This window comes from Amblyomma americanum, chromosome 1, assembly GCF_052857255.1.
Source record: "Amblyomma americanum isolate KBUSLIRL-KWMA chromosome 1, ASM5285725v1, whole genome shotgun sequence".
NCBI classification, from domain to species: Eukaryota; Metazoa; Arthropoda; class Arachnida; order Ixodida; family Ixodidae; genus Amblyomma; species Amblyomma americanum.
In genome coordinates this window covers 356,540,591-356,662,512 of record NC_135497.1, presented here as the reverse complement: position 1 = coordinate 356,662,512, position 121,922 = coordinate 356,540,591, and the positions used below count along the sequence as shown (strand labels likewise).

The 121,922-nt window shown below is 47.5% G+C and overlaps 2 protein-coding genes across 2 annotated transcripts; both read right to left on the bottom strand.

Annotated features, from left to right (window-relative positions):
• Positions 1-12,879: 12,879 nt before the first annotated feature.
• On the bottom strand, positions 12,880-76,271 carry LOC144115589 (uncharacterized). Its single transcript, XM_077650010.1, has 8 exons — positions 76,023-76,271; positions 74,841-75,010; positions 70,380-70,474; positions 65,519-65,581; positions 61,877-61,978; positions 16,391-16,748; positions 14,348-14,489; positions 12,880-13,360 (listed from the first exon to the last, which is right to left on the bottom strand). The coding sequence occupies exons 1-8, from the start codon at positions 76,055-76,057 to the stop codon at positions 13,018-13,020; spliced, it is 1,308 nt and encodes a 435-aa protein (XP_077506136.1). The 5' UTR covers positions 76,058-76,271; the 3' UTR covers positions 12,880-13,017.
• Positions 76,272-88,881: 12,610 nt separating this feature from the next.
• Positions 88,882-111,631, bottom strand: LOC144121774 (degenerin mec-4-like). Its single transcript, XM_077655169.1, has 12 exons — positions 111,473-111,631; positions 108,997-109,139; positions 107,844-107,956; positions 107,393-107,553; positions 105,807-105,905; positions 103,765-103,879; positions 96,392-96,464; positions 95,785-95,830; positions 93,574-93,593; positions 91,686-91,758; positions 90,534-90,655; positions 88,882-89,052 (listed from the first exon to the last, which is right to left on the bottom strand). The coding sequence occupies exons 1-12, from the start codon at positions 111,629-111,631 to the stop codon at positions 88,998-89,000; spliced, it is 1,179 nt and encodes a 392-aa protein (XP_077511295.1). The 3' UTR covers positions 88,882-88,997.
• Positions 111,632-121,922: the final 10,291 nt, after the last annotated feature.

Here is a 121,922-nt window from a genome sequence, read left to right as displayed (position 1 = left end):
AAGAACGGCTGTCTCGAATGGTAGCGCGCCGTTTTTATTTTTGTTGGTGGTGGCGGTGGTAGTGGTGGTGGTGGTTGTGCTTCGCCACCTTGCATTTAAGAATAGCAGGGAAGCCATTACTGCGGGTGACTGCCGCTGCATTTCAGCTTTTCATGTCGCATGCCCTCATGTTCGGCCGACTTGTATCTTTTTAACATGGGCATTTGGTCGATAAACGTATTATACGACCACAATTTGTCAAAATTTTAAACGCAGTAGCCGGAAAACTGTGTTATCCGGGAATGTATTAACCAGGAGAAATAGTCACTATATGGGACATTTTAAAGGTTTGTGATTTTGAGCGTGCGAACCGCGAAAACATGTGAACTGGGAAAGTATCAAGGAGGTTTTACTGTATTTCCTTTTCTTGATGAGTTTTTCAAGCCACTCTTCTAGTTATTTTTCTAGCCATTTTTTACAGTTCTAACCTTAACAAAAGTTATAAGCAGTATGCACGATTCATGTCAAAGTATTTTTCCAATTACTAGTTACAGTATTTGCTTCTTTTGTTGGATGAGGTTCAATAAAAAGTTGTGATAGCAACTCAAACTGATGAACTTCAATTATTTTGCGGGTGGACACCATTTTAAGTCATGCTTCAGCGCTGCCATGTTGTGCATGAAATTGTTTACAGTCGGCATTTTAGGATTAAAATTTTAAAAGCAGCGGGGCCTCTATCTTAACTTGCACTCATTTGCAAAACAATCCTTTCAGCTGATCAGGTGTAACCAAAAGGGACATTTTCAAATGGGATGCAAGTTGCTGTACAAGCTCTAACTTGTGTGCTTTATAAAGAGCTTCCAAGATGAAAACATACAGCAGAAACCATGAGTGTTGCCAATATGGGTAGTTGTCAGCTACTGGCCATTGTTATGGCCTTCAGGGTCAAATGAAAATGCGGGTCCTTGCCTAGAGTCAGCTACAGGATATATAGCCAGTGAGCATCTTTTGGCTTAGACTCGATGTCTAATAAAGGTTCACGAACATAGTCCATGGTATACAAGCCAGATTGCAGTTCTGGATGAGCTTTTGATAATCTATACTGCACATTGATACAGTGTCAGCCAGACATATCTGGCAATCCACTATAGTTATTAGTGCGTCTGGTGGTACAGAGCGCGAATGGATTCAACCGTTTTGTATTAAGTTTTGCTACCTGATTATGACGCCTAGTCCGCGGACCAATGGTGCGTCATGTAAAAGTGGCGTCACATCATGAGCATCTTTGTTTTGTTTTTGCTGCCTTTAAGCAAGTTATTAGTTTTTTTGGTGGTACAAAATGCCGATGGGGTCAACAGTCGTGTTGTGTCAAGTTTTGCTGCCTAATATAATGTTTTAAGTTTTATCCCCTGCAACAACTACGGTGGAACACGGGCATTTCCTTCAATACTTGACTGTAGTACGGTCTGTCCATACGTTTCTTTCAAAACAGATATGGTTCAGTTTCTAAAACGTACAAAGTGTATGTTTTAGGTACGGAAATTTTTTACAGTGTACGCTGGCCGATAGATGTGACTACGGGGAGATAAAAAAAGCGGATTATTCTTGATCGACCGTTTCGTAGTTGGACTACGAGACGCAAAGTTGCCCGAAGCTTATCGAATGGATGCGATGCTGGGACAGGCTGGTTGCTCACTGGTGCAGTCAGTTTATTTTTCCGAACTCGACGCGAACTCTGGTTTCAACCAAGTGAGGTTAGCAAGGAACTGTGAACTGCTCACAACATTCAATACTCTTTTTGGCCGTTATTGCTGTGAGAGGCTGCCATTTGGCGTAACTTTGGCTCCGGAGTATTTTCAAAGACAAATGTGTGATATTCTTGATGGAATTCCGGGGGTCATGAACTTAAAGGGCAAGTGAACAGGTTTAAGAATTCGATGAGTTTTAACCAGCCGAATGTTTGGAACTTGTAGGTAAAGCATGCGAAATCTTTTTCCGCCAGCATTTGAAACGGAGCGTAACCGCCGACTAAAGTGGCGTCAGTGTTCAGACTTCTCTGCCGTGCACAGCGACAGGCAGAGGCCGCAGTGGTCACGTCACGTATAGCGGCAATATGTTCCCAGCGAAGAAACGGTTGTTTCAAGGAAGAAAACGAATGCCGTCGAAGTTGAAGCTCACGAAGCGTTGTGCATGGGAAGACGCAGGGCATCATGCAGACAAATGCAGCGCACATCTGGTTTCTCCAGCAATGACGTCACCATGAGTTTCCCCGCGCGCCTTCATCGCACAAAGGAGAAGCCTGAGCACCATCTAGGTTAGAATGAACTAGATGATAGTTCACCGTAGTTGAGGCTTTAATTGGTCAGTACGTCACAATTTTAAATGCTAGCGCAAAACTACTTCGTATGCTTTACCACGGCCGGTCTCGAGGGGAGCGCGCGCTTCTCCTTACGGCCTTCGCAATGGGGTCTGTTTCCGCCTCCCGCCGCACCTCGGTGGGGTCGCCACTGCCCCACCGCTCCGCCACTGAGACTGCCGTTCACAAGGAAGGAGAATAACGCGCGCTCGCTCCCAGTTCGGCCTGCGTCAGTGGTAACCGTCAAGCCTTTATATTTTTACCTCTTTACGCAAAGGCCGCGTAGTCAGCCCCTTTGCCACGGGAGAAATTTGAAACAACGGATTAACGATTGCGCGCTCTCTCCTTTAGCCCGACTGTGTATGGTCGAACGCATTGCTTCGAGCACGGACGTCAACACGTTCTACCCTTATATTTGGCTAAAAAGCAAGGCTATCGGCTTACATAGTTCGTCTTCCTGCAGGTTCTTTATGAGCGTGTAGTATGATTTGCGGCATGTAATACTTGGATGGCAAGTTTCAAAGAGTAAAAGGTTCTGCAGCGTACTGATAGCTCCTGAAATTTCAAGTGCAGCTGCTTTAATTTTGCACAACAGCGGCGTTAGCAAGAATTCATGGTGCTCCCCAGGAAAGCGCATCATGCCATTTGCGAAAGGAACGGGTATAGACGGAACCCAACCCTGGGCCGCAGGAGCAGAGCACGTTGCACACACGCGATGTCCAAGACCTCCTCTTGGAACAGCATTTTGAAGTTTGGCGCAAAAATTAAGTCAGTAGTTGACAGTAACTGCAAGAATGAACTAACTGCCAGCAAAGCAAAATTAGTTCGGAACTGCTTTCTGTCAATAAAATCGGCCTTTACGAGTGAACAGACTTATCTGAGAGGCGATGATTATAAAAGATTTGCATATTCTCCGGCATTTTTGTAGCCTCGTCATCGCTTTCGATAAAACTCCCGAGTGCACGAACTTTCCTCACGTCATTCAGGAAACAAAGTAGCACCCCAAAAAGAAGTTTTCAGCAACCTAACGAAGCTCCACTAAAACTCACAGCAATGCGCTTTATACCAGGTTACTTAGCTTACAATGTAAGGAAATAAAAATTAACATTTGCGATGCTTACATCTTAATAAAAGTCCCCGAAAATAAAAGAATAAAGTGCACTGGGCATTCAACTGCATGATCTGAGATCTTTCGCAAAGATATTTAAACCAATTTTTTTTGGCAGCTTAAGGACACGCCGCAGTTTGAATATACGTGGGCAACAAAAAATGGCGCTCTTTATGGTAAATGAAGTCAATCACTGGACATACATACTCTCTGAAATTGATATACTCAGTACGTGTCAATATCTGTGGCAGCATACGCAGCTTGTACTGGTTGCTTCTGCTACGTTCTGGTAGCGTTAGTCAGGCCAGAATGACGACAAGGAATCTTGCGTTCAAGTCGAAAATTGGTTATTGGGCGAACTCGTGTCCTCAAACAGGCGGCGCGGCGATAAAACAAAATTTAAAGGTGACAAGGAACTTGAAACATTAGACGCCTAATGCGCTTACAATTTTGAACATAAAGAGAGACTTGTGCGCAGCTACAGTCATTCCAAAGAAATCTTGTGGCCTCTCGTTTTACAACAAAAGCCAAAACGCCGCGTGCCATTGGCTTCGAGCACGGAACAGTGCAATACAGTTCTTCTTGAGACTTGCTCGCACATTAGTAATTAGCATTCTTTTGAGCTATCGATACAGGCCTCTCGTTCAAGGAAGTTGTGACGTATATGAGGGTGAAAATAAGTACATTCAGGACGTGCGAAAAGCGATATCGGCCAAATCGAGTACTATATACATCTCCCAGCAATCAGTTTATCTGACAGCTCAACGTTGGTGTACATGAGCCTGACTTTCAACTTCACAAGTATCGTCTCAAGCCACCAGCTACGGCGCTCTCGGATTTACGACTCACGCGTCGTAGAGAATATTTTCCTCGATATAGTACATTTTTATGGGACGAGCGCAACACTTCCCTTCTCCAAGATTTCATTCTTCTCCCCTTAGCATTAACTTGTAATTTAATCAGGGACCATGAGATATACACGAGGAAGTGATCAGAGTATTTCCTTCTGTATTTAAAACCACAAATGCCTGACATAGTTGTGGGAAATGTGAGAGTGATTCCTTATTTTAAATGTTTTCATCGAGCAAAGTTTGTGACGAAGAATCTGTGCACAAGTGGACTGTATTGAAGATACGCAGCTTAAGCACCTGCATTTTGCTTTCTTTTATTTCGGTGCTGCGCCCACCGTGAACCAACGGGCTGCAGCGCGAAACCAGGCAAAAACCATTCGCCGCCGCAGATGCAGGCGTGGAGCCAGCGGTAGGGCCGTCGCGCCTCTAGCGGCGGCGGGCGGCGTAACTCTCGGAGAAAAATTCGCATTGCTTCCGCGGCGAATGCGAAGGCCGTATGAAAGAGCGCGCGCGCCCCCCCTCGAGACCGGCCGTGGCTTTACCTAGAAGCTTCATAATTCGAATTCTTGAATAGCCGGCAATTCTCAGAAAACCATTTTATCTTCCCTTTCACAAACGATGTCCTTACCCAAGTGAAAATTTTCTGCTGGTTTGCTGCTAAAATCCTACTGGTTCCAGTAGTACTGGTTTATTAGCACATTCCCAGCAGCTACTGGAACAAGCAGCTGATGGAACCAGTAGGCTATGGAATCAGTAGGTGTTGGAGACATTACCGTCCATATAGCATCGAAACATTACATTTAATTCAGTTTAGATAAATCATTCGTAGGATATATCTTTTAATTTTTGAACATCTCTGAACCATAATAAACAAATTTTAACTTCCTAAACACTAAGCACGCAAAAAAAAACACTTGAAACCTGCAGTAAATTGGTAAACTCATCCTGCAGGACCATGCAAACCTGCCCGTAGTAGGAACTCAAGTACAGCTTCAAACCCCGTCTTGAAAAGCAGCAACTAGCAACACTAAAACCCTAAAATATACATACAACTTCCATGTGTGACTTGTGCTCACATTCTAATACCACATGGGTTCTTGCTTATATATACCGCCAAGATGGGTGTCCCACAGGTGTTAGTGGTGAATAGTTAATAGGCAAAGTTATCTCATTAAATTTCTGACTTTTTATTCAATTTCTCACGCTCCTAGTCGAATAGGTTTATATTCTGATATTACTTAAGTCTGCAGTGAAGTGCCGCCCAAATTCACCACCGCCGCACAGATTTCCTCCACGACAAAAAAGTAGACCGTTGTTAAAACTTTTCTTGTTCCCTAAGCAACAAACTAATTGCAAGAAAAAAATTATTGGAGTTACAATTTTAATGCCTTGCTTGTTTAATATAGTCAAACATTAAAATGTTTATTTCGTTTACTATAGCGATGGGCCAGCGGAGTAATACAGTACGCTGCGGATCATGGCCCAGTGTTCGCACCTGCTGTTTTTTTTAAGTTGTATTCTACTATAGCTGTAAAGTTCTGTTATGTGAAGGATATATTATTAACAAAAAAAAAACAAAAAAGTTCTCCGAACAGAACAACATAAAATCCTTATGCTGGAATCAGAACGACCAGCAGAAAACAAGTATAAGCACCGGGCTGAAACCGGAACAACAAACAGGAAACCAGGAGGTTTCCTGCTGGTTCCAGCAGAACCAGTACAAACAAGTCGGCTCCCATACACAAATTTTCAAATGGTAATCTTTGGCAGTACTCATAAGGAACACGACGAACGGTTGTTTCGCGTCTTGGAACGCTTGGCCTTAAGCGGCATGACCCTAAACGAAAAAAAAATATCAAGTTTAGTGTAAAAGAGCTTTGTGCTGGTGTGCCGCGTGAGCCAATATTGCATACGCCCGGATACAACGAAGTTTCGCGCAACTAAACATTTAAAGCCGCCATCGAACGTTTGCAGAAATGAGCAGATTTTTAGATCTTGTTAATCATTACTCACCATTCATTTCAGAGTTGGCTGAACAAACGACACCTTTGGGTCAACTGCAGCAAGAGGGCACTGAGTGGGTCTGCGCAGCGCTTCAGCCGAGTAAAAAAAAATCGGCCGGATGTTTTTATGTCAAGGTCAATGAGAGCAACTGAGATGCGCTATGCGCAAACTGAAAAGGTGACGTTAGCTATAACATGATCCGCAAAACGCCTCGAAAGCTATGTGCGTGGACTGCACATTACTCTAGAAGCGCATCACGAACCATTGGTTTCTTTGCTAGGAAAGACTCCACTTTATCTGGATCCACCTCTCATTCCAAGGTTCAGAATGCGGCTAATGGAGATTAGTTTCGAGGTGCAATATGTCCCGGGCAAAAATCTGTAAATAGCTGATGCACTCTCCAGACCAGACCTAAGCTCTCAACTTGCGGTATTCAATGCCAACTGCCACGCGTGTTCCCAATTTCGCCTCCAGCCTTGCGAGCCGATGATTCCGACCGAGACGCCTTTTCGGCAATGCTAAAGGGTTGCAGCGGATATCTAATAATAATAATAATTGGTTTTTGTGGAAAGGAAAATGGCGCAGTATCTGTCCCATATATCGTTGGACAACTGAACTGCGCCGTAAGGGAAGGGGTAAGGGAGGGAGTTAAGAAATGAAGAAGGAGGTGCCGTAGTGGAGGGCTCCGGAATAATTTCGACCACCTGGGGATCTTTAACGTGCACTGACATCGCACAGCACACGAACGCCTTAGTGTTTTTTCTCCATAAAAACGCAGCCGCTGCGGTCGGGTTCGAACCCGGGAACTCCGGATCAGTAGTCGAGCGCCCTAACCACTGAGCCACCGCGGCGGGTAGCGGATATCTGCCATGTGAAATTCTGTGACTACTTGCTCATGGTGGATTACTTTTCTTCATTTCCGGTATTGTGTCCGCTGACCTCCTAGCAGCACTGAAGGTATTTATCATATAAAAGCAGTGTTTTCTACGCACGGCATACCGGAAACGCTGGTATCAGATAACGTAGGTCTATTTGGGGGCCAGGAGTTCAAACAGTTCGCGCAGGTTGATGGATTCATAATAGTGACGTGTGGCCCTAGGTACCAGCAGGCAAACGGGTAGGTACAAAGAATGGTGAAAACCGTCAAAGAGCTGTTGCAAAATTCTGGTGACCTACATCTCGCTTTGCTAGAGTACAGGGACACGCCAGGACCCCTACGCAAAACGACAGCAGAGCTACTCAAGAGGCGGCGGCTCCGCACTACCTTGCCTCTACAACCAAAGGAGTAGACAGCCAAGACGCCCAATCTGAAAGAAGCGCAGGACAAAGACGCAGCTTTCAGGGAGTATAGCGGCAAAACTATGATCACAGGCATGCTGCCCGTCAGCTTTTTATGCCAGGTGATTCTGTTCGGGTCAAGTACTCAGAGTCTCTCTCTCTCTCTCTCTCTCTCTCTCTCTCTCTCTCTCTCTATATATATATATATATATATATATATATATATATATATATATATATATATATATATATATACACTTTTTTGGCGCTTGGCGATGGCCTGGGTGGGGGGGGGGGGGTGCGAGGCACGAGTCTTCATCGAGATGTCGTCCTACGCAGCATCACAATACTAGGCCGCAGAAGCCATACCTTTACCAACCAAAAAGCCTATTTTTGAAAATTTTTTAAACCCTCCCTGAAACATTTGGTGTATGAGGAGGGAGTCCCCTAAACAGCTTTGAAGCGTACTCCTTGGACTGTATATTTTTCACGGGGGCTGTACCGGGGGAGGGGGGGGGGGGGGGGGCGGATCTTCGATTAGCGCGTGCGTCCGATACATTATCTGTATCACATAACGGGAGGAAGGTGAGATAGAAATAGTAGAGGCGCAAGCCGTCTGCAACCGCCTGATTTAAATTTGACTATAACCAAGCGGCGAATTTGAATGAACTGATTGACAGGTCCCTGAAAGAATTATAAGAACGTGTATGTGAGATGCTGTAAATAGAACGTCGGCCAGCAGTCACACGTGAAAGTTGCATTTACGGCATCTGAAAGATTGCTGAGCTTGCATGTACAGTTTAGCATCAATAATGAAAGAATAATCGTATTTCTCTTTAGCCTCGTCTTCGGAGAGCGGTCCCGTCTGCTACAAGTAGACTGACCGATAGGCGCATCCACCAGTCCGGTTTACGCGCAAAGTGATTGCAGAAAAAATGTGCAAACTTGTTGAAAACACGTTTTTAATGATCGTTATTGCTCAGTTTGAAAAAAAATATAGTACAGCTGTTTATAAGCTTTAGTTATATTATTATGCCGCGAGGCGGCGTGAGCAGTAGACAAGTTCCAATACATGGGCATGCAGACGGATTCTTAGACGTCACACTAGACGTCTTGTTAGGTGTCCAGAGTATTGGAACGCAGCCACTGTGACGACAAAGCTTCGCCCTCACTCTCCCCTGAGCACGCCACACGGCTGATAAATGTTAAGTGCGGCGTTCGGCTGTTTCGCGGCTGACTGTCAGTATGAAGGGGCGCGTCTCCGCTTTGCGCCGTTTGCCAGACGCGTAATGAAGGGGATTGCGCGCGGTTCGCCGTTGCCACCTCGATACTGCTTCGCTCTCGTATGTCCCGCGCGCCCATGCGTGGTGAGCCTTGGAGCACGGGCATTACGGTGCTCAAGAAATAGGGCAGAACAAGCTATTTTTGCGTCAGGACCCAGGTCTGTGAACTCGGTGAAGCCCTGTTTTGTTTCTGGTAGTTTGTTACTCGTAATTTCGTTGCAGCAGGAACGTGCTTTGATTTTTTTTAGCTTTAAATTAATGATTTTAAAGCAGCGAGCTCCAGCTAGTAATTAGGGTTAACTCGACCAAGCGCCGGGCACTGGAGCGCGGCGTATACGGACGCGAGGCGCGCGTAACTATGGAATGCGAACCGAACTCGGACGCTTCGCAGGCAGACGCACTTAGTCGAACTGCCGAACGCACGCCTGCCGTAGCCGATCTGTGCATAATGAAGACGAGATATTCGAGTAGGCGCTGAAAGTCACACGCAGCACGCATCGCAGACCCCTCTTTCGTACTGACCGTCAGCCGCGAAACGGCTGAACGCTGCACTTGACATTCATGAGCCGTGTGGCGTGCTGAGGGGAGAGTGAGGGCGAAGCTTTGTCGTCACTCTGTGGACCCTCGCTGCGAGCGCCCGACGCAGGTAGCAGCGCCGCGGTGCGGCCCCGCAGCCGCTCCTTGCGCCGTAGCCGTGGGCCACGTATTTTTGACCGCAGCTGTACTTTGTCGTTTACGTGAGTTTAACGTTCCAAAATGACTCAGGCTTTGAGGGACGCCGTAGTGAAGGGCTCCGGAAATTTCGACCACCTGGGGTCCTTTAACGTGCACTGACAATGCACAGTACACGGGCCTCGAAAAGTTTGCCTCCATCTAAAAACGACCGCCGCGGCCGGGATCGAACCCGCGTCTTTCGGGGCAGCAACCGAACACGATGACCACTAAGCCACCGCAACAGCTAGGGGACAGTGGGCTTAGGGGACGTACTGGGAAGCGGTACTTTGAACGTGTCGTTGCAACGTCTGTCCGTCCCTGCGCGCTCTTCCGTGGTTGATGGTTTCATTCTCGCTGCTCAGTAATGCTCCCGTAAACGAACAACCATAACGTCCGTAGCGGGATGTGGACGCGCCAGTTTTGACATATAAATTGCTAGTTAAATTTATTGCGAAGGAATTACACAGTTAAAGCCAGATTTAATGATGTGTAGAGCAGCCACGAGTTATTTCGATAAAAATGGAAATTCGTAATATTGTTGTAAGACATTTTTCCACCCTTCGAAATCTGACATTGCATCGTGGTGTCAGCGCACGTTAAAGATCCCCAGCTGGTCGAAATTATTCCGATGTCCTCCACTACGGCAGCACTCTCTTCCTTCCCTTCTCTCAGTTCCTCCTTTATCCGTTCCCTTACGGCGCTGTTAAGGTGTCCGCCGATATGTGAGACACACTGCGCCATTCCCAGACTCTGTCGGGACTCCTGTACCGAATCCGCTTACCACATATGCAGGCATTACAACACATCTGCGCCTCAGTAGGCAAGCGTTCCCAGAGCCAGCCAGGGCATGGATAGAGCTGAGGAACGACACCGCAGATGGCTGCAAACGGGGTCGTTTCTAAGCCGTGCGATTCTAAAACACATAGCCCAACTTTTTCGGTGTACTGTAAATTTTGTGAGATGTGGGGAGACGCATATCATATGGTATGGGCCTGCCTGAAAAATCCGCAGATAAAGAGAGTAAATCAGCCAACGAGGCAGGTCTGGAAGGCGACCTTGTCCGGCTTCTTGGACCTGGAGTCTCAGAGGGCTCTGGTCGAAAGAGAGCGGGCAGCCGCTACCACCAATGTTGTCCCGGAATGAGGACTACCACTCAGGCAAGGGAGTGGTGAAACCCTCCACTCTCCTCTAAAACCCACCCCAGGGCATCCAATAAGATTTTACTACCACCATCACCACAAAAATCGAATTTTAAATTTTTCTGTACCCGCCGCGGTTGCTCAGTGGTTAGGGCGCTCGACTACTGATCCGGAGTACCCGGGTTCGAACCCGACCGCGGCGGCTGCGTTTTTATGGAGGAAAAACGCTAAGGCACCCGTATACTGTGCGATGTCAGTGCACGTTAAAGATCCCCAGGCGGTCGAAATTATTCCGGAGCCCTCCACTACGGCATCTCTTCCTTTCTTCTTTCACTCCCTTCTTTATCCCTTCTCTTACGGCGCGGTTCAGGTGTCCAACGATATATGAGACAGATACTGCGCCATTTCCTTTCCCCCAAAACCAATTATTATTATTTTCTGCGGCTGCATTTTTATGGAGGAAAAACGCTACGGCGCCCGTGTGCTTTGCGATGTCCCTGCACGTTAAAGATCCCAGGTGGTCGAATTTATTCCGGAGCCCTCCACTACGGCACCTCTTTCTTCTTTCACTCCCTCCTTTATGCCTTCCAGTATACGGCGTGGTTCAGGTATCCAACGGTATATGACAGATACTGCGCCATTTCCTTTCCCCCCCAAAAAATTATTAGATTTTCGGCTTCAGGTGCCAATACAGGCGCATGCTGGCTGGTACCTATTCTAATATGTGCCCCGCTCCGTGATCTGCCTTTTCCTTCTTCTTCTAGCTGACTTTTTAAACATCCTTCTTTTGTTTCCCCCTTTTTCTGTACTTGCACGTGCTTACACATACACTTAGTTGTGTAGCAGCGCCAGCGTTGTCTGCCAGCATCTTTTTATCCCGTTGTTTTCGTACGCACCAAAGAGCCAGTTTCCGCTGCTTTGTCGCACTCTCCCGTTGCTTCCTTTGATGCATGGCTATACCCGCCTGCGTGCAATACTACGCGGGTTGGCTTGTGGAAATATCTGGGGGAACAGCCTTCCACCCCGCCCCGCACTCCCACTCCGCGGATGCAGCGTTCCCGCTCGCTAACCTCGGAGGGGTTCCTGCTCGAGGGAAACAAAAGGAGGGGACGACAACGCGTTAACACTCATATGCTATTTATTACAGTTGCAATTAATACTCAGAGCGGGCCAGCTAGCTACAAACCATCAACGAGGCATCCTCGGAAGTAGAAGGCAACGTAAGAAGGACTTCCGACTTACCGGCTGGGGCAGGGGCGCGACTTCGGAAGTATCGGCGGCGAACATTTGTATGCGCCGACAATGGCGGCCGGGTTTTCCCGTGCGCGCCGCATGCTTGAGGCAAAACAATTCCCTAGCATTTGCTGGGGAATGCGACCAGAGCGCGCGTTTGATGCACTCGCTTCGCTGCCTGGAACCAGAAGTCCAGCGGCAAGGCACAATGGATCCCCGTGTGCTTGCCGCGGAAGGTGACGAGAGCGTGCGGCTCCAACCGCTCGTAACGCTGGCCGGATCCCGAAGAGACTGTGTCCGGTCCCGCAGAATTCCGCGTAACCTACGAGGTGGCGCTCCCGTCGCCGTTCCCTTTCCCCCATGAGGGAAACTTCCCTCCTGGCCCAGCCGGTGCTGCCCGTCCCGACGGCCGACGATGAAGATGGGCCGCATCGAAATGGAGGGGGGAAACAGGTTTCCACAGGCTTGACCTTCATCAGCTAACCGTGCTGAGCGCATTAATGCAGTGACCTTTAGTAGCGCATGATCTTTGTCTGAACAGACGTGATGCGCCATAAAACTTACGAGATGAGCTACCTTGGCACGGTGACGAAAGCTAGAGTTCGACATGACGTAGAATATAGCGCAAATAAACACGAAAGACAGCTTGACGCAGACTAGCGCTTGTCTGCGTCGTCATTTCTGTCTGTCGTGTTTTCTTTGCGCTTCATTTTAATCATGAAAGTTCACCAACTCGGCTAACTTTCGGCTTAACTTAGACTTTACAATCGCTTACTTTCGAAGTATCGAGCTTGTTTATTCCTCGCTGAGGGCAACTGACTGTGCACTCTCGGTTGCACTCAGCTGTCAGTCCTCGAATCTCACCAAGTACTCACTTCAGTCCATTCTGAATTGTAATGTGTTGAAAGCAAATGCTGTAGTGATGAGGCATGCGCGTGCCACCCAACAGACAATGTATTTTCATTCCTAGTAAAAAACAAACAAAAAGAAAGCTACAAGTTTCTGCCGGCTGATGAGGGGGTTGTTCGCTGAAGTCGCCTTCTGTCTCGTCCACCGTAATGTCGTGCACCATCTACGGGTCTCCTAGCGCGAACTCTCCGATGTTCTCGCCAGATTCCAAGTCGTGCAGTGTCTGCAGCATCTTCATCATGGCGATGCTTCGGTCGCGGGGCGGTAGTCCCCTAAGGTGCGCCGCCAGGCAGAGGCAGAAGATCTCCTCGGGGTCCGAGGAGAGCTCCTGCGCCGCCGCGCCCCCCGCCGCCAGGCGATGCGGCATCACGGCAGCCGGCCGCATGGCCAGAGGTGGTGCTGCCGCCGCAGCCACCGCTGCCTCGCGCATTTCGGCGTCTTCGCCGGGCTGCTCCTGTTTGACTTCCACATCGGCCGGGGCCGCCGCGTTCAGCGTCGAGCGTCTCCTGCGAGGGAAAAGGGAAAGAGGCGTGACAGCTAGGGTGTATGAGACACTCAAACTCGAGCTGACAGAGTGCGGTGTTATAGTGGCTTTTACCCCGTAACCGCTAACTTCCGAGTTCGCCCGTTGGCCAATCTAATTTCCTTCTGCCAGCCGCCCACAGCTCATGCTCATTTACGGCGGTTCTGTGCACTGTGCTGAGACGCCTCGTGAAAAGCCTGAGACGCCTCGTGAATTATTATTATTAATTTTCCCAGACACAGACCCCCTGGGTCCGCGAAATGGACATGCCGTACGCAGTGGGTTGCGTGCCACCCAGCATCGCGGCGATCTAATGCGAGTCGCGCAGCTTTGTGCGGACGGTAAAGCATGGCAAAACCGGGCGCTCGCTTAAGTAGCCGCTGGGCCACGTCGCAGTCACGCGAGGTAGTGCTTGTGACGCGAAGGCGGGCAGGTGTCTTCCTGTATTAATAATAATGATAATAATTGGTTTTGGCAGAAAAGAAATGAATCAGTATCTGTCTCATATATCGCTGCACGCCTGAACCGCGCCGTAAGGGACGGGATAAAGGAGGGAGTGAAAGTCCGGCCCCAGTAGAGTATCTGTTACGGGTCCAATTGAACTTCTTTTTGGAAATGTGGCGGAGAGTTTGAAGGATGCTTCACTCCCGCCATCGGTTGGCCCGGTATTGCACTGCCTCCGGGATCGGCATTGTCTTTAGCGCGTCTTTACTATCCTGTCTTCCTATCCCATCTTTCAACTCCCCTACTATCTGCACGAGGTAGCGATTGTGGCTCGGCTAGAGTCAGTGAGCACGCCTGTGCACTTTCCTTTTCTTTCTAACTGGCAACAACAGACAGACAGGGAGTGAAAGAAGAAAGGAAGAAAGAGGTGTCGTAGTGAAGGGCTCTGGAATAATTTCGACCGGAGCCCTCCACTACGGCACCTATTTCCTCCTTTCTTCTTTCACGCTCTGTACACAACACTCACGTTCGCGGCCTCAGGAAGTCATCGAGGAAGCCGAGATCACGCTCCAGCACGTTCCACTGCCCGTTGGCGCCGGCGCGCCGGCGTTTCTTGCGCTTGAGGTACGTGTCCCGGAGGGTGCGCCACCGGGTCTGGCACTCCTCCACTGCGCCAGGGAACACACGGTTTGCGGTCAAAACAACCATGCCTTTGTCGCGGTTAGGGGCACCCCACAATTAGTATACAGCTTTCGTGAAAACAAAAACCGCTCTTCCAGCGCCCTGTTGCTCTTGGTATAACTGACAGTGCCTCGTCGTGAGGGGTATGTACAGTCTCATCAAACTTCTCCGCAGTGAAGCTCCGCCCACATTTACGACCGGTGAAAAGAATTCCTCCACGACAAAACCGTAGTCCGTTAACACTTCTCACATAAACAAGAAGCTAATCGCAAAAAAAAGTTATAAGCTCTAGAATTTTCATACCTGGCTTGTTTAATAAAGTCAAACATAAAAAACTGATTCGTTTGTGGCTGGCAAGTGGTACTCCGAGATATGTGATACAGGCGTATTTTCCTTTCCTTGAAACCATTTTTTTTCATTTCATTTTCTTTCGCTTACGGGCGCCGTTCGGGTGTCCACCGAGATATGTGACAAAATTATTAATAGTACTACTACTGCTAGTGATAATAATAATATTTAGATTTTGGGGAAAGTATATGGCGCAATATCTGGAAGAAAGAGGTGCCGTATTGGAGGGCTTCGGAATAATTTCGACCACCTGGGGATCTTTAATGTGCACTGACAACGCACAGCACACGGGCGTCTTAGCCTTCTGCCTTCGGGGACTCCGGATCAGGAGATGAGCGTTCTAACCACTGAGCCACTGCGGCGGGTGAGAAAATTGGGTAATTATTTTTTGGGAAAAGCAAATGATACAGTATCTCTCTCACATATTGGCGGACCCCTAAACCGCGCCGTAAGGGAAAGGATAAAGGAGGGACTAAGAGAATGAAGGAAAAAAGGTTCCGTAGTGGAGGGCTCGGGAATTTCTGCCATATTCAACGAAACGCGGCCGCCGCACCGAGGTTCGATCCTGCGTTCTGGTGTTAAGCACACTAACGCCGTAACCGGGTATTTGGTTATGGCATATTGGGAGGCCGACGGCGAAATCGGTGCCTTTTAAGAGGGTGCTGCCTCACATATCTATACTGTAAGAAAATCGAACGCAAATGAAAGAAAATAACGAACGTTACGTTATCCTGAGAGTAAGTAGCCTAGGCCCGGCACGTAGCCAGTAATTTTTTCGGGAGGGCCCAAGGGACTTCTTACAGGGCCCTGCCTCAAGAACGGAAAGGAGGGGGTGGAGGTGCTTGACATTGAGGAGTTGCTCGGGCCCCCCAACCCCCACGGACACGTGCCTGGCCTAGGCCTTTTAGTACCCCAGCCACCGTCGGCTGATTAATTGCGACGACGGGCAGTCGTGAGAGGAAAGGCTTCCGGCACAGTACTGGACGCGGCAGCAAAATACTAATATCGCTTCGAGAGAGCCAGCAGTCTTCGAGGTACAGACCTGACGTGGCAGCAGAAGGTTTAGACCAGATACAGCAGATCGTGGATCTAAGGCACCGTCAACTAGGACGCCTGTCGACAACGGACCAGAGACCATGCAATTCCACGCGGCAGCTTGTCGCGAAGACACTCCGGCTATGAGCCCGCAATCATCGGTACGACACTCGTTCCCGGCACAGCATTCTCATTGACGAGAACAGGTGAAACGCGCGCTCATCCAAAAGACACGTCCTTCTATAGGCACCATCAGCTGTGCCATCAGCACGCCAAAGGAGCCTAGGGAAGCTGAAAAAGGCTCACGGCAATACGTAAAAGGAGGCCGATTCCGCATCGTACGGTGCCAGCGACTCCGTATAAGACGCGGTCCACACCAAGTGTCTGCGACGAAGCCAGCTGCGAGGTTGCAGTGCACCTCCGCGGACACGTACGCGTTCGAGACCGGAGCGCGAGGCCGGCGGTGTGTGCGGGCAACGCAACGTGCAAAGAGGCCGCGTCTCACCGGTCACATCCAGTGCGGCGGCGATTTCCATCCAGGCGGCCTCCCGGTAGCCGGCCTCCTTGTGCAGCTTGGACTGCTGGTCCCAGAGCTGCGTGTGCTTCTTCACCTCCTGGACGAGCTTCTCGTTGAAGGAGGCCATTGCGCGGACCCGATGGAACGGAGCACTGATCGTCGTCGTCGGGATCGGGCTTCGGAGCCGCGTGCCACCGTCTTCCTCGTCTTTCCGGCGGTGACTGACAGAGCGCTCTGCCCACCACAGCGCCACCACGAGCTGCCGCGGGAACCGCACGTGCACAGGCACCGCCAGCATGCGCTCGCAGCGCCGCCATGCTGACTTCTTTCTCTGCGATGTTCGTTGCTGCGGGTCGTGCGGAAGGCCCAATCCAAGTTTGTTTTTTTTTCTCTGTACTGCGGACATGTAAATTATCGTTTATAGGAGTTTAACTAGAGTTCCCGGGTTCGAGCCCGACCGCGGCGGCTGCGTTTTTATGGAGGCAAAAAGCTAAGGCGCCCATGTGCTGTGCGATGTCAGTGCACGTTAAAGATCCGCAGGTGGTCGAAATTATTCCGGAGCCCTCCACTGCTGCACCTCATTTTTCCTTACTTCGTTCACTCCCTCCTTTATCCCGTCACTTACGGCGTGGTTCAGGTGTCCAACGATTGATGACACTGCGCCCTTTCCTTTCCAAAAAACAATTTATTATTATTGCTCCTTGCTGAGGGAAACTGACTGTGCACGCTCGGTTGCACTCCACTATCAGTCCTGTAAGTCACCAAGTAGTAGTAGTAGTAGAAAACATTTATTCCAAAAAGGTAGGATAGACAGGCGAAAATACAGATTTTGGGTGGAGTCCTTATTTCAGGACCCCAATGTCCACCGCAGTTGCTCTTGCTTGGGATATCAGCTTTCGCTGCGTCGCCAAGTCAGAGCTGAGCAGGGCAGACTCCCACTGTTCCTCGGAGTGATGTTTGTCTAGTTCGGGGGCTTGGGATCGGAGCAGCCCCATGTTACATATGTTGTTGGAATTTCGCCACACCAGGGGCAGATGCTGTCATATCTGTCTGGAAAGATGATGTGGTACTTGTGTAGGTTAGGAAAGGTGTAGCACACTTCAGTCGTTACTGGCTTAGAGTGTGTTGAAAGCAAATGCTATATTGATGAGACATGCGCGTGCCACCCAACAGACAATGTATTTTCATTCCTAGTAAAAAAAACAAAAAGAAAGCTACAAGTTTCTGCCGGCTGATGATGGGGGTGCTCGCTGAAGCCACCTTCTTTCTTGTCCTCCGCAAAACCGTGCACCGTCTACGGTTCGCTGAGCGCGGCCTCTCCGATGTTCTCGCCAAACTCCAAGTCGTGAAGTGTCTGCAGCATCTTCATCCTGGCCATGTGTCGTTCGCGGGGCAGGAGTCGCTTGAGGTCCGCCGCTAGGCTGAGGCAAAAGAGTTCCTCGGGGTCCGAAGAGCACTCCTGCGCCGCCGCGCCCCCCGCCGCCAGGTGGTGCGGCAGAACGGCAGCCGGCCGCATGGCCACAGGGCAGGGTTGAGCTGGTGCTGCTGGCGCCACCGCCACAGCCGCTGCCTCAGCCGCCGCAGCCTCACGCATTTCGTCGTCTTCGTCAGGCTGCTCGCGTTCGACTGCGACCTCGGCCGGAGAAACCGCCCGGGCCGCCCCGTTCAGCGCCCAGCGCCTCCTGCGAGGAAGAGACGTGGCAGCGAGGATGTAGCAGGCACTCAAACTCGGGCTGGCAGAGTGCGGTGTTAAAGCGGCTTTTACCCCTTAACTGCTACCTTCCGAGTTCGCCCGCTGGCCGATCTAACTTCTTCCGCTACTAGCTCGCCGCCCATGCGCATTTACGGCGGTTCTGCGCACTGTGCTAAGACGGCTCGTGAAAAGCAGTCCACGTTCAGAACCCGACCGCGGCGGCTGCGTTTTTATGGAGGAAAAACGCTAAGGCGCCCATGTGCTGTGCGATGTCAGTGCACGTTAAAGATCCCCAGGTGGTCGAAATTATTGCGGAGCCCTCCACTACGGCACCTCTTCTTCCTTTCATCTTTCACTCCCTCCTTTATCCCTTCTCTTACGGCGCGGTTCAGGTGTCCAACGATATATGAGACAGATACTGCGCCATTTCCTTTCCCCCCGAAAAAACCAATTATTATTATTATTATTCAGAATGGTTTGGAAAAAAGTGAACTCCCGAGATCACTTATGGCCTTCTGCATGCTCGTTGGCCGCATGGCGAGCGAATGTTTTTTTTCTTTAGTTATGGTTTTCGTTTTTCGATTTTACGCGCCGATGGTAATGACTCCTCCACTTCGTCGTCACCACCACCTTAATCGGCGCAGACCTGTCCACTGCAAGGTAAAGACGTCTTCCATTCATCTGCAATCAACCGTGCAGCCCCGCTATGTCCCCTACAGTTCCTGACCTCCTCTGCCCACCCGACTACTCCTCGCCGCCCCTTGTTTACTTCCTCCCGTAATCAACTCTGTTGTCTGTGCTCCCCGTTACATCGTGAACACGTCCAGTTCCCTTGCAAGAATGACGGAGGACTGCATTTATTCACACAGCGGTGGTGCGTGAGCGGGAGCTGACAGTTCGCGGCCTGATGTTAGCGGAATCTAAGAGGAAACCCTCTCACAGTGTCGTTTCCATAAAAAAGGCTCCCATTCGAATCCTATAGTACATCCAAGCTACCCCGAACATCAACCGCACAACAGGAAACATCCCCCCAGTATGATGCACAGGGACTTCGCTCTGCAACTCAAAGAAGAAAAGTCTCCAATGGCCGCCTGCCCACAGTGCAATAACATGACTCACAGCCTTAACCTCCTTCCTCCTCCACGCCTTTCACATCACAGCTTTCGTTCTTTTGATCTCCTCCCCTCCATTCATCCTTAAAGACGCCAGCTAGTGCCCCCAGCCACCCCCAATGAAGGAGCCGAGCCGGCTTCGAAATGTTGGGTTTCAAATTAGTTTTTGGTTGAAGATGTGCAGACTTTATTATAAGCCGTTTCCATTTAGCATGTGGCCCACTTAGCGTCAAAAGAAAGGATAAAAAATATTCCACCTCAAAATGTGCTGCCGTATACGATGGTCGCGAGAGACGCAAGACATTGCTGGTTGGAAATGAAAGGGAGCTAATGACGACGTGTACTATCGTGTACACAAGTGTCCACCGCACGCCAGCGCTGGCTCAAGTGGGCATTGGTACTGCGTCACCTCGAGACACTGGTGTCGACACCGCACATGATGCGTCCATTTGTGGTGCAAAGAATGGTTGCCCTTGATCCCGAAGCACGAAACGTTACTTATGTGATGGTATACGCTCTTTGTGAAGCCTTAGCAGAATAGACGGACGGTGTGGTGCAGGCTGGCTTGTCGACTACTCTTCGTCAGCATCGCTTTTCGGACCAGGCGAAAGGAAAACAGCGCGACTGCTCCCAGACGCAGACGCCCTCGGTCCGCAAAATGGACATGGCGTACGCAGTCGGTTGTGTGCCACCCAGCAACGCGGCGATCTAGTGCGAGTCTGAGCGAGTCGCGCTTCGTGCAGCTTTGTGCGGACAGTAAAGCCTGGTAAAACCGGGCGCTCGCTTAAATGGCCGCTGAGACACGTCGCAGTCGCGCGAGGTTGTGCTTGTGACGCGAAGGCGGGCAGGTGTCGTCCTGTCTTATTATTATTATTTAATAATAATATTGTCACGGTGTTGGTGACAAGAGAGGACCTGTTAGAAGGCAGGGCTCGGCAGCACGTCCTTCAGTTGGCGAGACGGCGAACTTCAACGTCTTTCAAAACGAGAGCACCACGAGCGTCGTCTTCTTTCCGAGCGCCACGAACGCCACCTGGCATTCCTCCCCTCTTAAAAAAAAAAACACGCGCAGAAGAGCGCACGAACACAAGCACACACACAAGCACACACAAGAGAGGCACGAAGATTCTGGGTGGGTCACCGTGCCAAATACGGCTTCAGGCGCAAAACATGGACGATCTCTGGACGGGGCTTTCGACGGGTTCTCTGCTGGGAAAGTTCAGCGTCCGGTTCTACCTCGTAATTAACGTCGCTGACGCGCCGCAAGACTTTGTAGGGACCGAAATAGCGGCAAATGAGTTTTTCGGACAAGCCGCGTCGTCGAACAGGTATCCATACCCAAACCTGGTCGCCGGGATGGTAGGAGACTTGTCTGTGCCGGAGGTTGTATCGCCGCGAGTCTTTGTCTTGTTGCTGGGTGATGTGAATACGGGCTAGCTGACGAGCCTGCTCGGCTTCGTGGGTAAACTCCTCAGCGTCAGCAGAAAGATGGTCATCGGTTGCGCAAGGGAGCATTGCGTCGAGCATCGTCTGAACCTCCCTGCCGTAGAGGAGGCGGAACGGTGTGAAACGGGTCGTCTCTTGAACTGCTGTGTTGTAGGCGAATGTCACGTACGGTATGATCGTATCCCAATTCCTGTGTTGTACATCGACGTACATCGCCAGCATGTCCGCCATAGTCTTATTAAGCCGCTCTGTCAGCCCATTTGCCTGCGGGTGGTAAGCAGTAGTTTTCCGGTGGGTCGTCCCGCTTAGCTGAAAAATTTCGGCCATCATCTGGGAAGTAAATGAGGTTCCTCGGTTGGTAATGACGTAGGTCGGGGCGCCGTGCCGAAGTACGATCTGATGCACGAAGAAATCCGCAACCTCGGACGCTGTGCCACGGGGTAAGGCTTTGGCCTCGGCGTATCGAGTGAGGTAGTCTGTGGCAATGATGATGTACCGGTTGCCACCCGAGGACAAAGGGAACGGACCGAGAAGGTCAATGCCGACCTGATCGAATGGGGCGCGTGGTGGTGCAATAGGTTGGAGGAGTCCCGGAGGCTTGGCGGTCGGGGCCTTACGGCGCTGACATTGCCGACAGCTCTGCACATAGCGTTTGACAACAGTGGCGAGTTTGGGCCAGTAGAACAGCTGGCGGATTCTGGAAAGCGTGCGAGAGTATCCTAAATGGCCAGAGGTTGGTTCGTCATGGCACGCAGAAAGTATTTCCTCCTGAAGTGTTGTCGGCACGACGAGGAGATACGCGCGCGAACTGGAACCAGGGTTCTTCTTATAGAGCACGCCTCGTTGCAGGGAAAACGACGACAGGTGTCGAGAAAAACATTTAGGAACGGTGGCTGGCTGGCCTTCCAAATAATCGATGAGGGGTCGTAGCACTGGATCGGCGCGTTGTTGGGTTGAGAAATCAGAAGAATTGATAGCCCCAAGGAAACTGATGTCGTCGTCCGTGTCGGGGGTTGCGAGTTCGACAGGCGCACGAGAGAGGGTGTCGGCGTCTTCATGCTTATGTCCGGACTTATAAACAATGGTGAGGTCAAACTCCTGCAGGCGTAGGCTCCATCGCGCCAGGCGTCCAGACGGGTCACGCAGGTTGGTCAACCAACACAAGGAGTGGTGGTCAGTGACCACTTTGAAAGGGCGTCCATAAAGATAGGGGCGAAATTTCGCAGCAGCCCAAATAATGGCGAGGCATTCTTTTTCTGTCGTCGAATAGTTCATCTCTGCGCGTGACAGAGCGCGGCTTGCATAAGCGATGACTCGTTCAACGCCATCCTGGCGTTGCACGAGAACCGCGCCGAGGCCGATGTTGCTGGCGTCGGTGTGTATCTCAGTGTCACCTCGCTCATCAAAATGGGCAAGAACGGGCGGCGTTTGAAGTCGCAGGCGGAGCTCGGCGAAAGCCATTTCTTGCTCGTGGGACCAAACAAAAGGTGTGGTGTCACGGGTGAGGCGAGTCAGCGGTTCTGCGAGGTCAGCGAAATTTTCGATAAAACGCCGATAGTAACTGCAGAGCCCTAGGAAGCGCCGAACAGCTTTCTTGTCACGTGGCAGTGGAAATTCCGCAACCGCGGCCAGCTTGTCGGGGTCGGGCTTCACGCCGGCGGCGCTGACGACATGGCCGAGAAATTTCAGCTCCTGGTAACCGAAGTGGCATTTTTGGGGCTTCAATATCAGGTTAGCTGAACGAAGGGCTTCGAGGACCGTCCGCAGGCGATCAAGGTGTTGACTAAATGAGTCGGCGAAAACCCCCACGTCGTCGAGATAGACTAGGCAACACTGCCATTTAAGACCAGAAAGGACAGTGTCCATCATCCGCTGAAATGTGGCAGGCGCAGAACAAAGACCGAAAGGTAGAACTTTAAATTCATAAAGGCCGTCGGGAGTGACAAAGGCCGTCTTCTCACGATCCCGCTCATCGACCTCAATTTGCCAGTAGCCACTTTTTAGGTCGATGGACGAAAAATAACGAGCGCGCCGAAGGCGGTCGAGAGAGTCGTCAATACGTGGCAATGGGTAAACGTCCTTCTTCGTGACTGCATTCAGCTTCCGGTAAACGACGCAGAAACGGAGGGTGCCGTCTTTCTTTTTAACGAGGACGACCGGCGAGGACCATGGGCTGTTGGAAGGCTGAATAACGTCATCTTCGAGCATCTCCTTAACTTGGGACTTAATGACTTCGCGCTCTGTAGACGATACCCGATAGGGGTGTTGACGGATCGGGTGTACGTCATCGTACGTCACGATGTGGTGCTTGGCTATGGTAGTTTGACGCACTTTCGACGAGGAGGCGAAACACTGTCTGAATTCGAGCAATAGTGCACACAGCTGCTCCCGTTGGCTGGTTGACAGCGCGGAGTTGACATCGAGGCTCTCGAGGGGAAAAGGAGGCTGCACTGGTTCTGAGGAGAAGCACTCGGAAACATCGGAGATGCGTTCGATAAAGGCTACGGAAGTGCCGCGAAAAAGATGCCGATGCTCGTGCGAAAAATTGGTAGCAAGTACCTGTGACTGGCCACTGTGAAGATGGATCAGACTGCGGGCCACGCACACGCCTTGCGTCAACAGTAATGACAGGTTGGTTTCGGCGATGGCGTCACCGTCTTGAAATGATTCGCACTCAACCGTAATGAAGGCGCTGGTTCGAGGCGGCAGGGTGACTGTGTCCGTAGAAACTCGAAGTGTCTGGCTTGGTCGCGGCGCGTTGGGGAGGGCGACAGCACTCTCAGTTGAAAACGTGACCTTGTTATCGCGTAGGTCAATAATCGCCCCATATTCACGCAGAAAGTCGACACCTAAGATGAGGTCGCGCGAACAGTTATTCAGAACAAGACAGCAGACGACAAATGTGGACTCCCGGATTTGAACTCGGGCGGTGCACATGCCGAGAGGTGCAATCAAATGACCGCCCGCAGTGCGAACGTGTGTGCCAGCCCATGGCGTGAGAACCTTTTTGAGGACGGCGGCGAGCTGGCTGCTTAAAATCGAATAATCAGCACCAGTATCTAATAACGCTCGAACGTGGCGACCATCCAGCATCACAGGTATGTCTAAGGAAAGCCGCTCACGAGATGCAGGCTCCGGAGAGGATGATCGGGCACAGGCGTCGTTGTCTGCAGGCTGTGCCACCGGTAGTTCGTCGGCGTGGCGTGTGCTTTCTAATGGGGTCAGTGCGTCGGAAGTATCGGAGAATGCGGGCGTCTGAATCGGTGAGGCGCCGTCATGTGTCAGTGTCGATGTGTCGAAGCGAACGGGTACTGCGGACCTCGGAACCGTCGAAGCGTCGTTATGTCGAGGGAGTGTCGCTGTGTCGGAGTGAATGGTGACCGCGGACTTCGGAACCCGCGAGGCGTCGGCATGTCGTGCCCGCGGCGATGGGGGGTCCCCCTCAGAACGACGTCCAGCGAGCCCACCCCCTAAGGTCGCTGGTTGCAGTTTTCCCGCCGTGGGCTGGGCGACCGGCCTTGCGCCGCCCGGGAAAAACTCGCGGTAGAAGGTGAAGGACGACTCCCGGGCGATGGGGATCGAGCCCGCTGGCGACGAGACTGTTGCCAACGTTGGTCTTCAAGAAAATCCGCGACGGCCCTGGGTCGTTCGCCATAGCGGGGTCGAGGAGAATCGGGGGGAAACCCTTCGAGGCCCAGACGGCGGTAGGGGCAGTGCCGATACAGGTGACCTGGTTCCCCGCAGTGAAAGCATAGGGGGCGTCTGTCGGATGTGCGCCACACGTCGGCTTTGCGCGCGGACGGTCGGGGAGCTTCCACGGACTGCAGCACGGGTGCAGGCGGCCCCGGCACTTCAGCAGGAGCCCGAACGAAGGACGCCGGTGCAGGAGCAGGGGACTGCAGGGCTTCGGCGTAGGTGAGACGACGGTCAGGCGCGAAAGGAGGAGGGGATGGACGAGCCTCACCGGCAGGTAAGGACGGCCGGAGCACTTGCTGCACCTCCTCGCGGACAAAGGTCGCCATGGAGCTTTGAGCTGTGGTAGGGGCCCCGTACAGCTGCCGGATTTCTTCGTGCACAATCGACCGTATGAGATCGCGTATCCGGGAGGCATCGGTGCCGTGGAACGGTAACTCGCTGGAAACGGAGGCGGCGGATACGGGTCGATCGTACGCGGATGCTCTTTGCTGAAGAACCCTCTCGATCGTGGAAGACTCAGTGAGGAACTCGGCGACAGTCTTCGGAGGGCTGCGGACAAGGCCGGCAAAAAGTTGCTCCTTGACGCCACGCATGAGATGGCGCAGTTTTTTGTCCTCGGGCATTGCAGGGTCCGCGCGTCTGAAAAGGCGCGTCATGTCCTCGACATACGCTGCAACATTTTCATTGGGCAGCTGAACGCGAGATTGCAGAGCGCGTTCTGCCCGTTCGCGACGATCCGAGCTGCCGTATGTGTCTAGGAGCCGACGCCGGAACTCACTCCAAGAGACCAGCTGATCTTCGCGGTTCTCGAACCAAATCCGAGCGCCGTCCTCCAGGCTAAAGTAGACGTTCCGGAGCTGGGCGGCGTCATCCCACTGGTTGAATGCGGCAACGCGCTCGTAGTGCTGCAACCAGTCTTCCACGTCTTCAAAGATGTCGCCGTGGAAGGACTTCGGGATGCGGGGGTTCTGGAGCGTGAAGTAGGGTGTCGACGCCCCAGGCATTGGGATGCTCAAGGCAGGTTGCTCCGTGGACATACCGGATGGAACAGGCTCGGGGGGTAAGCCTCGAATCCGGCGGCGAGTACGGTGAACAGGCGTCGTGACGGGAATTGGACTGGAGCTCCGACTAACGGTTGGGGTACGGGACATGAGATCGATCCGACCTCCACCAGATTTGTCACGGTGTTGGTGACAAGAGAGGACCTGTTAGAAGGCAGGGCTCGGCAGCACGTCCTTCAGTTGGCGAGACGGCGAACTTCAACGTCTTTCAAAACGAGAGCACCACGAGCGTCGTCTTCTTTCCGAGCGCCACGAACGCCACCTGGCAATATTAATAGTAATAATAATAATAATTGGTTTTGGCGGAAAGGAAATGAATCAGTATCTGTCTCATATATCGCTGCACGCCTGAACCGCGCCGTAAGGCAAGGGATAAAGGAGGGAGTGAAAGAAGAAAGGAAGAGGTGCCGTAGTGAAGGGCTCCGTAATAATTTCGACCGGAGCCCTCCACTACGGCACCTATTTTCTCCTTTTTCTTTGACGCCCTGTACACAACACCCACGTTCGCGGCCTCAGGAAGTGATCGAGGAAGCCGAGCTCCCGGTCCAGTACGCTCCACTGCCCCTTGGGGTCGATGCGTCGGCGCTTCTTGCGCTTGAGGTAAGCGTCCCGGATGGTGCGCCACCGGGTCTGGCACTCCTCCACAGCGCCAGGGAACGCACGGTTTGCGGTCAAAACAACCGTGCCTTTGTCGCGGTTAGGGGCACCCCACGGTTAGTACATCCCTTTTGTGACAACAGAAACCGCTCTTCCAGCGCGTCGTCACTCTTGGTATAAGTATAAATGACAGTGCATCGTCGTGAGCGGTATGTATAGTCTCATCAAACTTCTCCGCAGTGAAGCTCCGCCCACATTTACAACCGGTGCACAGAATTCCTCCACGACAAAAACGTAGTCCGTTGTTAACACTTCTCTTGTCGCGTAAGCGAGAAGCTAATCACGCGAAAAAAAAGTTATAACCTTTAGAATTTTCCTACCTGGCTTTGATGAAGCCAAACATTAAAAATCTGTTTTCGTTTACTTTTGTGCCTGGCTTGTGGAGTAATACAGTACTCCGAGATACTGGCGTAATTTCCTTTCCTTGCATGGCCAGATTCTGGTTCATCCGCTCCTAGTTCACAACGCCGCCACCACGGGCCGTATGAAGTTGAGCTCCTCCTCCTTCTCTTACATTCTTCCTCCCGGTTTGAGAGAGAGACGCTAGTAAGCTTCGCCCATTGTCCGCTTTGTGTGTCCTCCCCTCAAGCCAAGCTCCTCGGGAGGGGGGCACCCTTCGCGTTTCTGTTTTTTTTTTCCACCCAGCGTGTTCGAAACGGGCTGACTGTGCGGCTCCCCTAGTCTGTTCCTTTACTGCGGTGCAAGAAAAGAAAGAAGTCGGGTTGGCGTTGAAGCGGTGTACACGCCCCGTCTTTGTCCGACTTTGAGGGGCCATTTGTCAAAAACTACTGGCGGTATATATGCACATCACACAAGATATGGCTAAACGTTCCAGAATTGTGCCAAGGCCCAGCTATCACTCAGTGAGTCCAGAGCATAATGCGTGGAATAGAATTTTTTTAGCGCTGCACCCAACTTTTCCCCGTGGGACGGTCTGTGTCTTCATGGTAAATGGTGTTTTGCTGTACAGAAAATCTGATGACTGGTGACAGAACAGAACGAGCGGCCGTATAAGCATCAGTAAGAACCTTGTGTTGCGCATTTGTTTACACGTCAGTGTTTTTATTTTTTCGAAAGAGGTTGCAGTTATAACCTGACTCACCATAATTGTCAAGGTTTTTCGCAACGGGGAAAAAAATTACGGACAACAATTAAGTCTACTGACGAGCTGTGAAGGAGAAAGCTTGCAGCGTGGTGTTCGGCTGCGGCGATGGCGTGCTGCTCTAATGCAATGGCCAGCCAAGCTGATCAGTTCACGCCGCCCGAATGGAAGTTGATGAAGGCGACGATACCCAAACCCAGCTCGAGCCCCTGTGCTTCCTTTTTTCGAGTTGAGTTGAGTTGTCGACAGAAGGACGAAAGGAAAAGCACGGGCTTGCTTACTAGCTCAACGCGGAGCCACGCCCAGCTGCCTGCGTGCTGATAGTAGGAGGTGAAAGATGGGAGCAAAGAGACAGAAGAAAAGCGCGCGCAATAGCCCGTAGGCCACGGGCCAATCCCGGAGGCAGTGCAATACCGGGCTGACCTGTGCCAGAGTGCGTTACGCCAAGCACTCCGCCATACTTTCAAAAATATGCGTAACACCCAAGCCTCAAGGGCCCATATGAGATATTAAGCCAGGTATGTGAATGGCATCCCCCTTCGAAAGCGGACCGGGGATTGAGCCACACCCGAATACTCGATCCTGTGCTTCCTTGCTATCGCTCCCCTTTATATTTCTCCTCGATATCATTTCCCTTTCTCCTCCGCCGGCTGCAGCTCGGGTGGTTAAGATATTAGATAGCAATTGCCACGGCCGGCAACATTATTTTCCTTCACTTTTGATGCGAAAGCTTTACTATGCTACCTCGTAACGATTTCGCGGTGCTTACGGTTTTGACCTTCAAGTGGGCCAGAGGTCAGTCCTCTCACGGCGTGGTTCGAGCGTCCACCGATATATGCGAGACAGTTGCTGCGCCATTTCCTTTCCTCAAAACCAATTTTAGAAACTAACCTTGAAAGTAAAAATTGAAATTTGGTTTTTTGAGAAAGGAAATGGCGCAATATCTGTCTTTCATATCGGCTGACACCTGAACCGCGCCGTAAAGGGAAAATGGAGGGAGTGAAAAAAAAGAAGAAAAAGGTGCCGTAGTGGAGGGTTCTGGAATAATTTAGACCACCTGGGGATGTTTAGCGTGCACTGACATCGCGCCCTATCCACTGAGCCAATGCGGCGGGTTCCCTTCGTGGGTGCGGAACCCACTTCGGAAAGTATTTTATTTACGAAACTTAATTTTTCTTTTTCTGATTACGTCACGTGGTTTTTCCAAACCTCTGGGGAGGACAACGCCTGATTTTCCTCCTTATGAGCTGCTATGCTTTCGCAAAAATGAAAATATGCTGCCTTCTACTTACGAACGGCGCTGATCATTTTACCTAGGCTGCTTGCACACAACATGTGTTTCCTGCATTTATACACAAGTATGGTGACAGGTCGCTCAGCGTACAAATTATTGAATAATACCATTTAAACGTGTAACCATTTTCGGGATGCGCTTGTATAGGAATTGTACCTGCATGCACGTGACTTTCTGGCGCCCTAGTTCACTGCCTTTTTCTGCATGTGTGTGTGTGTGTTGGGCTGAGTGTGTGGGTGTGCGCGCGCGCGCCACGGTAGAGTCCATTGCATGCAGTGGCGCAAAAACGCGGAGCTCCCACTTGGCTTGTCGCAAGTTTGGCTTGGTTAGGAGGGCGAGGGCCGGCTCAGGATGTGAAGCTTTTAAGTTCCATGGCTGATCACCGGCCTGTCTTATGACGTAGGGATAATGTAAACAGGAAATTCGAGAATGTAACATGCAACCAGATCCCTCGGATTTTTTTTTTCATCACATTACTCCGCTTGAACATGTCCAGATATCGAGAACCACACGCTCGAGACAACACAGGCTTTTTGCGCGCGTGGTTTTCTTCCACCGGCCTTGAGGAAACGCGCGCGCCCATTTTCATACGACAGTAATTCATGTCCCCATAAAAAAAAGACATGCTATGCTTGATGAATCGTTTATCTTCAAGACAGTCACGTTTCCATGCCCGCCCCCCAAGTCGCCACGTGCTCGTCGGCCATGGCGGCCTCGTCGACGGCGACGTGCGCAAGCAGTCATATCGGAAAAGAGCGGGCTTTCTGCGCACCTATTCGCTCGCGTCAGCCGCCGCCTCATCAACCGTCGCCGGACAACGTGCGAAAATTATCTGGTAGGTCCACATTGGTGGCGGCGCTCACCATCGGGTGAAAATCGCCGGCCTCACGCCGTAAAAACGCCTCATGCATCCCGGCATTAAACGCTGTGGCTGAGCGGGGTTAAGATACTAGATTACGATACCTGGTGACATGACCAAGCGCCGTCACATGTCCGAGATGGGAGGTGCACTAGCGGGTGGCTGTTGGCTGGTTATACGGTCGAGTGCTCATTGCTCGCCGGGCTAAATGTTACGTCATGAGACCATGCGAAATAGCCTGAAATTTCGAATACAAAATATGCAGGACACCAAGCCGCAGAAAAGACCTGTTAATGCTATAGCATCATACCAACAAGGCGGAGCTAAGTGTTCCCCAAATTTCTTAATTTCAGCCCGATTTCTTTTCTTTGTTCAAAAGTACTGCTCATAGTGCTGCCACAATGAGGAGTTGTGTAGTCAAGTCATCAATGTTGTACTTTGCGATCGTTATGGAGCGCTTGGATTTTGATGTAGGCGAAATGCTAGTGGTCCGTGTACTGTTCGATTTCAGTGCATGTTAAAGAACCTCAGCTGGTCGAAATTATTCCGGAGCCCTCCCCTACGGCACCTCTTTCTTCCTTTCTTTTTTCACTCCCCCCTTTATCCCTTCCCTTACGGCGCGGTTCAGGTGTCCGCCGATATGCGAGACAGATACTGCGCCATTTCCTTTCCCCAAAACACCAAAGCGTGCTTGTGGCCTCGAGCGCGTTTGGTTCGCAACCTAGTGGTTGTGTCGAATTCTGCTAAGCCTCTTATCTTCTTTAATCGAAACGATGACCCCACACTGAATTTCCGTGACAATCCTTCCACACAAACCAAATTCACAGTGATTGCACACGCATGTAAGCTCTACGCTTGTCATGCTGTAGGAATTAAAAAAAAGTTACCAACAAGCTCTACAGACCGCCCTGAATTGTGTAATCAGGACATGCAAACAAACACAAAACGTAACATGGACCGAGGTGCTTAAAGAAATGGCTTGGGAAGGTTGTTACCGTTTTGGCAATGACTCTCTCGACCAGGTGGTACATCAAAACTTCAGCAGAAGAAAGTCAATGGACGCAGGGAACTGGCTAACCAGATGCAGCTGATGACAGACAGTAGCGAGACAGCCAGGTCCTGAGGAGCTTAAAGGATGCGGGAGACGAGGGCAAGGTGTATGGGGGGCGATGGCGGTTACATGGAACTGGCTAAGGGAAAATCTTCCTTCATTGGCACCGCCGAAGATGCAAGGGATCTAAATCTAGCTCAGAACGATCTCCCATGGCTCCGGACCCTGGTTTTAAAGACCTAGAAACCCGGCCCACCTCTTGCATCGCCCAATCAACAGCAAACTAACCCATCATTGGTTTACAAACTTCATGGCACGCCCTCCAATTTCGGCAAGGTTCAAACCCTCTCCTTGAAATACACAGCACATCTAAATTGCTATAAGAAAATGTAATTCCGGGAATGAACCCTCGAAATGCTTGGGCCAACAGGTTTACGTGCCACGCCCCATTCTTCCACAGTATTACTCAAACTCTCTCCCTTAAAAGGTAAAAAGAGAAACATATGAAAAACATCAAAACATTCCCATGCGGCTCCCAGCTTTACGCCAATTACCGATATTCAACCGATCGCTACCGCTGCGAGTAGTAGACTACTCGTCTTCGGGACGACTGTTGACAGGCGTCCCCGCAAAATCTGGAAAGAGGCGCCAGCCTGTCGTTGCTGCCTCTGAACACGCTTCAGCGTTTCGTTAAGCAGGCCCGCTTCTCGGGACCCGTTGGTATGCCCCATCCTCTGACTTCGACGCCATCGCGGCTTGGACGCGGGGTCTGCTTGCCGCGTCCGCGCTGACCATGCGCTATGCTACGCTATCACTGCGGTGGTTTCCTTAGACGGGCGAAGGGGGGCGGGCGGTTTCGGGAAAACGTCTTGGCTCCTTTCCTCTGGCTCGGTCTTTGCCTTCGCCGGTCTACGCCCGCTTGCCTCGCCATGCACGCTTCCTGCTGACGGGGATTAACAGGGAAATCGCCGCATCTCGGCGCCGGGTTGTCGACAAACCCTCGGATGGTTCGAACCTCGGCTTTTTAAGCCCTCGTGTTGAAGACATCCGGGTCAGTGGCTGCAAACCATGGATGTAAGAAGCGGGAAGTGTCCCCAGGGAGCGATTAACATTCTTACCTGTCTGTTGGATGTGCCACGACTCAAGTAGAAGCCTCCTGTGCGGGTTAGCTTCGGTTTCCAGTACATTAGTGCCGTCAACGTCCATTCGGTGGTCGCATGCCTCGCAGTGTTCGGCCGCAGCGCTGCGGTCACGGTTCATTTGTCGGACGTCCGCTTTGTGTTGCCTCATTATTTCGGCGAAGTTCTTCGTTTCCCCTATGTACGATTCCGGGAAGACCGAGCAGGACATTTGGTATACAACCTCTTGGGCCCTTTCTTTTGGGTGACGGCCGTTTGGGGGGGGGGGGAGAGAAGGCGTCCGATGGTGGTAGTCGTAAAGCCACTCAATAGACTGTGCGTTGTTAGCACCCTTCTTTACCGAGAATGCGTGCCAGCGTCTCGCTCACGCCTTTCACGTATGGAATGCAAAACGTTTCCACTTCTGGCGTGTGTTTCTTCCATGCACATGCACATGTGTTCGCCCCGGCTAAACCATTCTTATTTTCTGAGAATTGAAAATTGTCCACCCACCCCTTCCACCAATGCAGACACCTTTGCTGCGCCTTCGAAGCTGATTTCCCGGACTTGGCCGAATCACCTTTGACTAGGGAACAGTAACACCGTTAGTGCGTGCCTTTCAGTGTCACTTTGTACAGCGCCCAGAAAAAAGCCTAAGCCTGTCCTAGCACAGAAATCCTTCAGTGGTTTTGAAAGCCGCAGTCGTGATAACGTTTGCCGTAAATGAGAGGTTTTTTTTTAGTTTTAAATGTCTTTCATTGTGCCGCAGCCAAATTTGCGTTGGTTTTTGTCTTTTGCTAACCGATAGTATGTCTGTGTATTTTCAAACAACTATATTGACGGGATCATAGCATGCAGCGTGCCCTTGCCATCCGCACTTTCGTACGCGCTGTTTTTGTGAAGATGTTTAGGATCACCAAATAATTCTACACATGCTGGAAATATATCTTCCAGTCCTACAGCATCGCCATCGTGGAGAGACATGCTGCAGCGAAGACTACACCACACACATGCAGCACCAACTTCCTTTTATTACAAGAGTGCCGTATAGACATTAGGCTTTTCCATAAAAATCATGGGAGTCATGGACGATTAACAGAAAATCAACAGCTCAGCAGATACAAATCAACATAAAGACAAACTTTCGGTTAAAGTTATGCACACATGAGAAGACCCGTAACCGTCACAGCTAAGTACACTTAGCCTGTGAATATGCAGCATTAATAAGACAAAAAGAAATAGTTACGAACAATAAACGACTCAAACAAAGCATGCTCCTAGCAAACGCCCGGGAAGATGCCCGGCGCGCCAAAGAAAAGCGCGGTGATAAAGTAGAAGCTTCAAGGCACAGCCGTGCCATAAGACTAAGAGAAACGCGCAATAACAAATACCAAGCCCAAATAATGCATAAAATAGAACCGAAGCGGAAAACGTAAGAACCAAAAAACGTTACTGGTTACATGTCTTTCTGGTCGGTGCTTACGGTTTAGTATACGCGTACATTCCTACTAAATCTGAAAGAAGCGAAAAACGCTTTCTTTTATTGGTTTCCTTCCCAGTACCCACCTGTGATCAAAACGGTTACTATGAACTATTTCAATATATTTAAATGGCTTGCTTGCTGATGCTAACTGGAGATGTAATTCTTCCCCAAGGGCCTACCACCCGCTCCGAGTCTTCACTCTTACAGATGAAATCATTTCAACTGCAACAGGTAATTTTAGTCGGCTCTTGATCAAATAAAATTCACGTCGTGATAACATAGTTTTCCTTGACTCTCTTAGTCGAAACATTCCTGCAAGAAACTCAAATATACTTAAAGCTCTAATAATTTGTTTTTCCCTTTTTCCGCTGAACACATTCAGGTTGTCAGGGCTCAGATGCAACCACGTCCTAATGAACTACGCTCAGTAATAGGAAAATTATAGAACTTTAAAATAAGAAAAATGTCACCGCTACGTCAGCAGTTCATTTCGAAAGCATCATACGTGACAACTCATCCGCGAATCGTTCAGCTCGAAAAGAAACTAACTTCGCTTGCTTCGTTTTCAGCCTCGTCAAAACTAGATTTACAACAAGCCTCGTTACACCTAGCCTCGTTACAACTAGGAATACAGCATATATATCTATCGTTCATAAGGATCAGGGAATTAAGGTACGTTGTTAGGAGAGCGTGAGGGGCGATGGCCGCTCAGACCATCCGCTTCTTTTTTTTTCACCACCGCCAGCAGCATGCTCTATCAATGCAGCTCTAATCATTCATGCTATAGATACGTTCTCACCTCAAGTCGTAGCCATGCCCGGTACGCGAATTTCTACAAATGCTTTCTTTGAGCTGTCCTTCGGGCTGTCTAAAATTATTCCATCGGCAGCTATAAGTGCGCAAGCACTAATCCGGAGGTTGAGAGCCTAGAAAAATTATCTCTTGCCTATGTATGTCCACTGCGTCCCGAGCATAGAAAAAAAGAGGCAGAAATGGCAATCACAAATATCCACGAATGGGAGTCGAACCCGCGGAGACGCGAACAAAGGCATTTTTTATTGCAGCACTGAGGCTTCAATTTTGGATTTCGACGTGGCCTCTTTGTATGTCTGAAATTTACTTGACCTGAAATAAAATAATCGAAAATGTTTTACGGCCGCGAGTGAGTTCCGAACCCGAGGCGGCGAGAACGCATACGTTTTGCTGGTTACTGCGTTAAGCGTGGCCCGCATGGAGCGTTTTTCCGGGCGATTCGCTGGCGTCGGCGGCAGCGGAGCGCTTTTTTGCCGCCGTCGACTGCCACACCGCCGCAGCCGAACATTCTGCGTCATAAAATACCAGTCTCTTGCGCTGTATTTTGGATATCGTCGTCTTCATCAGCTGCATCTATGCGCAACGGAACCGAACACTGAAACAGCACTGAAAACCGAAGTGCTAGCACTCCTAGTTGCAACTGGCGTAACCAGGCTAACTCGTCCGAAATTGATTTTGGTGGCACTGTCTACCTGTGCCATGCGCTGTGCTTTTAACCAGGCTGGTGGAATTCCTTAGTTTGGCGGAAGGCAGTAAAGAATCTTCTGCAGAAATTCTGATGTCTTTTTTGGGAAATTTTTGTCAGCGAGAGGAGAAACCCTTTGCCATGACTGACACATTAGCGGTTGTAAGTTTTTTTTTGTGACAGCCTGGAGGCAAGAGTGCGTCCATGACCTTTCCGGGCCGTTTTCGCAGAGGCGCCGACTATGTCGTGCAGCTCGTGCTTCGCACCATAGGGAACAGAAACATAGCGCATCCAAAAAGCAACCATGGACTGCGCTCCACGATTCGAGGAAAAGTAAAAGGAGAAAAAACAAGAAAGGCAGGCAAAGGCACAGCAGGAGATCCCTCCCCACTGTCCTTTTCTTCCACCCTGTTACCACCCTGCTACCGGCTGCCCGTGTAGCTCTTGAAAAAGAATTTCTCCGTACCTATGCACCTGCTCAAATCATCCTTGGCCCTTTCCGTTACCGCCTCTCCACGTTCTTCATCCGTTTGATGCTGCGTGTTGTGCGTCTTGTTCCCGTAGCCTTTTTGGGAGGAACAGTGCTGAAAATTGTGCCCTAAGGGTAGGGTGGAATTCAAGCAAGTTTTGGTTAAGACGATTCCCAATTCTTGCATATTTGTTTTAAAATCAGCGACAATAGCAATGACACATCGCTTTGAGCATGCGGCTCGAGGACGGTGTGTGATTCGTTCCGCAGTGTCGCCGTGTACCCACTGATTTCCAATGGGTAGAAGTTTTCTCGAAGCCTAGCGCTTGGTTTCTTTGGGTTGAAGTGCTCGGAAAATGGTCTTCCACCTAACATTGTGTTGAAGAAAACACTTCAACCCATTGCGCTTGGTGCGAGGTTGCCTGTGCGCCATTAAAACTCATCATCAGCAAAAGAAAACATTTCTAGGCAATGGATACCCAAGATTCTTCACTCGATGTATCATCTAAAACTGAAAAGGATGCAACGAAAACAACTCGATATGCTTATGCTAAGGACACGCTGGTGGCAAAAACGCGTATGCAGTTAGTACGTAAAGGGTGTCTGCGAAACCTTGGCCAGTGTTCTCAGAAAGGAAGGGATGCAAACTACACACAAGCCGGACATCATTATCGGAGGCCTCCTGTGCCACTTCAAAGACAGTCATCCCACCCCAAAAAAGGCCTAGAGGCGCCAACTCGAATGGCCCTTCCTGGGCGTACGCGCTCAGCGTCCGCGCTCTTAGCGTAAGCCGAAACCGGTCTGCGCATGCGCACTGCAGGAGACGCCAGCAAGCCTAGGTGAGGCGTCCGTGCTAGATGTCGGCATCAGCGCGCGGGCGCTCGTGTACGCGTTGGAAGGGGGGTCCGGTTTATAACAATGGAAGGATCGCCGGGCTCTCGGTGGCTCTTTTCTTCATGGCTTGAAGCTATTTCAGGTTCCCCGAACTTTTCTTCGCGTTTAAGTTGTTCTTTCATCGCCCCCCAACCCCTTCTCTCCACGGCTTGAAATTCTCTCCGTCCGCTCGACAGGGGAAGGGAGCCAGCACCAGGAACATGGAGATGCATGGCACATTTAAAAGTCGCGGGATCGTTCCGTGGAAACGGCTCCCTCTTCTGACTCCCGCGGTTTGTGCGCTTAAAAAGCCGCGCTAACTCCCCGGGAGTCACACATCCAAGAAGTAGTAGTTTGCCAACAGCTTCAGAGGCAACAACAACTGACGAGAATACAAAAAGGAAGCTAAAAATGTTGCCGGCCCAGCGATTGCTATCTAATCCCTCAAGCACTGGAACTGCAACCGGTGGAATTAAAAGCAAAGAGAGAGGATAGCGAAAAGTAGATAGGAGAGCGGCAGAAAAAAAAAACGAGGGTAGGTTGGAACTTATGCAAAAAAAAAATATATGTTCGCGCCACTCGTGCGAAAGTGCTTATGGGTATTGTTGCACATATTCGCAACACGGTAAATTCACTGCATATTCAGGGCCGCGAGCATGTAGCGTCCTGTCGCTAATGAATCGCGCTAGCGGCGCATTGCACAAACGGGTTGGGTGGAGCGCCGAGTCACCGTACTGGAGAAAACCAGTAATCTTTTAAACATCGTGTTATCCGACAATAACTTCTGCTCATTTCTTAGCAGATTTAAATTATAATCAAGAACATTTAACTAGAGTTTGACTCTTGATTGCTGCTCTGGGTAACGGCGTAGTTACTGGCTTGCCGAACTGATGGCACACTCTTCAGAATAGTTCCCAGCATACCACTCTATGAAGTCTTCGTTAGCGGTTCATCCTTCACGTACATCTTTGACAGAATTGCCGAAACTAGCATCGATTACAGCAATGGTAAACCCCTTCTCGACGGCGAACGATCGAATCGTGAGAAGCACTTTACCAACCTAGACAAAAATGTGAACTACCACACTACTAATTGTTACATTGGACAAATAACCTACTGGCATAAAACGCAGCATCAGGTTTGCCGCCTCTTATGTGCAACACATGCAACATTCACTTCAACGCATCCTTGCTACACTTGCACCACATCGACAAAAGATTGGAAGAGCTTTCTGCTATTGAGGCTAATAACATGAGTGTTGAAATGTAGACATTAAGACACGATTTTACAATTTTGAATGCACAGTGCAAGAACCATATACAAGTATCGGTGAGTGAGCTCTAAGTATGAGCGTCCGGGAATTACAAATTTCACTGCTTGAACGAAAGTACCTAGAAGCTTCATTGCTTTGCACTGTTATTGCGTACGCAATTCCACTATCACCTATGCCGGTGTGGTCACTGTACGCGCTTAATGAAAAATGTACCTGTCAAGCAAAAGAGTCTTCTTATTTCATCTATATACCTCATAGAAGGCACACGCTTTCTTGTAGCATTTTATGTAGCAGCCCATGGCCATAGCCTCCCTCCGATGGGGGCACTTTTGATAAAACTGCGCATTCGTACGGCAGGCTCAACCTCCCAAAGCAACCTACCAAAGCAGGGACACTGTAGCAGGGCACGGCCGGAATCGAGCCGCCTCCGCTACTCGAGCCCGGCCGCGAGCAGGGACGTGTGCCTTTCCAACGCACCGAGAGAGGGCGCCACACGTTTCATGAAAAAGCTGATGATGCATGATCAATAGTGAAATAGCGCAGGAAGACTTTTACGCCATTGAAATGTAAAATACCTTATACTTCCTTAAAGGTAGGACATTACCCTACGTGAACCTGCTAGAGCTTGTCGATATATTTTAAAATAGGGCTGTAGTGAGCGATAAATTGAAGTCAAGTGGGGTATTTTTCAGGACCTCGCCATAGGCTCCATGCTGTCATAGATCATTGCTCATGGCAAACGCAATATGTAAGCTACATCGATGAAACTCGACTAAATGAAACTTTAAGATGCATTTAACATCTAGGCGAGAGAGCTAATTTCTAACTGTTATGCGCGACGAAATATCAATTTTTATTTTTCGTCGCCATTGAGTTACGCGCCGCCGCGCCGCCGGCTGTCGCGAGATGGCGCGACCGGTTTTTCGAGGCGCATGGTCCAGAATCCTGGGGATGTGAGCCCTTGTTTTATTTGCTCAGACTATTGTTGAAGCTCCAGTTTCACAGCACCAAAGGCGAATCTTCAAATTTCTTCATGTCGTGCAGAAACTGCCGGTTCTTTTTAACTCTTTACCGTCACATAACCAACTAATCTGTTCTGACTCATCTTTCCTTCTGCACTAGCCGCACAAGTACTGTTGTGCCTCAGTTAGCTCATGCCACTGCATTTCAAGATTGATTTTTGTTTTTGCCAGTAAAGGCTGGAATGGCCTTCCACCTCACAAGGCTTACTAGCCTCTTGTCCTTTTAGCTGGTCACTGCAGAAATCCACCCAGTAAATGATGTTCTTCCACTGATCAAAGTGATTTCCCCAAGGTAGAGAATATTTGCAATAAGGGAGTAAATACTCATTATTGTCCACCCAAGTGCAGTCATAAGGTCACAAAGAAGAGGTACAAAGCTTTTCTTTGTAGCTGTATGGCTGTGCTTGGATGCTAATGGTTGATTACTTCTACACACAGCTGACCCCTCATGTATTGTCATTTAGTACTATTTAGGTATAATAAATGCTAAAATAAATTGTTCTAATGAAGTGCTTAGTCGCTTGCTCAGCTTGGCAAGCCAATGCAATGTTCTCTTACGTGTAAGAATTTTCCTCACAATCTATTTCAAGTAATATTGGGGCACATTTACACAATACTTTGGTCGGATGGCATACAGTTGCATTTACGCTAACTTGCACACTGTGCACAAGCTATAGTTCTAGCCAACTGAACCTGTGCACTCAAAAGCTAAGCATGCATTATTGTGCCTATCTGTGTCAGATTTCTCTTGTTTTCTCTCTTATCGTCTCTTCAGCTAAGCAACACACCGCCTTCATAACATGGCTCAGTGAGAATGCTACGAATGCATGTTTATGCATGTGACTTTTATATATTCAGGATATTGTTAACAAGGCTGTTGGTTCATCTTGAACACAAAAGCCGTCAACTTCAATTTGCAGCAAGGAAACACCAGTAAAGACAGAAGTCATCACTGCTTTTCTGTTTTTTTTCGGCTTTCTTCGGCCTAGCTTCAAATTGGTCTTTTCCAAGTTTCTGATGCCTATCCATGCCTCAATTAATTTTTTTCTTTGAAAACCAGACTGGCAGTGAAATAGGTATATTTTGCTGAAAATGTTGACAGTCGGCAACTAATAGCACACTCTTTTTAAAATTCAACACATGTTGAGTTGTATAAGCATCAGTTAACAGTAAGCAATGCTCACTTTTGCTAGCTAGATTGTGAACTGATCACCTTTACATTCAATCAGTCTACATTTTACTAATGAGTGAAAATAACTCTTAAACATTGCTTTAAAGTTGTATCAGAGAACATACGCATATATGCCTGTCACATACTTAAATGGCTCAATTTTTATTTCATTTTATTGTGCAACATCATAGACCTCATACTGGAAACCCAAGTTTACAAATTCTTCTTGAGATGTTGGTGTTTGCTCGAGATAAGCAGATTATAGGGTCATTGTATCCTGTTTCCCTGACTGTACAAAGTATTCTTTCCCAGCCTAAGCCAGGAGCCATTGCAATGTAACCCTCCAAATTGGTTCTTGCATTTCCTCTACCTGTAATCCACTTTACTGGCTCCCACATCTCATTATGTTTATAGTAATAGAAAGACATGTGTAGACTTTTATGCAATACAAAGGCACCGACATTGTTCTCCACTCACAGCGACATTTGAGAATGCTTTGGAGTTGAACAGAGTATATGCCAGCTTATTTTGTACATGGCAACAATGACATGGCCTTCAGCAGAACTTCCCATTCTTGTTTTGAATGCTGTAGTCTGACTTGTGCAACGGCAATATCACCTCATGAAGGTATGCTAAAGGACTACCTGATGGCCCGCTGTCTCTGTGGAGAACAAAGCGCCTTGCACTACAACCAAGTGATGCATGTCTAAGCCCCTTTGCAGCCGCACAGTGCTATTCCTATTTTGGCTTTAATAATAGACTGATAAACAACAAAAATAAGTCACTATTGTTACATTGCCACTGTTCTGTAAAATGTAGAACTGCTTTAATTAGAACTGATTTTACCTGTTCCAAACAACTGGAAAAGTAATAATTTCTCATGTGCATTTGCATTTGTGTTTGACAGCTGTGTGCTAAAATGTGAATTTTTAATGCATACACAATTCAGACACACACACAACTTATATATTGAGTAGATAAGCATGTCTTTTGCATTAGCAGTCAGCTGGCTGTAGGTAGTTGGGGGTGGGGGTTACATATTAAAATGACAACAACTGTGCAAAAGACAGGCCAACAGTCGGCCGATTCGGTCTGCCAAAACCATGTCATCGTGATGTCTGGCTCTATGTCACACTGCGTCGACGAAAACAGTCGGCCGACTGCCGGCGTCGGCGCCACGTCTCCCACAAGGCGGCAGTTTCCGATGGTTCGCCAACCCCCATGTCACACTAGCGAGACGTGTGAGACCTCCCGCCGACTTGGCCCTTTCTCGTCCTCACTCTTCTTTTGTCATTTCCTGCTATGCGAAATTCATGGGCCGGGTCGCTTCATTTTTAACTCTATTAAATAAATCCCACCATAGTAAAACAAACTATTAACACTCATGATTATATGAACCTATATTGAGTGCAGCCCAGTACTGAGCGGCACTTATTGCTGGGTCAGAAAGGCATGGCTCGAAAAATAAATCCAGTCGCTCGCGGGTAAACAAGACGGGAGAGTTTATTTAAAACTAAAATAAGAAAAAGAAAAATTCGCGACCACGCGGATTCGAACTAGGAACCTCTGCAATGCGAAGCTACTGCTATACCCACGACACCATGGAGAACAGAGCACTTCGTTGTTTTCAGAGGTGCTGATAAGAAACACTGAGCAGTGTGACGCGACAGACGTAAAAAGCAGGCGACCCATGTGCGAAAACTCGGCCGGCGCGCTGCACCGGTCGCTGCTTGCGAATTGCAGCCCCACTGCAAGCAGGGACACACAGAGCAGCAACCATCGCTGCGCCGCTCGACTCAAGCACTCGAGCTCAAAGCGTACGCTTTGCCACTCACTCGCAGCGGTATGATTACTGCTTGGCTTGGTGTTTGAAGTTCTCACCATAAAAGACAAAATAGAAATATTATCAGAAAGACCGCCTGCTATATACGAGCAGCGACAAAGCATGCTTGCGCTAGTAGCGAGATTTCGGCAACGGCACCGCCTGCGGTCGCGCCAGGCGACGAACTGCGCTGCTGCCTGGCGCAGCACACGACGCTTCGCGAGTAGCTTGCGCTCTAATATCTCTTAATATCGCTTTGCTGTTAACAGTATAATCTTACCATAAACTAAAATTATGGTCAATTTCCGCGACACCTTCGGCTGCGGAGCCGGCGGACCGCTGCGGGCGACAGGCGAGCCGGACCGCAACGGCGGGCCAGCGGCAGCTTGCGAGGTGATTCTGGCGAGAAATTTTGCTCGTATCAGAGTTGTTGCTTTTACCAGCAACTCGGTGTTGATCAACGATCCTCAGGAATGATACATTTGGCACATTTCTCTGTCTCAGCGTTTATTGCTTACGTCAAAAACAATCTTAAGTTGATTTTTATTACGGCGGCGGACGGGATCCACACTGTAAAAAAATTCCGTACCTATAACGTAGACTATGTACGTTTTAAATACAGAACCACTTCTGCTTTCAATGAAACGTAGGGAATGACCGTATATTCAGTCCAGTATTGAAGGAAACGTCCGTGTTCCTCTGTAGTCGTTGCAGGGAAAAATACTAAACATTCAATTTAAGGGATCAAAACTTAACACGACAGGACGGTTGACCCCATCGACTATGTGCTGCACCAACCGCACTAATAACTTGCTTAAAGGCAGCAAAAACAGAAGATGCTTATGATGTGACGCCACTTTTACACGATGAACTTCTGGCCCGCGGACTATAGGCATCACATGACGTCCGATTTTTTATTTGTCTGGTTTACTCTTAGCCAACAATGTCCGCAAACTAGCATGGCGAACGACCGTGAGCATGTCTAATGTGATTAACACAATGAAGAGCCGAGGAAGGGTGATAACGCATTACGTTGCTTCAAGGTTGAGTGATTGGTACAAATTGTGAGCAACGTTAAATAACAAAGGCCTTAATTTGCTATAATGTTAAAAGCTGACTTGATGAAAAAATTTTTCGCTACATTGCTAGCCACATGATAGAGTAAAATTTAATAAAAATGTTACTGCAACATTTGCTTTCTGTGAGAAATGCTGCGTAATGAGGTCAACTGTTAGAAAACATTTAGACACAGACAATGGTTGGACAACTTCTCCAAAGTGAAACTGAACACCAGCTGAAAGTACATTGCAAACATGATGAAAGTGCACAAGTTGAAAGCTGAATTTCCATCTGGCATTTGGTAAGGAAATAAAAAACTGAGTAAACCAAAAGCATGGGCAAACAAATCTGTGAATGCAGTGCAATGTAGCAGTTACATCTTTGCTACACAACCATTAATCAAAAACACCAACTCCTTCATGGATAACAAAAGCACCAACACAACAACATATTGCTCAATGCAATGTTTAATTTAGTAGGTACCTATTGCCGCCCATTCATGCCTGCTCTTCCTGCAGATAAATGAAACGCCACCGAAAAGCAGCGAGCAGCCATAATTGCTGCAGTGACAAGGAGGATGTGCACCATCGATGCTGTTCCCCCATCCTGAGTAGGAAATAATAGCAGTTTTTTCTGGAAATACTCTGAAAGCACGAATTTTCTATCCATCGTTTACTTAGCTTCCACTGACACGACCCATTGTGTACTCGGTACCTTTGACAAACAAGGGGCCAGCCGATAGGCACACAAGACTGTAGAACCTTGCTAACTTGCAAAAAATCAATGCACAGAAAGAAAAAGCTGACAAAAAAATGAGGAATTCCTTATTTGCCCTTTTTATACAATACTAAGAATGTGGCTAAGATATGGCATGAACATTGTTTTTTTCTGTTCACTTACAAACTTTCCAGCCTGTGCTAGCATATTACTGTGATGTAAATAATGAAGCATGCCAGCACTGTACAATATGCTGTAACACTTATGAAATACTCCCCTTCAAGGCTACCGCATGCCTCTTACATGGGGTAAAGTTTAAATCTGCCAAACTAGCTAGTCTGCAAGATGAGACGCCAAGCCTCTGACATCTGGCGATGTGTACCTCCCATGTAATAGAGTGGTTGGAAATGCTCCTTTTTGATGGCATTTCAGTTGCTGGGTGTGGAAGGACCAGATATGAAGGGCAACAACTAGACACCAACTTTTTAAGCAACATCACAATAAGCAATGTGCCTTAGCTTTCCTTCTGTCCAAAAAAGAGTTTCATTTTCTATGTTCTGTGTTCACATAACTGCTTGCATTTGCACATTTTGGCTTGCTGAGAGGTGCTTTCCTCTGTTAAACTACAGTTTTAACTCTGGCTTCAGTCTTCTGCGCCTTCTTAATTTTTTGCTAGCGTTCACCTTAAGTCGCGTACAAACTCACGCAGATCTCCACTTTTCTACGTTTCCAGCTGTCACATCTTCTCTGCCTTCGTCATGTCCACCACTGCATCCAATGCCTTCAAGTCTGCTGTGTATAATCATTTTAATTAATCTGCCTACACATGTATTTATGTTAGTCGCTCTCCTCTCTTCGATGCCAATTGGCCCTGAGAGTAAATAAGTGAAATGGTAGTCTAATCTAGGAGTGAGCAATCACGCATTATGTTGAGTTTATTTTACCACGTTGGCCAGTAGAGAGTGGAAGGAAAAAAAGCTGCTAAGTGGAGCTCGACATGCCTCTCGACCCCTACACTGGAAAGCAGCAGACACCAAGGCATACGTAATCACTAACGACAACAGAACATGACAAGTGTGAAGTAATTCAGTAACGTTCATCGCATTTACCACAGTGCATACTCGCTGCTCAGTAATTTATTACCTCATTAGACATTCTTCAAAGAGAGTGTACAATTATGTGTTTTGTTTGAACATGGCACCACAGTACAATGACAATCATTAACCTTGTGCCAACACAACATAAAATAAACTTCTGCCCAGTAAATGCATTGCTTACAGTGCCACCACGGCACCTGTTTAGAAAATAAGCTCAAAATATTAGTGACATTAAATTTCAGCAGACGGTAATTCCCCCACCCCCTCCCTAAAAAAAATGAAAAAGGGTGCTCTTCCAACGGCACGTTTGTACGCTGTAATATTTGCGAGTCCAACTACGTGTGAAATTCCGATATAAATAATTAACGCCAAAGCATTCGGTTGAATGCGAGGCGCCAGGGCGCAGGCAAACAGTAATCGTCTTCGGGTATCCACTGGTGCCACGCCCTGAGGACCACTGCTCGGCGAATACCATTCATGGCCACGTTCACATCCAACAAGCTTGTCACAAACATCACACAGGTGATGATGCAGCAGCAGTTCATTGCTGTTGGCCAGTGCTGAATTTTTTGGCGTGGTAAACGGAATCATCCACCGAAACGCGCGTCGACTGTTACTCGCCAGATTCTTGCAGTCCCACGAGGGAGAGCAGCTTTTCCGTTGACTTCAAGTCCCCTCTTTCGTGCAGGGCCACTGGCATTGTAACGCACATTCTGCATGATCGTTTTACTACGCACCGATGCCGCACGGGACAGCGAGCTGTTGTATGTACACTCCAATGCAGCGTTCCGGCCACACACATACACACACACATACTAAAGACACACAACGCGCAGGACGCACGCAGCGAACACGGAAGAACAAAAACCCATTCCAAAGCGCCTGTTCATTCAACTCCACACTGCGCTAACTGCGCACATGTTTCCGACTGCGGGCTCGGCTATAGCGCTTCGACTTCGCCATGGCTAGCCATGGCCAAGCTGCACTGCCCCAGGTGGTAATAACGTTCATGCAACGAATAGAAAAAACAATATATCAAACGATTCAGGTTGTCAGCTAAATAAACTGCCCTAAAATTAAATACATCTTATATGTTTTTGCCGTTCTGCGCCTTTGCGACATCAGCGACGTGAGCTTGAGCGCGAATACGCGAATGGCGCTATGAATTTCCCGTGTAACTCCGTAAATTGCAAATGGCGTGGCTGCGCCGCTAACTTTTAGACATGCTTGCAGAGGTAGTCGGTGAGAACAGGTGGAAGTTCAATCGACTGGAATTGCTCAAGGAAAGTAAGCGGCACTGCATTTTTATTGTTTCTGTGCATTGCGAGTGACTTTGGCGGCAGCCACTCGGCAACGTCTCCGGTTTGGCGAACTTGTGAGAAGGTGAGCCTTTTGTTCTCAAATTTTGAAAGCGGTTTTTTGTTTGTATTGTAACCTTGCGTCTCGTCGCATGTTATGTTCACGATAACATCAGTACAACGTGCATGCGCTTTCTGTCTCTATTTAGAGTAACATTGGTCGATCACCGTAAACTTTTGGATTCGATTAAGCACGAACTGTCCATGTTGGTACTGCGTGTCGAATGTGCTTTGAGATGATTCTGAGCGGGAGATGGTGTTCTGATAATTTGTGTACTACCAGATATAGTCTAGAGATTTGAAACCATTTATCACACTGAAACAAAGTTGGAAAACTGTTTTGTGTTCATGCATCTGCTGTCCTTAAACTTGACTTTTCGGCAATCATTCGCATGGCTCCTTTGGATCTGGAAAATTGACTACTGTTGCTAGGGGTGCCTGGTAGCAGAGCTCCTGGGGACGCCCAGTGGGTCATTTGTTTGTCCAAGTGCCCAGTACCAAAGGTACCATTCCTGACATTTTTTCCCAGTCCGTTAACCTCATATTCCTTGCAAAGATTACAGTATGTAATCAGGTAGTAAAAAATTGGTAACTTCTGCATATTTCAGAACAGTTCAGAGAAATGCACATGCAGCATCAGTATTCTCTCGGTAGAATTTCTGAGACCTGGATTAATTTCTTCTAGGACTGTGGCAAGCAGTAGGTCAACTGTACAAAAATTTATTTTCCTCTGGTGCAAAGTAAAGAGTGCAAACGTCATAAGACAAGTCTAGTCTGTTTCATCCTCACTGCATTTGGCCAAAGCATAATATGAAATGCTGTATGTTCTATGCCCTAGTTTCCTTTACTTTGAGCAGTAGATATTGACAGTGAATAGCAAGGCAACTCCACTCGCTGACGGTTTTGCCTTCGGCAGCAAAACAGGGAATACCTTACCCCATGTGTTATCTCGACAGACTCAAAACTGCGATGGACAGCTGCGTCCACAGCTGCTATCACCTCCCAAGTGCATGCGCTCGTAAGACACATAACTCTGGATTGCCATTAACATAGCCTTGCTCATTGCAGTTGCCGATAAACACCTCGTAAGTGGTACTATTATGCACTCTTTTCTTTGGCACTATGTATGAGCTTCTGTTCTCGCACTTTCTAGAAATAATGCATGCAGTTTTGAAGTGCGAAAAGGGAATTTACGTGTAACTATATTGTCATGTCAGTATGTTACAGCCAAATTGTACATTGATGTCAGTGCTGGTGGTTTCTTTTCATTATTTTAAGAGAATGTTATAATTTTACCTATATCAAATAATAGCCCTCACTAATTAGCTGATTTTGTCATGTCCAGTATTTTGATATGCTAAGCCACCAAAGCATGATTCAGAATTTTGTCAGAACTAAAGGCACTGAGTCTTTCGTGTCAGTAAAAAATGTGCTTTATACCCCTGTCACATGGCATTCCTCGAAGGCCTTTCCAGCAAAGGCACCATTTTTCACCAAAGAAGCGAAAGCTTAAAGGAGCAGCGATGCAGCTACACGGTGCAGCTCAAAGGTGAAAGTCGTTCAGGCTGAGCACCCGCTGCTATACTCGAGGTGGCTGAAGTGAGTGTTCTAAAATTAAAGTGGTGTATTCTGTTCATTCGTTGAGCTTTGAGAATTTTTTTATTCTGATTGCTTCCTTAAAAGTACTGCAACAGCTACTCTCATCAGCAGGAGCAGGTTTTGTACGTGTATTGCCTTGGCCACCATGGGCGCTCGGTGTTGCCGCAACACTTTCACTATCTTGAAATTTGAACATAAAACATAAACACCCGTACAAAAACCAAAGCCAGACACACCTTTCGTATTTGAAAAAAATGTTTTCAAACATTATTAGCTTATCTATTTTTTTATTGCTTTTACTTTTTGACTTTGGATGGTACTGCGATCACAGCTTCTCGAATGCTGTGTCTTCGGGCTCCGAAGGTCTCGGTTGAGCGCCTTCGCCTCCAAGGCCCTCAGCGACAAAGGCGCAACATTTGTACCGGGTAGCTGCACTCCTTACGCCTTTGGATATGATTCTCCAAGGCCTTTGCGGTGCCCGTGTGACAGGGTATTAGTGTGGTATGGCTGCTTGAACACCTGTCCCTGGTATCTCACAAACTGAATAAGGAAGGGAAAAGCCTCAGGGTGCTTGCCGACGTTTCGACAAGAGTACTTGTCTTTGTCTGGCAAAGTGTTCATCATTGGTGGGGTTTAAATAAGGTTTTCACTTCGAGGCGAAAGGCCTGTTGTGTGGAACGAGGGTGCGATATGGGAAGGGCGTTACGATGGGTAGCGTGAACCTTGACCAGGCATGATAGCTGCTAAAGAAGATTAACCGGTTGACCTGCAAAACTGTGAAAACAAAAAAGCCCAATTCAGTAGAAACGAATCTCGGGGTATGGAGTGTGCAGAGTGGGCTTGAATGGCTTTATGTCCAGCCGCAACAGGTGGCTTGGTATGGCTGGATGCCTTTTCCTGAAAAACTAGGATAAAGAAATTAAGCAGCATGGCAGAATAAAATACCAGGGGGGGGGCAAAATAATTTGAAGGAAAAAGAGAAAATGAGGGCAGGTTCGGAGAAAAGGCAAAAAGAAGGGGGAGGGGGAGGAGTATGGCAGCCAAGGTTCCGAGAAGTGATGTCAGGAGGTGCAGGGCATAAGGTTAAAGTATAACGATAAATTAAAGAAAGCAGGAAAGGAGGTCGAAATTATGGGTTGGGACACCTCTGACCATGTGCAAGGCCTTTTCAAATAATTATGCCAATTCCGGAATGTACAGAGCTGGCCACATTTATTGCAAACATGTGAGCGCATGGCCGCACTTTTTAGAGGTCCACTGTGTGCGGCGCAGCCACTCATCGCTGCAAAATGGCGCAAGAGGAGATGCACCTGGATGTGGTGCTTCGTGTCATGTTACACTTCGATGTGTGGCAATGTCAGACACAGTGGCCCAAAGAGCACAGCCATGTGCTCGCGTGTTCGCACTAAGAGTGGACAACCCTGTACTTGATTCTAAGTTTCCTCTGTATATGTTGACCCCAGACGAAAACAAGTTGTCGAAACGGCAAGCACCCTGAGATTTTTCCTTCCCTTGTTCACTTTTTGAGTGTCAAGAAACCATCTGCCTACTGTCTCTGTACCATGCACTCCACATCTTGTACGGTTATCTTTGTATGTATACACCAGTGATAAATCATGAAGGAAATCAAGGGATTTGTATTTGTATTGCTTAACACTTACTTTAAAGCTATATCATGAGGGTATAGTTCAAAATGTGCTACGGGGGCTTGGTTGTGTGTCGTGACTGGTTTCTCTTTATCAGGGCTACTTGACAGCCACCATGAAACGCAGGCTTTTGAAAAGTCGTTCCTCAAATAAAAGAGCGTTTCCACTGTTACAATGGAAATGTTATTTGCTAAAAACTTCAATCATTGCAGTTCAGGGATTGATATTTTTCAAATAACTAACCTGAAGTTCAAAACCTGCAGAAGGAACTATGTAACTTCTTTCCTGCCTTAAAAACCCAGTACTTATTTGCCAGTTTCAGCAAGCAGAGGTCTGTTTCATGGCACATACTTTCCACTACCTTGCATGAAAATTGTGCAGTACAGGCCCACCATAAAACTAGGGGCATAGTATACTGCTTGTATGGAACTACTTTGGCGTTAGAGCATGCATAGCATGGTCTTAAAGTTATTCTTTTCATTTGCAACTGGTTCCTTAAAGGCCTATTCTGGCAAAAGGCATTTAGCAAAATTATCTTCCTCTGAATGCTTCTAAGGATAACTTTAGTTCATTCAGGAAAATATATATTGACAATATCTCTTAAAGGCACGATTGTCCATATTAGCTCTTGTTACAGTATTTAGTTTTGTGCCTCCAGCATCACTGACTTGCATCATGTGTTAAATAGAGTAGTAAAAAGCTCGCTGTTAGTTTAAACCACAACTCATGATGGGGCTGTGCACTTTTTGTTGTGTTACATGAAATATACTTATGTATGAAACAATTTCTTTCAGCTGCACCTCACATGATTCAAATTCCACCAGAAGAAAGGCTGCAGCACAACATTGCTCACCATCTGTTGCTTTCCCAGCACATAACATGCCATAACAGCACATAGCAGGTAAGATGTGAACAAAAACAGTGCACGTATATGTTCCATACATGCATTTTGTGTACTACCAACACTATGATATGATTAACAATGTCATGCAAGAGAGAGCACACAAATCATTTTTTGTATATATTGCAGCATGGTTATTTCAAGTTTTAAACTGGCCATTGAAACGACCCATTGTATCACCGCTGGTTACCCGGTGGCACTAGGGATCGAACTCCGCACCTCCTGCTTGCGAGGCAGATGCTCGGACCACTAGGCCACTCCTGCGGTCCCCCCACTGATGTTGCTTACACCAGGTGCTGTTAAAGCCCCGGTATGTATGTTAAATGCATTTTAGAAAACCATTCACTTCCAAAGTACCATTTCATCTTTATAGCAAAACCACAGTTCGTCTAGCTAGACAAACCTGCTGCATACAAGCCAGCAGAAGGGTTGCACGTACATGCTTCGTTAGGAAAACATAAAAATCAAGCAGAGCCTGCCCTTCATGGTGCATTATACCCTGATTTTGAGCAATGATCAAGATAGGCACATGGTCATTTCATTGAACATTTGCATGATACATTCGTAGAATCGAAAAGACAAGTACTATTGCAAAATCTTCAAACAGTGTTTATTCTCTGAGAAAACATCATGAAAAATGTGTTGGATTAGTTATGGTGCACATTGTATGGGGAAAGGGGCTCCCACTTTGTGAAAGGCTTAAGGGCACAGGGTAAGCCCTATACTTCCCATGCATTTTAGGCCATGTTGAGGTACATGTTTCTCACTAACTAATAACAGTAGCCTAATAATGCATATATCATTGTTTGCCAAATTTTGTGCTCTTTTTACTGAAGTAGAATATTTGAAATGTGTTGAAAATTCGATTTTTAATAAAATTTTTTCCGGTAGTACACAAACCTGGCCTTTCTTTGCGCATTTCAAAATTCATAACAGAATAACTGCTCAGTGAAATTGCTTAATTCTAGTTCAGTAGTTGGCAACACTTATGTAGAGGATTGCAAAAAAAAAATCAGCCGTCTGTCTTGAAAGGCATTGGAAATAATGGTACCTTTGTAAGAAAAAACACTGTTTTGAGATAATAGAGCGTAAAGAGAAAAAAGATGTGAAAAACCATTTTTTATTCGCAGAAACGCCTTCATAGTAATTGGTTTAATAGCCCCCTGCTTCGTAGTCACTGTCGCCGTCATTTTTTCGCTTTTCGGCTTGTCGTTCTGACTGTCGGGCCTCTTTTGTAAGCTGTCGTGTTGCTCGGCCCGCAAAGTACATGCGCTTATGGTCAGCTTCCCTCAGCCACTTGATGGTGTTGCTCCCTGGGTTCAATCCACACGCCTTCAAAACGTTGGCCCGTGCGATGCTACCATCATTAAATGAAAGAACAGCATCCAGTGTTGCCATCCGTAGGGTCCGAAGCCTAACAAACACATTCTTTGGCGCGCGTTCCCAAACAACATGGTTGAACGACTCATTTGCATTTTGAGTTCGCCCATGCAGGCACTTCTCTAGGAGCTCAGCCTTCGATAGCTCCCTATAAATGGGTTTGATAGCCTCCAAGACAGATGCAGGCAGACTCTCCTTGTGGAAAAATGGCTTGCCCTCTGACTGACTTCTGTTGAAGGCACACCACGTATCAGGTCTCTTTGGGCAAAGTCCATGGCATGGGTCATCGTCTGTGGCCGATAAGTGGAAGAAGGTTGCCCAAACGGCCTTTCGCATTTCATCCAGGTTTCCTACATTTCTTCTGATGGCCAAACCATAGTACGTCTGGAGCTTGTCTATTACTGCATCAGTCAGTCGGCCTCGGCCCGAGAGGCTCTTTCCATCAGAGAGTTTTCCTGCTTTGTTTCCTTTTTTTAGCCTTCGTAACCTTGTGCCCATCCTTTTTTGCACGTGCCCTATGCACTCAACCTTGGATATTTCAACGGAATCACCATATGGCATTTGTGCCTTCACAGCCATAAAAGCCTTGCTGTCACCATCCCCAAGGTATTTGACGTATCGAACGCCGTGAAGCTCCTCACTCCTGCCGAAAATTTTCAGTGCTCCTGCGACTTCCATTTCACCGCTGGTGCCTTGGTAGTTGCTTTGGCACACCTCTCTATGAAGGGGGTCACTGTTTGTACCCTTGATGCTGCACTTTGGACAACGTTTAGACAAAACCTCCACATCCAGCACTTTCCCAGAGTCTACACTGGTCGCAGAGACTATGCCGTTATTGGAAGTATGGCCTCGCTTCTGCCAGCTTCCATCAAGAGCAACTGCGATGTCTTTATCCCCCTCATTCAGCTGCACAGCTTCGTCAGCTGCCCTTTTCATCGACTCCTGAGCAGCAGCTTCGATGTGACCTAGAAGCTCTTGATTGTATTTCGCAAACTTTGTCGGCGGCTTAGGAAGGTTTAGCATAGCACAGAGTATATTTCCTGCAGCCATTCCCTTACCAATGAACCTCAAGCCATACACTAACCTGAGGTTGGCTTCATAGAGGCCAGAAGTAGTTTTCTTCTGCGTCTCAAATCGTTGTGCGGCACTACACACTTCACAGTTCAAACTGTAAACGCTTGCAACGCCTACCCGTTTTGTCAATATTTCGATGAGCTCAACACTTCCACCGCACTCTCTGCACACACAAATTTGTGTAATTGCGGCACAAATGCCGTCCATGTCCATTAAGGCATATTGGCTGCTGCTCTGTAGCACATCCTCTTCCTGGAAGCACAGAGAAAATCTTGAAAGCTTCGATGTCGAGGAGCTGACGCGTTCAGCGTTCGGGATCTCATTCGGTCGTGGACATCCTTTTGCTTTTTCACGATGAGCTTAGCGGTTGCCGTGAAATTCACGCCTGACGAAGGCCTTCTTTGCCCTGGGCATCTCAACTTATCAGCAGCAACCAACACCGGCACAATTTACAATACTGATCGAAAGGGATAGCACTCGGACGCAGCTGCATGAAGGTTGCAGAAACGTGGAAAAAACGTGCAAAGCGTCTCAGGACTGTCTTGGCTAAAAAAGAGGAGCTGTACAATAGTTGCCAGACAATTTTTATATGTAGCTGATTTTAGACAAGTTTTGAAATCAGGTGGTGGACTTTTTGGTTGAAAAAATTGACGTTAATCCTGAAAGGGGGCGTGGCCGCTCACTACTTGGTTTCGGAAAAAGCGTTTTTCAGCCGTAAATATGGCTTTCTGAGGAAAGTGCGATCATGGAACATGTGTAGAAAGAATTGAACTTCTAAAATTCCAAAACAAAAAAAAAAACGATTTTTTTTCTAATTTTACCTTACCCTGTGCCCTTAATTTTGGAATAACGACAGCGTTTAGGCTAGTTGGGTTACCATGTTTAGATAGCGGATGTGCTCAAAAAGACACTGGAAGTAAGTGCACTGTGTGGAAATCTCTTTCTGTATCCTTGTCTTTTTGAGCGCTTTCACGATCTAAACTTAATTTTGCAAGAGAGCAAGGAAAATGAAATATTTAAATTCTGATAATTAAGGATAAAAGATCATGTTTCATTGTGTTGCTTAAAGTGTACATTGTATCGCTATTGCTGTATTGCAGCACTTCTGTAGTGGCCTTGCATTGCAGCCTCGACTTTTGTTTATATAATAGGCAGTCCTTTTTTTCATTCGATTGCATCACTTTAGGAGTTACTACAGAGTTGCGTGGTAGCGAACTCTAAGATTAACGGTTTGCATTATTACGCCAGCATAACTTGCTAAGTGTTTCACTGCAGTCTTGTTACTAGAACAGCCTCTTGAAAGTATTCAGCCTGGTGGTAATTGAGGGTTACTGTTCACATATCAAAATACCGGATCAGCTGTATACTCTTTACAGCTACCAGAACTATGGTGCATTTCATGACATGCGGGCTGAAGAGTGCTGGAGCACCAGACTGGGGATTTGGATGAAACAATTTTCAAATGTGTGCTCGGTATCACGCTGTTTTGTTCCAGTTGTGGAGAGGTTTTCTTTTCATATTTGTTCTGTCAAACATTTAAATTTTGGGCAATATGTTGTTGCCTTTATCTTGTGTTCTCTTTGTTGTTGAGGTTTAGTATTTTTGGCACAAGCACTCCACTCTATTACTTTTCAGTATAATTTAAAATTTGTAGGGCACGTCATGAAGAATAAAACTTCTACTTGAATAATCTGCATGTGTTTATGTTCTCATTGTTGATATAAAAACTTAGTTGAGACAGCTTGTATTTTAGCTATGGCTAGAATTTTTAAGAGAGCCTCAGTAACATAATCACATGACCAACACAAACTCGGTATTATTGTTTTTGCAATGAAAAACAGTTTTAAAATAGTTATTAACAGCTGTCAGTGTAGGACTGGCCTAAAATGTTTTGTGCTCTATGTAGCTCTTCTCTGAGGCAGGATTAATTCATCTGCACCTGCAGCCTGATACCGCCAAGATACCAATTCTTGGGTGAACTTATGATTTTTTTTCACTGAGCAAACTTGCATCATCTTGAAGCATAGAACTTGAGCTGATTCTTAACAGCTGTAGTGTAGCGAATTTCATTATCCTCATTGCTTAGTTTACATTCACCTCAGGACAATGGCCTTTTCCAGTTTAATTATCTGTATCTTGCACCAGCTACATGCCACACTATCAGAAATCACCTAATCTTATCTAGTGAGCTTATAATCAGCTATCTCCTGCTATATTTTCCTTATCGTGAAATTCATTTTCTTGCAATGCACAAGCTGTTTCCTGGCGTGGTGCTCAGCTTATCTGGAATGAAATGCTTGGGAAATGGGTCTCTGATTTCACCTTGAGTAGACGAAATTAACTTGTTCTAAGGCACTTTTTGGCCACAGATGCCCTTGTGCCATTAAAATCCATCAAATTCATTCTGTTGCCCTAAGATACCATTGGTGATTCATTTTCTGCATTGTATGCCCTGGCCAGATCCATTTTCTCGAGTCCAGGATCCAGATTCCGAATGAGCCCGTCTGCAGTTACGTCGAGGAGATGAAGCGCCTATTTCGCCGCACCGATCCCGGGATGACCGAGGAAAAGAAAGTTCAGTTTTTAATGCGCGGCGTAAAAGAACAACTCTTTGCAAGCCTCGTCCGCCAGCCGCCAAAAACAGTCGAGGAGTTCATGCAAGAAGCCTGCACGATTGAGAAGACCCTCGACGTCCGAGCTCGGCAGTACAATCGTCCTTCCTCTGCCTGTGCAATCCGTTCGGACGCGCCGGCCACCACCAGCGACAGCTTGCGGGAAGTTATCCGCGAAATCGTCCGAGAGGAGCTACGCCGATTACTGCCATCTTCCCCACAGCCACAAGCAGCGACTCTGATGGATGTGGTACGGGAAGAAGTGCAACAGGCACTTGACACCACGACGGCCACAGAACCCCAGGCCATGACCTACGCCGCTGCAGTAAGGACTGCTCAGCCCCAGCGACAACCCCCACGTCCTCCCCGAGGTGAGCCAATTGTTCCACAACGCCGCCTCCCAGCCCCCGCCCGCCCAGCCTATGACCGACGCTCAAGCCCCAGGAAATGCGACGCCTGGAGGACTTCCGACAACCGGCCATTGTGCTTCCATTGCGGTGAGGCCGGCCATATTCTTCGTCACTGCCCGTACCGACGTATCGGTCTTCGAGGATTTTCCGTTAACGCCCCACGACCACGCTTCGGACAACGTCCGCAGGAAATCGACGAGTACCTGCGTCGAGAAGAGCCCACGCCGTACCGCTTTTCGCGCTCACCATCGCCGTCAACCTCGTGCTTTGCGTCGCCACGCCGCAGCTACGCAGCAGCGGTACGAGGAAGGTCTCCCAGCCCCCGTAGGGGAAACTAAAGGCAGCGACCTCTGGAGGTGAGGTTGCTCACGAGCTAAACGCCGAAGATCCTCCACCGACCACGCCCCACGAAGACGCTGCACCCGCGACGCCGCATGAAGAACTGACACTCGCTGCACCGACGCCGCACACAATGAGAACCTCGACCACGACGCAAGCTACCTTGAAATCAACGCCACCACCCAGAGGAGCTTCGACCACACGCCCAACCCGTGACTCGCATACGCGACGAAGCCGTGACCCGACGCCGAGAGCGACATGCAATGCAAGAGCCAGGACCTCCGACCTAGAAGTGACTATCGACGGCCGGAAAGTTACCGCTCTAGTCGACACAGGAGCCGATTACTCCGTGATGACTGGAACATTCGCTGCGCATCTGAAAAAAGTCACAACGGCTTGGGACGGCCCACAAATTCGCAACGCAGATGGCCACCTCATTACGCCATCAGGACGATGTACAGTGCAAGTGACTGTCAAAGGACATACCTATCCTGCGACCTTTGTTGTGCTACCGCAATGCTCCCGAGAAGTGATCTTGGGTATGGATTTCCTTGATGAGCATCAAGCGATCATCGACCTGCGATCCAAGCTGATCACGCTTTCGACGGAAGAAGCCATCGCTTCGATGAAAACTCGGGAAAATCTCGTTGCCCTAAGTGTCCTGGAGGAAGAAGTGAGCGTCCCACCCCGTTCAAGTGTTATCGTGACCATAGGCGCCACGAAAGCCATTAACGCTGAAGCCATCATCGAGGGGAACATGCAGTTGCTTCTAGACCGAGGAATCAGCATCGCAAGAGGCATCGCACATTTCCGCAATGGCCAGGCCGAAGTACTGCTGACTAACTTCAGCGAAGAATACCGGCATATTAACAGAGGAACGACGATTGCTTTCTTCGACGAAATATCTGACGTACGAGACTCCTTCGCCCTCTCCGACCCCTCCGCAGAAGATTCACCTGACCAGGAGAACTCGCCCACTTTCGACATCAACCCAGCCCTGCACCAGAACAGACAAGACCAGATACGCAATCTGCTTCAAAGCTACAGTGAGTGTTTTTCGACATCGCCGAAGGTGCGACAGACGCCAATTGCCAAGCATTGCATTATAACGGATCAACACGTCCGACCTCTCCGTCAAAGCCCCTACCGTGTGTCACCGCGAGAACGAAAAGCCATCCGGGACCAAGTCGAAGAAATGCTTCGCGACGACGTCATCCAGCCTTCAAACAGCCCATGGGCGGCACCGGTTGTTCTAGTGAGAAAGAAAGACGGCGCACTTCGATTCTGCGTGGATTACCGCCGCTTGAACAACATAACAAAGATGGACGTCTACCCCCTCCCCCGCATCGACGACACACTGGACCGCCTCTGCAACGCCAAATATTTCTCATCGATGGACCTCAAGAGTGGCTACTGGCAAATTGAAGTCGACGAAAGAGATCGCGAGAAGACAGCATTCATAACTCCGGATGGGCTGTTTGAGTTCAATGTGATGCCATTAGGTCTCTGTTCTGCACCGGCGACGTTTCAGCGAGTAATGGATACAGTGCTGGCAGGCCTGAAGTGGCAAATTTGTCTGGTATATTTAGATGATGTCGTTGTCTTCGCCTCGAACTTTGAAGAGCACCTCAAAAGACTTCGAACAGTACTAGACGCCATCAAGTCGTCTGGCCTAACCTTGAAGGCAGAGAAGTGCCACTTTGCCTACGAAGAGCTACTGTTTCTAGGCCACATCGTTAGCAAGGAGGGAGTACGCCCGGACCCGCAGAAAACAGCTGCTATTGAACAGTTTCCACCGCCGGCCGATAAGAAAGCAGTGCGCAGATTTCTCGGACTGTGCGCATATTACCGACGATTTGTGAAAAACTTTTCGCGCATCGCCGAGCCCCTGACCCAACTGACGAAAACAGACGTGCCATTTAAATGGGAAGCGCCGCAGGCAGAAGCCTTCAAGGAACTTCAGCGTTGTTTACAGTCCCCACCGATCCTCGCGCATTTTGATGAAAACGCCGATACTGAAGTTCATACCGACGCAAGCAGCGTGGGCCTAGGTGCCGTTCTCGTTCAAAAAAGTGACAGGCTGGAGGTCATTGCATACGCTAGCCGTTCCCTTTCCAAGGCCGAGGCTAACTATTCGACAACTGAGAAGGAGTGCCTTGCCATCATCTGGGCTACGTCGAAATTCCGCCCCTACCTCTATGGACGGCCGTTCGCTGACCACCACGTGCTCTGCTGGCTTGCCAATTTGAAGGATCCCTCTGGCCGACTCGCTCGATGGAGTCTGCGTCTCCAGTATTTTGACGTCACCGTCGTTTACAAGTCCGGACGCAAGCACTCTGACGCCGATTGCCTCTCACGAGCCCCTGTAGATGCAACGCCGCCGGACGACGATGAGGACGCCTTCCTGGGACCCATCAGCGCAAGCTCTTTTGCTCAGCAGCAACGCTCGGACCCCAACCTAAAAGGCCTCATCGAGTACCTGGAAGGCAAAGTTTCTTCACCCCCCGCTTCATTCAAGCGAGGACCGTCTTCCTTCTGTGTGCAGAATGAGGTCCTTGTGAAGAAGAACTTTACAGCGAACAAAACAGCCTACCTCCTTGTTGTACCTACTTGTCTCCGCGAAGAAGTTCTACAGGCTTCACACGACGAGCTGACAGCTGGACATCTCGGGTTTACTCGCACCTTCCGCCGCATTCAAGACAAGTATTACTGGCCCCGACTGTCTGCCGATGTCGCACACTATGTGAAAACATGCAGAAATTGTCAGCGACGAAAGACTCCTCCCACACGACCAGCAGGATTTCTGAACCCCATTGAACCTCCCTCAAGGCCCTTTCAGCAGATTGGCATGGACTTGCTTGGCCCTTTTCCAACGTCAACATCTGGAAATAAGTGGATCATCATAGCGACCGACTACCTGACCCGCTACGCCGAGGCGAACGCCCTACCGAACGGAACAGCAGCAGAAGTCGCCAAATTTTTCGTGGAGTGCGTTCTTCTTCGACACGGTGCCCCCGATGTGCTCATCACGGACAGAGGAACAGCATTTACGGCGGAACTAACGCAAGCCATCCTGCGCTACAGCCAAACCAGCCACCGGAAGACAACTGCATACCATCCGCAGACCAACGGACTGAACGAGCGCCTGAACAAAACCATCGCCGATATGCTCGCTATGTATGTCGATGCCGAATATAAAACCTGGGATGTCATCCTGCCTTACGTCGTCTTCGCCTACAACACCGCAGTGCAGGAGACCACCCAGATGACGCCTTTTAGGCTCGTCCATGGCAGGGAGGCCACGACCACGCTAGACGCCATGCTGCCCAACGTTACAGAAGAAGAGAACGTCGACATTGCCGCCTACCTTCAACGCGCAGAAGAAGCTCGAAGGCTTGCCCGATTACGGATCAAAGATCAGCAGCGGACCGACGCCAGACGCTACAACCTACGAAGACGCAACGCGGAATACAAGCCAGGAGACCAAATCTGGGTGTGGATGCCCATTTGCCGCCGTGGATTGAGTGAAAAGCTTTTGCGCCGCTATTTCGGCCCGTACAAGGTTCTTCGTCGGCTGGGTGAACTGGATTATGAAGTCATCCCTGACGCAATGAATGCATCCCAGCGACGCCGCGTACGACCAGAAGTTGTCCATGTAGTCCGTCTGAAGCCGTATTATGAGCGCTAAAGGCCACTGCATTTCCATGGTCTATTTTCGCAAGATCCGTTTGTTTTCCTTACTAGTCGCATTATTTGTTTTAATGCATCCGGTCGATGCTTCTTTGAAAGAGGAGTAATGCCGCGAATATTTGCAGTGTGTTCGTTTTTCAAATCTGCCGCCACATCGCTTTATCGCTTCGTTTGCGACGCAAGACGCGACTAGATTTATCTCGATTGATCGCAGCCAGGCAGAGCTGATTCTACGTTGTTCCAGAATGTTCTAGTAACTTTGCACTCTTTATCTCGAAAGTTCGCTATCAGCTTTAAATTGAGCACGGCCGACAGCGGCGGGCATTCTGTTCGATGACCGCCGAGCACGCTTGTCGCTTCGCCACCGCCGAGTGATTCAGTCCATTTTGGGTGCAAGTCAGCCCAATAAACAGTTTTCTTTTAGAAGACCCTTTCGTCCGTCTTCATCGCTGCTTCGACTGCCATCACCACTACGTGACATCATACTACCAGAGTTTCCTATACTTTTACACAGGATTTTTAAGGGGATAGTCTGTGTGTTCAATACAGGCGATAATTCGAAATAGTATGCAGGCTCGGTATATCTGGGCTCAAGTGAGTACTCTTCCCCGAGGAGGAACCATGAAAGCATTACACATTTGCAGCAATGACAAACCGAAGGTACCTGCATTCCTTGTCCCTGAAGAAGGCACCGTAAACCGTATATTTCCTACCATTCATTGGCATAAGAAGCCCTAACCAGCAACATCATGCAGCCATTTCCTAATTCAAGCACTCAAATAATTTGTATTAAGGTGTGTCAGGGTTAAACTATTCAATGTTCACAGTGTTTAGCCCACGGTAAGCGTTTGGCATTCGCACACAGCAAATAAGCCATCTGTACAAGCTTTCAGCAGTTAGGCACAGTCACACCTCTTTGTATGGAGCAGTTAGATGTGGAAATTGAAAAGTAAAGAAAAAAAGAAGAAAAGGCGTTGACTATCGATTTATTATCCCCTTTGTTTCATAACCAAGCATTGTTTCTTGAACTGCTCCCCAGCAAGAAATGCTAGCCCTAATCTTGTCCTGCAGCTTCCAGGTTGGCATCAGTGAAAATGCAGTGTGAACTTTCCCATTTCAATCCAACCAAATATCCAGTTACTACCATATTTCCTTGCATTACTAACCCACTTTTTTCCAGAAAAGTTGACATCACTTTGGGGGGAGGGTTCAATACGTGAGGAAAAGAATTTGACAGATATTTTTGCAAGAGTAGAAATTTCACATCATACACCTGCCTGCCCGGCCACCCACCAGCTCACCCATCTGTCCATCCAGCAATCATGAACAAAGCACGCAGTAGGCCATGCTCATGTTGCCGGTGTTAAGCACTGTTCACTTAGAAAGCTGTTTGCTGCATCATGACGCGATGCAACGATTTTGTGATAGTCGGCGCAGTGAAATAAAAAGTGCACATACTGAACACTGGCCCTGAAGGTCAGATGTGCGTTTTTTACACAAGGTTAAAAAACTTGCGGGACGGTTACGAGAGTGTAATGCAAATGTATAAGTGTTAGCTGTAGTGTGAGAGGAGTTAGACATTTTCGCTCATGATTTCGAGCTTGCCAAATCGCTTCAGGGTCTGAAGGTTCTGCTTCCTCCATAGCATTTCAGTGTAGAGGATGTTTTATAGCATTATGGCTTAAACCGCTATGTTCCCTCTAATGCTCGAGCATTAGCCGACTTTCTAACCATACACCGGAGCAGCCAGGAGCACAATAGTGCGCCGAGCAAGCCACCACCACTGGCGCTCCTGACAAGAGCACACAGCGTCTTGGCGCTCTGCCATGTTATCCAAGTGGGTCATCTCCACAGGAGCTGTCATCAAAAGATAAACACGCTGTGATGTTATTGGCGCGCATCACCTGGAGCGCTGTCAAGGTCTGCACTACGGATGGCATGAAACCGTGGATTGCACTAGGAAAAGGTGACGCTTAAAGAAAAAAGAAAATTCTCAACGACAAAATTGGTGGGTGAGCTTATTATGCGAGTGGATTCATTACACAAGTAAATACGGTAACTGCACTATTATCTGGTTATGCCACTCACACCAGCTTACTAATCATAGCAACTAGTTCTTTCAACCTATCAATATAGCCCATGTCCAGAAAAAATAACAGGCTGCCGCAACATCTCATTTTAACAGCTTTCCGAGCACGCGTGTGCGCACGCACACGCACACACACACAACTCTATGTGAAATTAAAGGGACTCTGAAATGATTTTGATGGCCATATTCTAAAGCAACAAATTTTACAGGTGGTCTTTGTGAACATTCAAGTCAAATTTAAAAGCTGCTCATAATTGATTAGGGCAACACCACACTGTGCTTGCTTAGCTGCCCCAACCCCAATGACGTGAATGGTCAATCTGGCCAAGCCTTCTCATAGGATGTGCCCAAATGGTGCTTGGCTGGGTGCAGTCCCGACCTGTTCTTTATCTTTTTTTTTTCTGGCACATCATCATGTATGATTTCAGGGGGAGAGGAGGAGCCCCATTTCTAATCAAGAATATCTTCGGTGTTAAAGAAGCTAGCTTAAAACTTTTTATGGTGCGCTGATGAGCGATGGAATACCAATTCCTCATGCGCTATTCCTAACTTAGTAAATACCATTTCATGGCCCCTTTGAAGAAAAAAAAAACGAACATTACGGAACTTCAGTACAAAAGCCATTCCGTACTAAGAACAAAAACTAAATTTAAAACCAAACAGAAAAAGGGTTGGCTAGAGCAGGATCATGAGTGTTTATTGCCAGTGCTTGTGTGCAACAAGTACAACAAACTTTCATGGCCCCTAGACAAGCAGCACATCACAGCTTTCTAAAAATGTGAAATACACCACCATTTACAAACCTGCTGCTGCTGCTGGGTATGATCCAGAAGTCGATGCACAGGGCTCTCAACCTCATTTCTTAGACTTGTGTACTTGGCTGTCCGTGATGAGTTGAACAGTTCCTGCAGGCACATAGCATACTATCAGTTAAACACTGCCACAGACATGCAAAATATTGTACCCTTGTCACACAGGAATCTTCAATTCACAATGAACTTCCCCTGCATCAAACTCTTCAAGTGCAAATGAAGCAAGCTGCCACCATACATGTTCAATTCTATGCTAACAGACGTGTTTACTACTTACCCAGCCATGTAGTGCAACCCGTATTCAAAGCAGTATGCCGCAGCTTACAGATATATTTTTGTACAGACAAGAAAGGAAGCAGAACTAGGGAGGGTCTGGGCGGGCCAGAGTTCTTTACATTTTCTTATGGTGGGTTCAACCCGTGTACATGGGCATGTACATTAAAAAAAGGTGCAAATGGGACAGGAAGTGGAGTGCATAAAGGTACTTAGTCGCTCAATGGGCCCAAGGCATCTAACAGCAGCCCTCAATCAGGCTTGAAAGTATAAATCGCAATCTGCCTTTCGCATATGCCTGTGCTCCCACCAGCTGGGATTCACGAGAAAGACAACAGATGGCAGTGTAGCTGATGACAAAGGGTGCATCATGCAAGACGTGATACCAGAGTCCAGGCAGAAAGAAAAAGCTAGGCAGAGAGAACGACTAAAGGTGCTCACTGGCAGCTGGATGTTTGATACGGGTACACGATGAAACTACCTTGGAAACAGAATGAAGACCCAAATACAAATAATGACTAACAATGAAAGTCAGGCGAGCAACATGAAAAGTTACCCATGTCCACAATGTGACTGCCTTGTCAGAACCCTAGACCTCTCAATGACAAGGAGATAGAAAAAGGGAGTAAATTGCTGCTAATATCACACTTTTCACTCTTTCTGAAATGAGAACATTTTAGGGCTCTCCCCTGGACATACAATACAGAGAAATCAAGGCACACTGACTTATAGTGCCTTCGTTCACTGATAACGCAGGCAGTATTTCACAGCCCACATTCTGTATCTATACATTACAGGAAAACTAAGAAATACAACCAACATCCTGTTCACCAATGCTTATTGTACAGTGCATGGCTGCTCAATCCATAATATAATGCTGCATTTAAACAGTTGATGCAAAGTTGGTCACAGCATTAGCTTGCTCATTTATCAGTGACTCTATGTAACAACTTCCATTATAAAAGGCTGTTCACTTTTTCAGAGCACTGAAGCGCTGAATGGCAACAATGAACAGTACACCTTGCTGTCGACCTGGTGTCATGTCTGCTACCCTAGTAGCATTGCCAACATGGAAGTGGCTCCCTCAGCAACAGGGATACTGCTCGCAACAGCATTTTCCTGCCATGTCACACCTCATCATATTGCTGTAATTGCTGCTCCCATGTTAGCCATTTTGAACTGCACATGAGTACGCACCGGCAACGACCCCACTTTCATGGCTTTCCACGCACTAACTATGCAAGCAGTGCAACACAGCACCACACAGACTGTTTCCATCAATTACTGCTAAGGTGTTCCACAGATAAGAGTTGGTAAAATGTTTAGGGGAACCACCAAGGTGGAGAAGATTTGTAATAAGGGAGTGATTACTCACTGGCATCCACCCAAGCCAAATGTTGGGTGGCATCCACCCAATGTTTGACCAACACTGTTCCCGCTTCGAGTTTTTGATCGATTCGCTCTCCCCCTACCATAAGCTTGCCGTCCCGGCTAGCTCAGTTGGTAGAGCGACTGCTCTGGTAAAGCGCTGGTCCCGGGTTCAAACCCCGACCAGGACGAATTTTTCTTTAACTACAAAGTTTCTGAGGAAGCTGTAAAGCTTTCCTTGTAGCCGTATGGCTGTGCTTGGGTGTATGCCAATGAGTAATTAATCCCTTATTATAGATAAGAGCTGAGCATGCTAGAAAATGTCTTTGTAGCAATGCACACCACGCAATATCTGATCAACCTGCATCGCCTCAAGCAGAATTGAGAGCACCTGTGTGACAGATGTACTGGCAGGCCTATGCACAACATCAAGTTCTTAAATTTGTTGCCTGGCTGTTCTACTGCACTGTAAAATGAATTCCCATACCTGAATTTTTTAACAAATTAAGTCATTACTCACAGACCTTTGAGGAAGTTAACTTTGTTTCCTGCTCACTGCCGTGGCCCCTTCCCTGACAGTCACCCTTGCCCACACACTTTGCTTCTGCAGGCATTTGAGTGGTTTCAGGCTGTATTGAAGCACCATGTCATGGTAGCACCTCACTGTTTTTTTGTTCTACTTTGCAGCAAACCTACACTATCAGCAGCCAATGTTTTATTCCGTACGTACCATGTTTTCCGGTCTATAAATCGCACCATTCAGCAAGCACTATAAAAACCCGGTGAGGATCTCTATGTCAGATAGAAGACGAAAATACTCAGTTGTGGCAGCTGCTGAGCATAGATGACTCACAAGCTCTGACCACCATACCATCTTTCTGTGGCCTGCCTTTTTTGTTGGCTTCATCGGCTGGAGTGCTTTTGTGGCTTTGCACAAGTTCCAGATAATTTTTTCACTCACATTGAACTGTCTACTTGCTGCCTGGTTCCCAATCTCCAGTACATATTCAATGGCATGCAATCTGAATTTTGAATCATAGCTCCTTCGCCTCGCAAGTGGTGTCACGTTGAGCAAGAACACACTATGTGCACTAAGCCAAACCATAGCCAAACGGATACGCAGCTGAAATCGTAACTGTCAATCAAGAATATGGCTGGACCAGCTAAACTTGATGCGATGGCGACAGCATGCAGAGTGCACCGCCACAATCAATTTGGTTGTGAGATTATGCAATTCTATTCACAAGACAACATTTAAAAAGTAACTTCATTTTTTTCTCTTTCACGCATTGATTTTCTTTAAAACATAGTTACTGGGCGCAGCAAAAGAAATTGCGCAGTGGTGCGTCATTTTTGTCATATATAAGCTGCAACACTGAATAAGACACACACGACGAAAAATTCAGAAAGAAAAGCACGACTTAAACACCAGAAAATACGGTACTCATAGGAATAAATAGCTTTCTCAGTCCCTCACAGCCAGTAACAGAGCACTTTCAAGAATTGTATCGCAGCAAATCCATGTTGTTACAGGCAGCAGAAAGGAAAATAAACACCAAATGAGCCCACAATATTTTACGAAAACAGTTCAATTTCCTGCAAAGCACAGAGCTGTAAAACTTCATTCCAATGAAAATGGTCATGTGCAGATCACAATTCGAACTTGTTCACTCATGGTGTCAAAGCTTCTTCACAACCCCTTTAATAAGGCTGTCGGCCATGCTGCACAAAATGCTGAGTGAATATCGAGAAAAAAAAAAGAAAACAGGAGGGGGAACGGCTCAAACCAACCCCACAGAATATCTACTGCTTTTGCTCACTCATGGCGCTGGATACATCAAGCTGCTCCAAGCAACTCCTCCCCTAACTCTCCATATGTACAATAAGCAAAATGAGGTGAAAGAAAAAGTTATTACATGGCTTGTTAAGGCACACAACATCATAAAAGCCTTTGCAGGATGCAAACGCGAAGTGATAAGAAAGGTTTCTTACCATACTGGATGGTCTCATCCTCTTATTTTTTGCCTTGCTTTCAAGGATTGCTTCTTTCATACACTGCACAAATGAAAATAACAGGTGAGCTCCAATCTCAAATAATAAATTCTTAACTTAATTGCAATGCTTAATTTTTAGTTTAAGTTTTATTTCTGCATTACTTTTTAATGGCAAACGATGCACAAAGCAGGATACAAGCTTCATACACAGTCATCTGCGTACCACAATAAGCACAAGACTTGCTGTAACTTGCATGGCGAGGTCAGAACCATGAAAGCTAACAGCATCGTTTGGCCCCCAAAGCAGTAACTTCAGATATTTCAGCTGTAATTTCGGCATAGGTATTGTGTGGGGGCAGAGACTATATTCTTTGCAAGGCATGCTAAGTGGCTTACGCTTGGAGAAAGCATGGCACCACCCCCTAAAGCAAAAGCCAGCTGCTTGCAGCCAAAAACTGCCTCAGATTATAGAACTGTTAACTAATGCATCATTGTTCAAATAATTCCAATGGAAGCTTTCACCTCATTCTCAAATAACCTGCCAAACAAATAGCTTCACGATTTTCTGCACATACGAGCTCAGCAAAAGATGCAACTCTCCTGCTTTCAAGGCAACTGGTAGAACAAGTCCACAACACACAAGAGCCTGTGCCCAGGTTTAGTGTCGACAGGCTCAGTATTTAGTAACCTTTATTTGGCATCCCACAGTTTCCAGTTTGCATTATAAATATGCCAATATATTCCCTTGAAATCACAGTAAAATGCACTCTATGTAGCAGTCACTTCATATTGCCTACCTGACCACGCATAAAAGTATGTTAAGCTTGCCTTTCTAACGATGCATGTGGCTATCCCTCTCTTGCACATGCACGCAGACACAAAAAAGAAATGAGACTGAAGGAATAGAAAAGAATTTCCTTTGCAAACCAAATGAGGATCAAAGTGACAGCTCGGCTTGCTTCTGACCCTCTTCGCCCACCACAGAAGCGAAGAGTATGTGCATCTCAAAACCTGCAAGTGCTTTCATGAGACAGCGGAGCTGTGCAAGAAGCCTCTGGCTAATGCCAAGACACACATGCATTAGCCACTGGCCCTGGCTACAATTCAAAACAAACTAGCAAGTCATACTGGTTCCACCAATGTTTGATTTGTCTGAACTTCACCGAGTTACCGTAAAAACCGGAATATAGGTTGACCCCCCAACTAACCAATTCTAAAAATGAACAAAAATCTTTTTCAATGAAAAAAGTACCGAAAGACACCCTTACCTTGAAACAAGTGCGACTCAACAGGTTGCACAATGGTGACAGTATTTATTAAATTATTTTCATTTAAATGCTGCCCGTATGTACAACCAACCAATTTTTTAACAGTATCGCACGCCCATCGACCCGCGTGTTTGTTTTTGGCACACAGAAGTACAGCGCCGTAGAGCAAAGCCCTTCCAATTCTGGATACGCTGCGGTCCGCATCTCTACCGCTTTCACGCGGATGCATTCAGCAGTCACAGGCAGCCATCTTGCATGCAGCACGACCTTTCCTTCCAATTCTGGACACGCTGCGGTCCGCCCACAAATTGATGTTTTTTTCTGGTTGCTGCAAGTTGTAATACGCAGCTTCTCCCTCCGCTAGTACTGAATGCTCTTTTCGGATACACCGAATTCGCGCTGTGCCGCCAGGTTGCCATGAGCTTCTGCATACTCAATCGCGTTTTTCTTGAAGGCGACGGTGAATTACCGTCAGCTTCCGCTCATTTTGAAACAAAATGTGAAAAAGCAGCCTTTAACCAAAACAGCTTTGCAACTAAGGAAACGCAAAATGGCGGCACTGCTGCTGATGGCGATGGTGATAGAGGCACACTGTTGAGTTCAGCTGCCCATTGTTGCAAGACTTCCGTAGTTCTTCCGCAAATGACCAGTATATAAGACAGGGGTCAACTTTCCACCATGGTTTTTCGAAAAAAGTCCGACCTATATCCCGGTTTTTACGGTAGATACAAAGCGCTACGGAACAACACGTGCCAAAGCCTCAGATTAGTTACCATTGCTGCCTGAACAAAGGAAAAATTGAGCACACAACCATTAAAAAAAATAATTCACCAGAACTATCACAAGCCAAAAATGTGAACAGGGCCTTTATGATGTGATCAGATTAAACCTAAACCTGTCGCCCAACAAACCACCCACACAAAGATCATCGGAGATTTCAGAGCTGCACAAAAAGCCACAATACGATTACAAGGCACGAAAACTGCAGACTTGCACATACCACACTTAGGGACTGTCAAATGCATGCACAAGTTGGGCTCTTTAGGTTCAAGATATTTAAAATTTTGGGAGCAAAAATTTAGTGTTCTTTCTTTTGAGCTGCTGGCTAGAAAGAAATCAAGTTTTCGTTGCAACATTTCAACACTAAGGTATCTTTAATTTCACCAACCAAAGCAGTTAAAAAGAAACACTCGCCCCTTCTAGAGCATCTATGTGCGTTTTTTTCTCAGTTCTTCCTGACATGTCGTATATTACCATCTGCATTCGAAGCACTGCCACATACATACTAAACCTGCCAGGCCTTTGCACAGTAAACTCAGAGAACATTCTTGCATTACAAATGCAACACGGAATGCACAACAGCAACAAGGCAGCCTCTGTCTAGTGCATAGTAGTGTGTGGCACAATTAAGCCAAGATAACATTGGGCCAATATCCCAGGTATTCCAGCTAACTTAAGCTAAGGTCTAGAAATATAACGCAGTGCAATAGGTGGACGCAACTTCAGCCATGTTGTTGACCATTATATATAATAATAAGTCAGAGTACATATATTTAAATTTTGTTGAATTGAGCAATTTAATAAATTGAAAAAAATTAACTTTTAAGATATTAAGATCCTGGGAGGCAAAATTTCTAATGCCAAATTGTAGAGGATCCCCAGAAAACCTCTAATTTATCAGTTTTTATTTTGATATGCGCTTCTTTAGATTAGTTTTTTTCCACGTCCAAGAGAAAGTCCTCGAAATATGAAGAAAAGAAAAAAAGCATGCGGCAATCTGCTTGCAAAGTGCCACCAGAGTGCTCTCAAACGTGGGACTCGTGAATGTAGCCGTGTGAGATGGTGCTGCAAATATGACAGGGCAAAAACTGACGTGAGCACTGGTGGCCAAATTGAAAGTAAAAGCCGCAACCTGGCCGTGTTCAGTGTGAAAAATAGCTGGCACGGTGGTTTACTTAGCGGTGCTTTACGTTAGCGGCCGAAGCACTAAGCCACATTCCTAGCCATCGGCCAGCATTTCGCATCTGGCATATTTACATCTTGAGGTCATGCTTTGCTAAAGAAGTTGGTGATTTCCATGCAATTCCAACAGGAGAGATGCCCGGCCAATGGCTAGGAACACTACCTAGTATATTGGCCCACATATTGGTACCACAAACCACTGCACCTGCTGTTTTCGGCACGAACACCGCCAGGTAGGTAGCAGGTGTCACTTTCAATTTTGCAAAGCACTGTCGTTGCTTTTGTTTTATTCGTAGCACCACTATGCGCAGCTAAGCTGATGGCTTCCACGTTTGAAAGCACTGGTATAATGGCACACAAGCCGAATGTCCCGTCGGTTTTTTTTTCCTTATTTGATGGGCTTCCTTTTCAATGTAAAAAAAAAACTGATCTGAAGCATATATAAAAATAAAAGCTGATGAAATAGAGGTATTTCTAGGATACTCCACAATTCAGTACTGAAATTTTCGACTGAAAAGCAATAGCTAAAAAGTTAGTTTTGCCAATTTATTTCATTACTCATCTGAACAAAATATTAAAACACTCGCCATATACAGTAGTCAACAAAATGGTAGAAGTTGCATTCACCTATTGTGCCCTGGTATATTTTTAATCTTTGGCCAAAGTTACCTGCGACACTGGTATGTGCGCTAAGCTCACTACTAACATTTGCCGATCAAGCTTACAGAGATGAGAAGCCATGCTTAGAGTTCTGAATGTGAACAGAAGTTCGCAATCACAAGGGCGTCCTGAAATGGTTTTGGTACATCATCAGATTTCCACTGACATTTGCAACTCTGGTACTTGATTACTGCATTTTCAGGAAGGTGACATTGCAGGGAGAGATTGGCTAATTTTCATAGAAATTCTTCTTTTCGATATGAAAAAAAAAATTTACATTTTACCAAAAAAGGGTGAGGGGGGTCTCTTATACGTAACTTCACTCTGCCCCATTACAAGTGCACACTTTAGCAGAGTGCATTCCTCCAGTGCATTTAAAAATGCCCTTAACAAGTGCATTTCACGTGACTGCCTACAAAATGACTCACTTTCATAACTGTGCATTCAAAGAGTGCCATGCGCTTTGCTACACTGCTCAAGAGGGCAATATGAATCTAATCTCAAGCAGATTACAAAATGTCATGATAATGTAAGGCATTTACATGCAATCTGCAATTGATAACGACAGCAGGAATAAATGCATAAAGCAAAACTGAAACGCTGCATCAAAACTCCATGCCACCACACAGCTGTTAAAGGTATTATTTTCGGCATTTTCACTTCCACTGCCCAGTACTACTGTGTCGTTTTTAAGGGTAAAGATGTACAGAGAAAAGCACTTAGGTCTATTGTGGAATGTGGAACTTCTAGGTTAACCTTCTCACAAAAGAAAGCAGGATTTCAGAAATGAACGTTCGTAAATACTATGTAATTTTGTTTACAGCTTGTTGGTTTAACCATGCATCATACCAAGCTGGGTTGCCAGATACCTGGAATCAACATGGATCCAACGTTGGATCCATCCAGATTCCTGGATCCGTGCATGCAGAAAAGGTGTCATGAACAATGAAACAAAACTGCACAACCAACCTTTACTTCATTCCTGGATTGCTCAATGAATGCTTTCCGGCTTTTGATTTCCTTTTCATCAATCTTGAACTTCTTTGGATTTTTTTCAACAATAGCTGGAAGCACAGCAGTTAAGGATGTATGGCAAAAGGTAGAAAAAAAAAGTGAGCACCCAGCTTCAAATCCTCACTGTTTTTTTATTGTGCAGCAGCTGCCAGCCCTGAATCTTCTTTTAACAGACTGACTGTAGCAGCAATGCTGAAGCAGCTGTGTGTCCATGCTACCTAACACAATATGCCTGAAGTACTGTGAAAAACTACAGGAAAATAAAAATAACCACATTTACACATACAGAAGTAACTGCCCCCACTGACGTCATGAGCAGAAAAACACTGCCCTACATTCCACCCACTAGCTGAAAAAGATTTGGTATCAAGAACCATATACAATCGTGCCCCAATAATACAGATGGCCTGAAATTTTTCTGGACATGTAACTTTTTCAATACACTTGCGCCTTGTTGATATTGAAGCTTTTTTTACTGTATAGAAAATCGGCACGGTGAGAACGCACAGTGCATACAGAGGCCTATGTATTTTTGTAGTGCTAATACCGACGGCTATGTGAACAAGACCTCGACTTCTCAATCAGATATTTCTTTTTCTGTTTTTTTTTGTTTTTTTTTTGCAATGAACAAGTGCCAAGACAGGTAAGAGCTGAAAAGCCTTAGTGATGACTTTTTTTTTTGTGAGTTCATTCTTTACCCTTCAACTGCCCAGTCAAAAACCCTTTTCATTTGCTGTGAGGTATTGTATGAACGCCGGTGAAGAGAGGTCATTCATCACCTTCTGCTACTTCAATGCATCCAACACCTCCAGTCTGTCTGGGAAGAGATATGTGCTAGTCATTTGTAAGTAGTACACAGTCTTAGTAACAGAGACTCCGTCACATGTGTCATGGCCCGCAAGGTGCTTCAAAGTGCATTTTTTAAAAATAAAGGTAACCAGGATTATGGACTTCAAGTTCTCAGGATTTTGCCCAATTTTTAACTTCATTGCATACAGCTGTGCAAAGAAGCAGACTTAATGACAAATTTTTTTCCTAATAAATAATTCGTTCCTCTTCACTATTTGTTTTGTGGCCGACTTGTCTTACAGCGAATTTCAGTCGGACACCATGTCCATTTTAATGAGGCACCACTGTACTTCCATGTCATGATCTTGCTTTAGCAAATATTTAAATAATTATTGACACCTAGCTTATTAGTATGCCAACTGATGTGAAAATGGCATGCAGAATGCAGCTCTTTGGTAACGCATGACTCTTTCACACAGTGGGGTTGCACTAAGAAGTGCAGCTTACAATACAAAGTGAGCACAACACACCAATGCTCAGAATACTCAGTTGACGGAAGAACAGCAGATGCATCACGGTCATCGCCAACTAGCCCCAGCCACTTCGGAGTTCTCTACAGCCCTTCCAGTGAGCTCACACACTGCATGCATTGCAAAGGCATACAAAGCATCTAGTGCTCCCGAACACCTAAACCATGGGCTGCTTGCATGAAATCAAGAAGCAGGAAAATCTGCACATGAATGAAGGAAAGGAAAAAGCACAAGCAAGAAAGCAGGAGAAATCCAGAACCAGCACCATCCTGTGTGCTTTCTCTCATGTTCATCCTTCGCGATTCGGGAGAACTGTGCGCCTTGCACAAAAGCGACACATTTCAGTTCAATTTTGCAACTTTATTCCAAGAAAACTACTTTATTGTACCATATAGTCTGATACTATATCTGGCACCTAGCAGCAGATACCTTTAAGTTTCTTCTTTGTTATTGCTGTCTCCACTGCACAGACACAGCTCTTCAACCTTCATGTAAATGAAGTCATGGTCGGTTACATCAATTACATCCACTTATAACTTTTAACAACTATGTCCATGCACATCACACTCCATAAATTCATGCATTCAAAATCCATGTGCAGACGAGCTTAAGTGGTGCTTTTCTTAGAGACTCAGTCAGCATCACTTCATGGTTGACCGTTACCATCCACTCCTGAGTACAGGTGCCTGAATTTTGCTTTAAATAGCACAGACCTGCACGGCAGTGCATGCTAGAAGATGACAATAATGATATCAGTGGGCAGCTCTTGTCATTTAACACCTCTTTGGCTGCCACACAAGGAAATGTATACATGTGAAATGCAGCAGCTCTTTGCCATTCATATTTTCAAATTATTGGCTCCCAAGTTGGGGGAGCAGCCCACGCACGAGCGCAGCCCTTAGTCAAGTGTATATGGCAGTTGGTATTAGTATGTAGGGTTTAATGTCACGAAGTGACACATGTATGCTATGAGGGACACCGTACCGGAGGGCTCTGGACTCATTTCAGACCACATGGGGTTCTTTAATGTGCGCTGACATCACACAGCACATAGGCGTGTTGCATTTCGCCTCCATTAAAGTGCGACCACTGGGGCAGGGTTCAATCCAGAGACCTTGGGATCAGGATCTGAATGCCAAAGCAACTGAGTCATCACGGTGGGTAAATAACCGAGAATAAACGAGCAATCAACTTTCGCCTCCCCAACAGACAAATGACCGTACTCCGTCTGACTTAGACCATGAAGAGTTCAGAAAGGTAGAGCCTGTGGTAATTAATTATGGACAGAGCAAACAAAGCTAAATGACCAAAGAAACAACTTGTCATTGGCATTCACTTCTGAATATTGCACCACTGCCCAATAATAGACCAGTTCCCCCTGCACCAGTCATTCAACAGCTGTTCTAAACTGCAAGCGGCATCATATACCATGCTCCAAACTAGCCAATACCAGCATCAGCTTTCAGAATGCTGCAAGGTATTAGTGCACTTTTGCAAAGCAAAAAGTGCCACAAACAATTATTAGCATTCTTTCTTCGCATCATTCAGCCATAATCTTGTCATTAGAATCAAGTATGAAATCAACAAAACTACTTGAATACTCACAATTAATGCTACTGCTCACCTACTTAAACTTAATGAGCAGTTAACAGTGTTGCCACCAGTGGAAATTGCAAAAATAGAATTTGCCAGCATCAAGTGATCAATAACGATATTACATAGAAACACAGAGAACCATGGTACATATCAGGGCTGGAAGAGCATAGAAGACATGACAAAACAGAAGTGAAGACAACGGTGCCTATATGTTTCATCCTATTAGTTGCAATGGTAATTTCCAAGGGATCATGCATTAAAATTGAAGACTGAGAAACTTCTCACAATTTCATGCTATTATATTGGTGCCATATTTTAAAAGTTGACAGCATATTCAGATGCTCACAAATTGTTTTAAAACTAATTTAGCAACTTCTAACTTGCAGTAATTTTAAAACAAAAGTCAACACATTATATGACTTAAGAAGATAGCTAATCTGACTGCTCATAATAATGACTCCATGATTGGCATTATTACCTGTAAGTTTTGAAGAAGGCGAGATATTCAAACAGTTCATTTTGACAGATTTAACATCTCAAATAACATGTCACAGAAATGTGAACTTGCCACTCCCAGGAACTGCTCGGTCATGAATGTTGCAATGCTAATAAGTGGCTGAGACAAATACATGCAATGCATTGTACCCTTTCTGCACCTCTCACAAAGAGCTCATAACAAAAACCAAACTGGCACTATTGGTGCTGCATTGTCAAGAGCTATTTACTGTAAAGCCCTTCTTGCAAGCACATGTTAAAAATTGGCAGTATTAGTAAATAATAAAATTAAGACACTGCAGCACTGAATACTCCAGAATATGTAATTATTCATTGACAATTCCTACAACTTCCTACCAACTATGACAAGTTACAGGAAAATCTACATCAACATCACCATCACTAATAAAATAAGCATACCAAGCAATGCCATAAAAATCAGTGCTGAACAAGGCAGCCTATGTTTGGAGCTATGTTTCAGTTGTGGGAACAAAACCCATTTCGGCAACTAAGGTGCTCTAAAGCAAAGCTCTTATTACAGGTTTCATCCTGGCAATGGAAGCCATGCTACAATAAAAGCAGAACGCAAAGCCACCTGGTAACAAGATTTTGGTGCACCTTAAAGAGCCCCAGATAGCCAATATCAATTTAGATCCCAATGCTACATCATGCCTCACAATCCGGGTGTACCTTCTGGCCTGCAGAGATTACAAATTTTGTAACTAGCATAAATAAGTGCATCACAACAAATTTGCAAAACATGCCTGGCATGAGCCATGCAATCTATGACTAATATATGCAAACTCAGCCCACCTGACAATGCTTTTTCAGCTTTTAAGCATTACATTGAAATAAAAACACATGCCATAAACATACACAATACTTTAATACAGGCATGTGTACACAAAACATGAACAACACACAAATAAGGGAAGCCAACAGTAACCTAAATGACTACTTTGCTTTAGCACATCATGAGGAATGCCATAATAAAATAAAAGGATACCAACAGTCTCCTCAAGATCTTCTAGGTCCCATTCTATGCTGCGTAGTCCTTTCCGGAGCTCACTTGTGGTCCAGTCAATATCTTCTTTACTTGGTAAGCTCGATGGGTCTTGGTATTGGTTCCACCTCTCAAACACTGTTTTGTTGTTGGCTATGGCCTTGACGATTTCACTGAAGACAAGGTGTAACATGCATCAGAGCAAGTACCACAACTACACTTAAGATTTGCAATGCATTTTGCTGTTGCCTAAAAAAAAAAACTGAAAATATAGTCATACATACACTTCAGGAATCAAGCATGAAAGGGTAGTAAGGTGACACATGTATAGCTCCTACATCGATATACTTACAAAAGTCAATCAAAATAACAGTAAAACTATCCTCGGCATGAAAGCCACTTAAGTAACGCTAACAATACTAGTTCACCATACACAAGTGGCCAGCTGCAACAAATGTTTAGTTTCCTCTATTAGACAAACATTCAAACCTTCAAGTGGCATTTGTATTCGTCCAACAAGCAAAAGTCGGACAACGCCTGACGAAAGCAGGGCGCACGGTTACAGCAGTGGAAACAAGCGCTGCCTAATCTCACGCCCCATAGAATGCCTTTGTGGGCCTTTCCCAGTTATCGCACCTTCTTGAAACACAGGTGCTCGAAAACAAAAGCTGAACGATAACAGTATAGACTCCTCCTAGCTTATTTCCACGTTGAAACATGGCAGTGAACAGGCCTCCCTACCCGCAAAAATAGCGGCACTGAAAGTTCAGACCTGTAGCAGACAATTTTCAGTGCTGAAATCAAATGCTTCCTGCTTTTGATTTTTTGCTTTCTCGAGTCGATATCACGTACTGAGACATCCTTGCTCGCGGCACACAATGCGAATCACAGCAGCTGCAGCGCTCCGCGATGAATCAAGAATAAAGCATCGCTAGACGACAAGAAACATAAAACAGCCTGCGCAGCAGATGTACGGAACGGAATTCCTTTGCACCGAAAATTTGCTGTCGGATTACTTCCCAATCCTAACCGTCCGGTTCACACGCAAGGTGGCTAGAAATCAAAAATAAATGTGATCGAAATACAGCAGGCCGGCTAACCTCCCTTCATAATACATGAAACATGAAAGTCACATCAAATTCAATCGGCAAAATGTTAGAGGTAGTGAGCATACAGGGAACTTACTCTTTAACGACAAAAAATGGATCCTCAAGACTCATGGCCTTTGCGATCCACTCATAACAGTCGTGGCGTCCGTAGTGGCATGTGGGGCTCTTGTGACAAGCTCGGTGCTATCGAAAGAACAACAGATACCGCACCGTGGGAGCGGCGCACGCAGTTATCAACCTCCAGCTCAGATTCCTCGGCAATACGCGATGAACGCTATGACGTCCGCGCTGAAGCAAAAAAACAAATCATATGACGCGAATCGCAGTGTTGCCTACCGTCGCTAAGGCATTGTTGCTAGTTCAATCCTCTAAACGTTGCAAAAGCTCTAAAGCTCTGAAAATAAGAAATGGCGCAGTATCTGTCTCGCATTTTCGCGACATCTCAACCGCACCGCAAGGGAAGGGATAAACGATGGAGTGAAAGAAGAAAGGCAGAAAGAGATGCCGTTGTGAAGGAATCCGGAATAATTTCGACCACCAGGAGATCTTTAACGCGCACTGACATCACAAAGCCAACGGACGCCTTAGGGTTTCGCCTCCATCAAAACGCAGTCGCGCGGTCGGGTTCAAACACGGGAACTCCGGATCAGTAGCCAGCCGCCCTAACCATTGAGCCACCGCGGCGGGTCGCCAAAGCTCTGCCGCAGCCGATGGCAACCGCTCTGTTTTGTATTGAAGCGAAAAGCTTCACTACGCCAGCTTTTCGAGCCGTCAGCGGGCCGCAAGTTTGACTTTGAATGTAAGTAGAGGTCAGTGTGGCCGCAAGTTTCACCTTGAACGTAGGTAGAGGTCAAACCATGAGAAATGACGCCTGTCTAATAATAATAATAATAATTGGTTTTGGGGGAAAGGAAATGGCGCAGTATCTGTCTCATATATCGTTGGACACCTGAACCGCGCCGTAAGGGAAGGGATGAAGGAGGGAGTGAAAGGAGAAATGAAGAGGTGCCGTAGTGGAGGGCTCCGAAATAATTTCCACCACCTGGGGATCTTTAACGTGCACTGACATCGCACAGCACACGGGCGCCTTAGCGTTTCTCCTCCATAAAAACGCAGCCGCCGCGGTCGGGTTCGAACCCGGGAACTCCGGATCAGTAGTCGAGCGCCCTAACCACTGAGCCACCGCGGCGGGGGTGACGCCTGTCTCGCATATCTCTGTTAACACCCGAACAGCGCCCGTAAGGGAAGGAAAATGAAATGAAAATTGATTTTAAGGAAAGGAAATTAAGCCTGTCTCACACATCTCGGTGGAAAACCGAATCGCGCTGTCTGCGGCGGCGGCTGCGTTTTGATGGAGGCAAAACGCTAAGGCGCCCGTGTGCTGTGCGATGTCAATGCACTTTAAAGATCCCCACGTGGTCGAAATTATTCCGGAGCCCTCCACTACGGCACCTCTTTCTTCCTTTCTTCTTTCACTCCCTCCTTTATCCCTTCCCTTACGGCGCGGTTCAGGTGTCCAACGATATATGAGACAGATACTGCGCCATTTCCTTTCCCCAAAAACCAATTAAAAAGGGAAGGAAATTGAAATAAATTTGGTTTTAAGGAAAGGAAATGACGCCTGTCTCACAGGTGGTCGAAATTATTCCGGTGCCCTCAACCACGGCGCCTCTTTCTTCCTTTTTTCTTTCACTCCCTTCTTTATCCCTTCCTTTACGGAGTGGCTCAGGTGTCCGCCGAGGTGATCCGGAGTTGACGGGTTCGAACCCGACCGCGGAGGCTGCGTTTTTATGGAGGCAAAACGCTAAGGCGCCCGTGTGCTGTACGATGTCAGTGCACGTTAAAGATCCCCACGTGGTCGAAATTATTCCGGAGCCCTCCACTACGGCACCTCTCTGTTCCTTTCTTCTCTCACTCCCTCTATCTCTTTCCTTACGGCGCGGTTGAGGTGTCCAACAATATATGTCTTGTGTGAGCGCCTTTAATGTCGTTTCGAAGAAAGCAAGATGTTTAACAAATAAAAAAATCCCTACCAATGGGTGTGTGTCAGTATATCTATGGAAACCGCCAGTCGCTCGACCACAAACGTACCCAGGGAGATGCAGCTTTTCGCTTTCGACCAGGGTTAAACAGAGCTAAACCACCAGCAATTTTTGTTGTTTTTTTTCATATGAGAAAGCAGCTGGTGTTTGCTCCGATCGAGCTCTCTTCCCAACAGAACGCCTCGGCCTGCGTGCTACGCGCAGAACATAACCGTAATGTACTCATTACGGTCGAACTGATTAGCGGTACTTAGAAAAAGTAAGTAATTAACAGACGACCAATTGCAATGTGATTAATGCCAAGGGGCATTTGCATTGCGACTCCGATTGTGTGACCGATTTATGTTGACGAACTGAATTACCTCACACCAACGACAATTAAAGTTTTGATCTTACAATTCATTATTTAGTCGAGCCCGGATATATCGAACCCTGATTGTAGCGCAGTATCCGCGCTCCTGCAATGGCGCTTTTCCTTACGGCCCTCTTCGATCACTATACGCGCGCAGATCGAGACGGGTCGGCTGCGCGGCCTTGGTCATCTGCTGTCAGCGCTAGCGCTGTGACACCTTGTGTCGAGGTAACGTGGGGTGTGCATGAAGGGTGGTCGTCGATCTCTTGCACCCACGCCACAGAGCTGTCATGCGGTGTAGCCAACCTAACTATAAAGCCGGTATATAGCGGCGGCGTTTACCGGACGTGTTTCGCTGACGAGGAAGAAGTTCCAAAAACCAACTGCACCTTAATTCATGTGAATTATTATTGTAATTACGGCATACTGGTAGCAGGAGTAAACATTTTGTGATGGGCAGTGGCTATTGTTGCAAAGAACAGGCCGCTGCGGCTTCGATGCACTAGTGTGGGTGCAGAGTATTCTTGCTTCTAGGCTACAGAGTGGCTTATCTATTGCCATTTTTATGTACTGATGTATCATACTGTTTCGCGATCTTTTTCGAGCTAGATATATCCAGGTTCGATTGGAGCTCAGATCAGATATCCCTAGCCATTAATTTTCCTCCTCGGTGGTGGTTTTGAGCTTTTCACACTCTTACATCGGGTCTACAAACCACCAACGACACCGGGTTTTGACCATTATGAACCTAGTAATGCCAGCGCGTTAAAGCTCTACCCTCCTCTCCACGGCGCGCTTGATGTCTCCACCGAGAAATGAGATCACCATTGTTCCTTTCCTTTGCTAAAAACCGATTTTCATTTTCTCTTCCGTACGTCATTCCCACTTTTATCCCTTCCACTTTTAACGCTCACACAGTGTTGGGATTTTAAGGCGCGGGCTCCTTTCCCAAGCCATGCACCCTCCCTTCCCTAATGGCGCAGTTTAGGCGTACACCGAGAAGGGGGACAGTCACTGCTCCTTTCCTTTCCTTCTCACCACTCTGATCCCGAGGCTTCAAACTGACACCAATATCGACAGCCACTTTTTGCGAGGATGGCAATACTAATGCTATAATGCATTAAAAAAAATACAGGGCGAAACCTTGTTTAAGAAATTGCCTGCGAGCCACCGTGGGGTTCGGCTGTTGAGAACGAGTTCATGGGTTGGTCAGCTCGTCGGCTGTATTTCAGTGGAGGCAAACTGAAAACCGTACTTAGATCCCAGTGTACGTTAAATAACCCGAGGTGGTCGAAATTAATCTGGAGCTTATCATTACGTGCACGGCGCCCCCGAAGTTGTTTTAGTACATGGAAATGCACTGATGAAACTGCCTGCGATAAAAATGCGCCTTTTGCTTCCAAGCTGCGCAAGCTGGCCCCGCTTAGTGCAAGCTGCCATTGTCGGTGCTCCTTTCTTTCCGTCTTGTGTGCTTTCTGTCATTTTCTCACGCCTTTGTTTATTTCATTCTTGCAACCAGTAACAACGTATCAGGCACCAAAACATACTAGAGTGCCTTTCACGTACTTTCTCTCTCCCATAACCTCGCTTCTCGATTCTTCAACTTGCTAATCATTGAGTCCCTCCCGTTTACAACAACCTTGTATGGTATGGTATGGCATGATATGGTATGGTATGGCATGGGCCGGGAATTTAACGTTCCGATGATATATATGCTGTGAGGAACGCCTTAATGGACGGTTCAGGATTAATTTCTACCTCCTGGGGATTTTAATGCACCTGACGTCGAACAGCACACGGGCGTTTTTGCATTTCGCTTCCATCAAAGTGCGGCCGCCACGACCATGATTCGATCCCTCGGCCTTCGCCTTATCAGCCGAACTCTAAAGCCATCGAGCCACTGCAGCGGGTGGTTCATAACAGTCTCATATATCTCTCTCGAAATAGAGACTATTCCGATTTCGTTCGCTCATGGGATAACAGTTCAAAAAAATTTCTGCTTGAAAAAAAAATCTGTGCATTGGACGCGGCATGCTCGCCAGAACTGGTAGCAAGTGCCGTACAATATCGTTCGCCTGAAAATCTACTTCTTCCAAACGGATATGTCCACCTTAAAACAAAATGCAATAATTTAAACGTCTACTGCGGAGTGAAGAAGAGCTCTGCTTTGTTGTGTCGTCCTTTTGCCCCGTGGTCTTCCTAATAGCGCTACCTTCACTTTCGAAGACGTCACCAACCAGCTCAGCGCTAAGTTTTATCTACAGCGGTGGGAGTCGGAAATAGCAATGCTTATTTTCGCCAACTGCGTACGTCAGAAGCGGCGCAGGCAATGTGCCGCTGCGCGCTCCAGCAGGAACGCGGTTTTCACTTCCAAAACACATCTCTGTAGCTCAAGCATGCGGGACCGAACAAGGGGAGCGCAGAGAGGGCATATTTTCCGGTGACTCTAACATTTCCAATTCAGCTAGGGCCGTTTCGATGCTGTTGTAACGTAACACAGGCCAGTATTGTGCAGCCGGTCAGAAACACTGCCTTATAAAGACCGGCCTCTCACAAGTTCGAAGTGGAAACTTGGATTCCGTCATGAAGAAACGCAGCCAGCTTCTGCATTTTTTTTACTATCTTGCTATTTATTCGCCTACCCTAACGCCAATGGCGACATATACATACGTGGTGCAGGTTCTCCTTACACTGCTTTCTCCCCAGCGAGTCGCTTGCTGGTCAGTGCTGTTGAACACGTTTCTTACTGTTTAATGAACCGCAAAAAAATGAACAAAAAAATTCGTGGTGTCGCAGTAATTAAGAGGCCTTATTCAGGTTTTCCTGGTGCACTTGAGCAGCAATTCCTCTCCATATGCCAAGGTTCTGCGACGGCTTCCTGCTCTATAAAATAACTTTAATGTGCGGGAAGCCGCTCCTTTACTTGAATTCCTTTCGGGAGAGGCGCCACGCAGCTTCGACTTCAATCCTAGTCGATGCTAACGCCTCTCGTGGCTGGTTCTGTCCATATATAAAACTTGGAGTGAAATTTCGTGACCTGCAAAATAGTCTTTCAGTCATGCTTTCAGAGGACCTCGGTAGAGAGCTTATCAGAAATTATTTCAAACTGTAAGCTATTTTATTTTTCGCCAATGCGCGAAGCATGCTTCGCATGGAAACGCAGAGCAGGGCCCTCGGCCTTCGTGCATGATACTAAAGTGTCCGTAACAGTATCTCTAAGGACCCTGCACGTCTAGTCGCTGTAGACTGGAACACCGTGAAGCAGCAGCGCTACACTCTGAACACGAGCTCTAGTAGGCCTATATGTGGAAGTAAACAGGGAGTAAGCTGCCCTATAGCGCACTCACTTAAAAAAAAAAGGTGTGCTGTAGAGGACAGTTTAGTCTCTTTTTACTCATTTATGTCTAGGTTTGTTTTAAGGGTGTCTGCCGCCCCAAAGCGACTCATGCTATGAGGGTGCCTGGGGAGGACTCCGGATAATTTCGACCAGCTGGTGTTCTTCAACGTGCACTGATATCGCACAGTACACGGACCTCTAGCATTTCGCCTCCATCAAAATGCGACCGCCGCGGCTGGGATCGAACCCGCGTCTTTCGGGTCAGCAGCCGAGCGCCATAACCGCTGAGCCAGTGCGGCGGCTACATTTATGTTTCGAGTGTACCCACAGATCTTCGGCGCCGCATCTGTGATCTCAGCCGCAGAGGAAGCGGGAAGCGTAAAGCCCACCAGTGGTGGTGGTGAAAAACATTTATTCATGATTGTTTACAAGAGAGAGTGGTAACTGGCCTTAAGGGCCAGCCACTTACAAATAATAGGAGGGGTCCCTAGTCCGGGACCACTGTGGCCTCTGCGGCAGCTCGGGCCCTAGCGACGAGAGCTCTTTGGTTGCATAACGTAGAGCTGCCGAGCAGGGCAGCCTCCCAGATCTCTCGAGTAGGTGAGGGTAAAGGGGGGTAAGCAGGGTTAGGGGGACATGCCCACACCATGCGGCACGTGTCCGATAACGCGCAAACACAATGCGGGCACTCCCCGTTAAAAACCGGATTAAAATATTGCAGCACTGCCGGGCACATTACCGTTTTGTTGTATACGCGAAGGAGAAAACGTTTCTTGCTTTTGATGCTTTTGCCCTTTCTCGGGGGGGATGAAAGCGGCTATGCTGTGTTCGATATCACTGAGTGGACAGAGCGCAAACAGAGAAAGCGAATTTATTTTTCGACAGCGCGGGTCACCAGCTCGGGGACAGCGTGAGACTGGATGGACCGCGCTGCGATTGTGATCGGTGCTCATGACCGCTTATGCACTATTAAATAGGCTTCGTCTGCATCAAACGCATGTGCATTAACATTCGTGAGCTTCAACAAACGGCTCGTGCTTCACATTTCCAAAGCGATGGCGCCGGCAGTATCATATCGCAAGGCTTGTCCACAGTGCAGTGCAGGCGCGTAAGATCAGATGCCTAAGTGGATCAACATTTTTGGGGGGCTAGGCTGTTTCTGTTGAACAGGTAAACGCGGCGCAGAAGAGACACTACGAAGCACACACACCTGAATATGGATATCAGACTGCGCTTTTACCTGGAAGAGAGTTAGAAAATAACAAGCATATACAATTAAGCAAAAGAAAAATAAGGATTCCAACAAAACTTAAAGCCAAGCAGCTTTGTTTGCGGATAAATGTTTGTAATCACCTTGTTTCACGCTGCCTACTTTTCTGATCAGTGGCTTGTTGTTTTATTTGATTATAATTGCTAGTTTCGCCTTGTATTTTTAACTTTTTTTCTGCTGTTGCAGGTGTAACAGCCGTTTATCTTTTTTTTCTCGACGTCGTCTCGGTATTAATGCTTGTTGCTGTGTTGTGTATACATTGTATTTTTTTCCCCTTTCACCGATCCATTTGTCTCAATAATCAGTGCGCTGTCCCTTACCATGGTCGCGATTCTGCACCCGTATAGTTGGCGTGTAAGTTTCGTCGCTCATTCAATGAAGGTTTAGCCAGAATTTCACCGCCTCTCCGCTCGCGTGTGTTTCGTGCCGCCTCCTTTTGCCCTGCGTTCACCTATACATCGTGTTCGTGAAACATCTTCCGAGAAGTTTTTCGTCGCTCCAAGTCCTGAACGTGACTATATTAACGTGATAACGCATAAGCAATGGTAGAAGCCTTACCTGCGCGTGGTAAAAACCGAATTCCATAGTGACCAGGACAGAAATAAATCCTTGTTCATAAAGGTCCCTGACTAACGTTAAAACTTTTGAATCCTTATTAGCAACATATGATCAGGGCTTAAAGGCAGGGGGTCTCGAGGGTATCGGACTCCCCCCCCACCCCCCCCACCCACCCCACACCAGTATTGACAAGAGATCTGAAATCCCCGTGTTAGAATGTATAGGGACTGCATGAAACCGAAGCAGGCAAGCATTTTTTATTCTTTCAGTGATGGTCGGAAAATTTCTTCTCTATCGTTTCGAAAATTTTCCTGTGATTTTTAATAAGAACCAGTAACATGTTTTCTGAAACCTGAAACGGAGAAAAAGAAAAGGTGTGCAGCACTATACAAACCCTGGAATAGAAAGGAAACCCATGCCCTCACATCGCGACTCAGTCCAGAGCAAGCCACTCATCTCTAATGCTGTGCGCAACAACACACAACAACAACGAGCACGCTTTTAAACTACCTAGAAGAAATAGTAAATATTTAGTAATAAAAGTAGTAAAATGCTGTGAGAGTTAGTAACTGCTGCACTTGCTCCTTTTTACAACCATTGTTTTTTTAAGAGTGATGGCAGAGCGTGGGGATCGTTTGTTTCAGGTCTGTGTCATAAAATGAGGAAACAACAACCTTTAAAAATGATTTCTCCCCTTTGTATAAAGCTATATGTGTAAAACAGGCCGCAAGCCGCTTTCTCTCTCGCTCTTTCTGTCTCCATTTCCCTCTCCAACTGCGCTTGAATAACTAGAGACCACCTTTCGTGGAGTCAGACTTTAAGTATTGCATGTGGAGCAGTGCGCTTATTAGCTATTGTCGTTAGCGAAAACGGATGGGTTCCAGAACACCGCATTAGAGCGCATGTGCACATGGCCAGCTTTTGTGCTAATATAATATGCCACGCATCACTATCCGTGCAAAGGCGGCAGTCAATGTAGGTAGTGGGCACGCGCAGCATAAACTGAAAGCGGGACAAGTCAGCACTCTACCACCGCAGGGCAGTGCTCGAGGAAATTGTGCCGGCTCTTCAGCAGTTCCTGCTGCTCGTGGTTTTTGCCCACTTGCAGCGGCCAGTGAGGATACGCGCATTATGCGACGCAGGAAACAAAAAAAAAGAGAGGACATATGTTAAGTGGAAGCCCACAAGGCCGATGGGACCCCCCCCCCCCCCCCCCGCACCTGTTACCAGGAGCGGTCATGCCCGAGGGGGAATCGAGGAATGTACGTCGAGGCGTGACGCCCGCGCTTAGGGTGAAAGGCGGCACTAATCCTTTCTGTCCCGACGCGTGGCAACCGGTGCATCGAATGCGCATGCAGCTAGCTGCGCATTCCACTGGGCTCGCGACAGCCCACGGGGACAATTCCCCCCCCCCGCACCTGCTACCAGGAGCGATCATGCCTGGGGCGGGCCCTGGGCTCCGCCCACTAGTACATACGATGCAATTGCTTTGCTATTGGTCTAAATTGGGCGAGAGCTAGATTACTCAAGCTCCGCCCATTTATCGAAGGGGTTAAAACCCGCGGAAAACGACGACTTGGACGAGCGCACCGAGTCTCAAGCTCGGCCGTTTTTAACAGCCTTTTTTTAACAGCCTTTTTTTAAACTGCCCTTTTTTTAAACTGCCTTTTACTCACCTGTCTTTTTATGTCAGTGCCGTCTTTAATAAATAAGTTTTGCTTTGAGAAGCTGGAATTGCTGCCCCAACCGGCAACGTGTCGCCGGACGAAGACCTGAAGTACTCTTCGTACTGCTAACTGCCGTTCCCATCGGTAGGAGGGCAGAGGATAGTTTAACTGGTGCCGTGACCAGGATCGTCTGAGCGGCTTCCTGCAGAGCGGTTGGAGGCAGTACCTTCCTGAAGGTTGACGGGCACAAAATCTTGGTGAGAAGCCCCGGGGACCAAGGTCCAAGTGAGGCGATACCCTTGCGCGAGGCCTCGGAGTCAAGGCTCCATGTCAGCGCTGACAGCGAGGAAGCGGACCGACGGAGCGCCTGCGGCTGGCGACTTCTGCGGCACCCGCGGCTGGCGACTTTGAAGGCCGGGAGGACGTGAAGTGCCTGCTTCAAGCTACAGATTCCGGCCAGACTTCTGCGCCTCAGGACGTGACTTGCTGCTGCAACGAAACAAGTACCATGACCGACCGCCCGACAACGGAGTGAGTTTCCCCATTCTCACTTTACTTGCCTCGGGAGTGCTTGAGCCGCAGGGTTAGACTTAAACAAGGCATAATGGCTACAATAGGCTGGGTAGATGGGTATGAGTATGGCGCTCAGCGCGCAGAAATGTCAGAGGCTGAGCGAGCCAGAGAAAAGGAGCGGGGCGACGCTATTATTCAAGAACTCAAGCGCCAGTTGGCGGTAGCCGAAGAGAAGCTTCGGCAGGAGAGGAAGAAAATTGAGGAGGAGCAGCGCTCGCGGAGAGCGGCGCAAGTATCGTCGGAGCCGACACGGACAAAGCCATACTCGATTAGCGCGAATGACGCTGTTGAAGCGCTGGTCGAGGTAGGAAATAACGAGGATAACTGCGGAGGAACTCAGTCGGCTCCTATTGAAGACAGACAGCAGGAATCCCAGGTTCTTGCGAACGATACAGCTGTCGATAGCGCCGAGGAGCCGCGAGTTGTCGAGTCGACCAAGAATGTTGACACAGACCAGCAGTCCTTTATTCCCAACGTGGAGGCGAGTTCCACGGACATGGCTGTTCAAAATTCGAACAGTGATCATACCCTGCAGGTCGAGTGTTGCGAGGCAGCCGAGCAAGTTATTGGCGGTGCTAATGGCACTGATGAGCGCAACGACATGAACTGCTCGGTCGGCCCGATTGCCCCGAATGACCAGTTGTTGTTCACTGAAGCACCAGCATGCCAGGCAGAGAAATGTGAAAGCGGCATGTGCGTTCAACCAGCATGCGCCGCACTCACAGCGGCGTCGAAGAAGCCAGCACCACAGATGGGTAGGCGAGGTTGTTCGGAGCCGGAAAACTCAGACTCGTTCAAAGCCGCAATAAGCTTGGCTCTAGATGAGGGGAATCAGAGCAGTGACGACGGGGGATTCACCCCATGTCCTGGAAGGAGCGAAGTTACACTACCGCTGATAGAAGCGAAGCGCGACCTATGCTGCGATTTCCTTGCGGGTCTGGGCGACAGGCGAATCGCAAACATAGAGGTCTCTGATGACAAATTCATTGAGCTGACCATGCCACGTTCTAAGAGGCTCTCTAGACACGAGCAGTTAAAGCCTTTCGCGGAGGCTTGCACCCCATATGCGCAGACGGTCGACGTCTCCTTCGAGGAAGACGAGAGACACAACCGGAGAGCAGGACGAATGCGAGAATGCTGCACGCTGCAGAACGTATTGTTCACTTTGATGCCACCGGGCAACGGGCTCGATCCTGGTGGATAGCGACAAATGCATAATGAACACACAGCCTTAACCCACTCTGCCACTGCCAGGTTGCGATAGTCATAAAAATTCCTTGTGGCTCGAGCACACGATGAGGCAGTGAGTGAGAGTGGGGAACGCAAAGAGTTCACAGCTAAGAGACTCTGGAAGTGATCGGACAGTCTCATGCCAGTGTGCTAATTATGTTCTGTGTGAACTGTTTTCCGTTGCGGCGTATATGCCACTTCATGAGAACTGGAGTTGTATGTTTTCTTCATTCGATATTTAGTTCCAGTGTTGTTGCATGTATACTTTTTCTGATTTTAGCAGAGGGTTTCATTTGTGCTTGTCATCCTACAAATGAAATGTGTAAACTATGCTTGCGTCTGCATGCCTGAAGGTATCTTCCCTAGCATGTTTTTTTTTCATTGTTAGTAGGATGCAGAAGGCTATTTTTTTTTGTGCTGGTACAGCGGCCAGTGGGGGCCCGGACCCTTTTGCTTTCGCGCATTTTGTATGTTGCTGAAGGCCGGATTTTTTTGTTGTGCTATTGTGGGCTTCGGTATGTTGTTTGTACAGCAAGTGTCCCTCCAACATTCTTGGTGGGGAGGTGTTAAGTGGAAGCCCACAAGGCCGATGGGACCCCCCCCCCCCGCACCTGTTACCAGGAGCGGTCATGCCCGAGGGGGAATCGAGGAATGTACGTCGAGGCGTGACGCCCGCGCTTAGGGTGAAAGGCGGCACTAATCCTTTCTGTCCCGACGCGTGGCAACCGGTGCATCGAATGCGCATGCAGCTAGCTGCGCATTCCACTGGGCTCGCGACAGCCCACGGGGACAATTCCCCCCCCCCGCACCTGCTACCAGGAGCGATCATGCCTGGGGCGGGCCCTGGGCTCCGCCCACTAGTACATACGATGCAATTGCTTTGCTATTGGTCTAAATTGGGCGAGAGCTAGATTACTCAAGCTCCGCCCATTTATCGAAGGGGTTAAAACCCGCGGAAAACGACGACTTGGACGAGCGCGCCGAGTCTCAAGCTCGGCCGTTTTTAACAGCCTTTTTTTTAACAGCCTTTTTTTAAACTGCCCTTTTTTTAAACTGCCTTTTACTCACCTGTCTTTTTATGTCAGTGCCGTCTTTAATAAATAAGTTTTGCTTTGAGAAGCTGGAATTGCTGCCCCAACCGGCAACGTGTCGCCGGACGAAGACCTGAAGTACTCTTCGTACTGCTAACTGCCGTTCCCATCGGTAGGAGGGCAGAGGATAGTTTAACTACATACATCAGGCTTTTTTTGCTATTGTAATCCGGATCACTCGAGTTTGTTCGCTGCGCTTGCGCTGGGCGCTTCGTGCTGCTACAGCAAGCGGGGGAAATAAAATCCAGTGGCGCTGTGTAAGACGCACAGGCGGTGATTTATCTTCTCTACAGCGCATCCGACGGGAGACAGAAATAAAACAACGAGATGAGAAATAAATAAACAAGAAATACTCGGAGAGATTGCGCATACAGCCGGGCGCGGAAGCAATACTCGTTGAAAGCAAACCTCGCCTCGAATCGGGCGCAGCGCGCCACCTCGCTCATTTCCTCCTCTCGGTGGGCGCTTCAGACATTCCAGTGCTATAAAGACTACGTCTACGTCGGGCTAAGGCTACGTCATGCACTGGAGACGGAAGTAATGTGCGCTTCTTTCTTTCTTTCTTTCTTTCTTTCTTTCTTTCTTTCTTTCTTTCTTTCTTTCTTTCTTTCTTTCTTTCTTTCTTTCTTTCTTTCTATCTTTCTTTCTTTCTTTCTTTCTTTCTTTCTTTCTTTCTTTCTCTCTTTCTTTCTTTCTTTCAAATTGGAGTCGGGTTTCCTTTCGCTACTTATCTAACATCGACACGTAGTGGTGTGTGAATCAATCATCCGTTCACAATCCGCGACGAAACGGCTGCCGCCTTTGGAGGCCACGTTTCTGAGCGCGGGGTGGGATCGATGCATCCGTAGGTGTACTGTTTCGCTGCACCGAGAAAACAGCCTCGCGAGCAGCAGTCCACGCAGCCGCCTCGCGTCAGCCTGGGACGAATGCCTCAGAACCGCTGCTTCAGCCGGAACACCACCACGGCTTCATCGGCTGTCTTGACTCTGCGACAGGAAGACGGGCAAATAAGCGCACCTGCGGGCAGAGCGCACTTGAAGCTGCCGCGGGGTCGCAGAGGCTCCACGTGGTGTTTTTCTGCCTGCTTCAGTCTCCCTTTCCATCCGCTATTACTGAGCTTCAAATTTTACGAGCGTTTTAAATTAAAGCACTTAGTGGCAACTAACGGTGCTTTAACAAGTGGCATCACATACTGCCACATTGCACACATAAGAAGGAAAATAATGGTCTAAAGTAAACAGCATTTTTTTTTTGCGGGATATGCAGCAAGATAATGGGCAACTGCTTCATCACGTACGTGTTCTGAAGTTTAAGAACCATCCTGGTGGACAATATTAATCTGGAGCTTTCAAGATTTGCTGCATTGCCCAGAACAATACTAGGATGCATACATGTGGATGTAGACCTTTCCAATGAGGGCTTCCTGGGCGTCGCCACATTGATCGCCGGGCTGTTGTGTGCACCCCGCGTTAGTGCGGCGGTGGAAACGGCAGCGGAGCCGGTGTGCAACAGCCCGGAGAGGAGGCGTTTCGAGATCCTCTTCGCCCGATGAAAAGGTCTGTGAAACGCGCCAGCCGCCCCGTGTAAAATGAAAGCAAAAAAAAAAATTCCCAAAACAAGATCGCGCTGAAATTTGTCTCGTTGGTAAAGCGAGCATTTAGCAAAGTCTCTTAATTGTTGACCACAGGGCTGACAGTCAAGGACAGGCTGATTTGCATGGAATGGCGTAAAGTGTTCGTTAAACTATTATTCGCATTACCGTCGTAGCATCCTTCATTCTACCGGCTGCTACGCCACCACACGTTCCAAGGTAGCCTGCAATGGAACTGCGGTATTTCAATGGCCGAAATAGTGCAGGGATTCCATTGCAATTCCGTTCTAATGCTTCCGGTCTTCTTTGCTTCCCACAGAGACGCCACGCCACGCCTCCGCTATGTGCCAGTTACCGCGGCGGTCGACAAGAGTGGAAAATGGAATCAAAGAAGAAAAACATTGACAAGACGACCATGGAACCTGACGCGAGAAAGCTGCAGTTGGAATTACACTCGATGATTAATTTGATGCTTTTACTCTAATGAATGCTTTTACTGGATAGGGATGTGGATCGGGGGTGGGAGGGGAGTGGCTGGTGGGGATGCTTCTCGAGGGTGGAAGCTTCACGCTCGAGCCAACGACACTCGCCGGCATTTTTTGGAAGCGACACTACCGCTGCTATCGCACTAAGACAATATTTTTACTGTATTGGCTCTGGCCACACAAGCAAGGTGCACTAAGTCTGCTGGGAATATCCAGATTATGCCTGGACCTGCTCAACTCGGAAATGTGTAGGCTTCGAGGAGCAATGAAAGCCGCCGTCTCTGGTGCGACTACGCACAATAGAACGAGGCCCCTTAATTTAAAATTTGTAATGTGTTGTGGCCCCTCTACATTGTGTTGAACTGAAACGAAACACAATTTGCGCACTTACCTCTTCAGCCGTTTGGCAAAACCTTTAGCCATGTGCGCTTCAAGGTTAAGAAGCACTGAAAGCAGCGAGAATCCAAGCCAGATTCCTACGTATCCTCCGAAGTAGCCGAATGCTTCCACTATCTACAAATAGAAACAGATGAAAATGTCATTGGTTAGCCCACAGTATGTACAAAACATTCCCGTTTTTCAGTAAAACCTAGAATGGAAACTGAGCCACTTTTGTCATCCGTTAGCAAGAAAAAAGGGTCGTTTCAGGTCGCTAATGGCGTATAAACCAGCATAGTTTCTCTGTCTCCGTATGGCTGTATCTGCGTATAGTACGTATACAATGGACGTTCGTCTTCTTTCGTTCGAGTAACTGATTCAACATTACATTTAAGTTATGTTCAGTCATGCATAAATAAATGGAAGCGTTATATTAGAGCTTTCTTTTTACGTTGGAAACGTTTGTCTAGATTTGGTTGTTTATATAGTTAAGTGCTATGATTTTTATTGTGTCCTTTATTTGTGTTCTGGTAACATTTATTCTAACCGTGACAATGCGCCTGTCTTTCTCATATTGCCCCTCCTGTTTGAGCCATGGTAATGGCCTGCAGTACGTGCAATTAAATAATAAAAGTCCCAGAGGGTGGCGATGCATGGTGATGTGTGGTGATGCATTGTATCCGCAGTCATGCATGGTGCGTGTGGCAATGCATGACATGTGTGCTTTGTATGGTACGTGTGCTCGTGCATGACAGCTCACAACGAGGTTCTTATGCTAGCGCAAAGCTGTCACAGCTAATTGCAATGAGGTGTCCTCCAACTTTTGTTTTCTCTCTCTCTCTGTAGGGCCGAGGGGAGGGGGTGGGCGGCTGCTGGTGAAAATTAAGGTGCACACCTGGGAACAGCGTCGTCGAAATCTTGATCGATCGCTGGTTTCGGCATTAGTGCTGTATTTCCACCTGTTATTTCTGATGGCCAAAAAACGAACAGGCGAGTTTCCTCCTCCCAATAAGAAACCAGAGTTATACCGAGACGAAAAGCACAGACTGCGACGAAGCAAAGCAGGTAAAGAGGCAAATGCGCTCAGTGCATAGACTCGCATGCAGCGAGCTTCGGAGGAGGCTTACTTCGGCCGTATACTTAAGGCATTTTAAGTTGTTCTTACCGAAAGATTAGGTTGATACTGCAGAACACGTTGCGTGTCGGACGAAAACTTTATTATGAATGAGAACTTGTTCCTGCGATGAGAGGAGTAAAAGTCTATGTAAGCTAACCGCAAGACTGTAAAGGGCATGACAGATACCACAAATCGGTAAAAGGTGGGAATCAACGGAGTCTCCGAAGGCATTGTTCAAGTTCTCGCCTATACGATAAATGCAGCTTGCAGTTTCTCTAAAAGGACCGCACAGGATTCACCGTTGCATGTCCTTTCATTCGCATCCGTAATGCAAAATGGCTTTCGGAGTACTGAACATAGTTCCGGCCCCCTCTGTAAGTAAGGTGAAGTTTTGCCGCCTCCATCTCAAGGCACGCTAGCAGAGGGACATGAACTTGCGCAAGGTCAGATCGTCCGCATATTTCGTGCTTAGGACTTTGCAAGGAACCCGGTACAGGGGGAGGGGGGGAGACGATTCCCCCCCCCCGTCTCTAATTGCTTGCACTTGGATCAGATTTCTGACAATTGAAACACTTACGTTCTAGTTAAGTTCTAGTACTCTTTTAATGCAAAGTACAGTGAGGCTGAGCTACTTGGCTTCGTAGCCAGTTGTAAAGCATTTCGTATATGAGTAACCTAAACCAGTATTGTCCCAACAGAACTAGACTGACTCGTACACATGATCATGATTAGCAGAATTTAAACAAACTGCCAAACGTTTTAAATGCAATTGATCATTCCTCGTGCATAAAGCTTCCCTTTTAAATTCGTTTTATATTTCCGCGAATCTTTGTGCCGTTTGTTCGTTTGCACTCAAAACCGCCGGCACGCATCTTTATTATTTTGTTTTGTAATGCGAGGTGTGACCAGACTTATCTCCATTGATCGTGGCCGCATGCAAAGGCTTCCACATTGTTCCAGATTGTAGTAGTTGCTTTTGGTTCTTTATCTCGAATGTTCCTCGTCAGCTTTAAATTGAGCGCGGCCAAGAACTGCATGCATTCAGTTCGATGACCACTGAACACACTTGTGGCCAACGCCGCCACCGGGCCATTCAATTCTTAGTGGGCGGCGCGAGTCAGCCCCTTAAACAGTTTCTTTTGGAAGCCTTTTCGTTGTCTTCCTGAATGCTAGAGTGTCGTCACCCGAACGTGACAGTTTAGACCAACCTTTGAACATTGAAAAAATAAAAAATATATAGATAATGAAAATTATTACGTATATGAGCCTTAAATAAATAACAAAATAAGTATGAAGTCTTGGTCCCACATCTTTACCGCCTCCCCCACTCAAAAAAAAGTTCCGGAGTCCTTGGAACTTTGCTTAAACAGAGCCGTGTCGGCGCTGCGTGCATAGCTACTTTTGCGGAGAGCCCCGATCACGTGCATGCATAAGCGAATGGCGCATGTCACATTAACTCCCGCTTTGTTGCGATTTTCTTATAAGACACTGCAGTCTAAATTAACAAATATATTAGCCAGACGGTCTGCCTTCGCTCTTGACTGGTGAAGTCAGTGGGAGTCATGCACACAGAGAGTGTTTCACGTGTACGACGATGAGCATGACATTTCTTAGAACGCTTGGCTCACATTACCTGGAGGTTACCTTGTGAAAAAAGTGGGTGTGAGTAGTTGAGCACTGAAAGACAAATTATTCGCTGTAACCGGTGCACTTTTTAGATTTTGTGACCGCGCCAGGCGTATAGAAAGCATCTGAAAGCACGGATACTTCCAAGCGCTCTGGGATGCCCTGTAGATGCCGTCAGAGAAGAAAGTTGGAAAGGCTTAACGCCCGTCGAAAGTCTAACTTGCTGCTTAACGTTGCAAGTCAGAGCAATAGCTCACAGCCACAGAGAATTAATTATCACAGAAAATAATAGGAATTGACTCATACTTACATGTCTTTTCCAAAGTCAGACTGGGAGTGAAAGTATGAAGTAACACACGATTATATTTGTGCCGAGCTCGTACTAATCATTGCTTTATTCAAATGAGGCAAAGCGTATGGACTGTTTTCGAGTTTCTTTTTTATCTTTCTTATATTCAAATCAGAATAGCAATATGCGGACCTTGATTTGGCGCATTCCTTATTGCAGTTTTCAATTTTCTAACGTGCAAAAAAAAAGAATCATCTCGTTTTCTCTTTTCCTCGGGGCATACAGCTGGCACGAACATTTGCACCACATCCCCCCCGTCGCTCCGATGAGTGCGTCTTCATCCAGGACGACCAGTATCAAGCGACCACAGAGGACACTTTCTCAAGAGCGACCACTGCACGTTGCGCGTATAAGCTATAAATTCATTGGAGGGCCTCCTTTTTTAGCCAAGTTGAGCTAATTTGCTTAGCACACTTTGCCGTATCGTACTCAGTCCTCTTCATTTTTTGTGTGTTTTTAAATGCGGTTTTAGGCGCCCCTGTATTGTGCAAATGCCCCCTACGCTGCTAACAAAAAAAAAGAAACGCCCAAATGAGAGTAAATGGCTTCTCCTCTAGAGCACATTAAAAGGAGGTTTTATTTACTCTATATAAAAGGAGTATTTTTTATACTCACCCAAACAAGGGAGGTATTTAGGAGTACAAGGGAGTAAAATTTTACTACCCACAGAAACGGAACCCAAAAATGGCATCATGTTCATTTTTCCTCATTCAAACTCATTCTTACAGAATTGCCAGCGCCACAAACGGACAGGTAACTGCGGAGGCCACCGGCAACCCTGCTTGGGAAACTGTTCTGCCCTAATGTGACCCCGCGTCACGCGTTCTTTTCGCCTTCTGCAAGCCCAGCGGCGGCGTAGACGGAGGCACCAGGAGTCGTCTGCTTGTCGTCCACTTTTGCTTTACGAGCTCGTTTGGTTGCCTATGATCGTAGATTAAGCGATGTAACATTAGAATCACTGTTTCAACGCTGAAAAGGCGTCTTAGAGTAGTTTTCACGACGATTCACCACGATATAGTTGACTAAAAACCAGAGCAGAAAAAGTTTAAAATCAGAACACCCCCGAAGGTATTATGGTATGGCAGTGTTCTCTTTCATCTTCACTTCTTTAAACCTTGGTTTCTTAATATGACTGACGAAAAATGTAGCCGCATCAGCTCAACCAAGAGCTCGGAGTTGAAACTATGTTCTAGCACAGTTCCTTGCTGATGCAACACACTATAGCCTGCTGCAACGCACCCGCGAGAACCACACTGAAAAAAGCTGTGGGAACGAGGCCTAAGCGGGGGCTCTAACGGGGTGGCGACACTAACAAAGGAAGGTCAGGTATGCTCGGAGCGCTGGAGACTTCACAGGAGCAGTTCACTTATGTAGCGGAAAACGGCGACAAGCCGATATTGTGTACCGCGGCAGGCACCCGTGAAGGAGCAGAAGTGAGCAGAGGTCCAGCGACGATGGCAGCCAAGGGGTCGGCACTCACCGCCATTATCGCACGACTGACCAGAAGCAGACGAGACGCTATGTGGCAGTGCGGACGGCGCAAAGTGGCTTTTTTTTTTACTCCATTGGGGACTTGTGGAGCATTGAGACCAAGAAACTACATTTCAAAATGGAAGTTACAAGGAGGAGAATCCTTCTTTATGCTGCATTATTCAGTGCAGGAAGTAAAATAGGTCACTTTACACATTTTACTCCATATTGATAGAGTAAATGTTTCCACATATAAAGTTTAAAGGGCGACACCAACCATTTAAACTTCCAATTGGGAACAGCCTCCGGGGAGACAACGAGACGTATATACGTGAATTGAAAGTGGAGGCTAAGGGAACCTTGCGCAATGTGAGAGTATTTTAATATTGCTGTTCCAGCGCCGGCTATACTGTGCGAGCACGGGCACGGGTGAGAATTCGTGTGTGCGACGAGTGAAGCAGCAAAGCCACAAAAAAAGTGGCCTCGTGGGTCGCCGCGCAAGGCAAACTTCGGGTGTCCCTTCAGCAAGTGCCGCTGTAGAAACCACGCAAAGGGTGCAGTGGCTTCTCACTCATAAAACAAAGTAACCTACTTGTCAGGGACCGATTCGTAGCTTCACGAAAAACACTGTAGGCGCGTTAGTGTAAACAACAAACCCCTAAGGGTTGGTTTTGCAAGCAGTGGCGCCGTATTTGTACCTACCTTGTCTACCGCGAGGCTGCTCAACCTCACGTCGTACTTCGTTTCTCTCCAATTAAAATGACGACCGCAGAGTCCGTAGCCAGACATTAAGCGTGAAAAAGAAAAGAAGCGTATTATTGAGCAAATCTGATGCATTCAACAGAGAATATGTCCTTGTTCTCGACTGATTTATGTCGAAGGAAATAAAGATAGAGAAAAAACTGACGGGACGATAATGAAGCCTGATGCAAGAAATCTGCGATGCAGTTCGTTTGACTCTCGATGGTTGCTGTGATACTTTTACTCTAATTATATTTTTATACGGAGGGTGCAGGTGAGGTGGGGATATGGCCGAGGGTGGCGGTGGGTGTTAGGTGCTTCTTGAGGGTGAAGGCTTCACTCACTAGGCTTCACACGCAGAACATCAGAATTTTCATCAAGAGCCACTTTTACTGAAAAGATTGCGCCGAAACAAAGCAAAGGATAACACGCGAACATAAGAATTACCACCAAACCACAAGTTTTGCGCATAGAAAAAAGAAAACATGCGAGCCCTCAGCGCACATCCTCCTCTAACTTTTTTGCTCGTGTGCTGAAGGCGTGCGTGCTGAGAGTGCTTCGTACTCACTGGCAGGCTACGCGGCATTGGCTCAGGCAAAACTGGTAGGTCCCCAAGCTTTCAACTTTTCTCGTGCATATGTCTGAAACACGAAGAAGGCAGACATCCTCACTTGTGCGAGCTTTGCTTCTCAAATGGTGCAGTGATTATTATTATTGCTACTGTTAGTGCGATACCACTCAGAGTGGCCGTTCCCCGCATTTAGCCGTTGTGTGTTTGTGTGAATCTTTCTTTGTGGCAGGCTGGCCACTTGCCCACCGGTTTGTGGGCAACTTGCCTAGAGGTATGTGCGTATATATCGGGTGTTTTTTTTAGCTGTTTACAGATCATTTTTTTAAACCTTGAGAGAGATACGTCGGTGTGGTCTTTGCAGGTGAATTGTACAGCAAGGCGGATATTATGTACGTGATAGAGTTCAGTGATTAAACGAGTAGTTAACTAAAATTAACTAATCAGCTTTTTTTACTTTTGATTTCAGGGACCAACATTATACTAAGAAATTGAAGGCTGTCAACATCGAAGCTGCGTCCAGTTTTTAAATTTCTTTATAGGCAATGCATTTCGAAATATTTTAAGACAAAAATGCACAATTTTTAGCTCGTAAAGTTGGCTTCCCGCAATGCACATTTTTAAAATGGCGTCGCTGGGCGTAGTATTGTTGCGGAAATCCAGTTAACTGCTTCCACGGCATAAAATAGACAAACATCTTCCGTATTTGCTGTATTAAAAACGCGACAGACGCCATATTAAAAATTTCGTTGCGAAAAGCCAACTTTACGATCTAAAAAATGCATATTTTCCGCGTTAAATACTTCGAACTGTATGGCCGATAAAGAATATTTAGGAACAGGACATAGCTTTTATGTCCAAGGCCTTCAATTTCGTAATATAATGTTGGCCTCTAAAATAAAAAGTAATAAAGTTGAGTACTTAATTTTAATTAATCGTTTAATCACTAAGCTCTATCACGTACATGTCCGCCTTGCTGTGCAACCCAGCTATCCAGCTGCACAGACCACACCGACGTACATCTCGCAGGGTTTAAATTAACGATTCGTAAACAGTTCTCTCTCTCTCTCTCTCTCTCTCTCTCACACACACACACACACACACACACACACACACACACACACACACACACACACACACACACACACACACACACACACACACACACACACACACACACACACACACACACACACACACACACACACACACACACACACACACACACACACACACACACACACACACACACACACACACACACACACACACACACACACACACACACACACACACACACACACACACACACACACACACACACACACACACACACACACACACACACACACACACACACACACACACACACACACACACACACACACACACACACACACACACACACACACACACACACACACACACACACACACACACACACACACACACACACACACACACACACACACACACACACACACACACACACACACACACACACACACACACACACACACACACACACACACACACACACACACACACACACACACACACACACACACACACACACACACACACACACACACACACACACACACACACACACACACACACACACACACACACACACACACACACACACACACACACACACACACACACACACACACACACACACACACACACACACACACACACACACACACACACACACACACACACACACACACACACACACACACACACACACACACACACACACACACACACACACACACACACACACACACACACACACACACACACACACACACACACACACACACACACACACACACACACACACACACGCACGCGCACGCGCACGCGCACGCGCACGCACACAAACACACGCACGCACGCACACACGCACGCATGCACGCGCGCACACGCACACACACACACACACACCGAACATCGGAACCAAAGCGAAAACCGAAGTGATAGCGCACCTAAATCGCATCTAGCCTAACTACCAAACTCGACCGTCGTTTTTTGTTTTTATTATTGCGCTAAATAAGCACTGATTTATTGTTTAAAAGCGCAAAAGGCGCAAACAGCGGCAAGAACCCCAGGCTAGTAAGTTCTTCCGAAAGAGACGCCTCACCCGTCTGCTTGACGCGCGAAAGCATAGGGCGTATCACGTAACGTCTAGCGCATATTTTTGTTCAAAAGGCGACACGGTGCAGGCGCCGTTGTCCTAACAACCACTGGAGAGCCCGTCTGTATACATGCGCGCAGCAGTAGTGTCTGGGCACACAGCAAGCACGCCATAGCCTCTCGCAGCGCATTCTCGCTGTCATTCAAGCGCGCTCTCGGGGATTTTGGGTTGTAGAGAGACTGTCTGGACGTTTTCGATTTTCTTCCTTTTTGTTGGAGAGCGGCTACCGCAGCCAACGACACCACTGCTCACAATGTTTTCGGGAAACGTTTTCGTAGCGACATGGCGTTCTCTGCGAGAGGCAGTCCCTGCACATCGCTGAAACAAAGAGCAACGAAATTGCACTGCCGACGTAAATGCTACAACTAGCGGTCAATCCTCACGTCTGTCAAGATAAAGAAAAAAAGAAATAAAATGTATCGTGTGCTCCACTGCATAATTTCCGACCACCTATGGAAATTAGTCAGCAAGTGAAGCTGGCACGGCGAACCAAGCTCTCGAAATTCCAGCCCCAACGCATTGTGAATTGGCTGGTCAGAGCTTGGAAGAAAATATTTTCTGGCTTTGTACTGAATTTGCCGCATCTTCAAAGGGCACTCGACGCTCATCAGTGCTTGTGGAACTGTTTTGATCCGATAGCATTAGGGAGCCATGAGGGCGAAAACTGTCCGGCGGCGTCTGTGTGAAGCTTCCACCTACCAGGTGGTGTTTAGGGGAATTTGCCCCTCTCTGCCTGCCACCTGTCCACCATTTCCTTCTCCCCTGCCCCTCTCCAATTGTCAGGGAGAGGAAGAAGACATCGAACAAAGAATGACTCAGCAAAGATGAAAATAGCTAAGGATAAAATGACTCGGGCAAAAGCAAGCCTACACGAAGAATAAAGCAAGCGTGAGGCTTGCAGGAGCTACAGTCCTTGTCGCATTGCTCGGGAAGAGCCACCTCAGCCTCACAATCCCCAACGGTGGCTATGTTTGAAACAGCCACCTGCCAGTGCAGTAGCGCATCCCTTAACCGCTGCGCCACTGCGTCGGTAGTGATATGAGGAATGTAAGTGATCTATGAATGTGGTGCATTTTTCGTTACGCAGTCGGAATTTAAATAGAAGCAGAATTGGAATAGATTGGGGAGTGAAAGACTATAGACTCAGAATCGGAATAGAATCAGAACTGGAATAGAATCAGAACTGGAATAGATAGGGGAGTGAAAGGAGAATGGCATCGCATTTCCTCCGCGTCAATCCAATTGATCGCCCCTATTTTTTTTCTTTCATCGACGCACAAGGCTCCTGGTCGCCGACCACTTCCACCGCACCATTCACATTGACATAGGTATAAGACAACCTGGCAATGAGTTCAAATGGCCTCTAGCATTGCGGATGTAGCGCATGAGCGGTCATGCATCGTCTACTGTGTACAAAAAGAAGTTTCGGCACATTTTAAGCCGTGTGCTTAGACGGTGCGAGGCGTCAACACTCTTTCGACTGCTTTCTACACAGGTTCCTCATTCTTCGCGGGGTCGTCCATGACATTCAAAAATGGAGCCGTTATCCAGCGGATAGCCGGTTACCCAACAGAGGCCGCGTTGCCAGCGTGCGCTGCCGAGGCTAGCATAAAGATAAAATGTGCCTTTTTTAGAACGAAAACTTAAGAGCTCGTCAGTTCTGAAGGGCACACTGCAGTTTTTCTCTTCTTTGACGCAGGGGACAACCGCCCCTGGCAACACACACCTTCACTGCTATGCATGACAGATAGTTCAAACGTCTAGCACGCCAACTCTTATGACCAGGTCACTTCAATTAAAAACAGCAGCAGAGAGAAACGAAGACCAAAAAGTAGCACACACACGACGAGCACGATTCTGCACGGGCAACTGAAGACTAATGAGAAAAGCCGCATATTCATACTGAGGAACTGCCAGCATTTTGAATGATTTATGATCAGCATCGGCATGCGTCGCCACGCAGGAAATTCCTTTCTTTCTTCGTTGGCCAACCGATGGAGAACTGACGCATTGCTCTCCAGAATTACGAATGGCCCCGGCTTCCAAGATTTTTCGAGTCAGCTTGTCTGTGTTCTTTTCAGTTCCTGCACGTGGTGAAGGTAGGCAGAACTTGATTGATTTTCGCATATCCCACATTCCCTGAAGGCATCGCAAGGTTGATGCCGGACTTCCGGCCATAGCCGTTGCGTGCTCTCTGATTCTGTCGTTTAAACATCTCCCCGTCTGCCTTAAGTAATGCTTTCCACAGAATAAAGAGATCCGATAAACAATGCCTTGAATGCACTCAGAGTACTTCGTACGGTGTCCGATTTGACACAGGGATTTGTTATCCGGTCCATTAAGCTGCGCACACATGTTTTTCGCCTTGCTGGGTGCTGTAGAAATGATCTGGATGCCATGCCTCTTCCCGATATTCTTGAGGTTATGGATCAGCCCATGGGCATAGGGAACCACGAAAAACTTCTTTGCGTGGTTTCCTCTGGTGCTCTCTCCCCCTCTCTGCCACGCCTGTTCAGCAGCACGAGGCTTTCTGCTATGCTGCACAGCATTGTCATAGGGAACCCCGCTTCCTGAAGCCGTGATTTGCCGCTGAAGGTGCTGGCCCACCTGATGTGGACATTACTTGTTTAGAGCAGACTGCAACGCCGCCGTCGCGTTTCCTCTTTTCAACGTATTGGAGTGACTTGACTTGAAAGGGAGAAACTGCTTATTTGCTCGAGGCTCGAGCATAGGTGCCCCGGGGAGAATACAAGGCGTAGGTCAAGGAAGCGCAAGGAGCTGTGCTTTGGAAGCTCCCATGTGAATTTGAGCCCTGGGTAGCTACGTTGAAAGGTGGTCAGTGCGATGTCTTTTAGCGTTTCCGTTTCATTTTCCTTCTCCACTGCGCATAGTACCATGTAGTCGTCGACGTGCAGGACAATCCTCACGGTACGTCTGTCTTTCAGAGAAAGGATGAGAGGGTGACAGACGCATCGTGAGGACACAGAAGAATTCAGAAAGTCTTCCCTTAAACACCTGGTATAGTAGTCCTTCACTTTTCCTCTTTTCCCCCTCAATAGCGGCATACCGCTGCATATCAGGTCTAGCGCAGAACACTGAACGTATATTGCGCAACGTGACAAGTGCAAACAAAGTACATGTTTCAATCGGACTCTTTCCAAATGGTGAGGCAAACATATCACAGAGCCAGAGATGTGAACATGCGCAATCATGTTGTATTAAGAGCGCAAGTACTCATTAGAATCCACCCAAGGGCAGCGGTACGGCTGCAAAGTAAAGCTATACAGCTTTCACAGAAGCTTCGCAGCTGAATAAAAATTTGTGCTTATCTGGAGTTCAAACCCGGGTTCACACTTCCTCCCGGGGTAGTCACTTTATCAACTGAGCTAACTAGGAGGGCTAGCAGATAGCACGATAAGGCCGAATAGATCAACAACGCAAAGTAGGAACGGTGTTAGTCCCTTAAACACCATGGACGTAATATTTTTCTTGTTTATGCTCTCCTTCTCCGTCCTGTGTCTCTTTTTTTTCGCCCTTGCGACAAATACTCTAAAACTATCGGGTACGTGCCTCCATCACCAGGAGCCACTGTGCCCTTTGAATCTACGGGCTGATTCCATGTTATCTCATCCTGGAACAAGTGCTTTGCCCCACAAAGACTACAAATGCAGAAAAACCAGCTTTACTCGTTAAGCTGTCTGTTAAAGGGCAACTGCACTACTTTATAAAAATTCTGCAACATTCATGGATTCGAATCTATATAGGCTGCAGGCAAATCATGCTAAGCTTTTTTTGCTCTAGCCTTTAAGATAATCACGTAATCGACAATTAACTTTCGGGTTTCTCCTCACTGCACCGGAGGAGTGCATAGAAATTCGTTCTGACTTCACGGACGGTAAGATTTCAATTTTTAGCTGTCGGCAACCGCACCTTGCAATGCGTCGTTGGTTACTACGAAACAACGATCGGTGGGCTTTGCCTTCGGTGGCGTTGATTTTCGTCATTCAAAGCAAGCGTTGATGCGTTGGAAATGTACCGATACCGTAGACCGCGTCATCATGTACCTCCCAGTTGGCGCTGCGATGAATCTTCAAGGCCATAGCGATTTCAAACGGATTTTAAGTCACCACATCAAATGCTAGCCCAAAAGAACTTCGCATGCTTAACCTGCAAGTTTCACACATTCGACCCCTTAAAGCTCGATGAATTTAAAACCTGTGCAGTTGCCCTTTAAAGGAGTGGAGACACCAAATTTTGAGGAATGTTTTTTTGCTCTGGAATGATGCGTACGACATTAGTAAACATGCATCACCACGTGGAATTCGTCAGGGCTTAACAAATAATTCTTAATATGATTTTTTTTCCTCTGTAGTTTCAGTTTCGTTTTCAGTTGTCAGATAGTGGTTGCGACGCCACAAGTGAGTATGAGATCACGTGAGGCGTAAAAAACTGCAATATTAACGCTGCTTTGTGGCTTCAAAACTCTTATGCCAAACTGCTCCAGAAGCCGGAATGACAGCAAGTGATTAAATAGCTATTATACTGCAGCTTTTGTATGCTTCACGTGATCTGGTACTCACTTGTGGCATCGCAATTGTCTTCCAACTGCTGAAACTGAAACAAAAAAAAACATTCTGAGCGTAGGCGGATTTCACGCCGTGATTCATGTTTACGATTGTATTACGCATGATTCCAGAGCAAAAATGCACAACAAAAATGTTGGTGCCTCTATCCCTTTAAACGTACACCAGAAGTCACGCTAAATTGAGCAATTAGGGTCACTAGATTCCAAGTATGTCATTTTTATCGCGAGCAGCGCTTGCATAAGCCAGAAAACTACATAAAACCGAAAGACGAGCGACACCGCTCTGCGATTCTGGTAACGACGCCCCGTCAAGTAGATTCGCACCCTGAGATCGCCCCCAAACAATGTGAATCACAATGGCCCTTATAATACGGCGACTCTCTTTGTTCAGCCCAAATTAATACAATTTTATTACCCAATGAGCTGATGGGTTCGGTGGACGATATCAACCAACCATAAGAGGGAGGTGTTCCTTGCAGCCAATGACGATTAGCGAAAGGAATGCAAATACATCGAATGCAATCCTCATATGTTATTTCGGCCCAACATGCAAATCCGGCAGAAATGTAGAGCACTCCATACCGTCCCTGATGATGTCGCAGACCTGGCCTCCAAATGTTGCAGCAAACTCGTGGTGCGTGCGAACGCACTGACAGTGCTTCATCTCCAGCGACATCTCGCAGTTTTGGACACATATCTGGACGGAAAAATGCATAAAACATTGATAAAGGTCACAACCACTGAGACGATGTGAAGAATGCATAAAAATTCAGAAGCAGCGCGCGCATGCGACATGCATGATGAGATGCGCAATCGGGCTGTGCGAAATATGCACGCCGGGAAACGAATGCGGGTCAGACACCGGCCAAAACGAACTCATAAGCGTGGTTTGTCTCATGGCCTTTCTCATGTCTAATGAAACGCCGATAGCTTACTTGTTCAGCACTGCACAACCCTATACAGACGTGTAGCAGTTTCGGCCTGCATTTGGTCACTTTACTGCAACCGCTAAGTTTCATGGCTGGTCAAGTTCATGATCGGGCAGTAACTGCGAATGTCTACTCGGCCAAATGCGTAAGGCGTCCGCTGTTACGGTATCATGGTAAAAAGTGCGCCTCGGTACACCGTCGTCGCCTCTGGTGAATATCGAAAACGCGCAGTTGTGGCCTCGGTTTTCTGTTAACGGTAAGGGTTGCTATACTAAAGGTTTTTTTATAGACGGTATGACGCTGGAGCTAGCGAAGAATCAGCTCTGCACTGGTGATGTCAGCTGCGCCGCAACGCAGTGGAATATCTCACGCCATCGGAATCATGTGATAGCCGTTCGGTGAATAACGTTACCAGAGTATCGGGGAAAACAGTCGCACAACTCATCTCCCTGCGGGAGAATAAGCGAGGACACTCAACTGAATGTCTTCGAAGCGACCTCTATGCTGTGGAACTACGAACGTGTAGCGTGGTGAAAGTTAAAGCAAGCGCTTTTATCCTACAGTGCTGCATACAGCTAAAAGCGCTGCACAATTTACGTAAGACAGAATATATAGTGTCGTCAGAGAGCTAAATGCGCTCTGTTGGTCACAGCTCTCGCTACTGCCGCTCAGATATGGCATAATTGCAGCACTTGCTTGTGCTGCAATGCTGCCACATGGGTGTACGAACACATTTGCGTGCTCATGTACAACAGAGACCCCCAATTGCACAATATGGAAAACTTCGATATGCATCTTTGATTGTTCCCTTTTACACATTTTTTTGAGCAAGAACATAATGCGACGGTAACTGCTGCACCAACGTAAGACACTCAGAAGATAGTAATAATCAGAATCAGTCCTTGTTTGATAATATTTAACATACGTACAGTATATCATACAGAAGGAGGTCCCGAAGTCAAAGACTGTAATGGGACCTCCTAATCAAATATACCGTGTAAAACATTTACCTGCTGCGACAGATCAGACGAATATGAGAAACTGAATATATACATATGGGGTACAACATAAAGGAGATACATAGGAGATAAATAAACACTATTAAAAAGCTATTAAAAAAGACCAGCGAAACATACTAAATTATATATCATACTGAATTATAACAAGGGTTAGGAAGCAGTGGAAAATACATGTAAGAAGAAAAGGAATCGAATTCATCGCAATGAGGGCTCTTAGCCAAGAATTGCTCGCTTAAAGTGTGCTTTAAAGTTGAAGATTGAATTACCATTCTTTAGTTTTAATGGTATAGTGTTCCCGACAGCAACTAACGAGAAATGAATTGCCTGTTTCCCGTAATTGGTGCGTACTTTAGGCAGGACAATATTGTTATTGAGTGCAAACCGGGTTATGTTGTCGTTTACAAGTTAACACTGTGGTATGAGAGGAAGAGAAATTATATTGTTGACAAGTTTGTACATGAGAATGCCAAGAGAGTATCTAACCATTTTAAAGCGTTTCGAATAGTACTCGGGGACAGTCTGTCAAACTGAGCTACTTGCAGAATACCAGTTCGCCGGCGAGAAGTCAGAATTTTTGTGGCCAACGTAAGCAGTGGTATTCAACTTGTGTGTTGAACACCGCTGCTCACCTCACCCCCCTTAAGAAAAAAAAAGGAAACTACACGAGTGGTCTTACGTCCTGAGTGTAGTATCCGAAATATTTCTTCTGATTTCCTCTGGAGATGTAGTCTATGCAGTTCGACTTGTAAGGGGCCGGCAAACGCTCCACTTTTTCCTGTGTGTGGCAAAATGCAGAGAGCGGCAACGGATGACTGAGTGAACCGTCCCTCGCCTTATGCACATATCACTGCCGAACCACACGCCGCTCAGTGTAGAAACCGAGGATGCCACGAAGGTATATGTGGCGGCCTGCGCTGAAATTAAGTTCAGTTTAATGATCTGCGTTAGAAATGTTGATTTCATATAGCTCCGAATGTTTTAATGACATGAACATATGAGGAAGAGGTTGGTGCTCGAAAGTGGCGCTGGCTTCTGCTTTCCAGAGAAAACAATAAAATCGCTGGAAGACTGGCGCAGTAAACATACGGAAGACGCACAGTTAAATACCACATGACGCAATGCAATACAATTTGATGCACAGCACAGGACGCCAGCAATATTAAGAAAAAATTTTAGACGCGGGACCCTAAACGCCAGAGCGCAGACCGGCAAGGGGTGACAAAAAAAAGGGGGGGGGGGTCAACGCTATTTTACAAAACAGCTATGCAACACGTATACTGATGGGCGAAAACATCTACGTCTTCCGAAGCAGAAATTGACGAATAAAAACGGTGAGATGAATGAAAAATGAGCACGTACGCTTGGCACCTCTCGCAACGCACGACAGTCAGAAGCGCCGAAACCGCTCCATTCGTGCTGAGGGCAAACACATTTGAACCCTGATTAGCTTAAGTTGCCCGCTTTTCGTCCATTGTAAGTCTTACGAGAAATGACAAAAGGCACCTCACGCGTACAGCTTGTCTGGACCGGCGTGTGTAATAAAACAGCAGCATGCGCGCACGCACAAGTTGCAAAAGTTCGTTCGGCTTCTGTTCGGATGGTGAAGAAAGTTGTCTCTCATGCCACGCTCGAAGGCCGCTCAGCTGAAGGGACTATAAAGAGCTAGCTATACCTGCAACTGTTTCATGAAAGCTCACCAACACCACAACGGCCTGAAATAGCGTTCCCGCATCGCTGCATCTCGTTTAGGTCGACAGCTATCGGGGTGGAAATTTGCGACCAACAACACGGCCTTTCGCGTTGGTACTTTTAAACTAATCTGTGACGAAACAACTTAAATGGAACTCTGAGGAGAAACTGAAGGTGGCCTGAAACAATGAATTACCGCATCCTAATGAGAAACGAGGACCTGTTCACAGAAAACGGAGCTTTTGTAAGCCAGAATAGGCCAAAAAACTAAATTCAGGTGTCGCCATAATCGGCCGATTTCGCAAGTTAACTGCGATGCGTCGACGCAGTTTTTTTTTTTGAGGGATTGGGGGGGGGGGGGGGGGGCGTGGATCCAAGAGACTAGACCACGCCTCTAAGACCGACATTCTTTTCAAAACGGAGTCATTTCCGGTGTACACGTGATGAGTTTGAATTGAGTGGCGGGCAAATTTTCATATGCAGTTTTCTCAGCAACAGACGCGTCTTTTGCTGCCGTTAAAACATCGCAGAGGGAGATGGCGTTGTCCTCCCATGCCTCATTCAGTACTGTACCTGCGAGACGGCTATGGTGTACGTCATGCCCGGCTGTATCATGACCGAGGAGAGCTTGTCGGGCGGGCACGAGTACGGGCTGTGCACCACCAGCGGCAGCGCGTCGGGCTCGTGCAGCGCCACCGTCGCGTTGCGCTCCCAGAAGGCGCGCAGCACCAGCTCTGCGACGTCAAGGCGCACAGCGGAACGACCGTCGGATCATGCGGCATTCGACAAGCAGTGCTTGCCCGCTTTATACAGCCTTCCTGCCCTAGCTCTTAATGAGGCTTCCGAAGTAGGCATGGATACTGCAGCGTAGCGAAGGGGTGAGGAGTAGTTTAGACACTAGAGCAACATAGATGGTAGAAACGAGATAGTAAGAAAAGTCGTTACCCGACTGTGCCATACAAAACGGTGCTTTCCTGCGAGCAGGCATGCAGACGCTTCGAAAGGCGTAAAGCAAGGTGCTGACCGTAGTTCCATGGAGATTCACACCGCTGCACCGGGTGCTGAGAGTTGGTCCACTGGTAGGCGTCGATGGTGTAGCACATTTCATTCGGGTGCCTGTAGTAAGTCAGCCGAATGCTGGCGGCCCCGGAGGTTTGAAGGGAGAGAGAAAAAAAATTAAATATGGTCCAGATCTTTCATTCGTTCCCGCCCGGAGCTGCTTCGCGAGAGCAGAGGCTGACATTTCCCTTTAGCTCGAGCGAACTATGTGGCCGTGCGCTGTTCCAAGAAGAAAGGAGACACCTTGGAACGTGAATACACAGCTCTTTAGCTCATGCACCATCAATCACACGCTCTTAACACTCACTTAACGAGAACTCTACACGCTTCTCAAGTTTCAGTGAACCGGTGACGCTAAGATACGGGATAGCGCGCTGATGGTGCGTTAACAAGCAAGAAAAGAAGCCCTCGCTCTCACTTAATTTTCCACAAAGTATGCTGTACAACTCGCGCTCCCTGTTCTTGGCACGCATTTTACTGCGTTAACATGTATGGTTCTCGTTCACTAAAAATCCGTCCAGGGTTGTGTGGGTGGAGGGCGGAGCGAAGCGCTGTGAGAGGGAAAAGCGAGAAAAGCGAAGAAATGAAACTCCTATTTGCCTCCTATCGCCTTTGTCAATTGTCTACCAGGCTACTATAGGTGGATACCTTGTATGTTCAAGTAGAGTCCCTGGGCAGGTGCGGGATCAGGAGGAGGAGGAGGGGAGGAAAGAGTACAAGAGTCCCGTGAAAAAAAAGTGCTTCCTTCGCTACGGCTCGTTGCTGACCTGCCGAGACCGAAGCACTCCAGGAGGGAGGCACAGAAAATAGGGGAGGTAATGACAGGCTTACCAGTGCATATGATGTGTTCATGGCATGCTGAAATGCGAACAATGAGCGCACAGACATTCTGCGTGACCCGGTAAAAAGCCAGGCTCAAAACGAGGATCCCTGTTCTATGAATTGATCTAGTTTTGACTGTCGCCCTGTGTGTAATTGTCGCCCGCGGGTTGCACAGTGCGTGTGCAAAGATAGACGTACTCTTCTGTTCGCATTCCACTTCATAAGAATCGACAGTTGGGCAAGTTGGTGCATCGCAGCGTTTCCCAACGGTGTCACTCGGAGGAGCGTATACTCACGCGGCGTTGCACGCGAAAGAAGCGCATTCGGTGACCTTTGACCGCATGTGGCACAGGAACAGCTCATCCGGAAGGTGGGCCACCTTCAGTCGAGCCTCCACCTCCTTTCGCAGGAAGTGCCACCGCTCGGGATCCAGCAGCGTCTGCGGCATTCATATCGGTGCGAAAGCACTGTTCCGATGGGTAAACACGGAGCAAGGTCTTGCTTTGTTGTGGGTTTGAGCCATTACTGCCGACGGTGCCGCCATCGCACAACATCATTTACAACACAGAGGCGTTATTTTACTGTCAGATTAGATGACGTTCTACCTGCAGCTACTATCTGCTTCGAAGTTCATTTATGCAGGGGGAAAATCGTGCGGACTTGTGTTGCGCATGTATCCGTCAGCATTCACGCGATTGGAGAGCGCGCATTGGACGCTCAACTATAAGCTTCGTATTTAGATTTGCCGAGTTGCTTTGCAGGGGATTACCTGCTATAGGTGAATTCAGTTACTGGAAAAGTGTGCGATCGCGGCGAGTATACCGGCCACGTCATCGCCTGATTTGCTGGTGCGTCAGCAAATCAGGGGCCAAATGTAAAACCACCTCAAATCATAATTAAGCGTGAGATATCTCGCGTTATCATCGTCGTATAACATAGCGTAAGCTAAGCCAATTACACAGCGTTGCAACGTGCCAACAGCTTTCAGTATTCAGTTGTGTACCAACAAATGATGAAGCCGGGTATAGCTTTCCCAGGCCTGCGGGCCACAAGCCCAATCACGCTCCTCCATTCACAGCTTCGTCCACGTCGGTTTGCTTGCTCCTTTCTGTATTCTCTTCTTAACCTTTCTGCTGCAACTACCATGATGTATGAATTAACTACCTCAGTTCAGCACTATTTTACCGCTCCGTTGACTTGTGGCCGGAAACCATGCACATATATGAGAGGGCGATATATATGCAAGGCTCCACAATGCAGCATCCACACTTTTAGGTGGTATATATAGTGAGTCTCGGAATTTTCTCAGTCATGTGTTCAAGACTGCGCACCGTTTCTTCCTCGACACCTATCTCTTTATAGCAAGTATTTTCATTTCACAGCCCTTCCTTCCAAAACCTTGCGTACAGTCCGCGTTATTCTACAAAAATTGCCTCCGACAACAGCGGCAGCGCCGTGACGACACTAATCCCTGTGGAATGCTACATTGATATTAGGATAGGCTACCTTTACCAGGTGAGAAGTTTCATTTTCAGCTAACACTTTGACGCATGTACATGGCGAAAATTCGGTTAGCTGTGCTAGCGCTCGCGTGTAGTAATGCGCATGACTTCAGTCACACTCACCTCTTCTTCGCCAGCACACTGACTGACGTAATGGCGACAGAGCTTGGAAATGTCGATCCTGCAAATAAGTATACAGTTACTCAGTCGCATCATGAAAATTTCGCATGCTAAAAAACCTCACGCTCTTTTTATCTGTGGCGTCAGTTGTCACCCGACTTAGCAGAAATGCAACAGCTGTTGTGTTTTCATTTACGCTCGATTACAAAAGGTCAGGGCGCTCTCGTTCCAAGGATAAAAATCCGACTTGAAAGTCTAGTAACCTTTTCGCGCTATAACTGGAACAGAATGCGCCATTTATTTCCTTGCCAAGCTCAGACAATGCGTTGCACAGAGAAAGTCGTGTAATGCAGTGTAAGGCTGCTAACACACTTCTATCCCTCCGACTCCATTCTTGTCTACCGAAAAATGTAAAGCCTCCGTCCGCTTATGCTCACAGTGCCTTTTTGTGACGCACTTGCTTGCGGATTAGACATGCCAAGAACAACAAAAATGGAAGTTCCTAGGGAAAGGCCAATTGAACGCACGACCGCTCAATGGATCTGCAGAGATCCCAAGAATCACGGCAATGGTACTCCGAACATTCCGTCCTAGGGCCATTCACTATCGCGCATTCTAAATCGCGGCTCAAATGTATCCATCCAACCCTGAGCGCATCTTTTCGCAAAGGACAGCTCCGTGGGGTCAGGCACGCATGCGCACCTTGGCGCGCATGGGTGTCCTCCTGGGGAAGCCTCCAGAAGGATAGAGAAAAGCCGAATGTTTTAGCACTCTGTTACGGCCCGTGTCTGGAGCTTTCCACATGTGTACCATCGGGGAGAAAAGTATCCTGGGCGATCGAATAGCAATCTGGGAATGCTGCAGCGATGCGTGCGAACGATCGCCTGGGTTTACTCCAGTGCAAGTAAAAGAAGCCAAGTCCAGCGTTCGCCTCCTCAAGCAGAGTTTCCAAGCACACCTGCCAATAACAAAGTTTATACTAACTGGTTGCCTCTAGCGCGAATTGGAGACTTTTGTCTCCGATAGTACGTGCACATCTAGAACCGGCTAGGAAAGCTACGCAAAAACATCCTAATGACGTTATAGTGTCCCTTTGGGGAAGTTGCCAAGCCGGGTACATCGTACGCACGGACCATCGATGCAGACACACAGTGGCAGCCGGGAAGAGTAGATTCTTGCGGACGTCTTCGACCAGTGTCACTGAGAATGGATACTCGAAGAAGAGAGACAGCATGGAGCTGGTCTGATAGAGGAAGCCGACCAGGCAGCCGGTCCATATGAACACGCGCAGGCAGATGGACGCCGACATCATCGCATCGAAACTAAAGCTAGGAAGGGCGCATCCCGCGCCGCTTATATGCATGCTCGGGAGCTATTGATTGGCGACGCTTCTGCGCCGATTTCCAGGAGACGAAAACATCCGTTGAACGGTCCTCCCAAAATGAACATGGGGTCTGTGCTGTCCAAGGACGAGATCTCGTTAGCATAGCGCCTCAGCCATGTGGAGAGCGAGCAGTGCCACTCTCGAATCGCGGGACTGTGTTGGTCGATACTGGCGTTCGAGCAACACTTGGCCACGATAGCGTAGCAATGTTCGACAGAAACAGAGATTTGTCAATTGCCCCCAACGTGAAATTTCGTCGGGCCTCCGCCGACATGCTGATTCGAAATTAGATGCAAATGAGAAAATATGATGGCTTCATGACCAACGTGTGGCGTTTAACCGGCACACGTGCGTGCACGCAAGCGCTCCTCGCATCCCCGCATTGTTCCTAAAAATGCGACCGCAATGTATGCCCACCAGAACAAGCACTTGCAGTGGGTGATTCGTGCTAAAATAACGAACAGGGAAGCTACCTTAAAGATTCGCTGTTGCAATTGGCCAAACATAAATGTCTGCCGAGCGGTCAATCAAAGCTCTCGCTTCGGTTCGATACCCCTGCAGAGTGCATGCGTGGATGCGAGCTACACACGCGTGCGCCAGGCGCCAGGTATTTCACGTTAAGGTAGCGCTGCGATCGCATTCACTGCACGACCGCAGCAGAAGCTCACTTCGGGACGATTCGGTGCGGTGTGTACCACCTGGCATTGGATACTTCCGGCGAAGAGGCAGACGCCGTATCTGTGATGGCGATTGGCGGAGGTCAACAACTCGTAATATTTATATACCTCATGAAATGCAGCCGAATAGAACTGACGTACAACGGAGGCCTTAATTTTTTCGGCTTGCCACACTAACTCCCTCGAAAGCTCGCTCGAAATTTTCTAGCATCTGAGGTGACAGCACGCAAATAAAGAACATGCGTCCAAATAGCATGGAGGCTAACTGCGCAGCGACGTTCGGCTCCACACGACGAGGGGGAAATTGCACGCCGAGAAAACACTGCATGAAACGCCCGCCACAACTGTACGTTGAAAAGACCAGCGCGTTGACAAAACAGCACGGTATAACACTAACACGGTGAAAAAAAAACCGTACAGTAAAGATCTTTAGTAATGATTTAAGTTATTTTTGCGAGTAAAAAATACGGTCTCTTTGAGATAGAGTGCAGCAGTAGCGGATGTAGTTGGCCTGTGGACTGTATCGACTGGGTACGACGTTCTAATCATAAATAGACCAATGTCACCGAAAACGCAGCTTTTTCAAGCTACGAACGACCAAGGAAGGATATACAGGTGTCGCCACCACCGGACGATTCCGCAAATGAAATGCGTTCCTCAGAACCCCTAGCTGATCTCAGAGGCTACGCTACACTGCCGTTCACTTCAAAACGGTGGCCTCCCGACCTTTTCGGTAAGTTCGTCACGATTTTTAATCGATTGACGCGAGATTTTTAAATGCAATTTTTTCGCCTTACGCGCGCATTTTGCTGACGGACAAGCGTCAACGCAGCCACAAAGAGCCATATATATTTCAACTTCCACTGACTGAGAACCGCAACTGGATTCTGTTGTCAAATTAAAATATTTGACAGCTTAATATCACAGTTCTCGTTTTAGTTTATGATTTGACGCTGCGGGAGCAATAAATATCTGCAATCAGCTTTAAATATTCACTAACGCGATTCTCATTGGGGCTGCAGTGCTAGTAATTCTAACTCCCCATCTGCTTAAGAGAGAAACCGTAACGAGCGATAAGCGCACTTAGCAACGCCCCCAAAGATCCGCCCTTCCAGCAACGCCTCACTGCGGCCACCCCTCTTCGTTGCTGGGGTGTGACGCAGAGTCGAGGGCGTGATGTCATTTCTTGTAAACAAAGAAATTAGGATTACCGGGAAGCAAAAAGGCTGAAAACCAGATGGAGATAGGGCGTTCAGGAAAATTCCTTCCGCCACCCCATTTCCTATCTACCACACCGATCTAATCTTCAAACCCTTCTGTCCACTGTCAGACGCACTGTGGAAATAGCTGGCATGGACTCGAAAGGTTGTGCTTAATTAAAGCAGATTTCAGTAGGAAACTATATGTGCCTATTTAAATATTTTGCTCAGTCGGTCCGCCTTCCCCTTTTACAGCTGCTTCCAAACGGGTTGGATGCAGCAGCAACACGTTAAGCATGGTCTGATACGAGTAACTTTACGTCACCGCCCCAAAGGCGCCACAAGTGCCAGCTTACATAAAGTAGACATATAGGGACAGAAACAATGCCCGCAAATAAGAAGAAATAAAAACAATATTGCCAGGCCCGCACCGCCTTCGGCACGACCGGCCAGTGACAACTTACAGTGTAGTCTTCGCACATCAGCCAGGGTTGCCTATTTCGGTCACCCTCTAAAACGAACACACTCAGGCAGCTACCGACTGGTTCTTAGCCGCAGTCCCGCGGCACTTTAAATAAAATGAAAGATGCTGCTTTCGAGAGCATGCCTATATCGCCACATTCATCAGGTACTTCCGCCCCTATTTTTCCTGCCGTCTGTTGGAAGACCAGCTTAGAAGCAAGATGGATGTGCAGCCCATTCTGAGAAATATGCACTCCGAAATTCATAAGAAGAAACGTTAGCGTGAACGCCCCCAGGAGAACATGAGGGGGGATGGAAGAGACAATTTAAATGGATGTAAAAGTACCGGTCAACAGGATATGAACCACAGCATGCACGGGCGCGCAACGGAAATTAGTTAATGAGGCATCAATTCGGTGCCAGTGAGTCGCCCCAGGCGGCAGCGGCGGCAACTGCTTTGGCGATGGCTTCCCGAAAGGTGTCGTGTGTAGTTGCGGACTCCTAGATTACATGTCGCAACTATACCAGAGGAAGGATTGGTAAATACGCAAGTAGAATACTCAGAACTAAAGAAGACACAAACTTTAAAACCATAGTCATTTGGACTCCAGTACACTGCGGATGTTGGAAACGAGGGTGCTCACGCCACTGACCACGCGCTATTACTCCGGGTCCCCCAAAATTCGCAGGAACATAACTATTCAGAACAGCTATTAAGCTATAGTGTTTTAATCCAACATTTAAGATTAACGAGGAAAGTATACGCCGAACCGCACAGAAATGTAAACAGGAAGCAAGGGGCCATTCTAACGAAATTGAAGTCGAACACTCAAATAAAGCTTGTCAAACACCGCGATATGATTCTAAACTAATACGATCCGTATTGCGCCTTCCGCGCCGAAGCGGCTAACTTATGCCATAAGGTATAGCCATGCCAGAAAAACCCACCTATACGAGAATCAATAACCAAATAACTCAGGACTGGGAGGAGGGCGACCCTGTCCAGCTCACATTCGGAACCAGATTTTGCTGGACAACCGGGCAAGAGCGGTGGCAAAATCCTATTATAGGCTCCAGGAATGAGGGCCCACAAAACTATTATATGCATTTACCCCTTATTGCATGCATCAATATTTATTTTCACGCGCAAAAATTTCAGTGGCCTAGTGATGTAACAGAAACAGCCAAACCAAATTTAGTTTTCAGTGAAACCACGCGGTTTCGACTTGCGACAGCATTTTCTTCGCGTGTCATATATGATACACAATGCAGTTACAGCTAGCCCATCTTTGTTGACAAGAATAAAAACATTGGATATGGAGAAAAACAAGACGCAGGCTGGAAAAATGAACAGGAAGGAACTGCGATAACACAATTTAATGCACAAATATGAGGTAGCTTCCAGAAATTGATCCCTGGGGCTCTTGCAATGAGATGACGTCTCTCATTAGCTTGACAAGGACTTGTAGCCCTCCTAGTGAAACAATCCAAAGAAGTTTCGGTCTCTGTTGAAACAAAGGGCAGTGTTACAGTCTCGTTTTCACTCAGTCGTTTCACGTGGCGCCACCCAGAGGCAGTGCCATATATCTTATGTGAATAAAAATCACGGCGCGAGCAATGCATGTGTTGTTTTGCTAAGTGGAACGCGGTATACTACCTGCCTCTATCTTCTTCAGAGTATAGCCGTCGACGGCGACCTCCTAGCCGGTACGCTTCTCAGCAAAGCCTGAAAATGCTCGTAGCAGGCAGCAGTGTACTTTTCTCAAGATAGATTTCTGAGGCGGTTGCAAGAGCGCTGTCTCCAGTGCCCACGCTTGCCAAGCCAATAAGGCAAGTGGTTCATTTTGTCCAGGCGAACATGAGTAGTTGGCAGCGGCGCCAGCGGTGCCCTTTTCTTTGCTTGGTTGAGTGACTCTATTTCAGAACTAGGCGCCCTGCGCGCTTCCTCTCGTGTGGTTTTGTCTTTCTCATCGTCTGACAGCTCCCTGTCGCTGCTTCGGTCACCATCGCCTGGAATTGGCCGGATTCCACAGAACGTGCGACATCCATTGCCTGAAAAAAAAAAAGGATACTTCATGTTTCAGCACTGACAAAGCAATCAGAATTATTGCGCCACAACGCATTCTTGTTTCTGTCACGAAGCCGCCGACGCGTTTCCGAACCACAAAACTTGTCCCTAACTGTATGGTGTAAAAGTGGTCCTAACGGCGCATTGCAAAGATTCTGCATCCTCAAAATCCCTCAAGAGGAATATAACGAGCTAATCTATACACTAGTCATTGTTTTAAAGGCAATACAGCATTTACTTACCGAATTTCTGCGTGGAACGCACGACGCTAACTCCTGGTGCAGTGCTCCTGGTGTTGTCGAACGTACATGGGGTTCAAAATAGCTTCAAAAGATGGAGCCACTATGGGTGTCGTAGCTAGACAGGATAAACATTCACGCTAAGCACGAATAATAATAATAATAATTGGTTTTTGCTGAAAGGAAATGGCGCAGTATCTGTCTCATATATCGTTGGACACCTGAACCGCGCCGTAAGGGAAGGGATAAAGGAGGGAGCGAAAGAAGAAAGGAAGGAAGAGGTGCCGTAGTGGAGGGCTCCGGAATAATTTCGACCACCTGGGGATCTTTAACGTGCACTGACATCGCACAGCACACGGGCGCCTTAGCGTTTTTCCTCCATAAAAACGCAGCCGCCGCGGTCGGGTTCGAACCCGGGAACTCCGGATCAGTAGTCGAGCGCCCTAACCACTGAGCCACCGCGGCGGGGCTAAGCACGAAAGAATTCGTTTTTTTTTCGCCAGCTCTACAAGAAAAGTAGTAGTCTGGTGCATATCATAAATCATAAGAAACGTTTTTGTTTATTTCTCTTTCTCTCACTTTTATTTTGTACCAAATCAAAGATAATGCAGGTTATACCACACTAACATTCTGGAAGTCTTGGTACAATAAAAAAATTTAAAATAAAAAAACGCGTAAAATAAAATTATTTTGCACGGAGAATGAAGGTAATAAAAAAAAACGTGCTTGCACGCATTCACAGCACGGAAATCTAATGAACGATGATAAGAAGCAGAGTTTATGATGATGATGATGATGATGGCCTCTGGATGAATGGCACGTACCCACGATGGGGGATAGGCCGGGGTACATTGTTGATACAAAAGCACACATGTGTAAGGAGTGGAGTAATTAAATAATTTTGTGAAGAAGATGCAAATGTGGAGAAAAAAGGTGAAAAAGAAGAAAATGAAAAAGCCGTGAATTCAAATTTTAGCATAAGAATCTACCTGATGCATTTATATACCCGTGAATAAAATCGCACAGAGGTTTCAAGGCATGTCCCTTGGCGCTTGCCTCTATGGAGAGTAGGATCGGAATAGATAGAGGGAGCCCCAGTCGAGCGCAGAGTTGCACGAGCAGAGTGGCGCGAGGTCACGCAGCGCGTGCTCTCCCTGACCTGACTGTGTGTCGGTGCATGTTCCTTGCGACTCGAGCGCTGAGGCCGTCATTCTGGAAACAACATTGACTGAGAAAAGACTCTCCAGTGAGTGCGACGAGACAGCTGTAAAAGGTGAGCACCGTTTCTCGATTCTCCGCTGTCCTCAGCGTTCGTGCCAACATAGCACAATGAAAATTGAAAATTAGTTATTGGGGAAAGGAAGTGGCGCAGTATCTGTTTCACATCTCGGCGAACACCTGAACCGCGCCGTAAGGGAAGGGATAAAGGAGGGACTGAAATAAAAGATGAAGAGATGTCGTAGTGGCGGTCTCCGGAATAATTTCGACCACCTGGGAGATTTTTAACGTGCACTGACGTGGCACAGCACACGGGCACCTTCGCGTTTCGCCTCCATCGAAACGCTGCCGTCGCGGTCGGGTTCGTACCCGGGTACTCCGGATTAGTAGTCGAACGCGCTAACTACTGAGCCACCGGGGCGGTTTAGCACAATTCCCCGTAGGCATATTTTAGTACCGTCTTTGCTTTCTCGCACAGTGAGTTCGATCACAACCCTCACCATCTCATTGTGACGTAGTGCCACGTTTCACTACGCATGAAAGTCTGCTTGAGCCTTTAGCATTGAGCGCGTTGTGCCTCAGTTGTCAAAAGCTGAATGTTTTTTTCAGAGGTGCGAAGGAAAAGAACTCCGAGCACTACAGAGCGCTTTGAAAAGGGACCTCGGTTTCCGCTGGTCGATACCGGGCGCTCTTTTTACATGCGTCTGATACGTTCGCATGCAGCGTCGCCCTCTAGCATGCAGCGAGATTCACTGAAAGAAATCCAGTCTATCTCGTCGCCTAGAATAGATGTAAGCACGAAATGCGCTGAAGTAAAGACATATCACTTGGTAAAACTGCTGATAGACGGTGGTAGCCGAAACGGAGTTCTTGAAGAGCTTCTGTCATTAACAACCTTTGTATTCCTAGCACTACTTTTGGGAGCCCAAGCGTGCTCGCCGCCTTCCTCCTCCACTTTTTGTGTATGGCGACGCGCGTGACCAGCGCTCGCCACGGGCCGAAGAAGTGGCGGTGGCGCCAGCACGTGCTACGCAGAACGCCGGGACGTTCGCCTCGGTTGGACGCCGCCGTCGCTTCGTCGATGAACCCGTGAACGGAACAGTGGTCGCGGTTATGCAGTAAACCTCAATTGATTCAAATTAAACATGAATCCTGCATTACGGCACTTAATTTCTCTTTTTCTTCTTTCACTCCTTTCTTGATCCTATTCCCCACGCCGCGATTGAGGCGTACACTGAGCAGTGAGACAGATGCCGCGTCTGTCCTTTCCTTTCCTCGAAACCACGGTTTCGCTCAGCTGTCTTCGAAAAAATTCGGGGCGCAGAATGAAATGAAAATGAAAATTGGTTTGTGGGGAAAGGAAATGGCGCAGTATCTGCCTCACATATCGGCTGACATCTGAACCGCGCCGTAAGAGAAGGGATAAATGAGGGACTGAAATAAGAGATGAAGAAAGAGATGCCGGAGTGGAGGGCTCCGCAATAATTTAGACCACCTGTGTGTCTTTAACGTTCACCGACATCGCACAGCACACGGGCGCCTTGGCGTTCCGCCTCAATCGAAACGCAGCCGACGCGGTCGGGTTCGAACCCGGGAACTCTGGATCAGTAGCCGAGCGCCCTAACCACTGAGCCACCGCGGCGGGTCATATTCTCGGCCGACGTAGCAGCGTTTCAATGGAGGTGGTGGTGGTAAACGTTTCGAGGGAGGCGAAACGCGAAGGGCGCCTGTGTGCTGCGCAATGTCAGCGCTTGTTAATGAACCTCAGGTAGATTCCCGACACCTCCACTATACGGCGTCTCTCACTGACCCTACGTCGCTTCAGGATGAAGACGGCGATATGCAATGAACCACGTTGAAAGGCTGCGGTCATGGCAGTGTGATGTAATGCAGCGGAAAACGGAGTTGCTGCTCTATTCCCGAAGCGGGCGGTTAGAATGGCAGGTTTTTAGAGCAATAGCTCTATTCGACGCAAAACGATTTCTGATTACGTGTCCACGGATGGCCTTTAAATAACCTTGTGATGCCTGACATAGCAACAGCGATCACTGGCGATCAGAGTTTTTATATCTCACCACGCGGTTCTGAGGTTTGCAGACCTGCCTATCGGGCAGTTTCCATTTTTGCAGCATAGGGGGGACGGCAGGAAGTAAGCTTTGTCAAGTGTGCCATCGTCCGAGCGTCGAAGTGCCGACCCTATGTGGCAGTATGTGCGGCATTTATTTTGGATCGGTTATCATGAGCAAAGATGGCTTCTTTTTTATTACTGTTTTTTATGTCCGTGATGGTTTATCAAAAGGAACTTGCGGGAACAATAGATGATGCCACTGCTTTTAGCCAGTATTCTACAAGCTCGAAAAACCGATAGTTTATTTTTCTGATGCAACTAATTCGCACAAATCACTTTATTGGGAAAGTGTAGTAACAATATTAACAGGAGCACTATACCCTCAATTCAGGAAAAGAAGTAAGGAGGATAGCCAGCTCGCTGTCGTGATGCGAGAGCAAACACGTCATTGCACTAATGGTGTGCATATGCCCCATTGACCCTCACAATGCTTTGAAGGCGCTCAGGGAAGGAGTCAAACAGGCTGCTTGCAAGGTCAGGAAGAGCCTGGAGCCTGCTCGATTCCTCTTGAACTGCCGCCCAAAAGATATCTGGCGATGACTCGAGCAGCTGCCTTTTAGCTAGTATTTCATTAACCCCCGTATATTTTCAATTATATTAAAATGTGCTCCCTTGGGAGGCCATGGCAGCTCCTGGATGCAGAGCTGTTCAAGCAGTTGCCAAGTGCAGCCCGGCTGAAGCTGCTCACAAAAATAACTGCCAAACAAGCAAAAAAAACACCTATCCTATTCTTCATCAGTTGCCTGCGGGAGCAAGGCTGCGTTAAAGAAAGAGAGAGGGCGAGACAGAAAAAATAAATTTTGCTTGGCCGTGACAGTCCTCTGAACCCCCTAATGCTGTAGAATGGGGACGTCCCAGCACTCTAGTTATCAGCCCCTTCGTCACCCGCAGCGCCACGCGTTGTCATTCCGGCGCTCCGGTGTTCCGTCATGTGTGCTAATCTTTTTTACTCGCGAATGTACACAACGAATATTTTATTTGGTGTTCAAGTTCAGTGAAAGAGAGGAAGGTACCAATATGTTTTCTTTCTGGCACCAGAGTGTTGACTAGGACATCTTTCACCAGTGCTTGTGCAGAGCCAGCAGCCTACAATACGCTCAACGTACGGCATGGTCGCTATGCCTATAGTCATGTACAACATCTCTTCTTGAGGGTGGAACACACCGTGTGTGGCACTGTTTGTGTGATAAAATCTCATTGTTCTTTGCCTCATGGCCTTTGGTTGCCTCTGTGCTTGCTTTCGGCTGATTCTTTCACATGCTGCATGTAGTTACACTACATGTACTACACCAAAGGACTGTTTTACTTAAGAACTATTACTCTAAAGAAATATTTTCTTGTGGGAAAAGCCAAACAGTTGTTTCATGGTTAATAATTTCCAGATAAAAATGCAAGGCTTGGGCACAGTTTTGACAGGCTACCCATTCCAGCTTTTCTAGTTGAAGTGGATAAGCCTGTCAAAAAACCGACAAGTTCTGCATTAATTCAGTTGGAGCTAACTGGGAGTATAAATTATCGGGCTAGATATATTTCCTGTGTCAATAATTAAGAAGCAATAGATATTTTGCAGTTGGAAATGTGTGGTTTCTAGCTGGAAGGGTATGATTCCCACCTCAGCAATCCCTTGAAATGGGATATTTTTTTTTTTCATCTGGGCTGTCAACCTTGTACGCATGCAACACAAGATCACTGCCCGCCTATGTGCTTAGTGGCACTGTGTTTGATCCCAGTTTCACTGAGTCAGCATTTGAAATTTGCTCCGTGGAAGTTGGCAATGCTGTTCGGTGATTTTAAGGAGAATTGCGGACAACCTGCTTACCCTGTGCACACTTAATGTGACTGCGCCAACAATGATGAACATGTTGCCATTTTCCAGTTTAACAAATGTGACTGTTGGCTTCTCAACTTTGACATTGATTGGAGGCAGCTCTCTTGAAAAAATTTGTCCTTGTGTGTGAGCCATACTGGTAAATATTTGATGTTCCAGTAGGTAATGAACTGCAGTGTGGCTGCATAATGTATTCCAGCATGCATGAAGGACAGTGGTGAAATTAAATCATTACAAAAATATTTCACTCCACAAAGTGTAGACTGTGGGCGAAAAGCACATCTCACTAATCTCAGGCATAGCAACTTGTCTTGCTCCCCCCCAAAAAACTTTCCGTTACTGTGATGTGCGCAGGCTTTCTATACCGTTTTTCTACAGTTGCACATCTGGCCAAGTT

Coding starts and splice junctions, on each gene's coding strand:
- LOC144115589 (XM_077650010.1), bottom strand. CDS start 76,057: ATGAGTCTTGAGGATCCATTTTTTGTCGTTAAAGA. Junction 75,011..76,022: donor CCATTTTTTGTCGTTAAAGA/GTAAGTTCCCTG, acceptor CCTTGTCTTCAG/TGAAATCGTCAAGGCCATAG. Junction 14,490..16,390: donor CGCCGCACTGGATGTGACCG/GTGAGACGCGGC, acceptor TCCCTGGCGCAG/TGGAGGAGTGCCAGACCCGG.
- LOC144121774 (XM_077655169.1), bottom strand. CDS start 111,631: ATGTCGGCGTCCATCTGCCTGCGCGTGTTCATATGGACCGGCTGCCTG. Junction 103,880..105,806: donor TCGGATACTACACTCAGGAC/GTAAGACCACTC, acceptor TTTTCCGTCCAG/ATATGTGTCCAAAACTGCGA. Junction 93,594..95,784: donor GCAGCCTCGCGGTAGACAAG/GTAGGTACAAAT, acceptor TTTCACTCCCAG/TCTGACTTTGGAAAAGACAT.